The 144,179-nt window shown below is 33.9% G+C and overlaps 1 long non-coding RNA gene across 1 annotated transcript; it reads left to right on the top strand.

Annotated features, from left to right (window-relative positions):
- Positions 1 to 31,596: 31,596 nt before the first annotated feature.
- On the top strand, positions 31,597 to 105,803 carry LOC134478596 (uncharacterized). The gene is made up of 3 exons (XR_010051347.1): positions 31,597 to 31,873; positions 54,605 to 54,640; positions 105,531 to 105,803. It is a non-coding gene; the product is annotated as an uncharacterized LOC134478596 (long non-coding RNA).
- Positions 105,804 to 144,179: the final 38,376 nt, after the last annotated feature.

The raw sequence follows: 144,179 nt of genomic DNA, 5'->3' as shown, positions 1-144,179 counted from the left end.
CATATGAGGCACAAATTTCCTATGATGAGAGTTATCACATAAATCTAAAATGCACCAATCGAATTTTTGGAGAGTACATGAAAAATGGATCCATTTTGCTTGATGATGCAAAGAAAACTAATTTTATATTAATTGGAATTAATGAAAAAGCAGAAGACAGTAGAAGTGATATAAAAATTATTTAAAGAAATAGCAGTGGAAAATTTTCTTTTCTTGTTGTTGTTGTTGCTGGGAATAGAACTCATGACCTTATGCTTGGCTAGCAGTCACTTATACCACTGAGCTAAACCAAAGAGCTATGATCAGAAAAGAGCTCTCCACAACACATCAGAGTCAAAATCTCAGAAGTCCAACACAAGAGCAGAATGTTAAAAGCTGCTAGAGGAAAATGGTGAATCACTTATAAAAGAATATCCATTAGAATTGCAGCTGGCTTGTCCACACAAAGCTTAAAGGAGAGGAAACCTTGGAATGAAGAGTTTCAAGCCCTAAAACAAAACAAAACAAAACAAAACAAAACAAAATAATTCCAATCCAGACTGATATATTCTGCAAAATTGTTCTGCAAAATACATAGAAAAATAAGGTACATGACAAAAGCTAGCACAAGTTTGGAAATTATAAATATCAGGACAAAAATTGAGACTAAAAATACAAAATGACACAGTGAAGAGCTGGTTCTTTGAAAGACTAAAAACATAAACAAGCCCTTGGCCGATTTTAATGGAAAAAATGAGAGGAAAAGACAAAAATCAATGTAATTAGAAATATCAAAAATGTATTAGCTACCACCTAGCAAGACTTCCCGTAAGATGGAGAATTCAGAAGAAATTGTTAGTTACATATGAATCAACAAAACTTAACCAAGAATACATAAAATTTCTGAATGATTCAATAACAGACAATAAACTTGATACTGCAATAAAAAAGTCCTACAAACAAAGGAAAACCAAGCTCCTGATGCATTATTGTTGACAAATTGTACAAGGACTTCTGGATATAGCTCATGCCAATACTCATCAAACTCTTTAATCAAATTTAATGGAAAGAAGTTCTTCTTATGTCATTTCTGGAAGCTAATTCCAAAACCAGACAAGGATCTAACCAAAAATGAGAAGTACAATCCAAACTCCATAATGATCATAAATGCAAAAATTTTATAGTCAGTGAGAAACAGAATGCAAAAAAATCAAAAAAGATTATACACTATAGCCAAGTAGGCTTCATATGAGGAATGCAAAGACAGTTCTAGGCAAGAAAATCAATAAACATGACATCACATAAACCGAAGAGAGAAGAACCACATGATCAGATCAATAGATGCAGAAAAAGCACTTGTCAGAAAATAATATCCATTCACAATAAAAACCCTGATGAAAATAACCATAGAAGGACCTCACCTTAGTTTGATAAAATCTTCTTTATGACAAAACTGCTGCCAACATCATACTAAATGGAAAAACATTGAGTCTTTCTCTCTAGAATCAGGAGCAAGACAAAGATGCTCACCAACATCACGGCTGTTCAACATAGTACCGAAATATTAGGCAGATAAATCATGCAAGAAAAAAATAAAAGGGATACACTCAGGAAGAGAAGTCAAATTAATTTTATTTATTGACAGGATAATTTACATAGAACTGCTAAAATTTTCAGGAAAGACTCTTTGAATTAGTAACCAAATTCAGCAATGCAGCTGAACAGAGACTAAGTAATCAAAACTCAACAGCATTCCAGTATACCTATAAAGAGCTCACTGAAAAATTAGGAAAACAATATCAGACACAGTAGTAGCAAAAAATGTTAAAGCAGAGTTGGATCGCATAAGTTTGTAATCCCAGTACTCAGGAGGCAGAGGCAGGAGGATCTCTGCAAGTACAAAGCAAGCCTGAACTACATAGTTAATTCAAAGATACCCTAGACTGCATGGCTCAAAAAAATTGAAAAGAGTATTTAAAAAAAGAAAATATTCTAAATATTTAGAAACTAATATAAACAAGGAATTGAAAGAACTCTAAAGTAAAAACTATGATACTCTGAAAAGAAGATTGAAAGGAATGTCAGAAATTGGAAAGTTATCCTCTGTTCCTGGATAGGCAAAACCAGTATAATTAAAATGACCATACTTCCTAAATTTGTATAGAGATTTTATGTTCTCCCAACCAAAATATCAACAGCATTCTTCACAGAACGAGGGAAAACAATCCAAAAATTCATACGGAACCAGAAGAGGCCTTGAATAGCCAAAGCAATGTTGGACAGAAATTGGAAAGCAAGGTTTTGAGTTATACTACAAAGCTATGATGAAAAGCATATCATGATACTGATGCAAAAATAGACATATAGATTAGTGGAACAGTATAGAAGATACAGGAACAACTCCAGGCACATTCAGCTATTTGAACTTTGAAAAAGGGACCAAAAATATATACTGGAGGAAAGACACCCTGTGTTGTAAATGGTACTGGGAAAATAGGCTATCCAAATGCAAAAGACTAAATAAAGATCCAGATTTCCCACCATACACTAAATTAAAATAAAAATGAATCAAAGATTTAAATGTAAAGTAGAAAAAAAATCTGCTGGAAGTAAAAATACATGAGAAATTCACATATTAATAAAAGGCAAAATGAAGGTTCAATAGTAGAAAGTAGGATGATAAATCTTTCTGAAATGGGAAAGGGATTAAGAGTATGAGAGAGCAGGAGAGAAAGAGAGTGAACAGCATGAAACAGGAACTGAGATGGGCTATGTGTGTGCAAAAACTTCCATAAGGAATGTCGTCATTATGTAATCATAAACAATTCTGGAAAAAAGATTTGTATTCTTATGTAGTAGAGTTGGAGAAAAGAACAAACATGTTCATTTCTAAAATTCTCTTAGGGAACTGTCACATTCTGTGTGTGTGTGGAACACCAGTTTGAGATTCAAATTCATGGATTATATCTTTACTAGACAGAATCTAGTGTAAAGAGAGTGTGACAGGCAAACATAGTCTGTGTGCCTGTATTTCCCACTTATGGGGCAATGATTCAAATACAGAAGGAACAATTTTATTATCTTATTCATAAGATAATAAAACAGGAAATATAAAGCAACAGTTTTATAAAAATTATTGAAAATCAAGTATCAGGAGGTTGAAATGACAGCTACATGTGAGTGATGTCCGGGATAGCCAATAGCCACAAAAACACCACCCGAGTGACGCGGGAGATAAACTCTTAAGTGCTTAATGGAAGTACATATAGGAAAGCAGAAAAGAAGGCCTTGCATCAGTCAATACATGCTAAAACTAGTAATGGGGAACACAAGTACCTCTCTATTGCCTCGCTGTGATGAGGCAGGGTGAGAGAAGTCACTGTGACTAAGGATGTGACGTATAGTGAATACAGTTTATGGGAATCACCTCCCAATCTGCAGATTTAAAATGGACCATTAACTTGGTTAGTCTGCTTTTCAGCACTGCTGTCTTTGTGACCATATGTAAGATAAAATAAAAAAACGTTATTCATATTTCAAACACTTTGGAGATAATTTCAGTAATGCCCTGTTTGAAAACCTTTAATGAATGTGGTGACAGATAGTATTAAGAAACTGTATAAAGTCATATCTGGAAGAAAAACATATTAGTGATTGATTACTTGAACAAGGATAAGAAATATAAAAGATAAGCTAAGCCTTCTATCTAGTTAGATATTTATTCACACAAAACATTATACATATGAAGACTTGTCAAAGGAATGGGAAATATTGACTACAATTATTACTTGATCAAAAACACTTATTATGAAAGGAAAATAATATTTCTTCTGAGAAAAGAAAAATTTCATTGTTGTCCTAAATCTTTCCAATATATATTTTTTTGTCTATTTTATAGTAGCTTGTTAGACAGTGGTGCCTTCTTAGTAATTCTACTTCAGATATTTCACAATAGATTCTTTAGAATTGCTGATAATTATATAGTCAATAATATGTGTTGTTTGTCAGTCTTGCATTGGGTTATTTGTGAATTCGCTCTCTTCCCACTTGGGAAATCTTATAATTACACTATCCACATTAGTACTTGAGGCCAAGTTGGAGTTGCCCAGGAGTCGCTAATGCTATCACAAGACACACATGTTCTTCAGAATCATTTATCACAAGGAGGATGTGAGCCTGCAGCTCTGACTACACGTCTGAAGTAAGCCTCATCATAGAAAGCAGAAAAATGTAAAGAAGTGAAGTCCTAATACTATCTTTGTGTGTCTGGATCAAGCCTTGCTTAAAATTATGTTTAGCCTACCCTGCAGCTACGTAACTCAATAATTTCCTTTTAATATATTTAGGGATAAATATTTGTCTCATAAACAAAATGATCTAAGAAAATTTATCTTTAAAAATATCTTTTAAGAATTTAATAATGGAGCTGGCCCCTCGGGACTTGGGCCTGCCTGCAACAACTTCCCAGGTTCCTGCTGTGCTTGGCCAGCTCCTGGGATCTTGGGCCTGCCCGCGCCCTCATTTCTGGGTTTCCAGAGGTCTAGGACCTGCCCTCCCCACCCCCAGTGACCCTCTCTCAATCTGGGGAACTGGGCAGCCATCATGCCAGGAGCTGAGCACATAGAAGAGGATTTCCAACAGGCCTGGGGGAAGCCTTGGAATAATACTTGAAACAAGGAAATATAGGAAAATGAAAAAATGAAAGACCAAAATACAATCTCAAACTTTCGGACCATCACAAGAAAATTTAGGAGCTGTGTACAAAGAAGAAAATATATGCCATAAACCTGAAATACCTGAAATAATAGCAATTGAAATAAAGAAGAAACCCCGGGAAGCTTGAAAGTAATTCAAACTACAAATAATCTCCCAGGTAAAAGAATAAATGATAAAAGAAATGAAAGACATTCTGAACACATCATTTTTAACTGTGTTAAAAAATTGGAGGAACTAAACAAAAAGGTAGAATCCCTGGAAGAACAATATAAGAAACAAATAGAATACATAAAGCAGATGCAAAGAGATACACAGGAAATCAAAAATTCCATTGAAAGTTGTCAAAACTGCCTCAATGCAAGTGAAGATAGAATTTCAGGTCTCAAAGACAAGATTGTAGCTAGTGAACAGGAAAGGAAAGATCTTTTTTAAAAAAAAAACAAGGAATCAGGAAATAACAATTCAATAGCTGCAAGATGATGCAAAGAAAAATAACATAAGATTGACAGGGATAAATGAAAAAGAAAGGGACAATATAAAGGATGTCAAGAGGATATGTAGAGTAATAATAGCTGAAAATTTCCCAAACATGAGAATGGAAACTGACATCAGTATCAGTGAAACATATAGAACTCCAAATAGCCATAACCAAAATATAACTGCACCCAGACATATAATAATCACCATGCCAGAACTCCAACATAAGAATAGAATATTAAAAGCTGTAAGAGAAAAAAGAGAAATCACCAAAAAGGAAAACCTATCAGAATCAGAGCAGACTTCTCAGCACAAACAATAAAGTCAAGAAGAGCATGATTGAAGTATTTCAGATCCTAAGGGAAAATGATTTCTAACCTAGACTGATGTACCTTGAAAAATTGTCCTTCAAAATGGATGGAGAAATAAGATACTTCCATGGAAAGAACAGCTGAAGAACTTCATGATCACCAAGTCAGCCCTGCAAAGAATACTGAAAGACAGTTTAGATACACTTAGGAAAAAACCACTAAGGAAAGCAGACAATTAAACAGAACAGAAAGATAAAGATGCAACAGCAGGAAGATAACATGTCAACAATAAACCAACATATAACAGTTATAACCATTAATGTAAACGGTCTCAATGCACCAATTAAAAGAAACAGACTTGCAGAATGTATCAAGAATCAAAACCCAACCATATGCTGTCTACAAGAAACCAATCTAACCCAAAAGGATACTCACAGACTGAAAGTCAAAGAATGGAAAACAATACTTCATGCAACAGGAATCCAGAAGAAAAGCTGGGGTAGCTATTTGTTTGCAGGCAATGTGAATTTCAAATCAATAATGACTGGAAGAGATAAAGAGATAATGTATTTCATTACATACTGGTTAGGGGAAAACTTCAAGAGGAAGAGGTAATAATCTGAAATATATATGCACCAAAAACCAGAGAACCCAGTTATACAAAGCAGGTATTAATAGAAATGAAAATATCAAGTTAACACTAGCACAATTATAACAGGAGACCTTAATACAACATTGACACCAAGATAAACCAGACAGAAAATCAGCCAAGAAATAACAGAACTGAATCACACCTGTGAACAAAAGGACTTGATAGACATATTCAGAGTGTTCCTTCCAACAACATCATAATATACATTCTTCTCAGTAGTACATGGGACATTTTCTAAAATAGATCATATACTAGCCCACAGAACATATTTAAATAAATGCAAAAGTGTTGAAATTATCCCATGCATGCTATCAGACCATAGTGCCATGAAACTAGAAATTAATGATAGAAGATACAGCAAAAATCCCACAAACGCATGGAAATTGAAAAACATACTCTTGAGCAATCAGTAGGTCACAGGGGAAATTAAAGAAGAAATTAAAGAATAACTAAAAGCAAATGAAAATACAAATACAAGTTACTGAAATCTTGGGATGCAATGAAAGAGATCCTCAGAAGAAAATTTATTGCATTGAGTTCCCATATCAAGAAAACAGAATGAATACAAATAAATAACCTGATGGTACACCTTAAACGTCTAGAAAAAGAACAGCAAGTCAAGCCCAAAGCCAAAAGAAGGGAGGAGATTATAAAAATCAGAGCAGAAATTAATGCAACAGCGACTAAGAATACAATCCAAAGAATAAATGAATCAAAGAGTATGGTTCTTTGAAAAAATAAATAAAATTGAAAAGCCCCTAGCCAAACTTATTAAAAAAGGGGAAGAAAAAGCTCTAATTCATGCAATAAGGAGTGAAATCACTATAGACACTGTAGAAATACAGAAGATCATCAATACCTATTTTGAAAACCACTACTGTCATATGTTTGATAACACGGAAGAAATAGACAGATTCCTAGAAACATATGAAGTACCAAAGCTAGGTCAAGAAGATATAAAACTGCTGAATAACCCAATTTCTATTAATGAAATTGAAAATGTAATTAAGTCCTTACCTACAAAGAAGAGCCTAGGTCCTGATGGATTCACTGCAGAATTCTACAAGAAATACAAAGAAGACTTACTGCCTACACTCCTCAAATTCTTCAATGAAATTGAAAGGGAAGCAATTCTTCCTAAGTCGTTCCTGGAATCAAATATTACTCTCGTACCAAAACCTGAGAAAGAACCAACTAAAAAAGAGAACTACAGGCCAATCTCCCTAATGAACATAGATGCAAAAATCCTCAATAAAATATTGGCAAATAAGATGTGGCAAATCATCAAGAAGATTATACACCATGACCAAGTGGGATTCATCCCAGGCATGCAGGTTCAACATATGTAAATCAATAAATGTAATTCACCATATCAATAAAGCCAAAAGTAAGAATCATATGCTCATTTCTATAGATGCAGAAAACGCTATTGATAAGGTCCAACACTCATTCATGAGAAGTAGCTTACAGAAAATTGGAATAGATTGTCTTTAACTCAGTATGATAAATGCCATCTATGACAAACCAACAGCCAGTATCATATTAAATAGTCCAAAACTGAAGTACCTTAAAGTCAGGCATAAGACAAGGATGTCCTTTATTACTGCTTCTATTTAATATAGTACTACAAATAATAGCCAGAGCAATTAGACAAGAGAGAGAAATAAAAAGGGTAAGATATGAAAAGAGGAAGTTCAATTATTATTTGCAGATGACAATGATATTTTACATAGAAGACACTCAAAACTCCAATGAAAGACTCCTAGATATAATAAATAAATTTAACAATGTAGCTGGATACAAAATCAATATTCAAAAATCAATAGCATTCCTATACCCTAACAAAAAAATCACAGAAAGAGAAATAAGTGAAGCCACACTCTTCACACTAGCAACCAAAAAAATGAAATATTTAGGAATTATTGTCATGAAAGTAGTGAAAGATCCACAAAGGGAAATTTTAATACTCTGAAAATAGAAATTAAAGTCAATCTCAGAAAATGGAAAGACATCCTTTGCTCATGGATAGTAAGAATAAATATTGTGAAAATGACCATTCTCAGAAAAGTGTTGTACAGATTCAATGCAATCCAAATAAAAATACCATCAACATACCTCACTGATCTAGAGAAATCACTCCTAAAATTCATCTGGATCCAGAAGAGACCTAGAATGGCAAAGGCAATTCTAAGCAGCAATGGCAAGACAGGAGGCATCACAATCCCTGAATTGAAGTTATCCTGCAAAGCAACTGTAGTAAAATCAACATGGTATTGGAATCCAAACGGAGCTGAAGATCAATGAAATATATTAGAAGACCCAACCACAACGACAAACACAATCAACCCCCTTTGACAAAGGGGCCAACTATATTCACAGGAAGAACAACAGTTTCTTTAATAAATGGTGCTGGAAAAACTGGCTCTCCATATGCCAAAAAGTAAAACTAGACCCATGCCTATCACCATATACTAAATTACAATCTAAATGGATCCAAGATCTGAATATTAAAACACAAACACTAAATCTATTGGAAGAGAAATTGGGTAAAAACCTTGAAGACATAAGGGTAAGTAGAGAATTCATGAACAGGAATCAAACCGCATGGGAAATACTTCCAAGAATCAATAACTTGGATCAGGTTTTATTGAAAAGTTTCTGCACGTCAAAAGAAATCTGCAGCATAGTGAAAAGAAATGCCACAAACTGGGAAAAAATCTTAGTGACCTGTTCCTCAGACAAAGGACTTCAGTTTAAAATATATAAAGTATTAAAAAACTCAGACCCCCCAAATTCAAAGTTCCAATCCAAAAGTGGGCATCTGAGATGAGTATGCAATTCTCAGATGAAGAAATACAAATGACAAATAAATACCCGAAAAAAAGTTCATCATCATTACTCATTAGAGAAATGCAAATTAAAACCGCACTGAGATTCCATCTCACTCCTGAAAGAATGGTCAGGATCAAGAAACTACCAACAACAAATGCTGGTGAGGATGTGGGGAAAAAAGAACTCTCCTGTACTGTTGTAGGGAGTGTAGATTGGTGCAACCATTTTGGAGGTCAGACTGGAGATTTCTCGGAAAGCTGGGATTGGAAGTCCCATTTGTTCCAGCTATTCTACTTCTAGGCATATTCCCAGAAGAACTGAAAGCATCATACCATAGTGATATTTGTACACCCATGTTTATAATAGCACAATTTGTAATAGCCAGATATTGGAAACAACCTAAGTGTCCATCAACTGAGTAATGGATAAAAAAGTTGTGGTATTTTTATACAATGGAGTACTACTTAGCTATAAAGAATGATCATATTGAGATATTTATAAATAAATGGGTGCAGCTTGATACCATACTCATAAGCAAAATAAATCAAACTCACATATATGAATACCGAATAGTTTCCCTAGTGTAAGAAATTGTAAGAATACATAAAAGTATGTGGAACTCATGATTCCCCATTATATTGCTTTGAAGCCTTATAATTTTTTCACTCATTAGATGGAGTGGTTTTATTTTGGGTTGTTTGACTTTGTAGTTTGTGATGGTATGAACAGCTGTGTTGAAGAAAACAAGACATTGTAATAGCTAGTGCTGATTTAATATCATCTTGTTTTGAAGTCCCATCAAGCTTTTGTTCTTCTGTCTGCATCATTTTTATCATGTTTATCTTATTGGATTTTATTAGATGTGATAGTATAAACAAAATTTTTTATGGGCAAGAAGATAATATAGTAACAATTGTTCATTTTCTGTTACTTGGTTCTGAACACCCTGTAATACTTTCATTCTCTTGAATGGTTTTACACTGTCTTGTTATGTTTGATACTATAATGTATAAAGTATACTCAAATATTTTAAGGAAAGAGACACTATGGTAACTACTGTTATGTTGGGTTGTATTGTGGTGAAACACTATGTTGCTTAAATTGTTCTGTTCTGACCTGTTTTGTTATTTCCTCTTTTATTTTAATCTTTTTTAAAAATAAAAAAAGAATTGAATAATAATATTTATCTTTTGTATTTTAGTGGACTAAATTCTTACTTGATTCTAAGCACGTAAATCTATCATTGTGTTAGCATTTGACTCCTGGCAGGCATACACGTATTCCTACAGAGAGGTACCCTGACAGAAATGACATTAAAGCATGACGCTCTATTTGGTGTTTGCATGGGGTGGGTAAGAACTGATATCTTTGCTGTGTACATTTTACATTTTTTTTTTTCTAAATAGGTCCAAGCACATTTTTAAATGGAGAAAAGATCATAGTATGACTATTTCTAGAAGAAACTAGATTTGGTAACATGATAAAGGAAACGGATATTTCAAGGTAATCATTAGCTCTTGAAAAGATATTATAATATCTCCAAATACAAATATTACAAAAAGTTAATAATGCTGACACAAAAAACACCCAATCATCTGAAAAGAACAAAATTAGTCCTTTATCAGTTTCTGGCAGTCTGAAAAGAGATGAAGGTGGTCAGAGTTGTAATTCTAGCGGAGCAGGTTAAGAGAAGGATAAGCAAAGGGCTAAGGTTTTAATTATTTACTACATACAATTCCTAACTCAATATAAAATATATGTATTCCTTTAGTGGTTATCTATCAACTTAAATTATTATTTGTAAACATGTCCTTAAAATTCTGCACCAAAAAAAAGCATTCTAATTTTTAAAGAGATATCATACTGTGTACAGTTCTTTAGAAAAATACTTTGTAAATACACAAAAGCTAAAAACTGGAGACCATGTTTGGAGAAATTGGAAGATTAACAGGTAGTTGCATGAAGGAAAAGGGAGTCAAAGATGAAAGGGTACATCATGTGTCTGAATGATAGCAGCTTTTTAATGTCAGTGATTGTCATTCTTTTGGAAACAAAATATTAAATTCCTAAAGCCTGCCCTCTTTTAAACTAAGCAAGTACTTTAAATAAAAACTACTTTGAGATTTTAACAACACTCAGGTGCAAATGTTTACATTTGCAAATCATTTGCACCATATGTTAAAGGCCAAAGCAATAAGGCAATCTTAAGACAGAAAGAAATTCCAGAGAGAATAGTAATGCAAGTGTCTTTGCAGAAAAAAATTTTCTTCAATAGATTACAGTTTCCTTGACAAGGTAGTTACTATTATTTTATTTAATGAACACAGACATAAATGTCTATTTTTTTCCAGAAATAATGAAAAATATATTGGGTAGTAGATATTCAGGAGTTATACAACAAACATAAATATCAATTTCCTAATCTTAAAAATAATCATTCTAATCCAGATGAGAATTATTTAAAAATAGAACTATCACTTTCCCAGTCCTATGCAATATTTTACATTTAATTCATTCATCTAAATATTGTGATAGGAATAAATTAATTTAAATAAGCACTAAATGGTGATTTTTGTTCCCTGGGTTTGTGTTCATGCAATCTAAGGGTAGTCCCTCGGGACAAACAAAGTAGAAATGCAGACAAACATAATCACTTATTCACCTCATCAAAATAAAATAATTCTTAGATAATATTAATATATTTGTTGCTCTATTACTCTCAATTTCTCCCATTAGAATCTTGTAAGCAAATTTTAGTGATGCCTCGGTAGTCATTTTACTGCTGTTTTATGATTCTCAGTGTATTCATTTATTCATGCATCCACCAATTTATTCCATAAATTACTGAGCCTTCATTGTGGGCAAGGCAGCATGCTAGGCATTCAGGAGCAGAGAAAGCTGAATAATTTACAATTTTAACTTCCAGTGAGCGTACAAACAAAGAGGACAGAAAAGCTTCATGCAAATTCCTACCACATAAGGCAATAATTTTGTGAAAAAAATAGATACTTGTTAACTATGTGACATCAAGTAAGACTTAAAGAAGAGGAATGCATTTTAACTTAAGTTATAATGATACTTGAAAGACAGAGAAGGAATAAATCTAATGAAAATATCACCAACAAGTACATTAAATCCAAAAGTACACAGCATGTTTGAGGGAATAGTGTAACTGTTAGTTGCATGAAGGAAAAAAAGAGAGATACAGCTAAACGATATAGAACAAGTCTTCTAATCACAGACATACAAGTTGCAACCTTTTGCAAGAGTACTGTGTAAAATTCACAGGTGTACGGTGTAAGACTCACTATGTTATGTTATGAATGAATTGGACTTGCAAACATTTTCCTGGAATTCATTCATAAGTCAGAGACTCACTGTCTTATGACCAAATAATAACAGTTTTTAATAGGAAAAATAAAATTAACAATAAAGTGTTTTCAAAACAGGTTAGTAGAAATTACAATAATTAATATATTGCATATTATTACTTCATAGTAGCTACTCAGAGTATAAGATATAGGCATAATTTCTCCAAACAATATTAGCACAAAGCTTGCCTTTCAATGATCTAAGGGAAACTAGTTAAATAACTATCTTAACTATCTAGTGCATAAATATATTTTTTCTTTTTTTTTTTTGTCTTTTTATCGGTACTGGGGATTGAACTCACGACTGCCTGCTTGCTAGGCAGGCATTTATGCCGCTGAGCTAAATCCCCAGCCCCAAATATATTTTTTCACTTTTCTTCCTTTCCTCTTTCCCTATCACAATTTTTCTTTTTTTAAACATTTCTTCCTCATTCAGAATATGTATCTTACATTTTGTATCTTTCTACTTTTTTAGAACCTCACATGATGTTTACACTTATGGGTCTGATTTATTTCACTTATGAATGTGGTCTTGAAATGTATTCATTTACCTATAAAAGTCTCCAGATTATCCTTCATTATGGCTAAGAAGTATTCTATTATATTTTAAAAAATACATCTTTTTATGTATTCCTTGATTGATGGGCATTTTTGTTGTTTCCGAGATTTAGTTATTACAAATTATGCTGCTTTAAACACGGGTGCGTATATATATTACTGTGGTATGATGATTTTAATTCTTCTGGGAAGATACCCAGAAGGGAAATGCCGGGGTCAAATTGGATGTCTAATCCTAGTTTTCTGAGGAATCTCCACAATTTCATAGTGGTTGTACCAGTCTTGCATCAACAGTGAAGACGTGTTTCTTTTCCCTCATAGCCCCTCTAGTTTGTTATCGACTGATTTTTTGATGATGACCTTCTTTCTGGGTTGAGATGGAATCTCAATGTTGTTTTAATTTATATCACTTGAATGAACAATTATGTTAAACCTTTTGTCATGTATTTATTTTCCATTTGTATTTATTCGTCTTAGAAGTGTGCATTCATCCCTGATGCCCATTTTTGGATTGGGTCCTTGAATTTGGGACGTCTGATTTTTCAGTTCTTTATATGTTCTAGACATCAGTTCTTTGTCTGAGAGACAGTTGAATATAATTTTTCCAACTCTGTGGGTTGTCTTTTCACTGTGTTGGTGACTTCTTTGGATGCACAAAATATTTTTAGTAAGCTGAGATCTCATTTTTTGGTTCTTTGCAATATTTCTCTGAAGTCTAGGTTTTGTTCTTGGAGTTTCTGCTTATACTGTGCCTTCAGGATTTCTAACTATTTTCTGTTCCAGTAAACATAGTGCTTCTACTTTAATATTTAGATCTCAGACAATGGTTTAGTTTTGGTCTTTGGCATGTGAAAAGTTAGTTTTTTCCAACATTGTCTATTAAAGAGACGCTTTGCCCCAGTGAACTGTATTTGACTTCTTTGTCAAAGGTAAGGTGGGTGAATGTGTTTGGAGCTGCATCTGCATCTTCTAAGGCTGTTCCACTGATCCTCTGGCTATTTTGTTTTGTCAATATCATGCTTTGAATAGTGATCTATGAACATTTGTGGAAAATTAATTATTCATTTTTGTTTAAGGTCACGATATGTATTTCAAGGTTAGGGTAAGGGATAGATGCAGTGGTATTAATCTTGAAGTCAGAGAGAATTACTTTTTCCAAAATCTCTGCAAGAAAAATAAGAGTTGAACTAGTGTGCTTACACTAGAAATGTAAAAGAAAAGACTGATGGGAAAATACTGTGGAAACAGAATCAATATCTCTTGGAGTCTGCATAAATATTGGAGAAGCAAAGGAAGGGGAGAAAAAATTCAGTGGTAGCTTTGATGCTATTAGGATTTTAAAAATTATAAGGTAATCATTAGAAATATTAGAGGTATATGAGATATAATAAATAAGTAGAGATATACGAGAATGTGGTAAGTAGAAACTAAGGTGTTAATTTTTTTGTGGAGATTTGAGAGAAAGAAACAATCTACAGTAGCAGACTGTAATCCTGGATGATTATCACAGTTATCAAAAGAGGTGAATAGCCAAAATCGTGAAAAGTAAAAAAGAAGAAGGAAGAAGCCTTTGAGAAATCATCTGGCTGTGTCCTCAGGAATTCTGATTTGGAAGGTCCATTGCACATGATTTGCACCATGGGATTTTATATATAATTTTTAAAAAGTATATTTTAACAATTGACCAGTTTTGAAAATTACAGATTTATATAATGCAGTGTATGAAATGATAGAATAAAAATGACCCTTAGGCTATTCCTTTTCTAGGAGAGAATACAGACAATGTGACAAATTCATTTTCAGCTTAGAAACCAATCAAAACTAACAATAACTCCCAAAATGGGATCTGAAAGGTCTCAGCCTCATTGCAACAGAACACACAGCTTCTCAGTTTTTGCAGAGAATGAATGAAAATAAATGGCTCGTGTGAGAAAGACAGAGTCACAGTGTGCTTATACAGGTGTGTTGAAAGTTGTAGAAAGACGATATTTTGTAAATTATTTTTGAGGAAATCACAAACATCTTAAAATCAATTAATATTTAAATTGTTCTTTAATATTACAAAGAAAGACATAAGAGATCACAAATACAGCTTTAGGAAATACAGAGAGAAGAACAAAACTAAGAAATCAAAAAGAATAAAAAGTAATTACCAATAGATAGCAAATTAAAATGAAAGTTATCTAGAAAGGTAAAAATTATAGACAAATAAAAGGATAAAGATAAAACAGGAAATTGAAATTTTAAAATTTAAATATTTAATATTTAATATTAAAGTAATTTTAATTACAAGTTATATATAGAAATTTAGTTTTCTCTAAAATATTAATTTTGACAGAGTAATTAATATCAGGCAACATGGTAAAATACTTGCCAAATCAAAACCCCATCATTTGAGAAAATAAATGGTTAATAAAAAAGTAATGATCATGAAGGCAGAATTCCAATCTAATAAAATATTTTAGTATTTTTAAAGGTGAATTTACTTGAGAAAGAATTTTAAATCTTAAAGTATTTGATCTTGCACTAGGATGAAAAGAACACACCAGTGAGAAGTTATTTTTTTAAAAAATTAGTCAACAATGGATTTGAAATTCAGGCCAAATTTGCTCATTTGATATTTAGAAAAAAAACAGCCTTATAATACTTTTTTCCTTTAAAGTATCAGGAATCCAATAAATTAATGAAGAATCATTTGATACAAGTCATGAAGAGGAATAAATTTGGAGCTAGTTATATGGGATTTCTTTGCAATTGAGGATGTCATCTGATAACAGAGGAACACATGAAACTGAAAGTCTATATAACAAATTGAAATCAATTCACGTCTAAAATGATCAGCAGAATAGAAGGAGGGGGTCCCTGTGGAAATTCTTTAGACTTTTGGAAGTTGTAGAAAGCTTAATCCAATATTTCTTACATCCGAACACCAGCCATAAGCAGTCTTATTTCAAGGAAGATGGCATTGTTGCAGTGCACAATAATTAACTGATTTTCAGATAGAAATCCTGGTACTTGGTATGGAAAAAATAAGCAGGTACCTAAAAAGACAAGTCATCATAAAAGATGTCCAGTTACAACACTAAAATTGAAAAATGGATCACTGGGGGTCTGAGGTTTTAGAGTTTTCTATCAGATTTCAAAATTATTAAGTTTGTCTTATTCAAAAGCATAGAAAATAGGTTAAGAATTTAGCAAAGAAATAGAATTTTTAAAAAATGTCATGAGAGTGTTATATAAACTTGGTTGTATTTAACAACAATTCAGAAACAAGAAGCAGGAGTTAGTGAATACAAAATTGTGTCAAAAAGAGATACTCAGCAGGAAGTAGGAAAAATGAACAATGTAAAGTAACTTAAATGAAAGAATGAGGTCTATCTATCATCTATCTATCTATCTACCTATCTATCTATCTACCTATCTATCTATCTATCTATCATCTGTAAAAGGAAAGAGACAGTAAGGTAGAAATTGTATGTGAGGAGATAATGGTTCAGAATTTCCAAACAATGATGTAAGAAACAGAACAAACAAACAAACAAAAACTATATGCATGCACTTTATAGCAATATTATATAGAAAAAAATCAAAGATGAAGACACATTTTCATTGTTGTTTGGTGGTGTTTTTTTCAAGCAACAATTCAACTAATACTGATAATTAATTATGCAATGTAAAAAATGGAAGCCACGAGATAATTGGATAATTAATTTGTAACATATAGCAATGCAAAAACAGTAAGGAAAAATGTTATTTTTGCTGCATTGTACTAGGTCAGTTCAATAACCATTTGGAAAAAAACTGAAACTTGACCCTGACAGCACATTATATATAAAAGTCAATTCTAAGCATTTTGTAGATCTAAATAAAAAACAAGCAACATGCCTCAAAGATAACCCAAGAGAATAACATCATATAAGTTTTTAAAAGCTTTCTGAAGCAAAATATATAAAGCTCTAAATACAAAGGGAATGCTTAATGAATTGGAGCATACAAATTGAAGGGCTTCTTTTCATCAGAAATCACTATGAAGATAGTAAAAATAAAGTAAATTAAGAAAATAGAAAATGGTGTCTGCATTGGACATAAATCAAAACATCTCATATCCAAATATATATATAGTGACTGCAAGCTAATGAAACAGATTACCCAGAAGAAAAATGGAAAAATGAACTTAACTTATAATTTAAAAAAAAAATGCTCAATAAATTTAAGCATTTTTAGTTCATAAAGTAAGTGAAGATTAAAATCATAAATAAATATTACTATGTATAAACACCAATAACTAACATGAATATGACTACTGATGCTAGGTATTGATGAAGTTTACAAAATAAAACTCATACAATGTTAATAAAACGCATTTTGGTACAACGATTTTGGAATTTGTTTGGTGTTTTTAGCTACATTTAAAATGTGCATATACCAGGATACATAATTTTACTCTCAAGTTTATATGCAACAGAAATTCACGGGTGTGTGTGTCCTACACATGGAAAAGTGATAGTTCATATCGTCATTATTCGGAATAGCCTGAATCTGAAAATAAATAAATACTAAGAATTAAAAAAAATGAAAAAAAAAAAGCCTGGATATTCATGCAATCAAATACTATCAAACAATAAACATTAATGATTTTTTGTTAAATATAATAACATTCTTGAATCTTATGAATAAAAGGTTGAGTTACACTCATACTCTAAATAATGGATAAATATTGGTGGCTACAAATAAAAGTCAAAACTACACAAAACTAAACTTCGTTTTAAGCAGTCATAGTGATAACTGTCTCTGCAAGGAAAACAGGATGGTAATCAGGAGGAAGCATGAGCGGTGTTATGCCTGGTGTCCAGATCTTCCCCTGTCGCCTCTTGAGGCTGTAGACAGGGAGTTTCAAAGGCAGCTGGATTAGGGTGTGTGATGCAGGGACCAAGGCAGCCGCACCCTGGTGTCAGCAGCATCACCCCAAAGCAGGTGGATGGAATACAAAGGAACACAGAGAAGCTGGCCTTGCCTTGCTGCTTTGATGCCTTCTGCCTGCCCTAGTTGGCTGTGATCTGCTTACTTTCTGCCACGACACCTTGCCTCGGAGCCAGCAGAATATGGACTGAAACCCTACAAAATGTGAACCAAATTAAACCTTCCCTCTTTAACTTTGGGTGTTGGGTCTCTTGTGTCAACAGTGGGAAAAGTAACTAAGGCAAGAAGGATTCTCAGTTGTTAACATTATGTCTTTGTTGACCTTGAAATTGATAATACAAGTATTTACTGATCCATGATGATTTTGCAGGCTTATAGGACTACCTCTATTTCAAAAATATTCATATTGTGGATCCTAGTAACTATTTTCTATAGGGCCATTGACTAGGTAACTGGTGTTTAAAACAGCTTATATTTTTCTGAATCTGAACCATTCGTCTTTGTTAAAATTGGTAGATAACATTTTAACCTTATTGGGCTGGGGATTTAGCTCAGTGGCATAAGTGCCTGCCTTGCAAGAGGATGATCGTGAGTTCAATCCCTGTACCAATAAAAAAAATTAACCATATCATTAACATAGTGTAAGTGTGAGATAAAGATATTTTCATACATGTGGCAATGGCTCCATCCAAAATAGATACAAAGCTCCCTAACAATCAATAGAGGGAAAAAGCACAGACAGCTCCATAGAAAAATGGATCATAGTCTTGAACAGGGTTTTCAAATACCCCCAAACAAAATAAACAGTTGTTAATGCAAACAAAAATCAAGACAATAAAATTTGGAATAACAACATGATGACACTAGACAGCCGCTAGAATGGCAGATTTTTAACAGGTAACATTGCCAGTGGTAGTTTGGGGCTATCAGATGTGACATCCTAGGGAGAAAAGTTATTCTAATCATTTTGCAATAACTATTTTGCTTTATCTACTAAAGTAGCTGATTGAGATAGTGATCTCATTTCTACATTTCTCCACAGAAGTACGCATATTGCCCCAAAAGATATGTAAAAGAATATCCACTGTAGCACAGGTCCTTGACATCACTCTTGTGTTATTTTATAGAAATGAAATAAAAATAAATTAATAAAAGCAAACATAGGAATGAATATAAATAAACTAAATGTTGCAAAATCAGAAGTCAGCCCCCAAGGAATCATATTTTATAGCTACCAGTAACAAGATGGTTAATAAGCTAACTGAAATACAATGTTTAGTGGTGCATACTTTGCTAGCAAAAGTATTAACAAGTAAACATAAAAACACCAAAAAAAACAGTTACAATAAAATCAGATGAGGATATTTTCAGTGTAGAGTGACATTGGAACACTAAAATCAGATGAGGATATTTTCAGTGTAGAGTGACATTGGAGTCTACTGAATGTGAAAAGGAATCGGGGAACTCCTTTGTCTAAGACAATGTTACATTTTGTTTTGAGACAGATTTCACTGTTTAGTTCAACTTAGCCTTGCTATGTAGCCCAGGCCTCAAACTCCTGGCAATCCTCCTGCCTCAGTCTCCTGAGTGCTGAAATTACAGGCAGGCACCGCCATGTCTGAGCGACAATGTAACATTTTGACTCTTATTTTGGCTACATGGGTTTCCACTTTAGTAATTCACAGAGTAGTTTTGGTTTTATGTCTCTTTTTATTTTTTGGAGTGTTAGAATAATAAAACCATAAGAAGGCACATTGTAAAAATAAATTTAAAAGAAATCTAGTAAAAATTTATGATAAATATGTATCAAGGGAAGTTATGTGGTGTAAGCATGAAAAACAAAAAGGAAGCACTTTAACCTAAGATCTTAGAAAATCAAATTTAAGTGAATGAATTTAAGAAATTATACATAAGGAAGTGGAGGATAATGAAAATCTTACAAAATGATACTTTTCTCAAACAATCATGGATGCTTTTGGGTAGTGAGACACCACAGTGAAGTAATTTTGCAAAGGACGAACCGTGCATTTGAAGCAAACTCCTCTGTCATACAGTGAAGGCAGATGCAGGACTGAACACCTGTTGGCTTCACCAAAGCAGGATTTTCTACCTACTGCCCATTATAGCATGCACAGGGGTCTAAAAAATTCTACCTTCAGATTCTGGGAGGAGAAACATAACACTGTGCCTTGAGATCTGTAAACTGGATAGATTAAAAATGTACCTTTTTTCCATGTGATTGTGGTAAGGTAAAGTAGGCAGTCAGAACATTTGCATTAATCTTTTCTTCCACAATCGACATTGGTTGTGGGGATTTGACCAAGGAGTGAATAGTTAAACTGCAAGGCAAAAGCACACAGGCTCTAGGAAGAGTGAAAGAATCGTGAGGCAAAAACACACAGATTCTGTGAGAAATGAATGTCTAACCAATAGAAAGTTTAGATTGGCAGGGCATGTTATGTCTGGTCAGGGTCCTTTCCGTTTTTCCAAGAAAAATTGCCCAAGCATGAGACAGCTCCTTGCCCAAACTGTTTTCCTTCTGCTTCTGTTGATATTCTCAATCAGTCTTAGTTCTTAAGTTTGGGGTTTCTCCTGAGAGCCTCCTTAGTGCTGGGTAACTCTCTGTGGCACGGCCCCTCTGGGCCTCTCGGAGACTGAACTAAGTTTCTTCTCTGAGCAGTCATTCAACCACCATGGTTGCACACTGTGACTGCTGGTTGGTTTGGGTTGTGTGTAGGAGAACTGACCCATTTCCTTTTGTCAGTATACAGTTTGTTCCAAGCCTTGTAATTATAGCTTACGATGTAGCCAGGAAGGAACCACGTTTCGTATCGGTCATCATGCTAAGAATATCCAGCCATTATCCTGGTAGAATCATGGGTTAGGTGATTAAAAGTGATTGTTGTAAGCAACTGGACATAACCAGAACCTCAAAATCTTTTCTGAGATGCCAGTCAGACACAAAATCTATTAATAAGTTCATCCTTTCCAGGTGCATATGAATCAAACACACACAATGAAGAAATTGGGTTTAGAGATTGAAAAACATACAGGAAAGGGAAGTATTTTGTTGTAAATATTAGCTGTTTATGTTAAGGCATTCCTTTTTTGACTTTTTCTCCCAAACAGATTTCCTGTATTTTTTCAGAAGCCACTTTCTTCCCTCTTTCAACCTGTGTTGAAATACCCTTTACTGTAAGGATACATTTCTTGGCTAATGAGAATCTTTTCATTAAAAACTACTCACCCTTCTTGATTGCAAACCATAACTAGTGTGTAAGTCTGGAGCTTCCGGGCGTCCTCATTCTAATGACAGGGACATCTGCTTGGGAATCACTGCAACTCATAGGAAGCTGAGTCAAGGAATGGAGAGGTGATGCTTGGTATGATCACCTGGCTCCATGGGCCTGCAGCCAATGCTCTTGAAGGCTTTCTTGATATGGAAGTCAATATATTTCTTTTGATGCCTAATCTACTTCCAGTTGGATTTTTCTTGCTAGCTGACCAAGAGCCTAACTGGTTCACAGAGTCAAGGATTCGATGGTGCTTTAGAGTGTACTAAGCTGGGCGGGGATGCAGCTTAGCATCTCTGCCTGGCAAGTGTAAGGCACCAAACAGACAAACAAACAAACACACAGAGTGTACAAGGTAATAGGTCGGTGATGTTGGGGTATATACAAAGAAAGACAATGATGAAGTAGAAGGGAAAGTCGGAAGGTTGGAACGCACATTACTAATATACATTTTGCTGCAACAGCTCTCTGAAGCACTTTTTGCCTTGGTTGCCCAGTGCGTTTATTGTGCTTCCTTTCTTTATCCATCACTGTTGCATTTGAACCCACTCAACTCTCCATACTTCAGGACTATCATACTCCTTTTGGCATTCCTGGCCCTGTTGTAGTTCTGATTTCTCTACATACTTGTTCTTTCTGGATTCTCCCCATGAGTCTCTCTTCTAAAATATATTATTTTAATACGAATACACTGTGATGTTCAATCATTGGCCTTTCCCCCCCTTTTCACTGTATACTATCTTTTGGAGAAATTTCAGCATGTATAGTGATTTTAGTTATTCTGTGTATGCCGAACTCTAAGAATACTACTTTCTTTTTTTTAAAAATATTGATTTGGCATTTGAAACCCTGCTTGGCATCCTGCTTGAATTTTCCATGTCTAACTCAACACAGAAAAGTCAAACACTGTACTAGCCACAAATATTTTGTGTGTTCATGATTCATGTCTCATCAACCCTATTCTCTTGCTCTAGTGAAATTGTGGAGCCTTCAGAATTTCAGAGATGAATGGAGTAAACATTTTTTCCTGTTGAGTGAATGCTTCCTAGAAAGACCTTAACCCTACACACAGTTTCTATACTACCCCAACTGAAATTCTCCAATGTCTTGTGATGATTCGAGAATAAAACAATAACTATTTACTTTTAATATTCAGTTTCCTGCTTAGCTATCTTGATTGATATCACTCAGTTGACCATTTCTAGATCTATTCATGGTCTCTCATTACATTATTGGTCTATTGTTATTCAGCTGTCACTTTAAAGAAAACTAGAAGGGATTATTGATATTCTGGTCAGGAAAGTTTTCCATCCTATATGCTCCTGACAGTGATGCCAGCTCCAATCTACAGCTCATAGCGTTCCACATACTTATCTGCATATTTGATTTATATCATGGATTTTGGGACCTTGTTGATATATCTTGTGAATCTTGACAAAATGCTTCATGTTCATTCAACACTGAGAAAAACTGTGAGTAAGGAGGAGAGCAGTGGACAGAAAAGAGATGAGAAAGTTGTTAGGCATTTTGATGAGAATGTCTAATTATCCAAAACAGATAAATGAGGATAAAGTGTATATTCCTAAATTTGCTTTCTTTTAGTAGCCCACACAGTTGCTATGAAGAGAAATGACCGAATTCAGAGTGTTTGAGTCTGGAAAGAGAGGGTATTTAGTGTCTAATGCAAGTTACACGACTCTACGGTAACTCACTTTCCTCATATGTAAAATTGTAGCTAATGGTGAATAATTTACAGGATGTTATGAATGTTAAATTTATTCATATTTCTAATTTGCTTAAATAGTGCCCAGCACAAAGAAACCCTATGTGGACTTAATGGTTAAATATAGGAATTGATATGGGGTGTTCACTATATAAATTATTGAAATGTCTCTAAATGTTTTATATATTGTTTCATGTGCCTGTGTATTGAAGAGTCTATAATCAAATACCACTTTTATATTAGATGCATATTTAATACAAACATTAATATTCTCTGGTGGCAGGTGAACATTGAGTATATTTTATATTTTCTACATATAGAAAAATAACTGATTCCAAAAAGCTGATTCCATGTAATGACTTGACTTTGAATAATGACTGCCTTCATATATAAACCTATAAAGAGTATTCTTTCTAACACTGTTTTCTTGTGTTCTTTTGAGATTCTTTGTCTTGTTGATTAGGAATGGCATTTTTAAATTGTCTTTACTACCAACAGATTTAGTTACGCAGTGTGTAAACTACAAAATTTTATATTCAATGGGACATAAGTGCAAGTCCAAGAGTTTGGCAAGTTTTTATAAGCCTGAACTTGCATGTCCGTAACAAATTATCTTACAGTTCATGCTTTTCAGATTTGTTTGATGTCACTTCTAGTCATAATTGTTCTATAACAGCTTAGATATGTCTTTAAATGTAGTCCTTACACTATGTGTATTAGTGAGTCTGGTACTGGCATGATTACAGAGGAAAGGAAAAAGAAGCTTGTCCAATTTTCTTATAGGCCTCAGGAAACGATTGCCCTTGATGTCTGAAGCATTCATTTAAGTCCAAACAGCCACAATGGAATAAACTATTCCAAGCATGTTTTTGAACTGTCTGGTAGTGCAGTACATAAATCAGTGTGGTCCCATGGGCAGAAGATACAAAAGGATTTAACTTCAGATATAAGGGAAAACCATCTAAAAACAGAAGAATTTTAATTAAATTGAAAATGTGAGGCAGGGCATTAGCTGTGTTTTGATGTGGATGTGTACTGCCTTCAAATTCATTGAGTCACAGATAATTGTGAAAATCAAAAAGTCTAATAGAATTTTGTGGTACAAGAAAGTTTTTCTGCTCATATGCAAGACTGATTTTTTTTCTTAGTTTTGTGTGTATGTGTGTATTATTGAAGGCTGAACTCAGAGCATTTACACTGTATTACACCCACAGGACATTGTCTATTTTTTACTTTGAAACTGGGTCTCTAAATCACTAAGTTCCCCCTAGCAAACCTAGGACTTGTGATTCTCCTGCCTCAGTCTCTCAGAGTGCTGAGATTACAGTCATGCACCACTACTTCTGGCTTCTTTGTCTTTTTTGTTGTCAGCTGTAAAATACATCAAAATACCATTCTTTAATCATGACATCTTAGTGGAGTATCTCCAAAGTATTTCTATATTTTTAAATTTTATCTGATACTTTAACTATCAATTTTATACCACACTGATTTCAGTATCATACCAAAGTCAAGAACTGTTCCGAAATTCTCACACTTAATTCATTACTTCCTGGGCTGGGGATTTAGCTCAGCGGCATAAGCGCCTGCCTTGCAAGCAGGCAGTAGTGAGTTCGATCCAAAAAAAAAAAAAAAAAAGATTTCAGTGGCTCTGGTAACCCTAAGAGCTTCATATCCATTGTTTAATTTTGACTGTAATTACAAGCTCTCCCAATCACACTGTCTTGGAGTTGATGGTTTCATGTAAGCATTCTACCAAATATTTACATTATTAATATTAAGTTTTTACATTCTAAAAATAATCTAAATATTTTGTTATTTTTATTATTATAGTTTAGTATAACTGGAAATATGGTTTAGAACTCCAGTCAATTAGATTTGAAAACTAAATATGATCATAAAAATTTCAGTTATCAATACTGTTACTGAGAATGTGCCCATATGTTAACAGGAGAATGTGTGGCTTTGTGCTTTTATATATGAGAGTGGCTAATGTTCTATTTACTCCAGTTTGTACTTACTGTCTTTCTCCTTTGATAGTAAATCAGCATGTTTTAATGGGTATAAAATATGGAATGATTTGAAACTAAAAAATCTGATTTTGAATTCAGATTTTAGTATTTACCAATTTTTACTATGACCAAGTGGCTTAGTCTTTTGATTGTCAGTTTTTTTATCATAAAAAATATTTTTTGTTTTGTTTTAGTTTTGACACATAGTAAGTATATTACGTCTTCACATCTCCAATTAAGATAAAATAAGATATCTGTCCTTTAGAATTTATTGTGTTCCAATCTGTTTTAGTTTCCTTTCTTTAGCTTTCAAGCACTTATTCTAATTCAAGGCCTAATTTCATTTTACTTAGATTTTTCTTCCTTCTTTGGGTAGAATGTTAATCATGTAGCACAAGGTCTAAGTAATAGTTCTAAATATGAGTTAGATAGTGACAGCTTAATGTATTGCATTGCTTCTTCTCAGAATAAAGTATTACAGCTCAACAATCAAAGACCTTGATAGTGAAGTTCAACTACCTTATCTGCTCTGGTCTTTGACACTCTCTTGATCTTTCTGAGCTTCTATTTGATAAAGTGTTAAAAGAGTAACCACCCCTAATGTTGATAGTAAAAGTTAAGTGAGACAGAACCTCTGAAGTGCTTAGAGAAGTGTCTGGAACCTATAATGATTCAGAAAAAGAACAATCAATAAATCTTTGTGAATTGAAAAGAAAAATAAAAATAGTTGTCCAATACTGAGAATGATAATTAACATAATTCATAATGGAAAAGAGACTAAAGCATCATAAATATGTGGGAAACTTAGTATACAATTATATTATTTAGTACTATGCTATTTTCTCATAAAAATAGTATTCTCATAATATAATTTTGGCTACATGGAGCTCATAACCAGCAATAATGTGTGCTAATCTTATAGTCAATAACGTCTAATCCTGTTCATGTTGACAGATTAGAGTCTTAGCCTTCCTGGAGGGAGTGAATGCACGAATTATTTCTCAAACTTTGTTTCTTGATACATGAGTCTTTGTACAAAAAAAAAAACTTTCCATGGCAATCTATTACTCTGCCTATCATGCAAAGGAAATTTGCCACATTTGGAATCATGTTTGATTGCCCATCTGATAAAATGTAACTGGTGTCTAAATTAAAAGAGGCTGTATATGATGCTAAGTGTCCTACAACACATAGGAGAATCCCTTGACATATTAACCCATCCAAAATGTAAATGAGAGAGAGGGAGAGACACACACACACACACACACACACACACACACACACGGGGGGGGGGGAGAGAGAGAGAGAGAGAGAGAAAGTGACTTAGATTACTACATATACAGATAATTTTTTTGCTCACATAAAGATTTGGCAACTGAATGCTTTATAAATATTAAGAGTCCTAATTCCTTACATCAAAGAAAATAACATCCTACTTTGGGGTATATCTTCATTTTAGTGGATTACATTTATTATTTTTTTTAAAGAGTATACCTTTAAAAAAATCTTGTATGTGTTAAAATTTCCATCAAAAAATTTTCCAGGAAAAAAATGCTAAATATAATTAAGGTCCTGGATAATAGTGTATATTTTAATAAGTGTTTAAAGTAACTTATAGCACATTTTAAAATACTAGCTCAAGGTGCATAATGAGAACTGTATTTTTGTAGCAGGAAAAATAATAACTTTCAAAGTTAAAAATACAAAATTCATGCTCAATTTGTAAAAGAAATTGTATTTTACTTTATTTATATATTTACTTATTGTCTTTTTGATACAGGGTCTCACTATGTAGTTCAGGGTGGCCTTGAGCTCACCTTGCAGTCTGGACTGGTCTTGAACTTGCAGTGATCCTCCTGCCTCAGCCTCCCAAATACTGAGATTACAGAAGTGAACACCAGACCTGGCTTGAAAAAGAAATGTTAGAATCAGGTATTTGATCTTCACTTTCACTAAATACAGATACTAGCTATGATTTTCCTTTTTTTTTTTTCACTTGAGTATTGGTAAAAAAAATAAACTACAGTTACAATATCCTTTGAAATCCCTAAGAATATTGTACATTCCTCAGAAAAAAAGTATCTCACATTTGGATGTGGTAGACAAACCAACATCCAATGCCATGGATTTCCACTTTTGTGTAATTTCTCTCTATTGTGTAGAAATAAATGCAGCAAAAAGTTAAATATGGCCGAGGTGAAGGAATATCCATTGGTGTCTACATTGTCTCTTGAATCCACCTAACAAAATCTAATACAGGCTCACCTTGCTAGCGTGGTGAAGTTAGTTTATCATGTGGAAGAAGTTCATATGACAAGAATCCGCAGTTTTCCTCTAAGGAGCTGCTTGTGTTCTCGCTGACATAAGGGGCCCCACAGGTTTATGACTGGCAGAAGTCTTGGGACTCTCAGCCAAGTATCCATATAGAAATGGATTCGGCTAAAGTAAGAGCCTGGCAATGGATTCTTTCCATCGAGATACCACATAAAAAATGACCCAGTAATAGTATCTGAATAGTAATCTCATGAACCCGGGAAGAAAGACTCAGCTAAGACACATTACTGAATCCAGATCCTCTGGATAATAAATGCGTGTTGTTTTAAGCCAGTGAGACTGTGTAACCCATGACACAGCTATAGAAATTAACACAGTGTTTTGGGTTCTGCAGATCTAGCTACCATCCACTCACTGTAGTGTCTTGTGAGTACACTAGAAGGCAGGCACTCTTCTTGGAAAAGACACGGAAAGTAAGTCAGCTCAGATGTTTACTGCATCTTCCAGGTTTCATCACACTAAAAGAAACAGGAAACCTCAGTGTCTACACAGCGATGGGCTAATATAAATCTCACTTGCTAACAACTGAAAATTGATTGCCAAATTCTGGATTGTACCCGACCCTCTGTTTACTTCTTTGACTGCCTTTCTCTAAAGAAAATTTTTAAAAAAGCATCCAGAAATTTTTAAAGACATTTTTTGAGCATTGGTATAAATTTTACAAAAAAAATATTTTTTAGATGACTCAAGGGTGAATGAATCATCAACAGATGGTTTAAATTTTGCTTTTTTCAAAACATATGCTCACTAATAGTAAATCAGCCAGTTCGGTTGTCTGATTTTTTCACACATTTTAAAATCTGTTTTTAGCATAAATCAGATAAATTTAAGATGTTTCAGTAAAATTAAGATGTTTCATATTTCAGATATTATTATCTGTGACAGATAGTAATTAATTACATTTAAGGGATATAAGTTTTTTAAAAAGCAGGAATATTTTAAAAACATGTTTCGGTTAGAGAACATAATATTTTTGGAAAATCATGTCCTAATAAAATTTCTGGTTTAGATCTGAATATTTTTCTAATTGAGGAAAAATACAGATATGAACTTATACATATTTTGATCACTAATCAGTATTTTATTTTTTATATTTTTTGGTCATGCATAATAAAAACAGCTTAAAGTATCTTGTAAAGAATGTTTGTAATTTTCTAGTAAAAGTAATAATAGGAGGTGCCAAACATTTCCCAAATTAATTTCATAATTATGATATATCTATTAAGTATCTCTAGAGAAACAAAGGAACAGGGCATCAGTATTTTTGTATTATATAAGGAATATATGCATTATTTAAGACATATATCATTTTAAGTAACAGACTCACACATCTTTGGACTGACAAGTCCAAAATCTGTAGGGCAGGCTACTAGGCTGAAAACTCAGACATATTCCTATGTTACAACCATTAGACAGAATTTCTCTTCCTCTAAGAAATCTGCCTTTGCTTTTAAGAGCTTCAGTTGGGGATAAGATCCATCTTTAATTCCAGATTAATCTATTTCACTTAATGTCAACTGATTATAGATTTTAACATCTACAAAATACCTTCTCAGAAACCAGATTAAATATTTAGCTAATACAAACTTTCCACGTTGACATATAAAACATTTGCTTCCTTCTTTCAAACACGTTATATTATGCACTTAAAATATATACATAATATATTATAGACACAGTATATATCTATTAGTTCAACTATTAGATAATATATTAACAATTATTGCTAATACATGCTCATGAATATTAGTTATTCCTGTGCTACAGGTCTGAATATTGATTAATTGATCTAGTGTTTATAAAGCATTTATCGTGTCATAACTTGAGACACAAACACCAAATATGGATTTATACCTACATAGTGCTAAAGTTTAAATTTTATTGAAATGAAACATAAGTATTGAATTTGTGGAGATTAGTAGATTATTGCCAGTTTTGTATTTGAAAAGGAAGTTCTGAAGTAGAAACATTCATTAAACATTATGTGGTTATCTAAGTAAATCATTGTATTACGTTATGTGCCTAATATATTTTGATAGGTTAAAAAAATAAATATCTTTTCTCGAAAGAGTTTATAATTCTGTAAGAATCCATTCACTTTTGAACTCTGGCTCTATGTGGTATAGAATGCATTATGGTAATTTGGAGTTTGGTTTCTTATCAGTGTAATAAGAATTACATAATATTTTAATTTTTTAAATGTTTTGAAATATCATTTTTAAGACTGCATTATAAAATCATTCATCAGTGGGTAGAAAGGATGCATTATTCATAATGGTTTGATTCCAGGAAGGAAATTAGTAATTGATGGTCTGCATTTTAGAACTGAGCTCAAGATATGTTTTTTTAATTGGTAGTTAGAGCTAAATTGCCTTTATTAAACAGTGAAAACTAAGCTCAAAGATAGAGAAAATTATAAATACGTAAGAAATGGAGTGGACAAGAACAAAAAGGTACATTTCAAGGTTATATAACCATTAAATAAACACTATGACAATCAATTAATTATGAACTATATGCATGGGCAAAGTGTCATGTGATATTTGAGGATTTAAAATGCTATTAGGTGCTAAACATTGCTACTCATAGATTGTGGTATGTATCCACATTAAAACCTATGTTTCTGGTTTGACCTTTATATAATATGGAAGTCTGCACTGTACAACATGTGCTATGAGGAAGCAAAGATTTTTCCCTTTCCATAAAGTGATTTGATTTCCTTTGTTGTGCTTATTTTTATTAAAAATATGCAATGAAATGCAATTATCATAATACTCTTAGTCATATACATATTTAATATTTTACAATTTTGAGAAAAATACACTATTTTGTGTATCATTTCTTTCTGAATGAAGTTCAAGCCTTCTTCCCATTCTCTGAATTACCTACAATTTTCTGTGTACGTCAAGGGTTCATGCTTTGTATTTGCTTTCTATTTTCATCTGACGGCAATGGAATGGAATCTTCAGTGGTCACCATTATCCCACCCTTTGTGGACTTAGTCTGTGACTCAGGCCTGAGTTTACTATAACTTATTTTTACAGTGATCCTGGGAAGCAGCCAGCCCACTTGGCAACATTTTCTTCTCACTCAGCTCATTTCAAAATAAAGATTTTCTTTCTCTTCAGAGTATTTCTAGTTTCAACCTGAAACTTTTAAAATAAAATGAATGTTACGCAAATGCCTGAAGTCCTTTTTTCTACTTTGACCTGAAGCTTCATGGAGCATTCTGCTTCACAGTCGTAGTCATAGTTGTTTCTCAGACTAGCAATATTTTCTTAGGCAATTTTGTAGTGCGATGTATTTTATGACAAATATTTTCTTATGCTTCATGGTCATTCATATCAACAAATTTGTATCCCAAATTCATACCTTGTATGATATTTACTAAATTTTTTTGCGATAATCAGTGAAACACAGAGTAAGTTTGGGATTGGGTTCTTTCTTTTCTGATTTTTGATGATGTTTTATGGTTTCATTTTGCTGTTGACTGTATTTCTTTACTTATGTATTTTCATCCTCAATAGTGAATGTTTTACACACGGAATGAATTCATATGTCCTGAATTTTCAACTTACCAATTTCTAGTTTTCCCCCCATCACTTCTTTTGGTGACCTACTAGTTATGTATTCATTTTCACACAGCTAATTCTATGGCCATGTCAGCCATAAAAATAAGTGACAATTAAAAATTATGACCATAAGTGGCAATTAAAAATTGCTTGTTTATAATTATGGCTGATAAGCTGCTGTAGTGTTTCTACATTTGAGTGTGTACCAAAATCAGCTAGAGTTTTGCTTAAAATCTGCCAGACTGCTGGGATCCACTGCAAAATTGTTGATTGAGGAATTCAAGAGTGCGATCTGAGAATCTGAATTATGAATAAGTTCCCTGGCAATAGTGCTGTTGCTTGTCAAGGTAGCATGCTTCAGAAACTCTGACTATAAAACATAAAAATATATTAGATTCTAGTCATATTGTTCAAATAAAACAGCCAGGTGTCATTTGCTGAAGAGGGCACACTTGACACTGTATTTAAGATACAGTTATGACCTTCTCTTTTTAAAATAGGCTTTCTTAAGGCTGAGATCTTGTGTTCTGTAAATAAAAGTTGAATTGAAGAATTGGCTATATTTTTCACAAGTCATGTGGCTCACCAAGGTCAGTTTTGTTTGCTGTATCACTTAAAATACAATTCTCCTTACAACTGCTTGGCATGGCTGACTGCACTTTTTTTTTTATGTTCGTAATACATTTTGACACTGGGAAATAAGAAGCTATGAAAATAAGGTTGATAAACCAGCAAAGAACTTTTTCCCTTAAATGGTCACAATCTGCGAAGAGCTGATAAGAAAAGAATCCTTCGGGACAATGACAAAAAACTTAAAGCCATCAACCCCGTGTCAGCAATAGGCTGGAAAACAAATGGAACTTCAGACAACTCAGAACAAATGCTACAAATCAGAATCCAAATCCAAAACTCCTTTCAACCTTACTCTGCTGAAAGACAATTTAGGTGCACAAAGGACTGTGGAAAACTCCAAGTTGATACTTACATTATGTCTTTACTTTTGACTTTCTTTTTTTCCAGCTGAGGTTAATTTGTCTCAGTGAGTGTTTTCTCATTTTCTCTGTGGCCCCTATCTTACATCTCTAACGTGAGATGCTCAAGAAAAAACTGAGGCAGCGCAAGGGTAAGTTGATTACCGAAATTATCTGTTAATTATGATGCATTAGCATAATTGAAGTAGAGCTTAGAAGATTCGCATTGTGCTTTTATATGGTCTGTTCAAAGAGCTTTAAAGCTGTAAACTGTTATTGGAAATAATATCCGATGAAGTCAAATAGTTAATCATAGACTCATAGTTTAATATTGCAATATGGTTAATTTTTCTCTAATTCTCAGAGCGTTATTTAAAGATATGTATAACTTTTTTGACTTTAAAATATTTCATGAAGATTTTGATGCCAGTACTTAAACAGAAAAATAAAAATGGCAGCCAATAATGAATCATTTGGGGTTGTGATAAAATACTAAAATTTAAAATTAATATTATACTGAAATTGTTTCTATACTATACTAACTAAATACTATACTAAGGTCATTAAATTAATATTATAAATCATACAATTAAGAGAGATGAGATTAAAATCTTATCACTAAATCTCTTAAACTTTAGGCATTATTTTATTCAAGGTCCTCTTCTAAATAACTTATACAGATTATGCAAAATTAAAATTTGTGTTTCCCCTCGAAGCAAACAAAGAGAACAAGCAACAACAACAGCAACAAAACATCAGTGAAGTTGGAGTGCTAGTTCTATTCAGCAGATTCAAACACTTTCCTGAACTGCTATATGTTACTTCCTATACCTGAGCTGCACAGTTTCTTCAATGCCATGAAGTTTTCACTAGCTTACTTTTAGAGAAATGAAACACACAAAGCTCTTGAAAGCGCTAACTCATGCAGGAATGGGATAACACTGAAGCTGAACCCGAAGCCATGCTACTCTAAATAACATTTCCTCACTGCAAGTGCTTTATCAAGTGCTTTGGAGGTCATCAATATGGGAAAACTCTGATTGATAAAAAAAAAAAAAAAAAACAGTAGAAATAACTTTGCAAAGTACTATTTGGATGATCAAAGCTGTTGAATCCTTGAACAATGTGATGTAAACACAGATGTTTATAGCATGAGTATTTTGGAGTAATATAGAAAGATATTTGCCCAATTGACATACAAAGTGAGCAAGCAAACACTACAGCGCTTTGGGGAATTACAAGTGATTAGGAGATTCAGGGTGAGAGCACAGTGACTTTTTTGAGTGTGCAAAGGAAGGAACTGACTCTCTCTATCAAAAGACATGATAATATTGGTTTTGATCATATTTTTAACATCATGTGTTTCCTCTTGTTCTCAATTACAAAATAACATGAATTTGTATTTTTAGTAATTCTCATACTGAATCATTACAATACTAAAATAAGTTTCCTTTAAGAACTGGTAAGGAGATTTGAACATACAAGGATAAAAGTAGCTTCTAGGGAAGAGATCAGAGTGATGTTTCCTGAGGAAAAACATCTCTCTCAGGGTTTCCATGGTGCCAAGGCTCAATTCTCAGTGCTTTGAGAAACTTCAGAACCAAACTGTCAGCTGGTAGACAGTGTAGACTAAACTGAACATAAGCATATAAGGACATTTAAAATTGTTTCAGTGGCCTATGAAAGGAAATAAGGGTAAAAATATGTAGATAGAGTGAAATTGTTCAGTAAAGTAGTAGAGACAATAGCATAACTAGAATGCTGGGATATTGTGTTATTTTTAGAAATACCATAAAACTATCAGAAGGCTAAGTAAAATTACAGTAATGGTAATGTGTTTAACAGAGCTGTAATTTCATAATTCTGAAATCATCTGCTTTTGATTATCGTACATTAGGAAAGATCATTTTAGTTATGACACTATCCAAATATTTGGTTTTACTTGTAACTGAATTAAGAAAAAAATATACTATGTTATTTCATAATTATATAATTAGTATATTTTTGTTAAGATGGAAAGCATTGTAATTGTTGCACAATTTTACAAAGTTATTGTATGTAGCAAATTATAATTCACAGGTACAAATTGTTTTCTTTAAATGAACATTACTATTGTTCTTTAATTTTATCCCCAGAAGTGATCAGAGTATCTCTTCCATCTTTAACTGTAGATTTAATAACTGTAATTTTCTTTTGAAAGAAGCAATGTTAGAGTAATAACCACTGACAGCCGTTCTAAAGCAAACTTTTAGTAATATAGTAATTAGGCAGCATCATTGTTGAGACTCACTGCAAGAAACAAAAGAAAGAGCGAACACTTTTGCATTACAAAGTTTCCCAGTCATTATTATGAAGAAGCAGAGGAGTCAATAAAAGTATTCAATAAACATATAGATGATAAATATTGAGTAAAATTCAGATTTTTATTAATTCATTCTATTTATAGAAACTGACTTTTTCTCATGGAATTTAAATTAGGAATTTATATTATAGAATGAATATTTTGAGGAGATTGTTTAAAGTCTGAAATTTTGACTGTGGATAACAAGAAATACAGTTGATTGAAGCAGAAAAGAGTGAAAGAGAACAACTGAGATGAAAGAAAATGCATTTTGTCCTCTCAAAATGAAGTGATTTCATTTAGAGCCAGTGGGTGGCCTGGTGGTTGCAGTAGACAATGGGTATAATTTACTGCATATAATTTGAGGATTAGCAGAGCAGTGGGTCCCCTGGAAGTTTTATGTAAGATCACATGACACAAAGACTCTTGTAGGACTGTAAGAGAAACCTTTTGACTAAACTACATGAAATTTCAACATCAAAAAGTTGGGGAGAAAATTCTTAGCCAGTATAAGAAATCAGAATGGTAGAAGGAGAGTCAAGATAAGAACATTAACACAAATACAATCTTAAAAGAGAAAGAGGAAGATTGTCATTTCCATTATTAATGTAACAGAAATCTTACGAGAAAACAAAGCAAAACACATTGGATTTGTTCACTGTACTCAGAAAGAGCTGCCACTACTGGACTAGCACAAGCAAAAACAAAGGACCAAGAGAGGGACTGTGATCAGGTGGAAGAAGCCAGTGCAGCTCAGGTATTGCATTCTAATTCAGCACAGTTCACGTGCCCATGAGGAACTAGGTGCAATCCTGATGCAACGTTCAGAAAAATCTCTCACTCTGCAAAGGTCCATGACTGAATAGAAACAAGGATCAGGCCAGTAGTGACTTTAACACATAAAGACATATTGGCTCAGCTTTATCAAAAGTGAAGAGGTTCACTTTTTGCTTCATGACATGAGAATTTAAATAGTATAAAATTAGCTATTTTGTAAAATCCAACGGCGTTTAGCTTAGTCACATTGTTCAAGAACAACAGACAAGAAACGTAGTGTATCTGGAAACATAAAATCGAGCCACATAAAATATAGATCAAACAGAAATGAGGAAAATCAGAAGTTTGGGAAAGATTCCACACTTCGCTGACTGGTTTTGTACGACACACCCAAAGCACCAGTCCACCCAACCCTAACCCTAAATCACAGCAATGATGTCTAGAACCTATAAGCATAAAGACTTTTTGATTGAGAAACTATTGGGTGAAGCCAAAGAACTTTCACTTGGAAATAATAGAGTAGGCCTGGTTAGCTGTTTTGGGACAGAAACAAAGGTAGCAGAGAGATATAGAGAAAGGAAGAGGATCGTAAGGATTGAATAGAAAAGTGCCTAGATGAGAAGAATCAAGCTGCTAGTTGTTTCTGATGGGCAAACTGGGTTGAGTATTTACACTGCTTTCTTTTATTAAAAACCATGACAGCTTGACACAGATCATAATCCTTCTGCTATGAACATGAGATCAGAAATGAAATAAAACATTAAAAATCAGATCTAATCAAACACTAAAGCATAAGTGGAAAGATTCCAAGAGAACAAAGACTAATAAAATCCAGCACAGTGCAGCTGCCAGCGTCATGGCCAGTACTGATCTTTACCCTGATTCAGGTCTTGAAAGGCTGAGATTCCTGCTTGTAAACCACACAGGAAGTCAAGAGAGACGGCTACAGGCAGTTGCAGGTGAATAAACTGAATTTGCTAATCCTGCATAAAAACATGCACGAAAATATTTTCATAGAAATTTTCCATTCAAGAAACATGAACTAGGAAAACTACACACAAAGATATGCATCTTTGCACTTTCTGTTTTGTGTAGAGATGAAGGTAGGAAGCAACAATGGAAAATTCTGGTCTGTGGAGCCCAACTATGGTCTAAATATGAGTTTCAAATTAGCAGAACTGCTGAAAAATCCACCCTAGACTATTGGAATCCATGAAAGCTAATCACAATTTAAGAAACTGAAAGAGTAAACTCAGAGATTACAAAAACTTTGTTATTAAATGCAATTAAAAATGAGTCTCTGAGACTACTACCAAATAAATAGGATTAGGACTGATCAGAGGGAATCTTCTAAAGAAGTTTCTGAGAAATCCCATGATACACTCTCTGTAAGCTAGTGACCCAGGGAAGTCCAAGGTGTAATTTAGTCTCTGAAGGCTGGAGAATCAGGCATGCCTATGGTGTAAATTGGCACTCGAGAAAAGACCAAGATATTCTGGCCCAATTAAAGAGAAAAAAGTGTTGAATTTCTCCTTCCTCCAACTGATGTTCTGTGCAAAGTCAGAAGGAACTGGGTGATGGTCAGCCATATCTGGGAGGAGGGTTGTTTGTTTTGTTGAGTTTCTCAATTCCAATGTGAGTCTCACCAAGGAATCCCTCACAGACAATAGGAACCACAGTTTAACCTGGTCATTCAATGATTCGTTCTCTTTGACACAAGCAACCTTCATTTATACTCAATGAATAGACCAAGAAGATTAGAAAAATCTAGACAGAAATTGATGAATTGGGAGATGTATTGAAGGAGACTACACAGTAGGACACGCAGAAACGGCAGCAAGTAATGATATGAGTGGTAAGCAGCAAAAGGGATCTTATGAGAAGTTTATGATATTCAGCCCTTTAACTTGGGAAGTGATTAGATGATCACACTCCACTTTGTAAAATTTCTTAGAGCTCCATAAGTAAGAATGCTCACTTCCAGAAAGCAGTAAAAAGCTATTAAGCAGAAAAACAAAAAGGAAATGTGATTTAAAATTTTAAAGTAAAAAAATGCAATATAAACTTCTCTATTAACTTTAGAGCATTAAAAATGGATCGAGAAAGAGAAACTTTATCAGAAATACAGAACTCTCAGATGGTTGAAATAAATGCAAATAAAAATCTACCTATTGAAGAAAAGAGAATGATAATTGTCTTGGTTAGTTTGTCTCATTGTTTAGACAAAATATCTGAGGCCCAAAATGAAGCAAGGGAAGGTTTATTTCTTATAGTTTTGGGAGTTTCAGTCCATACTTAGCTGGCTCTAAAGCAGGATGGAATGGTGAGGGGAGCTGTTCATGGCCACCACAAACAGCAAGCACAAACAGAGAGAAAGAGAGAGAGAGAGAGAGAGAGAGAGAGAGAGAGAGAGAGAGAGACAGACAGAGACAGACAGAGAGACAGAGAAAGAGTCAGACAGACAGAGAGACAGAGACAGAGACAGACAGAGACAGAGACAGAGACAGAGACAGACAGACAGGACTTCTACCACTCTTACACTGTATGGCTGCCCCCCCCCAACCCCTACGGGGGCAGGTGCAGCACTCACACCACCAATCTTAGGAAAAGACAACAAACCAATCAGGAATGCCAGATTCAGCATATCCTTGATTGCATGAGGCTTGAGGAAGGGCATCCAAGCACAAACCACAGCAATAGTTTTGGTAAAATAACAAATGTTATTTAAAAGAATCTTATACAAAACACAAAGACAAAGTATACAATTTAAGAAATGGACAAAGGTCAAGCCACTACTAGTATAATTTTTTTTTTAATTTTAAGGAGGGTAAAATTAAACACATCAAAACAACAAAACAGATCATAAGAAAACAACTTAAGAAACACAGATTTCAAAGTAAGACCTCTGGAGATCTTCACTGTCTACCGTATTGTGTCTTGTTTTCTTCCAAATAGTTGTCCATATCTTCACACACAATGAATACATTCTGAACAATATAGTACTAAATTAATCAGAACAGGATGATGAAGGCATTTTGGATCTTCAAGACCAGACAATAGGGGAGTCAAAATGGCTTCCATAATGTCTCTCATTGTCTTCAAAATAGCTGTCCATATCTTTACATATGTTGAAATTAAACAAAAGAAAATAGACTAATATCATTCTGAACAAAGAATAATAGGATTGCTAGATTTTATATCATAATTAAGCATTTCATAGAAATTATTTTATGCTAAAAAAGGAAGTAATTAATCAGTAACAAAACAATTCATTAAATATTTAATCTTATACATAATCATGTAATGTAGAAAAATTGAAAAATGAAAATATTTTCACACAAAAACAATTTAATTTTTAAAATACCTAAGAGAAAACAAATTTTAACAGGCAAAAGAATCTCAGAGGGAGATCTGAGATATAAGGAGAAATATATAGAAAAAATAAAATAGATAATTTAGGTAGCACACAAAGTTGTAAGTTAAAGCAGAGCTAAAAGGAGAATGCACTGGAAACTATAAAATACAGAGTATCATGTTTCCTGGGTCTATCTTTTAATCAAAAGTTGTAGAGTTCAGCAAAAGTCATAAAATTTATAATTTCAAGTGATGTTTGAAAATAAAGATTAGGTGAGAATTGACTGCTATGGTGATATATGAAATGACTTGTGTAAGAACCACCTGTCTGATTAGCAAAGCACTGTTCTGGGTGTATCTATGGCTGAATTCATGTAGTTAGCAACCTGAGAGCCAGAAAATTGAACAAACCCTGGATGTGTGGCACCAACAATTAGGCTTTGCCCTGGGCAGAATAAAAAGGGAAAGTGCATTTTGGAAAAGCATATGTCTCCATCATTGCCTTTGGACATCTGTCTAGTTTCCTCTTCTTTGACCTTTGACTGGTTCTGTATATTTGGCTGCTCTTCTTCCTTGGCTTCCATTTTCATGGACTGAGTCCCTAATGGATCCTCTGCGTCTTCAGTGTACAGATGGCCATTGAACACTGACCCTGAAACCCTACTTAATAAATCTCCTCATAGAATTATACATGTGTTTTCTATTGGTTCTATCCCTCTATCAAACTCTAATACATGAAGTGATTGTTTAATTTGAAGAAAAAAAATGATGATCATGATAGTACTTTCATAAAATACAGAATTATGGAAATACTTATGTAGAATTATGGAAACATAATTGTAGGGTACGATTTCTAGAAAATAAAGAAAATTAAAAACATTAAAAATTACAATCTTAAAGTAAATGAAAGAAAAATCTCTTGGAGAGTTTATCAGTAAAAAAGGACAAAGTTCAATTTTAAACTTACGTTGTCGTGACTATAGGTAGAGTAAGAAAAACAAAAGCAATGAAAGATTTATTTATAATACTGATAAATGGAAAAACTTAAACATTTACTAATAGATGAAGTGATAAATTTTTCCATAATGAAATATAATGCATTACTAATTATATGGATAAATTTCAATTGTGAGAGTGCTGAAAAATTCAGTCCTGAGAAGTATACATATGGCATGCTTTTGCTGAATGAAAGTTTTAAACATATATATATACAACAATATGAACTTTAAATTATTAAATTAGCCACTCATCTAGTTTTGCTGTCCCTTGATGTCTAAAAACATTGCCATAAGGAGCCAGCCCAACCATGCAGGGGCAGGGAGGAGAAAAAAAGAAGCCAACTTACCCTTCTCATGAGGAGCCAGTGCACAGGCTGGGTGATAGGAACAATCCATCCGCCCACCCTGGTAGCAACCAACTGATTTGGAGGGACACAGGCTAAGCTGATAGCGACTGAGGTACAAAAACAACCTAATGCTTATATTGTTTAATTGACTTTGCAGATCTAACGTCAGCAGTCTGAACATTTATTTAGAGGATAACAATATGCAATATAACAACTACGGGGGATTTCCAATATTGTTCTTACTGCTTTGTTTTGTTTTGTTTCATTCTTTTGTTTTATTCAGTGTTATATTTTGATTGGTTTTATTATGTTCTATTTTGTTTGATTTTATTATGTCTGATTGTGTGGGCAGCAATTTTGAAGGTAACAAGAGGCATTATGATAGCCATTGTTGATTACCTATTATCCTGTTTTCAAGTCCTGCATTCCATTCACTGTTTTATTTTTATTGGCTTTATTATATTTTATTTTGTTTGGTTTTATTCTCATCAGGATAAAATTTTTTTTTAAATGACATGATCAATTCCCAGCATTAATACAGTATTTTTCCTTCTGGGTTTCTATGATTTTCATAAAAACCACTGCTGTCATGCTCCTTTGATTCCAACTGCATTCCTTGCCTGTGGCAGTCATAGTCTACTGTTGACCTTAGTGTCATTAGAGCTGCCTAGGGGATTTGAAAAACATACTTGGTTTGTTATGGAATGTGACCTCTAGTACTATATTTGGTCCCATCCCATCTTCCCTGTTCTCTGAATTTCTTCCCAGCCACCAAAAAGAAGAACTTTGCTTCCCTCCTGGTGTACACTAAGTAGCTTTTCTCCACTGTGGCTTCTGCTTCTTGCACTGCAGCCCATGACCATGAACTGTATTCCCTGAAACTGTGAGCCAAATTTAACCCCTTCTCTTTTAATTACAGGGTATCATATAGTTAGTTCTAGTAACAGGACAGCTGTATAAAACACCACTATTTTTTTGCATCTCATTTATTTTGAAGTTTTCTAATTGAGTACCACCACTCATTCATAGCATTTTATAATCATCTTACCCTATCTTTGTGGAGTTGCTACAAATTTGATCTAATAATTAAGGTATTCACTGTTTTAACAAAAATTATAAATGGGGCAGAAGAATACAAAAAACATTTTGTTGGCCAAAGTTTTGTGGTCAAAGTCCAAAATCAAGGAAGGTTTCATGTGGTCATGCCCTACAAAGGCTAAGGAATCTTTTTGTTTTTTTAAACCTCTTTTAGGTTTTGGCAACTATAGGCTTCTAAGCTTTCCTTGGATCATGGCACAGTCTTCATACAGGAATCATTCAATTTCACCTTCTTCATAAGTGTACAGGATTGAGATATAACCTTTTCCAATAAAAAATGGCTTCATTTTCAGTTGAATTACCTATCAAGCCTCTTTTGCCCAAATAAGGACATATTCACAAGTATCTGAAGTTAGGGCAAGAATATTGTATGGGAGACATTGTTCAACACAGAACATTTAATACTCACTGATCCTAACATGTTTTCAGTGTATCATATGTAGACTATCTGAATGCTCTATGTTAGTTTGTAATTTCATACTTCTTCATTTTGTTTGCTTTCTCTGTGCCATGAAAGAAAAATTGGGTATCCTGTTTTTATTTATTCTGCATACTTACTTCCCTCTAACATGGCAGGAAAACAAACATACACTGTGCTTCCTCTCAATTAAATTTTTTTCATGAGTTTTGATTATTCATTTTTTTTTGTTGTCTGACATTCATACTATTGCTGTGAAGCATCCCAAAGGGGGTTCAACCTTTCTTTTTATTCTTCAAACTTTATTTGAATTCTCACAACTTTAACTTATGCCCTATTGACTAGGGCAGAGTTGAGAACCACTAGAGACTTTATTACTCTCTACTTCCATTTCCAAAATACAACCATATAAGTTCATGTATTTCTCCCAATCTTCCAATTTCATGAATTAGATCTTATCCTTTACCTTTCAAAGTCTTTTCTCTACCAATTTTTGTCTTTCCCCTGAATGTTTTCCTTTCTACAAGATGTTTTCTATAAATATATACACAAAAATCTTTGTACTGTTATGCTTCAGATCTAGGGTACTTCATCTACTGGTATCTTTTGATATATTGTACCTTAGGATGATACTGATTCTCCTGAAAGCATATTATTCTCAACTACAATGACTGATTTCTTGTCATAGCAGAAATTCAGCAGACTCACAGGAGATGAGTATGTGGACCTCCTTGTTTACTATGTTAATTCTCCTGGTTATTTATACTATGATGTCTTCAAATTGTACATCTATAATATTCTCTTTTCTGCAATCCAGCCTTACATGGATAACTGCCCTAGCAACATGGTCACCTAGAATTCTAACATGATGTATTATAGTTTACCTTGTTCCAAACTTATGTCTTCATCTTTTTCTACAAATATCTCTTAATACACTCTGATTATAGATTCTTCTGTTAATGACAACTCTTTCCAACTGCTTGAGATGAAAACTATTACTTATGCTACCATTAACTTTCATCTAGATTACTGCAAAAGCATTTCACGTAATTTAACTACCATCCGCGAAGCCTCTCACTAAGTACAAAATAATAAACCAAACCAAACCAAACAAAATCTTCACTCCATTTTCTATATACCGTGATTTACCTGTTACAATGTCAGTCACACTATACCTGCCTATACCTGTCTTCTTCAGAAAATTCAACTAAGTGTTTTTTGTCATGGAAGAGATAATAAATCATCAAAGTCATCTAACACTGTCAGTCTGTATCTTTTCAACCATGTATCCACACTATTTTGTTCCCCTTGGTTCTTTTTCCTTTTTTTTAAAACCTTGATTTATTTTCTCCTTGGCGTATTTTCTGATAGCTCTTTTTAAGACAAACAGTATGTTTCTGTTGTATTGCTGTCTTATTTTCTTGTGCTGAGACACAGGGACTGTGAAGAAACTGATAGCTGTAAGGAGGAGAGGTTAATTTGGCTTCACAGTTTGTAGAGGTTTCAGTGCATAGTTGGCTGGCTCCAAAGAAGGATGGTATGACAGAGAGGCATCACAGACCACAAACAGCTCAGAACATGGCAGAGAACTATTAAGGGAGGAAGGGGAGGGCAGATTCTTCCAGGTCACAGTCCAGTGACCTAACGCCTTCAACCAAGCTTCACTACTCAGTGTCACATTTAAACTCATCAATTGATTAATCCAGCGATGGATATCTCACACTATGACCCATTTATTTCCCAAAAGCCCCACCAATGAGAGGAAGAGGCTTTGGCAGCCAGATGGATATGAACCAAGACATGACCTAGAGTTTCATACTAACTTTCCTGTCTGTCTGCAACATAATTGTTTCCACAATGTTATATGACTCACTCTCTCACTTTCTTAATGACTTGTTTTAAAAGTACTTAAAATGAACACATATATCATCTATCTATCTATCTATCTATCTATCTATCTATCTATCATCTATCTATATCTATCTGTATCTTTGTTGTTTGGCTTAAATCCAGTAGTTAAAATAATATACACGTAACATTATAATACACTGATTAACCCATATATATGTGTATGTAGTACAGATCTATGCATATCTAGCAAAATGGAGAATTTTCACATAGGTAGCTTGGTAGAATCATCAGGTTTGCAACATTCATTCTTAGGAAGATGAACACAGGAAAAGGAATGATGGGAGGAGTACAAATGGATACTGAATAGTAAGTCTTTCATTTTATTTCTTCAGCTCACGAAAAGGTACATGAGTATTTGTTATACAGCTATTTTTATTGTTTTGTACATCTGCAAATTGAAAAAAACAAAGAAAATGACTTAATTATATTATCAAGTAATTAGTGAGTTATATTAGATAGATAATTTCTTGGTGATATTGTCACCAAGACAGTTAAAAACAGTTAAGTTATAAAACTTAAAACTATTTTATAAGTTTTTCTCCATAGAGATTCTAGTCTGCTGCTCAAGAACTTGTCTTAAGGCTTAAAACTTTCACAAAGTCATAAGCTGGGACACAAGTCAGGCTCTTCAGTTTTGAATTTCTTGTTTAGGTATTGTTTTTTTGTTGGTTGATGGTCAGTGTTTTACATTTTTTTGTGTATATGTGTTCTTTGAAAACTAGGAAAACACATAGCCTCAAAGAAAATTATAACATTGTTTTAATATATAAAACTTGTGACAAAAGAAATTAAAAAATTATACAAAACGTGAAAGTTCAACTGCAATTAAAGATAAATAAGCTCTGATATATAGGCCTTGCATCCAGAACATATACAACAAGTCCTCTAATATAATAAGAAAGAATTATGTGGGAAACAATTAGGGAAGAATATAATGCAGGATGAATACATACCATTAAAAAAAGAATAAGGAAATACAAAAAAGATACAAGGGACAATGTAAAGATATAAAAGAAAACTAGAGGAGTAAAGTACTATAAAATTCGAATGAAATAAGGTTAATATACTTGATGCTAATAGGTAATAAAACACAAGCATTGGCCACAATGTAGTAAAAGAGAATAGATTTATAACCCATCTCATGGTTAAGTGGTGTTGGTTTTCTGGGGAGATTAGTTCAGGGACACTTCCAAACAGCCTGGCTGTCTGAAACATTTGCTGTGATACATTCTCACATGTCTGAATCTTGGGTCCAGTGTTTTGACTCAATTTCAATTCTGTAATTAAAATTCATCTTACCATGAAGTTTTTACTTTTAGGCAAGAGTATTAATTTTATGTTCTGTTACTTTTAAAAATGGCAATATTTGACTTTCTGTGATCACTCAGAGGTTCTTTTCACTGCTATTGTATAAGCCCCTATGAAGACTTTTCCTGGTTTTACAGCTCATTTTCAGTTATATCAATTTAGGACTCCACTCAGTAAAACAGACCGCATCAAGTGGTAAATTTTTTTGTTTCTGTGGAGAACTGATATATTTGTGTGTCGTAAGTATTTTCATTTCTTTTTCACTATGTCACTCCCAGTATTTAATTACTTTCCTAATGATACTGTAGTGATTGTTTTTCTTGAAGCCAATTCTCATTCTGAGATTCTTCTGAATTGGCAGTTTTCAAAGAGATTATATTCAGTGTTTCTTTTTTGACATGTTGATAATTAAAGTTTAGAAAATTTAGGGTAATTTGAAAAAATCAAACATTGTATGTAAAATATTGACAAAATGAAGTAAAAACTAAAAAATATAATGCACAGATATCAATAATCAGAAATCATTCTAATAAAGTCAATACATTTAAGAAAAGAACTTTTAAAGCTATTGAAGGAAATATGAGAATGCTGAGTGGTTGAAAATGAGAAAAATGTTCTTCTGGATGGGAATGGTGATGCTTTACAAAGATGCCAATTCTATTTCAGCAAATCTTTGTATTCACTATAATTCATGGGATTTGATCAAATCCTCTCTAAAATGTGTATTAAAAGATCAAAAGCCAGAATTAGCCACCATTATTAAAGAAGAAGGAAAATAATGTTTTCAATTCTTATTGTAATGATGATACTTACATGACTGAACAGTATATTAGAAATATACAAAAGAAAATTCATGGTACTCCCTAAGAAACTTATTCTAGCAATTGAAGAAATATCACAGAAACTAGAAAATATTAATTTTATAGTAATAAACATAATAAATCTGATTGTACAGCTATCTGAGACTTCATTCATTTGTAATATGTAGTTCTTTAACAAATATCATATTACATGTGACTACCTCTCTACAAAGGAAATCTGAATGTTTATTCTTTCCTTTTGCTCTTGCTCCTTTTTCTTTCTTTTTCCTAATCTACTTTCTTTGTCTTCTTAAATTTATTTCCCAGTTCTTATTTTTTTCATTCTACTTTACTCTTTAGAAAGAAATTATACTTAATTTTTCAAATATAACAGCATTATTTATTTATTTTTGATTGATCAGTTATGAGTGGTTTGGATTTTGTAAGGAAAACATATTTATCTTACTTATTACTTTTCTCTAACTTTGTGTTTTAATTTTGATTGATAGTGTGCATGTAATCTATGAACAAACTTTATGAGGAGAAAGATGCTGTTACCAGCAAGGTGACAGAGTTCATTAGTTATCCTTACAATATATATTCTTCATGATTATGTAGAATAAGTTTTAAATTAAGCTTTAGGTCTTTAAGTACAGCATAATTACTAGAAAACCAGGCACTATAATCCATAACAAATAATCAATTTCCTATCATATTTTAAATAATGCAAACATACTATACCCTTAAAAGTAGATTAAAAAGAAAATATTGTATAATAATTCTAGCTAAAATTATACAGGAAAAAAAAAGAGTTACTTGGAATTTCTCTGGCAAGTTTTAGAAGTTATATTTTAGGCATAGTAATGACAATTTAAAGAGTGTGATTGATGATAAACATCTAATACAAATCTACAAAAAGCTGAATACATGATTCCTGAAGTGAAATTAAATATACAGATGCTCTTGGGTAAAACAGAACATTCTGAGTGGTAGGTGTTGATGATTTGTAACTAGTTTGGTTTTATGAGATAGAGTGCCAGAAATAATATGCTATGGATTATACTCTAGATTACCTGTAAAATGTTTAAAATGGATGTAAGTAACATATGACAGTAAATCTGATTTCTCTTAAAGCACATTAGATATACCTATTAAGAAAGAAATTTAAAAATATTTCTAGACATTTTCAGTGGCTTCCAAAAGTTTGATTAATGACTATGCAGAATGCTTCCACCATAGCACCATGGAGTGTGTTATAACTTATATCTATCTAAAATGTCCCTCTAAATTGTCCTGTGCTCAGAGGTTTGCTCTGGTTCCTGAGTGTATTCTTGTATTGAGTTATGCCCTTCTCTTTCTGTGTCTCATCTGTGAACAGAGACTAGTATCTACCATGATACTAGAGTCAGCCAAACATGGACTGAATCCTCTGAATCGCGAGCCAAATTAAACCTCTCTTTCTTTAAACTGTGGTTGTTTGGTATCGGGTCTCAAAAATGAGAAAAATCTATTAACACAAAAAATTGGTACCCAGAGTTTGTTTGTTGCTATAACTCTACCTGACCATATGGCTCAGAAATCTTTGAAATTAGTTTGGGTTAAGAATATGGAAAGTTCTGGAGCTAACACTTAGAATAGCCTTAATACATCGTAAGCTGAGTTTGTTGGGTGAATTTGGTCAAAGTTCAGAAAACTATAATGCTGTTAGTAATGGAAAAAATAGGGCCAACCTAATAAAGCTTCAGAAGAGAGCAAGAGCTATATTGCAGTGTTGATTACACATTTGCCTTACACCATTTTGGCAAAGAATTGATCAACATTTTATCCTTGTTGCAAGACTGTGAGGCTAAATTTATCAACAGTGGTTAAACTGGAAGAGGGCAAATTGATCTGAATAATTAAATTTCAAGGTAGCCCAATGTTCAAGATGTAGTATAGGTGTACCTGCTTGAGTTAAGCAAAATCTACAGTAACGAGCTGAAGTAAAATGTAGACCTGAATAATTGTTAAAAATTCACATCTTCAGTTCATAAACGTGCCTGCAACAAAAGGAGACCCTGGTTCCTGAAAAGATTAGTGTTACAAAGAATTCAATAATTTTGAATCAGAATAATACAAGAGATGTCTTGAATGCATCTCAAGGAATTAGCAAGAACCCACTCACCACACATTCAATGACAATGAAATGGGATGATTCATGAAGCTGTGAGAATGAAACTGAAATTTCAGTGGAGACCTCAAGAAATTCAGGAATGTGGAAAGTCTACTGAGGAAAATCATAGGCAGCAAGCACAGTTAGACCAAATCAGAGAGCACGTGAGCAACAGGGGCAGGAGTCTATGCCAACTGGAGTTAATATCTGCTTTCAACTTGACCCAGAAGCTGGGCAATGACTTGTAGAATTTGATGTTTTCCCTGTTATTTTGTGTTCTTGCTGCTTTCTTATTACAGTTTTTCTCTTTTGGGTTGGTATTGCTTGCCCTGTGTCTATAAATGCTGGAAGTATTCTACATTTTTTGGATTTTTACAGGGACTCACAACTAAGAGTTTATTAAAAGGAGAATTTAGACTTGGATTTTTCCATAATGCTTAGGACCATTAAGACTTTGAAGATGCTTGTATTTTCATAAGGAGACAGAAATGAACTTTTTTGTGGACCACGGTTAAAATATTATGGTTTAAATATTAAAACATCCCTTAAAGTTTCATATCTTTAGAGGTGGGGCATGGTCAAAGGGACACTCAACTGGGTCTTATCCCGGAAAAGTATGTTGTTGTCCCAGAAGTCTGCTTCCTGGCTCCCAGGAGTTGAATAACTTGTCCTTTCCATGCTCTTCTACTGTAATATATCTATCTTAGAGCCTGCTGACCATGGCTTTAGTCTCCTGACCTATGAGCCAAATTAAAACTGCACTCCTTTAAATTGTGGCATGGAGTATTGTGTTTTAGCAATAAGAAAAGTGACTAATAGAGAATACTTGGCCAAGTGTAGAAATGGCGCAAAAAAACTTTGAGCCACAAGTAATCTAAATACTGGTAGAAAGTCTTGTGACACACATGAAAGATCAGAGAGAAGAAGAAATGCAGAGAAGTTTTGCAACTCTACCTTTTACTCATCTCATTATTTATCCTGTGGGTTATTTTGAGACAGTTTGTCATCATTGCTGGGTCTAACAAGTTATGAGGCTTGTAGAACTCTGTACTCAGAATATAACCTATTCACTTGATCATAGAGTCCTAGGATTAGCAGAATGCTCTAATAACATTTATTTTAATAAGGTTGAAAAATAACTAAAAGGTAAGCTCTGTAAGGCAAAGGATTTGATCTATCCCTTTTACCCCTATATTTTTATGCATAGAATAGTATTAGTGCGTAAGTGCTAAACTTTTGGGGGTTGAACAAAACAATTATTAGAAAATCAAAGTATAGCATAATACATAACAAGATATCATATGTGACTACCAGTACATGAGAAAAATTCCTATCATTTCAGAAGACACAGATAATTTCAGTATTATATATTGAAAGAGTTCATTACCATTTATATGAATGTCAATGTCATTTTATATTATATGAATTATCATATCATATGGATATGAAAATGAATTCATAGAAAACTGTAAAACATTACTTCTGATTGTCTTTGAGTCTCTTTACCTCTCCCCTTTGAGTCAGTAAATTGGTAAAGAAAAGTGTCTCACCAGTGTAAAGGCTATCATCCAATATTTGGAAACATGCATAAAATAGCCCAAGATTAAAAACTAGAACAAACTCCCAACAGAGTGAACAGACAACCCACAGAATGGGAGAAAATTACCAGCTACTCCTCAAACAAAGGACTAGCATCTATAAAACATAAAGAATTTTGAAAAATCAGAATGACCCAGTTCAAAAGTAGGCTTCTGAAATGAATGGACATTTCTCAGATGAAGAGGTAGAGCCAGCTGATAAATATATGAAAATAAAAAATGCTTAACATCACTGGTCATTTTAGAAATGCAAATTAAAATAACAGTGAAATTCTATCTGACTGTAGAAAGATTAAACATCATCTCATAATCAACCAATGCTGGTTGGGCTATGGGGAAAAGGGAATCTTTCTTCATTGCTGGGGGGAAAGTAAATTGGTACAATCTCTGTGGAAATCAGATACAGATTACTCAAAGAAAAAAAAGAAAACTAATACTGGAGGTTCTGTTTGACCTAGTTGTTACTCTCCTAGATATCTTTCAAAAGAGTTAAGAGCATCATAGCAAAGTGATATATGCACATCCATGTTTAAAGAAGCACACTGTATGATAGCTAAATCTTGGAAACAGTAAAAACAGTAATTGTCAAAAAAACAGTCTTTAAGAAAATTATACAACACTGAAAATAAAGTCATATCACTTCAGTAATTCAAAATGTGGCACTTGAGTTGTTGTGTTTGGTAACAAACAGTTCAGAATATGAGAGGAAAAAGAGCACATATAGCACATCACTCTGTCCATATGAGGCAGTGGACCAAAAAAGGGATTACACATCTTTTGGTGGTCTTTAAATCCAGGCTTACATGGGTTATGCATACGTATTGGCATTAATACACATTATTTCAGTCTTCATATTTTTCATTATTTGGTATATCAGGATTCAGAGCATACTACAAGTATATGAAAATGTAGCATGAAATTATATACAATATCGGCATTTATTATGTAATTCCTTGATAATATTATTCATTCCTTCAAAATGTTAATTATACAAGTTTTTCTGGGTTGTCATTTCTTTCAAACTTTTATTCTCAAACTTGACTTTTCTTTTTAAACTAAGCAAGAGTATTTTTGAAGCTTGAAAATGAAACAAAACAAGAACAAAAATAATGTTTTTCTTGCTTTGGAATTCAGGTCATCTTGACAGTTGTCCACTTAAATTATACTAATTCTACTCACGGTAGAGTAACATTGAATATACTAGAGTAGCAAAGTTCCAACTCAAAGACAAGAAGACACACAATGGATTGATTGGCTGAGTCTAAGAGAGACATCTGCTGGCCACATTTGGGTAGCTACTCTAGGAAATAATTACCAGGATTGGTAATTCTACTCTGTACAGCATTCTCAGAAGTGGGCGAAAAAAATGTGGCAAAAATATTGGGAAACATTTCTAAAATTAACTCATTCAATTAACATTGATCAGTAGATTACTAACTACTAGTTCATAAAGAGACAAATAGTTATATGCATTATAGAAAAATGCTTTAGAAGGCCCATTGATAATCTGTGCCTAAGTAATGAGGATATTAAAATCACACATCATGTTACCATAAAGTAATGAAAATAATAAAAAAGAGTCACTCCTTTAGATGGGTAAAATTGTTAGTACCAGTCAAAATCTGAAAACATAATGACAAGTAACAGATAATACTATAAGATATAATCAGTATTCATTCATATTTAAAATGTTATTACTATCATATGTTTGCATGTATTCAACCTTTATATCTTTCCTTTTGAGCCTTTAAACTTTGTCTTCAAAATAATCATAAAAAATAATATCAGAAAGGTCATAATTATCATTATACAGTTCTTGTTTTCTGCTACAGCCTGTGTTTTATGAACAGCAAGAAGAGACCGTAATTTAACTGATCATGCCTATACAGTATAAACCGTATACTGGTTTATAAATTGGTTGCCTCCTCAAATAAAGTAAAAATGGTTGAATAAAAATTTTGTTGGTATACAAAGTTGAAAGTATTTTAACTCCAGGAGAAGTCTTTCTTTGTAAAAACACTTTTATGAGTCATATAAAAATAACCATTGTCTGTATTTTTAGATGTGGTTTATTACTTTGAACAACTGTGTAAAAGATAAAAGGCTAGAATCAATTTCTTACAGTAAATTTTTTTGGTTGGTACTAGTGGCTTTAACTGGCCACTCTGGTTTCTCTCCTGTTGGCACTACCGCTTCATTGCTTTTTATTCGTTTCCTCTGGAGATGGGTTGCTATATCGGTGACTTTTATTTATTTATTTTTTTAAGTGTACTACTTTTGTGTGTCACAGTAAGAAACACTAACGCTTTTTGCCAAATCTATTGCGTCTTTACTGCATTAATATGAACTCAAGTCCCACGGGGCTGGTGTAGGATCCGTCATCACTCATACACCAAGGTTTCCTCTTGCCTCTTTCTTTTCCTCTTATATTTTCTGTAACATAAAAACTCTTTGTGTTTGTGTAGGCTGTGCATCACAATATCATTCCAAATTTAAACAAACTCTGATCTTGAGACTCCTTCAGAGGAAATATTAATTCTCATGGTCTTATTTAACTTTTTCATTTTCCCTTCATGAAAATTATCCTTAAGTTAAAAATAATTATTTTATAATAATTATTTCTTAAATGCTCATTTGAAAATTATTCTGGTCAGGTATAGAAATCAGTCATTGTAATGTAGACATAAAATTGAGTCAATAAAATTATTTATTCAAAGATGTTCTTTTTAATTAACTTTATTTTTTAGGTTATGCATAAGTGTTTAATGTATTACCCAGGGTGGGCTTCTATATCTTTTGATTTTTAAAAAAATATTACTCTTGTATGATATTTCCATTCATTAAGGAGAGTTTCAGTTTCCACTGAATAAGGATATCAGGTATAAATTGAAATCAATATTAATTCACAGTAACTAATTATCTCAAACTCAATTATTCTTTGATATTCTTGTCTTCATACTGTCTAATTATTGTCCCCTAATATTTATCTTTTTACCCTCTTCAATAGTAATCTCAAGTCTCTTGTGACTGTGTAACAAATACTTAAATATTTCTTGATGTGTATTTCTAAGTGTTTATATTTAACTTATTTACATGTCTGATAAATAATACTAAGGATATAAATACATTATGGAACATATCCTCAATGTTTCAATTTATTATATAAACATAAAAAAATGAAATGATTATTGTCCTATCCCAGTTATTTATATATATATATATATATATATATATATATATATATTATTTGACCAATATGCAATGTGTTTATTTAATAGTATGTAAACCGGGACAAAAGAATTGACAAAATAAGAAGATGCACTGTTAAAAAATTGCATTCAACTTCATTGCTACATTGCAATAATATACCATTACCTAATGACAGCATTCTAGCTTCCTATTCTTTTGCTGCCTTACTTTTAACAGAGTGTCTTATTGTATTCATGAATATTACCACCATTGGTACCTTTTGCTCTACACAGTCAACTATATCCTAATTCTATCTTCTTTATTTGGAACCCATTATTTATCAACACTTCAGGCCTTATTTTTTTTCTCCCCACTCTTGCTCTGTCTCCTTTGCGTTACATATAGATACACATTTCTGTACTTTTAACCCCAAACTGTAACTGGAGATGAAATGACAGAATAATTTCAAATTTTTGACACTGCAGTTATATGGTAATCATATTCAGGTGGCAAGTTCAACAGAACAGCATTCATCTTTTTGTATCTGTAGTATGTGTTTAAGGTAAAGATTCTCTCTCTCTCTCTCTCTCTCTCTCTCTCTCTCTCTCTGAACTCTCTCTCTCTCCCCCCTTCCCACTGTTCACAATTCTTTTATGTGGAAAACCTTGACTATTTTTATATATGTTGCAGGCACCAGAACACAGGGCAAGTACCACTGAGTACACTTAGAAATGAAACCACTCCTATTTGCAGGTGATATGTTGACACATGTAGAAAAACCTAAAGTTTCTACTACAGGAGTATTAGAATCAACAAATGAATTCAGCAAAGTAGCAGAACAAAGAATGAAAGTCCAAAAATGAGTAAATGTCTTATATAATAGTAATTAATTTCCTGAAAAAGAAATAATGAAGCCTATACCATTCAAAATACACACATGCACATGCACACTCACTCACACACACATGCACACACATGAACAGTTAGGAAAAATTAAACTGTGAAAATGCCAGTTCTCTAGAATGAGAATTATAAAATATTAATAAAAGAAATTGAAGAAGACACTAAAGAATGAAAAGAAATAATACTGTCAAAGTGTTCATTACCCCAAGCAATCTTTTGATTCAATATAATCCCTGTGAATAATATCAATGATATTATTTGTATAAGCAGAGAAAAATCCTGAAATTGTTCCAGAATCCCTAAAATTCTCAAAAAAGCTAAAACAATCTTGGGCAAACAGAAGAAAGCTGCAAGCATCACAAATGATTTTCAGAAAATCTGCAGCACTAAAACCAGAAGCATACTGGCATAAAATCAGACATATAGATCAGTGAGACAGAATACATAGAGAGAGCAATATTCATGTAAAGAAGATTGAAAAGTGACCTCTATCTCTTGCCCTGTCCAAAAAAATCAACTCAGAATGGATCAAACACCTTAATGTGCATCCTGAAATTCTAAAACTATTAGAAAAATCATAGGGAAAGCATGCTGATAGGACAGCAGCAGCACAGGTAACAAAAACAAAACGAAAGTGACACAGTTGTCACAAGTTAACACATATCTACAGAGCAAAGGAAACATTCAGAGTAAAGAGACAACCTAGAAAATGCGGGAAAGTTTGGCAGCTATTTATTTTTCAGAAGATTAAAAGCTGGAATACATAAAAAATTAAAAAGTAACAATAAAAACAATTCAATTAAAATTCAACAATAACCTAAACCAACACATCTCCTGAGAAGAAATATAAATGGCTAATATATGAAAAAAATGTTCAATATCTTTAGTCATCATAGAAAACAAAACAAAATTGTGAGCTGGTATTTCACCCTAGTTAGAAGGACTGATGAAAATGTGGAGATAAAATAATTTATACTGTGTCCGTGCAATTACAAATTAATGTAGAGACTCTATAGAAAACATAGTGGCTTCTCGAAAAGTTAAAAATAGAAATATTGTATAGACTGGCTATCCCACTCCTGGGTATATAATCAAAGGAAATTAAATCTGCACACAAGAGATACCTGTGCGTCCTTGTGTATTGTGACACTTTTCACAGTGACTAAGATATAGAATCAGCCTGTGAGCCATCAACAAGAGTAGGGAATAACAAAACATATATACACAGCACAGTATTTATTATTCAGGCATAAAGGAGAATGATTCTCTCTCAAAACATAAAACTGGAGTTTAGAAACAGAACAAGTATGGCAAGTTCTCTTCTGAATATGAAAACTAACAAAATTTTGACTTGAAAATAGAATAGCAAAGCTTGTAGAAGGGGCAGCATTGGTGGAGGAAGAGTGGTTGAAAGTGATCAGTAGGCACTATGCATATGCGAATGTCATACATCATTACAACTTGTAATGAATATATTAACTAAAAATGAAAACTTTAACTACCACTTTGCAAGGAGATAAAGTTCAGTCTTTATCCTTGCATCCTTGCAGTAAACATTATTTTTGTGTTATTTGCTTTGCATATGTAGCAGTGGATAAAATGTTGTTCTGAAATTATAAGAAAAGGTTAATGTAGTAGATTCTTAGTTATTTCTCATTAGGTGTTTTTTTTTTTTCTTTCTTTTTTCAGTACCGGGAATTGAATTCAGGATCTCATGCTTGCCAGGTAGGCACCATGCGGCTGAGTCAGATTCCAGGCCTTATGCATTTTTCTTGTACAAATTAAAATTGAGTTTAACTGGTACATTGGCATTTAATAGTGATTATAGATTCAAGATACTATAATTGTTATTTTAATTTTATTTAATATTCATTTTATGATCTTTTATCTAGTAAATTTGCATTCATTGTATAATTGTTAAGAATATAGGAAAAAGGAAATAATGTCTAATCTGTGTAAACTTTGGCAGGTGCCACAGTGCTGACTGCTAATGATATACGTAGATCTTCTATTAATCATTGCTACATATTGATGAAGATTGAGTAATCAGTTGTTAGGCGAGTCTACATGAATTTTTATAAAAAGTGGGAAAAATGAGGTTTAAAAAGCTCAAATATGTACTAAGGAAACAGACCTACAGTACAAATATAAGCAACCCTGGCCAAGAAGTACATTAATTAACCATGTAAGAACAAAACTTCCAGAGTATCACAAGCATTTCTGAAATATAAATGAGTCATTGGCTACATCAGCTAAAGATTTAATGATAATCAGCTTTCATTAATTGCAGGGCTTACACAGACAGTAAGAACAAAATCTTTGATGTATCCTAAAAGGCTATGCAAGACGTGATCCCTGTCTACATTTCACCAGCCTCCTAGGGGAATTGTACTATTCTCTAGACTACGAAACTCCTGCCATAGGGACTCTTGCTATGCTTGGTCAGTTGGTAAAGTACGCTCTTTTCTATGACAAATCAACTCATTGGATTCACTCTAATCATAGCATCTCACATAGTTGTAGTATTGTGTCACAGCTAGAAGTATTAACACCAATAATATAATATCATTATTTAGCTTTCATTAGTTTCCCTTGCTCTCATTTTTATCTTTATATTTGTTTCTTTATTATTTAATCATGTGTAGAAACTGATAAATTATATTCCAGAATGAATCTATCATTTTAACTGTTACCCTCACTAGTAGTACTTTAATGATGGAGTTTTCCAATAGTCTTTCCAGCATTTCACTATTATTATTATTATTATTATTATTATTATTATTATATTCCAATGTAGTTGGTATGTGTGTGTTAATATTTCACTGTGCTTTTACAATGGTATTTTATATATTGCTTAGAAAAAAGGATGGAAAGGAGGGAAGAAGGAAGGAAGGGGAGGAGGAAAGAATGAAAGAAGTTAAAGAGGAAGAAAGAAAGGAAGCAGATAGGTAGACAGGAGGGCGTGCAGTCTGCTTTACCAGTTGAATATTCTTTCCTCAGTTCAAATTTTAACACTTGACAGAAAGAAACTCACCATAGAATCGATAATAACAGCCATCCTGTTATCATGCATCAGTGAGGAGGTGACTGTATCACAATCCGCCTGACTCCACAGGCTTGATGAGGTTAGATGGTGCCTTAGCTCCCTGTTCGTTTCCACTGCAGCACAAATAAGACAGTGCAGTTCTATTACTGGTTACTTATTTGATAAGCATCATTCTCGGCTCCTAGTCTCTAAGCTCCAAGTAGACAAAGACTTTATCTAATTTGTTTACTATATGATCTCCAACACTTTGAGTTTCTGACAGAAAGACACATAGCAAACACTACTAAATATCATAAAAGCATTCTTGTGAATTAATATATACTATAAACCTAAGAACGTCATCTCTTTACAGTTCTATATATTTATTCTCAAATACAAAATTGAGTCAGATCAATTTTACAACTCTGCACTTCAAATTTTTGAGGGGAGGGCGTAAATGACCCTGGAGAGATGATTAGAGTTTCAAAGTCAGCATGATTAAGTAAAATAAATTCTACTTAAAGTTTTCAAGAAAATACGTGAATATAAGCCAAGGCTAGATTTTTTTTTCTTTTAAAAATTACCCCCATCTTCATATTCAGTGTAGACAAAACTGCTAAATCACCTTTGATTGCAATGTTCTCTTTTCCTAAGATAATTCAGTCTCCAAGTATAGGGAGGCTATGATTCCTGCTCATTTTATACTCATTTAGAACCTTTATATCTGCTTAGAAATTTAGTATATGTGCTACTAAAGGGAGACCTCTGCTTAGAAATTTAGAGTACATAAAATCTACATGTCACTTGCTACAGAAAAAGATAATACCTTACTAAGTAAAAATATTTGATAATCTGGGATAGTGTAACAAGGACAAATTTAACAAAACAGTGATTTTAACACTATTAGTAGTTTATAGTTTTATTTCAAAATCACACAAATATTGACAAATACAAATTAATTTCAGTGGATTTTTTTTTAGAAATTATTTAATGACACAAACTTCTTGCCAAATTTATGACTAAAGGAATAAAAAATTACATTAAGACCCACTAGTCAGGATAGTCTGTGCATTAAAATCTGATGTGATTGACGTGTCCCCAATGAAATACAGTGCAATTCATCACATTCAACATTAAATATTAATAGGTAGCATCTATGTGTTTTTTGATAGGAAAGTAAGCTAAGGTCATTATAATAGGACAATATTTTTTATAAGAATATTTTCAAGTAAGTGTATTTTTCAAATTATTTGTATTATATTTAAATAATTTTCATTCATCATTTGTGATTTGTATATTAAATAAATATACATAGGGTGTACTTTAATCACTACCTAGCAACAACTTTAAGGAAATAGAATACTTTTTTAGTTTATATAAACAATATAGTATAAATGGTTAATTAAGGCTAAATTTTTATGTTTAAAAGGTTTCAATTAGGTGACCTTTTGTGTTTTAATTTTTTTCAAACAAGTGCTTATGGAGTTGGATGTCCTTTGCAATTAAACTTCTTCTCACTTTCACATACCCAGAAAGCCACTTCGCTGTAATGTACAGTCTTAACTTATTTTGGTAGTTCCATTTATTCTCAATGAATGCAAGCAGACGTTATACAACTTTTTTTTTTTTTTTTTTTTTTTTTTTTTAAGAGGAAAAAGAGAAAAACACAAAACAAACCAAAGCGGCGTAAGGGTACACGCAATACAGAACTACAAAAACAAAACAAAACAAAACAAAAAAACATAACAGTAAGAAATCACCTGCTAGTAGATTACACACTATCTTCTTGAAAATAGTTCCTCAAATCACAGTATCAAAGAACACAAGGTGGACATTCAAACAGGGAGACTGCAAACAGCTGTGTTCAATGTTCCAAAAACATTGATAAAGTCAGCTATTTAACACCCTCAAACACACTTGCTGTTATATCCGTTAGAGCTCTTTTTCTTTTTTTTTTCCCTCTCTTTTTTACAACAAAATTTACACATCTTGGATTTTATTACTCCTTAGTGCTTATTACTTTCTTTGGGGTGGGGGAAGAATACAGTCAAATATGGCAAAACAAAGCTGTCAGTCAATACCAAGGATAGACATAGCACATGGTGTAGAACAGAGTACAAGTTTATCAACAATGGTTATCAACGTTGTCCCTTGTTTCCTTAAAAAGAATTGTCTATCTCATTAGATATTATAAAGTTGGACAAAACAGTAGAGAACAAGACCAATAAAACTTAGGCATTGTAAACATTACAGGACTTCCAAAGAAGACAGTAGTCAAACCAGAATGGGTATCTTAGTGAATCTTATTGTCTTCAAAGTAGTTGCCTATGTCTTCAAACTTGATACTATCATATAGAATGGAACAGAGTCTAATCAGTCAAAAAAAGATTGTGGGAGTACTACAGGACTTCAAAACAAGTTAATAGGAAATCAAAAAGAGTTACTATTTATATATCCTAATTTTTTTGAATTTTTTCTTTAATTAAGACAAACATAAGAAATGACTAAATAATTTTTTTTGAAACAATAAGGGGGAGATTGAGATAAAACAGGACATAACAATATAACAATAGAGGTCACAGCATGACTGTTTCAACAACCTAGTACTTCACCACCTTATAACCTGACTTAATAGTAGTTACCATAGGGTCTTTTTCCTTGAAATATTTGGATAAAACTTCATATACTCTAGCTTCAAATATTTTCATATCAAGAAGCCCAGAATAAAGCCTTTCTAATTAATGAGTGAAAACTTTATAAGGCTTCAAGGCCACCTAATGGGGAATCATGATTACCACATATTTTTATATATTTGAATCATTACTTACATTAGGGAAACTATTCGGTATTCACACATGCGAGATTGATTTATTTCACTAATGAGTATGGTCTCAAGCTGCGCCCATTTATTGATAAATATCTCAATGTGATCCTTCTTTATAGCTGAATAATACTCCATTGTATAGAAATACCACAACTTTTTTATCCATTCCTCAGTTGATGGGCACTTGGGTTGTTTCCAAGATTTGGCGATTACAAATTGTGCTGCTATAAACATAGGTGCACATATATCACTGTGGTATGATGCTTTCAGTTCTTCTGGGAATATGGCTAGAAGTGGAATAGCTGGAATAAATGGGATTTCCAGTCCCAACTTTTTGAGAAATCTCCAGACAGATCTCCACAAAGGCTGTACCAGTCTACACTCCCACCAGCAGTGCAGGAGAGTTCCTTTTTCCCCACAGCCTCTCCAGCATTTGTTGTCGGTTTTCTTGATCCTGGCCATTCTTTCAGGAGTGAGATGGTATCTCAGTGTGGTTTTAATTTGCATTTCTCTAATGACCAATGATGATGAGCATTTTTTCATGTATTTATTTGCCATTTGCATTTCTTCATCTGAGAATTGCATATTCATCTCAGATGCCCATTTTTGGATTGGATCTTTGAATTTCGGAGGTCTGAGTTTCTTTAATTCTTTATATGTTTTAGACAAGAGGCCCTTGTCTGAGAGAGAGTTCCCTAAAATCTTTTCCCAGTTTGTGGGTTTTCTATTCACTATGCTGGAGATTTCTTTTGACATGCAGAAACTTTTTAATAAGAAGTGGTCCCAGTTATTGATTCTGGGAAGTATTTCCTGTGCGGTTTGAGTCCTGTTCATGAATTCTTTACCTACTCCTATGTCTCCAAGGTTTCTACCTATTTTGTCTTCCAATAGATTTAGTGTTTCTGTTTTAATATGCAGATCTTTGACCCATTTAGATTTTAATTTAGTACATGGTGATAGACATGGGTCTAGCTTTAGTTTTCGGCAAATGGAGAGCCAGTTTTTCCAGCACCATTTATTAAAGAGACTGTCGTTCTTCCAGTGAACCTGCTTGGCTCCTTTATCAAAAATAAGGTGGTTGAGTGTGTTCGTAGTTGTGGTTGTATCTTCTAATCTATTCCACTGATCTTCAGCTCTGTTTTGATTCCAATACCATGTTGATTTTACTACTGTTGCTTTGTAGTATAACTTCAAGTCAGGGATTGTGATGCCTCCTGCTTTGTCTTTGCTGCTTAGAATTGCCTTTGCGATTCTAGGTCTCTTCTGGTTCCAGATGAAATTTAGGAGTGATTTCTCTAGATCTATAAGGTATGTTGATGGTATTTCTATTGGGATTGCATTGAATCTTTATAACAGTTTTGGGAAAATGGCCATTTTCACAATGTTTGTTCTTCCTATCCATGAGCAAGGGATGTCTTTCCATTTTCTGAGATCATCTTCAATTTCCTTTTTCAGTATATTATAATTTTCATTGTATAAGTCTTTCACTTCTTTCGTAAGAGTAATTCCTAAATATTTCATTTTTTTGCTTGCTAATGTGAATAGTCCAGTTTCTCTTATTTCCCTGTCTGTAATTTTGTTGTTCGTGTATAGGAATGCTATTGATTTCTGAGTATTGATTTTGTATCCAGCCACATTACTGAATTTATTTATTGTATCTAAGAGTATTTCAATGGAGTTTAGGGGGTCTTCTATGTAGAGTATCATGTCATCTGCAAACAATGATAATTTAACTTCTTCTTTTCCTATCTTTACCCCTTTTATTTCTCTTTCTTGCCTAATTGCTCTGGCTAGTACTTCCAGTACTATATTAAATAGGAGTGGTGATAAAGGACATCCTTGTCTTGTACCCGATTTTAAAGTAAAGGCTTTCAATTTTTGGCCATTTAGTATGATGCTGGCTGTTGGTTTGTCATAAATGGCCTTTATTATATTGAGGTAAAGACCATTTATTCCAATTTTCTGTAAAGTTCTTATCATGAATAAGTGTTGGACCTTATCGAAGGCTTTTTCTGCATCTATAGAGATGATCATGTGATTCTTATTTTTGGCTTTATTGATATGGTGGATTACATTTATTGATTTGCGTATATTGAACCATCCTTGCATTCCTGGGATGAATCCCACTTGGTCATGGTGTATAATCTTCTTGATGATTTGCTGGATCCTATTTGCCAATATTTTATTGAGGATTTTTGCATCTGTGTTCATTAGGGAGATCGGTCTATAGTTCTCTTTTATAGTTGGGTCTTTCTCAGGTTTTGGTACTAGAGTAATATTTGCTTCCAGGAATGACTTAAGAAGGATTGCTTCCCTTTCAATTTCATTGAATAGTTTGAAGAGTGTCGGCATTAGGTCTTCTTTATATTTCTTGTAGAATTCTGCAGTGAATCCATCTGGGCCTGGGCTCTTCTTGGTGGGCAAGGACCCAATTACATTTTCAATTTCATTAGCAGAGATTGGGTTATTCAACAGTTTTATATCCTCTTGATCTAGCTTTGGTACTTCATATGCTTCTAAGAATCTGTCTATTTCTTCTGTGTTATCAAACTTTTGAGAGTAGAGGTTTTCGAAATAGGTGTTGATGATCCTCTGTATTTCTATTGGGTCTGTAGTGATTTCTCCTTTTTCATTTCTTATTGCATGAATTTGAGCTTTTTCTTTCCTTTTTTTAATAAGGTTGGCTAGGGGCTTATCGATTTTATTTATTCTTTCAAAGAACCAACTCTTTGATTCGTTGATTCTTTGGATTGTTTTCTTAGTCTCTATTGCATTGATTTCTGCTCTGATTTTTATAATTTCCTCTCTTCTTTTGGCTTTGGGCTTGACTTGCTCTTCTTTTTCTAGCTGTTTGAGGTGTAGCATCAAGTTATTTATTTGTATTCGTTCTGTTTTCCTGATGTGGGAACTCAGTGCAATAAATTTTCCTCTCAGAACGGCTTTCATTGCATCCCACAGATTCCGGTAAGTTGTATCTGCATTTTCATTTTCTTTTAGGTATTGTTTAATTTCTTCTTTAATTTCTTCTGTGACCCACTGATTACTCAAGAGTGTGTTATTTAGTTTCCATGTGTTTGCGGGATTTTTGCAGTATCCTTTGTCATTAATTTCTAATTTCAGAGCGCTATGATCCGATAATATGCAAGGGATGATTTCAACTCTTTTGCATTTGCTTAAATATGTTCTGTGAGCTAATATATGGTCTATTTTAGAAAATGATCCATGTACTGCTGAGAAGAATGTGTATTCTGATGTTGTTGGGTGGAACATTCTGTATATGTCTATCAAACCCATTTGTTCACAGGTGTGATTCAGTTCTGTTATTTCTTTGCTCATTTTCTGTCTGGTTGATCTGTCCCTTGGTGTCAGTGGTGTATTAAGGTCTCCTGTTACAATTGTGTTACTGATAATTTGAGTTTTCATTTCTGTTAATAATTGTTTTATATAACTGGGTGCTCTGGAGTTTGGTGCATATATATTTAAGATAGTTATCTCTTCCTCTTGGAGTTTTCCCCTTACGAGTATGTAGTGACCTTCTTTGTCCTTTATGGTCATTGTTGGTTTAAAGTTCACGTTGTCTGCAAAGAAAATGGCTACTCCTGCCTTTTTTTGGATTCCTGCTGCATGAAGAATTGTTTTCCATCCTTTGACTTTCAGTCTGTGAGTATCCTTCTGGGTTAGATGGGTTTCCTGTAAACAGTATATGGTTGGATTTTGTTTCTTGATCCATTCTGCTAGTCTGTTTCTTTTGATTGGTGCATTGAGACCATTTACATTAATGGTTATTACTGTTAAATGCTGGTTAATTGTAGGAATGTTATCTCTCTGCTGTTGCATCTTTATCTTTCTGTTCTGTTTAATTATTTGCTTTGCTTAGTGGTTTTTTCCTTTGTGTATCTAAACTGTCTTTCAATATTTTTTGCAGGGTTGGTTTGGTGTTCATGAAGTTCTTCAGCTGTTCTTTGTCATGGAAGTATCATATTGCACCATCTATTTTGAATGATAGTTTTGCAGGATATATCAGTCTTGGTTGGAAATCATTTTGCTTTAGGATCTGGAATACTTCACTCCATGCTCTTCTTGACTTTATCGTTTGTGCTGAGAAGTCTGCTGTGATTCTGATAGGTTTTCCTTTATAAGTGATCTGTCTTTTCTCTCTGATAGCTTTTAATAATCTATTCTTGTGTTGGATTTCTGGGATGGTGATTATTATATGTCTGGGTGTAGTTTTATTTTGGTTATGACTGTTTGGAGTTCTATATGCTTCACTGATCCTGATGTCAGTTTCTGATCTCATGCTTGGGAAATTTTCAGCTATTACTTCTCTAAATATCCTCCTGACATCCTTCATGTTGTCTCCCTCTCTTTCATTAATCCCTATCATTCTTATGTTATTCTTCTTTGCATCGTCTTGCAGTTGTTGAATTGTTGTTTCCTGGTTCCTTGTTATTTTCAAAAGATCTTTCCTTTCCTGTTCACTAGCTGCAATCCTGTCTTCAAGGTCTGAAATTCTATCTTCACTTTCATTAAGGCAGTTTTTACAACTTTCAGTGGAGTTTTTTATTTCCTGTATATCTCTGTGCATCTGCATTATGTATTCTGTTTGTTTCTTATATTGCTCATCTAGGGATTCTATCTTTTTGTTTAGTTCCTCCAATTTTTTATCTGTGTTTTCTTTAGATATATTTAGAATCTCTTTCATTTCTTTTATCATTTCTTCTTTTATCTGGGAGATTATTTCGAGTTTGAATTTCTTTAAAGCTTCCTGGAGTTGCTTGTCAATTTCAGTGGCTATTGTGTCCGATATATGAGGTGGATGGGATATATTTTCTTCTATATACATCACTCCTAGGGTTTCTTGAGATGGGCTGGAGGTTTGAGGTTGTAATTTGGTCTTTCGTTTTGTCATTTTCCTATATTTCTGTGTTTCAAGTGTTATTTGAAAGCTTCCTCAGGATCTGTTGAAAATCCCCTTCTATGTTTGGAGCTACTGAGACTCTGGCGCCGCGCTACCCCAAGCCATTAGGCCTACAGAACCAGTGGCCCTCCTCTGCCTGCTCAGAACTCTGCAGTTCCAGACAAGCTGGGCCTCAGGGACACTGTGCGCCCACCTGCCCCTTGGAAGCTCCACAGTTCTTCAATCGCAGCCGGGTTAGGGTACTCACCACAGGCCGCAGTGCTTCAGGAACCTGTGGACCCTCCCTGGTTGCAGAGATATCCACAGTCCTCCAGACACATGGAGAGGCGATGCAGGCACCCCAAATCTGCCCAGCTCCTCCTCTGCAGACCTGGGCTAGGCTGGTAGTGTGGGCCAGCCCACCTATCGGGAGCTCAGCAGGTCTCCAAGTGAAGCCGGAATGGGGAGGCTGATGTGGAAGCCTCAAACCCACCTCTCCCCTTCACTGCACCTGGAAGCCTGAGGGAACTCCAGCAGTCTGGGTGCAGATATCCAGAGTCCTCCAGACACGCAGAGAGGCCGGTGAGGGCACCCCAGATCTGCCCAGCTCCTCCTCTGCAGACCAATGGCCAGGCTTGGCCTTATACACCTTTTTAAAATCACAAGCTTCAAGAAGATTGCTTTTCAGATTTTTTTATTCCCACTGACTTGGAGACATAATAAATTGTATTTTAAAGTAAAATTAAAAGGTTAATTGAGATAATTCATGTGAAACAATGGTATAGAATATTAATTATATTGCTATCCTCATATGTATATTTTTATTTTTCTTATACAATAGTGGTAAATAAAATGTTAAGCTGATGATTTTAAGAAAAATGAATAGGGAATGAAGTCAGAATTTTCTGTGCCTTCTGCAACATGTTTTTTAAATTTTATTCTGCTTCACCAGATAGTCAATGCAAAATAAGAAAATGTAGCTAATTACATCATTTGCTGTATCCATGAGAAAGCTATATGCGTTAGTGAGAAGCACGAATTTTAAATATGGATACATTAATTTTGTTCATGAAATTTTAGTAAATAGTGAGATCTGTTTTTACACGTATGAGCATATTTGAAGTAATTATTACTTCAGAACCTACAAGGTGAAATCAATTTTGTAGGCTAAGGACAATGAACAGGCAGTAAGACAGGAAGTGTAAGGACAGAAGGTTATCTCTACATCAATGTCAGCTTCATCTGTGTTGCCCCAGTGACTTACTTCTAACAGATGCACAGTCAAAGACTTTCTGGGAAGTTGATTGTTTAAATGAACGCATTTTCATAGAAAATTTTATAAATGAGCTGAGAATTAATGTGGTAAAATTGCATTAATTTTAATTACATTATTTTTTTACCACTTTAGTAGCCAAATTTTGTAGCAGAGTTTCAGGAACTTAATCCTCTTCAGATTAGCAACGTGAATTACTTATGCCTGGAAGAAACTTCTACAAGAATCTTATATCCTCACAGACAACTGGGAACTTGGAAATCTCAAAATCCCTTTTAGGAAGATGTTGCACGGCTCATGATGTTTATGATCATCTAGGTAGTTGACTATTTAATAAAATGCGTATCATTTTTCAAAATGTGTATCAGGCCTGGGATTTTTCTCAGTGGCATAAGCGCCTGCCTGGCAAGCGTGAGGTCATGGGTTCGATCCCCAGTACCACCAAAAAAAAAAAAAAAAAAAAATATATATATATATATATATATATATATATATAAAATCTGGGATTATATATATATATATATATATATATATATATATATATATGATATATATATATAAGATTTGCATTCCTGGGCCTAGATGCAGACTAGTCAAACACTCTACCATTGAGCTACATTTCCAACCCTTTTTATTTATTTTTTTATTTTGAGATAAAATATTGGTAATTTGTTCATTCTTGCTTCAAATTTGCTATCCTCTTGCTTTTAGCCTTCAGAAGGTGTATTTGCAGCTGTATACCACCATGCTCAGCTCTAGAGCATGTATTTACATTTGGTGTTTACACCTTGCCATGAATCATCACATCTGTCTTAAAGAGTAGGGCCAATATATGGATTTGTAAAAATACTCAGAGCCTAAATGTGAAACTGACAATAAAAATTAGACTAGAAAACTAGCACTGCCTCCAGACTGTTCAAGCAATAACCCTATACATATTTACCAGGACACAAAATTGTTTCTGTAGAATATTACATGTATTTCACAAGTTTGAGATAGTTTGGCTTACTAGATTAAATATATATTGTACTACAAAATGGTGGAATGTACATTTCTCTTTCAGATTCCAGATTTCATTGCCTTCAAAAAAAGAACAGATGCCATACTGGTTATATTTCTCTCATTGCTGAGACAAAATACTTGATGATACATTGCTGATACAAAATTAAGGAAACAAAGGTTTATGTAGCTCACAGTTTGTGGAGGTTTCATACACAACTAGCTGGCTGTGAGACAGGATGGTACATAGCAAGAGTGCAACATTTCATAGCAGTGAAAAACAGCAAACACAACAAGAGCAAAAATGGAGGTATCCTAGAGGAGACTTTTTCTGTCTCGTATATTGTGTTTAGGCCACTTACTCTAGGCAATACTCATACCTGTAATTCAAGCATTGGGTCATGAATCAGTCACGAACTCTGGAAGGATGTCCCCATGACTGCATAAGGCTTTGAGGGGCATTTAGACACAAACCATAGCAGATGTCTAAGAGTTTACTAGAAAGACTAAAATCAGCAAGTGCTAGACAAGAAATCTCATAGGTAAAGAGTACAAGAATTAAACTTCAGGTCCTTATGTTTTTGCATATACATATTAATAGTGTTATTTAAGTGTTAGAAATATAACAGTTAGAGGAGGACCCCCCCCCACCAATAATATTCTCTTGGAAATGGAAATTTGTAGTACCTAAAATTTTACTTGGGCTAAGAAGTTTTCTGACTTTGGTTAACTCAAATTGCCTCTTAGAAGGCAAAGTAAAGAGAAGGCAGAGTAAACAGTAAGAAAATCATTAATTCCATCTGAGAATACTCTTAGCTGTGTCTTGCCATGCATGAGTAGCTAATATTTTTTAAATAAGGTATGAACACGCATTTGATGACGTGTTAGTAATTTATATAAACACACATGAACTCACAAATACAATTATGTATTATGTCCTGTAAAGACTTCTTCCAGAGGTTAGGCTATTAAATCATTTTCGTATTTGAACCATGTTCTTTGTGACTGTAGTCAGTGATACTTCAGTAACACGTAGAAGTTTTGTTGGTAAAATGTATACAATACGAATTATTCTCCTTAACTTCTTTTTGAATAGGATGAGAAAATGTGTTAAAAAATGGAGAGTTAGGGGAAATTCAGAATGAATGTGTGACTAACATATCATGGCATTTGCTAAGAGTTACTCATGATTATAACGTATATATTTAACCATATGAAAATCAAAGTGCTAAATTTCTTTCTTTGAGCATGGTAGTGTTTAGAGAAACATATTTTGCTGCACTGGAGCTAAAAGGGATAAATAGAAGATTCTGGAAATATGCCCAGCTTTTACAATTTTAAAACCTTAGGAAAACAGTTTTCCTTTTCTCTCACTCCCTTGAGGTGTCTTCTAATCATAGCTCTTACTAAGCAGTCTTACAATGGACAGACGTCAGCACAGTTAGCTGTTACTCCACAACATTTATTTCATTCTTTCATAACATTTGTGTAGGGGAATTATGTTAGGGGAAAATATTCAATAGAAGAAAAATTGAGAAACATTTTTTTGTGATATGAAAATATCAAACTCACAGATGTTCCTACATCAACATTGGTATCTATAAGCAGAAGGAGAACCTGTAGAAACAAAATGAGTGATAAGGTCAAGAGAGGAATCTCGGGAATATTGCCACCAATTATTAAAATATAATGGATCAAAACTAAAGGCTTATTGTAATTTTAATGTATTTATTAATGTATGAAAGATATAAAAAAGTTTGAACAAGAAGTCCATACATAGGCCCAAACCGACACAGGAAATTAATTTATTATATGCTTGTTCTCCTTTAGAGTTAAGTTGTACTATTGGAACTTATGAGACGACTGGATGATCTTTTTGACAAATATGAAATTTGAATGTCTTCTTACATTAGATGATAGAAGAATATAGATCAAAACTTCAATTTAAACATAAAACATGAATTTTCTTTTTTGTTTTTTTAAAATTGTATTTTAAAGAGGGTAAAACTAAATATAACAATATATAACAAAGCAGATTAGAAGAAAGCAATGTAAGAGACACACATTTCAAAGCAAAACAACAGGAAATCATTACTGTCTATCATAGTGTCTCTTGTTTTCTTCTAAATATTTGTGCATATCTTCACATGGATTCGTACAAAAGAAAATAGTATTAAACTTATCAGAAAAAGATGAAAGTATTTTAGGCCTTCAAAACCAGACAATAGGGAAATCAACAATGGCCATCGCAAGTTTCTCATTTTCCTCAAAATAGTGGTCCATACCTTCATGTATGTTGAAATTGAACAATACAAACAGACTAAAAATCACTCTGAACAAAGAATAATAGTATTGCTAGATTTCATGGCATGATGCTATGGAATAAGCACTGGGTACCCTAGTGTCTCTTTCTTCAAAGTAGTTGCTCATTTCATCATGCATTATATAATAATTCTCATATACTGTTTACAAGTTCTATGCATGTATGAGTGTATGTATATATCTCCTCTGTGTATTAGAAGGAAAGGCAAAACAAATTCCTTGAAAACACAAACAAAAAAGACAAATAAATAGCAGTAGCAAAGAGCTCAAAACACTGACAATATAGGCCTTCAAAACAAGGTGGTAGGAACATAACTGGGGTTGTTATATTACATAATGATATTCTAGAGTTCCTCAGATCACCATACAATAATATGCCTAATTGTTCCAATATAATGAATCTTAACTATCTTGTTCCAAGAACTCATAGAATTTCTAACACAATCATCTGAGCTATCCTGTGTATTTATATAATTTTAGATAATTATTTTCCCTTCCTTTTTCTTTTTCCTCCTCTTCCCTGAGATATTATTTTTTTCCTTTTAAGCAGATTCTTATCCTTTCACTGTATTTATTGAGTTTTTCTATCTTATGTATTCTTACCATTTCTTACACTAAGGTGACTATGATATTTACACATGTGAAGCTAATTTATTTCACTTATGACTATGGTCTCGAGTTGCATCCATTTACTTATAAATTTCTCAATGTAATCATTCTTTATAGCTGAGTAGTACTCCATTGTATAAAAATACTACATCTTATGTATCCATTTATTAGTTGAGGGACACTTAGGTTGTTTCCAAGATCTGGCTATTACAAATTGTGCTGCTATAAATATGGTTGCACATATATCACTGTTGTATGATGTTGTCAGTTTTTCTGAGAATGCCCAGAAGTGGAAGAGTTGGGTCAAATGGGACTTCCAATCCCAACTTATTTAGGAACCTCTAGACTGACCTCCACAGTGGTTGCACCAGTCTACACTTCCACCAACAGTACAGAAGAGTTCCTTTATATACTCTAGACAAAATTCCTCTGTCTGAGGGACAGTTTACTAAGATCTTTTCCCAATTTGTGGGTTTTCTTTTCACTATGCTGGAGATTTCTTTTGACATGCAAAACTCTTTAATAGAATGTGATCTCAGTTATTAATTATGTGAAATATTTCACGTGCAGTTTGATTCTTGTTCATGAATTCTCTATCTACCCCTATGTCTTCAAGTTTTCTACCTACTTTGTCTTCCAACACACTTAGTGTTTCTACTTTAACATTTATATATTAGACTTTAGTTTAGTACACGGTGATAGGGATAGTTCTAGTTTTTAGTTTTTGGCATATGGAGAGCCAATTTTTCAAGCAGCATTTATTAAAGACACTATCTTCCAAGGACATGTTTGGCCCCTTTATCATAGATAAGGTAGCTGAGTATGTTTGTATTTGTAGTTGTACCTTCTAGTCTATTCAATTTATCTTCCGTTCTGTTTTTATTCCAGTACCATGCTGATTTTATTACAGTAGCTTTGTAATAGAACTTCAAGTCAGGGATTGTGATGCCTCCTGCCTTGCCATTGTTGCTTCAAACTGCCTTTGCTATACTAGGTTTCTTCAGGTTTCACATGAATTTTAGGAGTAAGTTCTCTAGATTTGTGAGGTTTGCTTCAGGTATTATTATTTGAATTGCATTAAATCTGTATAAAAATTTTGGGAGAATGGCCATTTTCACAATGTTGGTTCTTCCTATCCATGAACCATGGATGTTTTTCCATTTTCTGAGGTCCTCTTCAATTTCTTTTTTTAGGGCATTATCATTTTCCCCGAATAGATCTTTATTTCATTTTTTAGGTTGATTCCTAAGTATTTCATTTTTTTTTTTTTTTTGGATGCTATTGTGAATGGTGTGGCTTCTCTTATTTATCTCTCAGTGATTTTGTTGTTAGTGTGTAGGAATGCTATTGATTTTTCATTGTTGACTTTATATTCAGATACATTACTGAATTTATTTATTATAAGTAGGAGTCTTTCAATGGAGTTTTGGGGGTCTTATATGGAGATCATCATGTCATCTGCAAGTAACTATAACTTAACTTCTTTTCCTATCTTTACTTTTTATTTTTCTCTCTTGTGTAATTGCTCTGGCTAGTATTTCTAGGACTATACTGAACAGGAGTGGTGATAATGGACATCCTTGTCTTGTTCCTTATTTTAGGGTAAATGGTTTTATATTTTGTCCATTTAACATGATGCTGGCTACTGTTTTGTCATAGATGGCTTTTAGCATATTGAGGTAAAGACCATCTATTCCAATTTTCTGTAATTTTTTTATCATGAATAACTGTTGGACCTTATCAAAAGCTTTTTCTCTGTCTATAGAAATGATCATGTGGTTACTCTTGCCTCTATTGCTATGGTGGATTACAATTATATTTTGTATATATGGTACTATCCCTGCATTCCTGCGATGAATCCCACTTGGTCATGGTGAATAAGCTTCTTGATGATTTAATTCATGTTGTTTGACTTTTTTTTGAGAGTTTTTGCATCTATGTTCATTAGGGAGATTGGCCTGTAGTTCTCTTTTTTGGTTGGGTCTTTCTTCATTGTTAGTATCACAGTACATTTGCTTCCAGGAATGAGTTAGTTGCTTCCCTTTCAATTTCATTGAAGAGTTTGAGAAGTGTTGGCCTTAAATCTTCTTCAAATTTCTTGTAGAATTCACGGTGAGTCCATCTGGACCTGGGTTTTTCTTTGTTTGTAAGGATTTAGTTATATTTCAATTTCATTAACTGGATTTGCATTATTCAGCAGTTTTACATCTTCTTAAAATAGCTTTGGTAATTCATATGTTTCTAGGAATCTGACATTTCTTTTTTGTTATCAAGCCTGTGAGAGTACTGGTTTTCAAATTAAGTATTGATAATGTTCTGTATTTCCACAGGGTCTACAGTGATTTCACCCTTTTTATTCCTTCCTGCACAAATTTGAGTTTTTTCTTTCCTTTTAAAAATAAGATTGGCTAGGGGCTTATCAATTTTATTTATTCTTTCAAAGCACCAACTCTTTGATTCACTGATTCTTTGTATTATTTTCTTAGTCTGTATTGCATTGATTTATTTCCTGACTTTTATAATTTGATCCTCAATTTTAGCTTATGGGCTTCACTTTCTCTTCATTTTTTAGATGTTTGATGTGTAGCATCAGGTTTTTGTTCTGTTTTCATGATGTTGGAATTCACTGCATAAAATTTCCTCTGAGGATGGCATCCTACAGGTTCCCGTAATATATATTTGTATTTTTGTTTGCTTGTAGATATTGTTTAAATTCCCCTGTGACCCACTGGTTGCTCAGGAGTGTGTTATTCCATTTCCATGTGTTTGTGGGACTTTTGCAATTTATTTTAACATTAATTCTAGTTTCATGGTTCTATGATCTGATCACATGCATTGGATAATTTCTATTCTTTTGCATTTACTTAAGCATGTCCTGTGGGCTAATATACAGTCTATTTTAGAGAACGTCCCATGTGCTGCTGAGAAGAATGTATATTCTGATGTTGTTGGGAGGAACATTCTGTATATATCTATCAAGTCCATTTGTTCATAGATGTGTTTCAGTTTTGTTATTTCTTTGCTGATTTTCTGTCTGGTTGATCCGTCCCTTTGTGTCAATGGTGTGTTAAAGTCTACTGTTATTATTATTATTTTTTTTTATTTCTGTTAATATTGTTTTGTATAGTTGGGTGCTCCCAAATTTGGTGCAAATATATTTAAGATTGCTATCCTTTGTTCTTGAAGTTTTCCCCTAACTAGTATGTAGTGACCTTCTTTATCTCTTTGGATCGTTCTTGGTTTGAAGTTCACATTGTCTGCAAACAGAATAGCTACCTCTGCTTTTCTTTGGGATTCTGTTGTATGGAGAATTGTTTTTCATCCTTTGACTTTCAGTCTATGAGTTTCCTTTTGGGTTAGATGGGTTTCTTATAGTCAGCTTATGGTTGCATGTTGTTTCTTGATTCATTCTTCCCGTCTATTTCTTTAATTGGTTAATTGAGGCCATTTGAATTAATAGTTATAACTGATATATATTGGTTTACTTTTCATCTGTTATCTTCCTGCTACTGATTCTTTACCTTTCCACTTTAATTGTTTGCATTGCTTAGTAGTTTTTTGCTATAACTATCTAGAAAGTCTTTTGATATTCTTTGCAGGGTTGGTTTGGTGGTCCTGAAGTTCTTCAACTTTTCTTTGCCATTGAAATATCCTATTTTTCTATCCATTTTGATGGACAGTTTTGATGTTGCATCAGTCTGGGGTCGAAGTGGTTTTCCTTTTAGGGTCTCAGATACTTCACTCCATGCTTTCCTTGACTTCATTGTTTGTGTTAAGAAGTCTGCTGTGATTCAGATAGCTTTTCCATTATGGTGATCTGTCTCTTTTACAGCTTTTAATATTCTATTCTTATGTTGAATTTATGGGATGTTGATTATTATATGTCTGGGTGTAGTTTTACTTTGGTTATTGTTATTTGGTGTTCTGTGTGCCTCACTGACCTGTATGTCAGTTTCCATTCTCATGTCTGGGAAATTTTCAACTATTACTTCTGTAAAGAGTCTCTTGATATCATTTATGTTGTCACCCTCTTTCTTATTGTACTTCTCAGTCTTGTGTTGTTTGTCTTTGCATCATCTTACAGATATCAAATTCTTATTTCCTGATACCTTGTTATTTTTGAAAGATCTTTCTTTTCCTGTTCACTAACTGCAATCTTGTCTTAAAGGACTGAAATTCTATCTTGACTTTCATTGAGGTAGTTTTGCCAACTTTCAATGGAGTTTTTGATTTCCTGTATATTTCTTTGAATCTGATTAATGCATTGTTTTTTTTCTTATATTCTTCATTTAGAGTTTCCATATTTTTGCTTTGCTCCTCTAATTTTTAAACTATGTCTTCTTTAGATGTGTTCAGTATTTCTTTCATTACATTTATCATTTCTTCTTTTACCTGGAAGATTATTTCTGATCTGAGTTCTTTTACAGCTTTCCAGACTTTTTACATTACTTCAGTTGTTATCATTTCATGAATTTCAGGTGTACGGCTCAAATTTTCTTCTGTGTACATGTCTCTTGGGCTTGCTTGGGTTGGGATGGAAGTTTGAGATTGCATTTTGCTCTTCTGTTTTGTCATTTTACTATATATCTGGGTTTTGAGCAATGTTCCAAAGCTTCGCCTGTGCACTGGGAATCGACTGTCCCACTTTTGACTCCCAGGGCAGAGTACAGGCAACAACTAGCGACTTGGAGGTTGGGCATGACCCAGTGAGGCACAGGGGGACCTCCTGTGCAACCTCTGGTGCTTTGCAATCATGGGCATGGTCTTATCAACTGAGAGTAATTCTCCAAAGCTTCCTCACGTTCTGGGATGCAACTTGAGTATGTTTGGCTCCTGGCACTGAGGTCAGGCCCCTGCTAGCTGCTTAGAGGTTGCTAAAAACATGGATTTGCTAGAAAATATTAAGAATTTAATGTAAAAATGAATAATAAATATGCCAGAAAATGTGTACATTCATTGATAAAGTTGGAATTTTTTATTATACTTTAATATCTAGAATCCATAAAGAAAAATGCTGATAAACATGACTATACCAAAGGCAAACACTTCTGAATGAATTTAAAAGAAAAAAGATACCATATGCCAAATCAAGAAGGGATGATCTAGGAAAAATATGTGTTAATCCATACACCAGAGGTATTCTTTCCAATTCTGCCATGTTATGGCCTGAATGTGTCCCATGATACATGTATTGAAATCTTAATCTCCAAATTGCGATGTAGATTCTGATTCTTTTTTGAAGTGTTTTTGTCATTAAACCTCTACCACCATGAACAGTTAATGCTGCTTTTTAAAAAAGGTTTTCTGGAAGCAGTTTGTCTTTTCTTTCTCCTCTGAGTTTTTACCATATGAGTTGTAATGTTTTTCTCCTCTACAATGAATAATGTTCAAGGCACTGATTTCGTTACAGAAAGCAGTTGTCACAAAACAGCAAACCTACTGATGGTTTCACCTCTAATGTTTCCCAATCTCTAGAATGATTAGAAAACAGATTTCTGTTCTTTATAACTGACCTAGTCTTAGATATTTTGTCATAGCAGCACAAACAAACTATGGTAAAAATTGGTACCAGAAGATATCAAAATATTATTTTTGTGGGGTAGCCCCTGAATTTGTAGATTAGATTAAGATGGAAGTCTTCAGGCTAAAACTTCTATTAATAGGGTATAGAATTACTGGAATTTAGGATAAATCTAGACTATCTTGTTATTTTTCTCTATTAGTCTTGTATTCAAAGTGATATCAATTTTGGTTTTGTGGTTGGAAATTGTACTAAAACCTAACACCCAGAGCCCAAAGTATAGCAGTATTTCCTAAACTTTAAATTTAGGGAAATTTGTTTTATAATTTCTTTGCATCATGCAGTGTTGGAAAATATCACACTGTTGCTGAGGGAGGGATCCTTTGCTTTCAACAGTATGCAAAGGCGACACACATGTTATCTAGTATTGGACAGATGAATTCAAACAGAATTTTGTTAGTTGAGAATATTTATGGCTCATATTTCAGCTGTTGAGAACCCATGAGCCTCAAAATGTCAAAGCAATATTAAATTTTAATACTTTATAATAACTTAGAGCTATTGTCTAAAATATAATAAGGGTTTCCTGGTTTTTTGCTTGTTTGTTTTAGTTCTAACTCAAACTAATTCTCCTTTTTCTCTTTTGTAAGTCACAGAGATGGGTCATTCTATGTGATTAAATTTTCATTATCTCACATTGAATTATCTCATGTAGTACTACCTACTTTTAGCACTTGAAGTATCTAAAGATGAAATAAAAGAGTAGCACCAATGACAGCACAATAAAATAATTATACTGATGTATAAACATTTTAAGAGATATGCTCTGTAAGGTGATAGGGTGGAGAAAGAACAAAGAAGTAGTGTAGAAAACTTTAGTTCTAATTCTTATTTTGAAAGTAATTTAATTGCTCTAATGTTCAACTTCTCCAGTGAAAAATAATGTAATGAAATAAGATGATTTTTGTTTCTTTCCTGTTGATATCATTGGTCTAAGTTTATATCTTAAAAATATTGGACCAATTTTTATTCATATTTGAGTTTTGATCCATTAAAAATGGCCCAAGGATAGTGAAATAGACTTCTACTAGAAGATTATTATCTGCCTGTTTGTCAGCAGGTAGAAAAAGTGAGCAAAGCCAAAGGCAAAGGCCAGCACTGAAGTATTTTACTGCTATCACTTTGACAATCACATGGTATTTCTTCATACACATTATAAAAATCATTTCAAGCATCATAATAATTAATACATATTTATTGGCACTGAATTTTAAAATTGCTTGTGTTTATAATAATCTTTTAAATAAAAGTTGTGCAGATAAAGTGTAGCAGCTCCTTTTTAAGAATTTTTGGCCAGTGTATGAATATGTTTTGAAGACAGAACTGTGCTAGTTGAGAGTACATTTATTCTTTTAAGTCTATTAAATACCAAAAGGAGAGAAAATTGGGTAATCACAATAAAAATGAGGTGCCTTATTTTCTGTTCCCTTAGTATTTCTGGAAAAGAAAAGCGCATATATAAAGATCTATCTTTGATAGAAAGGATAAATGAAATGAAACTGAAAACTACTGTGGTTAGTAAAAGTGAGTTTGTGAAGGTTCCTTTTCCTATGTAGGTTTGGATGTAGAATTTGAGATGCGTGACATAGTAGAATTGCTAGTGTTGTGCTCTAGGAATATTTTTTTCTCTTTCTTAGGGATAATACTTGTTTGGGAGATAAGGTTTTTTTTTCACTATTAGAGTTAATAGAGTTGAGTTTATATGAAATAGAGAAAGCTTAAAAATAAAATAAAGTTGAGATGTGAGTAATGATAAATGATTTTTTATTTTAGTAAGTCACTTAACCATTTTTATTATAAGAGGAATGAGAAAAAAAAGCTAAACTTTTCTGGGAGGGATAAAATTCAGGAATATGCCTGAAGCTTTCTTTCAATAATTTTTATAAATGTCAGTCATTATGAACAGGCAAAGATTTGGTACAGAATAGGACATGGTGTCCTACCCTCATTGGTAAATTAAGCCACTAAGTAAATGCTCTTAGTAAAATCAGGTGCAATTCAGCATCCATGTAGACAGCAATCAAAGTCTTACCTAGATACTGGGCCATTTTACTCCTTGGACCATGTAATCAAATGTTCCATAGAAGTAAATTCTATTTGTGGACTATTGAATGTCATTGAATATTTGACTTTGTTATTTTGCAACTTTCTAGGGATGTATTCTGAATGTTCTTCCTTTTACTATTCATTATTAAAATGAGAATAAATATATTTAACTTGCAGGAAGAAATTTGAAGTTAATGATTATTTAATTTTGTTTCCCAATGTTAAAAAGAGTAATGAAACATAAAAGATAAGAAAATTTAACTTTTATTCTTAAGCCTTCTTTTGATGAATTATAGTATCCATGTATTTATTATTCATTTGCCAATATTTCTAAACCTTCAAATCTCATTTATTATATGGCCTTCTATCAAGCATTTTCTAAATCATGAAGGTATTTATCAAGATATTTCCTTTGAGGCTAACAATATTTTATGTGTTACATCATGCTTATTTTACACTTCCAACAGTTAATTTATGTATATATACTTTTAATTAGCAATACATATAATAATTCATTCCTTAAATATAATATAGAATATCTACTGGAAGTCTTGCTTCAGCATTTTCTTTCTTTCTTTCTTTCTTTCTTTTTTTTTTTTTTTTTTTTTTTTTTTTTGATACTGGGAATCAAACTCATGTCCTCATGCTGGCCATTCAGGTGCTTATGCCATGGGCTACATCCCCTGCCCTTTCTTCAGATTCTTTAAATGCATCCTCAAGCAGAACGCACAAATTTTGGATCTTTTATTTGTGCATTACTTATATAGATAACTATAAAAATGAATGAACTAGAATTTCACAAGATAGTTTTACTGAATTAACCAACAGTAAAAACAATATGTAGGAAGTGGCACTAAAGGTTGAAGAGGAAAATAAGATAATCAGGGTAGAACATGATGAGAAAGTAACATTTTTATAAAGATCTAGTGGTGATTAAGGAACGAGTCTTTGGATTTCTGAGATTAAAGAAGTTAGGAAGAGAATTCCTGGCAAAGAACTTGTACAAAATTTTCAAGCAGGATTAAGGCTGGAAAGTTTGAGTACCAATATACTGGAGGAGGTTGCACTTCAGATCTCACAGTGTAGTAGAAGATAACATTGGGATGATAATGAAGGACTAGAACATAACAGGACTCACAATTCCTTTAATGGGTTTTGTCTTTTACTCTGAGTAAATTATGAAGAGATAGCAGAACTTTTAGCAGGGAAATCACACACAATTTGCCTTGGTTTAATAGGCTTTCAATAACACTCTTATTGAGCATAGTTGTTAGGCGTGCCAGGGATAGAAGCTGGGAGTTACAGGAGAATATTATCTCACATCAGAAAGTAGCAGTGGAAATAATGAGAATTCACTCTGTTCCAGGGAAATCTGCAGTAGATAGGTTTGGAGGAGAACATAAAAAGCTCAATTTAGAAAGTATTGATGTGATTTCTATGAGATATCCTATGCATATACTGAATAGGAATGCGTACTTTAAGTAGTTGTTTTGCACATAATAATTCTTTATGGAAGAGCTAGCTACATAATACAAAAATGTCACTCAATTTTTAAAAACAGATATCAGTAGAGTAGAAGGGAGTTAAGTTGTATGCTAAGGCAGTTGATCGAATACTTTCAGTCTAACAGTTAATATTAGTTTTCTGACTCTTTGATAAGGGTTTTACCAAAATCTGCAATATAATAAAAAATAAGAACACACAATATTAAAACTGCACAACTCACATTCCATATAATTGGTAAAACATGCAATTTTTGCACTATGACAATTTTAAGTTATCCTTATCCTGTTAACTTTCTGTTATAATGTTAAGTATCTTGAAAATCAGCATAACAAATGAATCACACAAAGAGAGATAATGCCGTTGCCAGCCTGGAAAATATATGCAGTGCTCATCTGCCTAAGTACTCCTTTATTCCCTTCATGATTTATCATGGAAATGTAGGTTGACGGTTTTATGTATGGAATGCAAATCTGGCTCACTTTATCAATTTCATGCATATTAATATGTATATATGGTAATTTCTGTTGCTTGTGGAATGGCCTTTAGTCACTACTTGAATTCCTCGCAATTTAATAGGTGAAATCTTGGAAGGTACACATTTCATGGGCTTGTTTTTATTAAGCTAGTAAAATGTGGACATTTGCTAAAGCTTGTCATTCTTTTGTGATATCCTGATACGATATTAGAAACTAACAGCTAAGATGCATTATCATATATGTGCATGCATAATATATTAATAAATGTAAGTGTTATTTCTATTTATGGAAACTCAATAACTTTGTTGTTATAAGAGAGTCACTGGGGAAGAGTAACTGTTACAAAACCAAGGCACACATTTTCATAGAGTTGCAGAAATTACCCAAATTATGATAATTATGATCCACCAAGTGGTTCTTAGCTTTCTAATATAATTATGGGAGAAATTAAAACTTCATAATGCCTAATTATTCTTCCTGTATGTCAAATATCATTATCAGCTAGAATTGGTTATGGAGAAGAAAAAAGCTTCCTTTGATTTTATTACCACAGTTTTTCCTCAGCAGTATACTTCGAAATTTGTGCTTTGCAGTACAAAAACAAACAAACAACAACAGCAAAACCTAAGTATCACTCCAAAAGCTAATCACTAAATAGTTGGCTAAACTGGAAAAAATCTTGAACACTTAATAATACTCAGTTTCTCTAACTCTAATAACATTAATAATATTTATTATTTGAAATATAGTAATTCTATTAATAATTGACAAAAAGAAGTAAGATATATGTTTGTTTTTTAAACATACAGTTAATTTTTAATTTGATTTGTGTTATTACCATATAAATAATATTGACTCCATTTTGCCTCTTTCTAAACAACAGTTTTCCCTGTAAAATTCATGTTCTGTATGCAAACAATTTGCATTTGAAAGTATTATTTATCTATCCTGTGTTTTCTGTCATTATATATATATATATATATATATATATATATACATATACATTTGTATGTATATAAACATTTATATATATATATATTAGTATAAACATATAAACATAAGGAATACTTTAAATTTTCATGAAAAACTACAGTAAATGACTCTGGGATTCCTTGTCCTCTGCTCTACTTAAGCTGCCATTTTCAGCTGCTCCATGCTGGATTCCTAGAAATGAAAGAATTTCTATGCTCAATTCTCTTTATTCCTTGTATTCTTCCTCTCTTCTTAATGCTTTCTAGTCTGTATTTGGCCCTATCTCTCTCCTAAAATCAATCAGAGCAAGTGACTAGACCATAATCTTAGGGTCTGAACAGCAAAGGACATTTTTTTTTTTTTTTCCCTGATTGATGTTAGTGGAATTTGGCAGAGTGGACTACTCTCCATCTTTGAAGTCTCTTCCAGTGACATTGGTGTCATAGTTCTCAATGCTGTCCTTAGACTGTTTATTTTATCCTTCAGAGCTTTACATTACATGGAATGTTACAGAGTCATGGAGTGATAGAGGCTCCTAGAAGTGGTTTCTAGGTTCATTCTGGCCTGAGTACAGAGTCAATCAGAACAAACACAAATAGTACATTTATTAAAAGTAAGATAAAGCAGGATCTGCAAAGCAAGTGTTGGCCGAGTGAAAAAGGAAAAAAAATAAGTGTATCCTACAGTGGGAAAGTGGCTATTGCAAAAGGACAGGTAGGTGGAGTTCAAGGGGAACTGTGCTTTTAAAACTATTGCTCACCCTAGTGTCATGTCTAGGTCATTCTATGGTCATCCTATGTAGCTCAGCAAGATCCATGTGTAGTGATTTCGGAACTGCTCTACACATGTATCTTGGGATTTTGTAATTAACGTGTAATATCTGCTTGCCCAGAGAGTCTGTCATGCTCTCCTGGATTTTGTAATTAACAAGCATGGTTACTTCCCAGCCATTTTTAGCAAGGCCCAAGCCTCTGCCTTGTGTTGGTTTTTAAGGAACTTTTGATATCATCAACAAAGTTCATATTTTTTAGTCCTCTTAGTTTCTCAATGAATTCTAGAGCAAACAACATGAAACTTAATAAACAAGAACAACAACTGTTTGTTTGTTCTGGCTCCTAAAGTAGGACATCAATTTGGTTTCTTTCCTTACCTCTTAGATACAGTACAGTGCATCAATCAATTTTTTTTCCTATTTGCACTTTAACACTGAATCTGACATCTTTTTCATTTCCACTATCATCATCTTTCCTAAGATTCTGCAAAGTAGCTGGTTTTTAAAATGTGGTTACAAAATAATCAGAAAAATTAAGTACAAAATATATTATCACCATTTATTATGCCATGATAAATGTGGAGTTAAATGAAGCAAACAAAGACAATAAAAAAGTTCTAGAAGTGAATGTGGTTTCAATTTTCTACAATTAACTACATGTAGGACTCACTGAAGAAATGTTGGATAAAGGACTGTTTAAACTATGTGCTACTTCAAAGAAATTTACCTAAATAATTCAAGCTGCTTGAAATTTTATAAACTGAGTTAAACAAGCCCATGCCAAAATAGAATTCAATGTAAATCATGATTTATAAAAATAGGTACATGCATGTGTGTTAAATGTGCTTGAATTTTTTTTTTTTCTAATTTTCAACAGAAATCAATGAGTCAGTAAACTGGTAAGAAATCCTCAAGATAGTTTTTCCATCACCTCTGACAATACTGTAGTGAGAAAAAAATCATCAGTGTTAGTCTATAAAATACCCCTAGCTAGATATGAACTGGGAAATATGCAGCATAATGTTGGGAGACACTGAAATGGAGGGCTTCTTAAGAGAAGAGAAGTTGTTGAGGTATTGTGGGTTTCTTCAACTCTCCTATGGGAAGGTATCGCTTCCTTCCAATTTCGAGTCTTCCGTGGCCTTAATGACTCAAATTTCCTGGGGGTGAGGACCATGAAGAATAACAAGAAGATGAAGAAATGAAACCAAGATACAGAAAGCTGTGATCAAGTGGAGCCCTTTGCCAGATGGGAGGACAGGAACTACTCAAGGACTGCAGCATGCTTATTTATACATTTGGCAGATTGATGCCACCTGTCAGCCTTTTGCTTAGAAATTCATTGCTTGGGTTTCCTTGAGGCTTGGCGTTCTCTGGAATGGAGCAACTTGTTCATGTGGCTTCCCTTGAGCACCCTTTGCTCTTGTGACCAGTTTTGATCCAACTCCATGCATGTGATTACTTTCAACCTTCAGCCACTCTCTTAATCTCCTTTTTCTGTTTTACGGTTGAGAGATGGGTGGTTAAAGTTGGAGAAACTGTGGCGAACTCTACAGAAGACCTTCTCATTCTCACATTCCTTTCTAACTGAACTCACTCACTTAACTTAAAGGCCAAGGATTTTAAGTCCATACATTCACAAATTTAACCCTATATAGTCCATTAATTCATAACAGTAGTCAGTTACCACCATAGCTGGAAATTGTCAGAAGGTATTAGTAATTTGTGTTTTCTTTCATAGTTAGCACATTACTATGACATTATTTTATCTTTTGTAGTTACACTTTCCTGCAAGATGTTAAAGACCAAGATAAGTAAGACCTGTATTAATTACAATTAATCTCTTATTATCTATTATGATTCCTTAAGTTTCCTCAGGAATTACCTTTCTACCATGCACAAGACCTCTTAGTTCTCATGTCAGTGTCAGTCACCTGGATGAGTCGAGGCCACTGTTTGACCAAATTGCTTTCTGTGAAAGCTTGGGACATTTTTTCTCCCCCACAACCCTCCTTAAACACACTACACATCACGGATCACTTTCCTCTGTTGTCCCACAGTCTTCTTGGACACAAGACTATAAGATGTAACAGCAGAGGTTCCCTTATGTCCTGGGTCCTCATTGATATTGGAGGACTGGGGCCGAAATACTGACTGTATTTCTAGCCTATCCATCTTGCTAGATTTTTGTTTCCAAATCTCAATTGTTGAACATTCAGAGGAGAAGGTTAATAAAATTACATTGCATTGAGAGCAGTGAGTTTAGTGTCATACAAAATAGAAATATTATTTCATACTAACCATGAATATTTTACGTTTGAATCCCTGTAAAATGTTAACAGACAACAGTTACGAGTTTTCTACAGAAAATTAGAAGTCAAAACCATAGATAATATTGTAATGTAACAATCATGATGACACTTTTGTAACACTCCTACATTTCTTTTTAGTTGATCATCCCTATGGAGTACATCATAAGATTTTACCTAATTTGATGTTTAATGAAATGCGCGTTTTACAAGCTATTGTTTAAGGCAGATGTCTGAATCGGAAAGAAGAGTCTATCACTGTAAACAGCCCTGTGTTATATTTTGGAAGACCTGTATATCTGGAGATAAGAGTAGGTTTAATATAAAACAAGAACAATAACAATAACAATCTGTTGTCATAGCCATATGAAAACTTTTGTACTAGAACTTCTTTAAATCAAAAACCTTATTGTGTAGAAAACTCAATCTTTGTTGATTACTACTGTAATCATGTCACAATAATATATTTTCAATAACATTTATTGGCATGTCTTCTATAAGGCTATGGAGATTACTGGGACTTCCTATTAATGAACAAAGCCTGGGATAACTATTGCAGGTATCTGCTCCTTTATTCATCAAAGAGTCTTTAGCAATAATTTTCTAAGCCAGAAGAGTATCCATTTAGTTACCTAAATAAATTTTTGTTGACCTATGAGAAAAAATTTTGATATCATTTTGACCAGTTGGTAACCCAGGTGAAAGCATTCCTTTTAAACCTATAAGCTAAATTAAATTTTGAACAAATGGTCCAAAAATACTAAATAAAAAGGAAAAAAAATGTTGAACTCAAATAAAGAACAGTTATTCAAAGATATGGCAAGTGGACAAAAGAATAAATACACAGATTAACAGACTGGAAAAACAGGCAATACCTTAAAAGATCAGAATGCTCTCAAATATATTTTTGACCAAGTTGAATAGTAATAACTTTTTACAATTTTTGAAGTTTGAAAATATAAATAGAATAGTCAGAATTATTTGTAGGTCAATTAGCAGAGATCTACAAAGAATTGGGAAGGAACAAAATGTTTTATCTACAATTAATGAATACATTTTGTGTTTTACTTTGTTTTAAGAATGATGTTAACTTTTGTGTACCCTTTTTCATGTAACTTTTAGTTCAGTTATCTCCAAGCACTCTGTCATCTACTCAGATCTTTGATTCTTGCTTTTGGTTACCATCTTGACTTAGTTACTTTTTGCTGGTCGCTGAGACAAAGTGCCTGATGCATCAAGTTGGGAAAGAAAAGGTTTATTTGTTACAGCTTTTGGAGGCTTCAGTCCATACTCAGTTGGCTCCATGGCAGGGTGTCATGGCAGGGCCACAGTTCATAGTGGCTGCAAACAGCAAGGCAGAAACTAGCAAGAGAGACAGACACACTTTTTTTCTGCCATTATATTACATCCTGGCTCCACCCCTATGTGGCTGTAGCACTGACACCATTAATCCAAGCACTAGACAATGAACCAATCACAAATGCACAATGCAAATTCATTAGCCCTGGCGGCCACAGACATGAACCCTAACACATGTCCTGGGCATCCTAGGCAAATTTCTTTTAATTGGCCCCAGGTTGGATCTAGCCTCATTTGTCGATTGATAGTGATGTGGCCTTTGAGGCATCACTGTAATAGGATGGAGTATCAGCTTCTTGAGAGGTGGAATCAATTCCTTCTCCAGGTCTGGGACCACGACAAAGGAAGATAGCATGCTCTGGCACCCAGAGAGACCATTCAAAATTCTCTTAAAAGACATGAGCATAGCATTGACCCCAGTGAGTAATGAGCTGGATCCCTTCCATTGTCTAGTATGAAGGTCTTACCAAAAGATTCTTCCTAGCTTTTTGTCTTTTACCTGATCAATTTTTTTTGTTGCTATTGTTCTGTCTGAGTAAGATTTAAAAAGTTAATAGTATATACTACCAAGTGAAGTGTATTATGAAGTATAAATTTTTGTAAGGAATTATTCACTTTTTGGTTTTTAATTGAATTTTGAGCATATGGTGGACATGTTTATTTTTTTGTTTTTTGGGTACCAGAGATTGAATTCATGACCTTGCACTGCATGTTTAACAATATTAAACTTGAGGATTATAAGGAATTTTTGTATTAAAGGAAATATGAAAAGCTTTACTAAACTTTTGGAAGACAACATTGTACAGGCTGGGCTTTATCAGTCTTATGTGCAGAACAAAAGCCTATTCAGACACCTGAGACTCCCACTCACCACTTTTACCTCTGGTTGAAACTCTCTCCTTGCCACCCGGGATTGGCTTCATCTCCAGTGCCTTCCCCAGGAATGTGGCAGTGGGCCCAGAGGCTCTGCAGCCACAGCTACAGGTATTATTATTATTATTATTTTGCATTTCACAAAGCTGTTGCAGCTTCCACAGCCAGAGCCAAATGTGGTGCAAGTGCCATGGCATGCATGGGTGGGCTGGCATTTTGAAATCTCGGTTAAGACCTGGCAGAGTTTGTGTTACAGCATGAATAGCACGGCCAGCTGGTTTTTCATGCCTCTGCCTGCCCATTGCTATCTGAAAATGTATAGTCATCAATTCTGCATCACAGACTCCATGAACTAGCCACAGTAACAAGTCCAATTTGCTGCACAACGATGATCTGTGCAGTCCCAAGGAAGCTCTTTGCATGATAGTGTGCTTATTGTTTGGCAGGGCTGGGAAATATGCAGGGCTGACACATGGCATCGATCTGCCAAATGTATAAATAAGCATGCTGCAGTCGTTGAGTAGTTCCGTTCCTTTCCTCCCATCTGGCGAGAGGGCTCCACTTGATCACAGCTTTCTGTTTCTTGGCTTCATTTCTTCATCTTCTTGTTATTCTTCATGGCCCTCACCCCCAGGAAATTTGAGTCATTAAGGCCACGGAAGACTCAAAATTGGAAGGAAGCAATACCTTCCCATAGGAGAGTTGAAGAAACCCACAGTACCTCAACAACTTCTCTTCTCTTAAGAAGCCCTCCATTTCAGTGTCTCCCAACATTATGCTGCATATTTCCCAGTTCACATCTAGCTAGGGGTATTTTATGGACTAACACTGATGATTTTTTTCACATAGTATTATAGTATGGCAGGGCTGGGGAAAGCCTCACTGGAGGTTTCCTGGAGTAGGTTAGCCCTCCATTGTCAACAGTGAAATCGCACAGAGTGGCCTGATGAGATCCTTGTTTAAATTTGGAAAGAGAGGAGAAGGTTTTGTTGAAGGTACAAAAAGTAGCTGTGCTGTCTCTACAGGTGCAGCAGAGCAATTTTAGGCAAAATACCTCTCACTCCTGCAGCTAAAGCAAGTAACCTTCTTTTTTCCTGTTCCCCTAACCTGGATGAATAACCTGAGTGACAGCTGCTGCCAAGGCAGTCCCCTGTCCATAGCATGGGCCAATGTCTGCACGAATCTGAATCATCTCAGACAGTGTAGTCCATTTTTTGTGGGCTCCTAATGCCTCTTTACACAATTTATTTGCATTTTCAGAGTTCAGTTGTCAAACAATTAACTTGCTAGCCTCTGTGTCACTTATAATCCTCCCACTCGCTTGCAATAAGCATAATGCAAAATCTTGAAAAGTTTCATCAGGACCCTGATGAATGGAAGTCAAATCAAGGGATGTCTCACTCTGAATTTCCCTCCAAGCCCTATGCCAGCTATTTTAATTTATTCATGTGCTCGCAAGTCAAAAGTTAGTTTATTAGTGGCTAGGGATTTGGCTCAGCCGCATAAGTGCCTGCCCTGTAAGCACGAGGTCATGAGTTTGATCCCTGGTATCAAAAAAAAAAAAAAAAAAAAAAAAGTTAGTTGATTATTTGAGTTGGCAAAGGCACCTTCTCTAATTAACATGTCTTCTGTAATGGCTATGTGGAGAGCAGAATTCTAAGTGGCCTGACCCATGCAAAATTAAAAAAAAAAACAAAAACAAAAACAAAAACTTCCTTTCCACAAAAAATAATTTCCTGGATTTAAATATGCTTTGCCTTTCCTTTATAATAATTTGAAACCATAAACTGTTGTTTTCGGAGCTCTACAAAACCTAAGATAAAAGGCGTCCTGGGACCATAGATAGAGGCAGCTTGTTTTAATTCCTTTTGGATCTTAAAAGACATAACTTCATGAAGACACACAAATTCACCTGGGTTATTGGGGACTCAAAGTTCAGTAACAGGGCAGATATGTTGAAAATCCTCCATGCAATTCCCACCTACCTGGCTTTTTTACTGTCAATTGCAAGAGAGAAAGAGAAAATGGCTCTACTTCCTGAGAGGAAGAAGTTCCAATCTGTGACATAGCAAAATTTCTGTGAGCTTAAAAGGCAGAAATTGCTGCTTATGGCTCAGGTAAGGTTGTCAGGATGGTTATTGCTCTGCCATGTTTTTGTTGCTCTGGACTTGATTTTAAAATAGTGCTCCAAGACATATCCTTGGTGATAATTTCAATAAGCTTATAATCATTAAGACATTCTCTAATCCAAATCGGCAAAGAAAGCAAATACAGGAATCAAGAATACAACAAGCATTTCTGTATACATCTGTGGATCTTGAGAACCTGTTTGTCTCATGTTTCAAATCTGATAGGGGCTCTCTAGGCTCAATATTGATTTTATCAATGGGCTTAATACTGAGGATATTGATACATCTGTTTCTCTTTTGTGTGCACACTAGCTTTGTCCTTCTCAACTGCTAAATGACAAGTTTGCTCATTCCCGAATCCCTGTTCAGGCTCCATTCTGCCATTTCCCACATGACTCTCAATCTTCCTGGGATGAGGACCGTGAAGGGCAGTGAGAAGGTGAAGAAATGAAGACAGAATACCTCAAGCTTGAATCAGGTGGAGACTTCTCTCCAGATGGGAAGAAAGAAATGGCTCAACTCCCACAGCTTGTTAATTCACATATTTAGCAGGTTGATGACATATGATATGTCCTAGTAACCCCTTGCTTGTGTTGTCTGGGGTGGGGGGGATGTATTGACTTTCATGAGCTAGACCTTATACTATCAAAGAGACCAAGAGTGAGTCATCTCTCCAAGACCCTCTCCAAATGCACAGTGAAGACGGAGTGAGGTGACCTCCACTAGACAAACTGGAAAGCTGGTTTGGCCAATAGGCTGCTAGCAGGAGAGCGGTGTGGACATATAAAACTAGAAAGAAAAGGGATGCCATAAACTACTTTGAGAGGCCCAGGAACTGCATGACACTGAAGAAGATTTAATTAAATGAGCTTTTAGTATTTGTCAGACAGAAATGACACTAATGCTACCTTACTGCCTTCGTTGGCAAGGGAGACACGTCGGACTCTTATCTTTCCCCCTGCTTCTCCTCCACCAAAGCTGGAAGGTCCTCTAAGAAATCATAGCATGTGACAAGATTTCTTGATTGTCTATCAGTAGAAGAAACCGAAAGATTAGATTTGAAATAGATTAAAAATGTAAATTAATTAGGAACTTGTATTATTGGAAAGGAACCAGAAATTCCAATTAGAATTAGGGAAGAAAGAAATTACAGAATGCAGAAAAAGGTAAATTGTGAGAAAGTATAAAATTTCTCACACGTTGCATTCTGCCACATCCAGTGTTTCAACAAAGTGAACATATGCAGCTTTTAAAAATTTCATTAAATTACTTATTGGATTATAATTGTTTCTGTTGAGAGCATCATTGATTAAGTTCATTTGCTATTTATCTAAAATTAGTGATGAGTCAATTTAATAGAAACAATTTGGAAAATTATCTTCAATATTACCATGAGGGAAAAATGTGAATGACTTTGAAATGGACAAAAAAAATCACTGTGCGTTCTGTTCATCTCATCCTTCACTGTCTTTGAGATTTATTTCCACTCTAAATTGTAGATAACTAATAATAATGGAAATGATGGCTCTTATAAATAGTGCAAATAAATTGTCCTCAATAGAAATAGTATTGATTTCTTTCTCTTCTCTCCCAAAGAAGCTTTTTCCATTTATTTAATCAAGATCATGTCAAAAATTCTTGTTTCCTCTGTGTTTCAATTCTCCTTTGAAATGTTTTTTTGAATATGACTAGTTATTTCATTAAATGGTGCATAAAATAAAAGTTTTGATGTGAATATACACTCTTATTTATTTTTTAATTCTTTAAAATTAAAGGTTTCACACAGCTGCTCAGGTGAGTTGTATGGAAGAACAGGTGCCAGGGAAACACAATTCATACTTTATCTGCTGGTGCTCTCTTGTCTCCCTGAGTGGCAAAACTATGAGTGTGCTGAGTTTGTTTTTCTTTATTTTTTTGTTCCACTGATTACATGTTTTTCTCATTGTACGCCAGCTGCTCTCCACTCATGACAGCACTGTTTGGAGAATCTGATTTCACGATCTATTCAGCGATACACTGGTGATCACTGTAAGTGAATTTAGAATCTTTTCTCTACTGGAGGAAAGACTGTAGGGATCTTTTAAATGATTTTTATTGCATTTTGAAAAAAATTGAGTTCAATTAAGTTAGGGACTATGTACTCATAAGAAAGAAAGTAGCTTTTTGGTACCCATCTCTGTGTTTACTCTTGATCCTCGGTTGAAGTTACGAATCTAAAACTATGCACACTCTTTGTGTCTTCCTCTCTATTTCTCTGTAATGTTCAACATACAAACAAAAAGAGGTTTTATCTCTGGTTATGTAAATTGGAGTTCTGTTATGATGGACTCAGACAAAGAATTTGTGTAAATGGAGCATTCATGAAATTCTCAAACATCAAGAATATTAAATTGTTAAATGTTTAGATATTCTAAAAGTAAATATTTCATGCATAAAATAACACAGTATGTTTGACAATAAAAAAAATTCCCTTAATCAGGAGACTTTGACAAATAAGACCACTTAAAAATACTTTCTGTAGTGTACTATTTATGCATTTTTTTCGCTCATTGCTGTTATGTGTAAGGAAATGAACCTTTTGATAACTGGGTTTGTTTTTCCAAACTTATACAGGTTTACTGATCAAATAAGATGATAATTCCTTGTGTACAATGTTCAATATAAATGAACCTAATTTTAAAGGTGTTGATTTATAGTGAATCATTATTTTGTCAGAGTTTTAATTCTCTAGTAGATAAGTTTTATTATATCAATTTTAAGACAATTTCTAATCTTTAAAAATTTAAAATCTCAGTTTGATATTACATTAATTACTGATGGATATTCTTGTACATCTAATCAATTTCCAAATAAGTTAGAATTACCTAACAGCGGTTATTAGGCACTGGTTTTATGTATACTTTAATTTAAATTTGATATTTAAGGCAATTATGGCCTTGGGGCATGATTTTATCAATAAAACATGCACAACCTTAGAAAATTTTATTACATGCATTCATGTTGGTATTATTTTTGTAATATTCTCATTTATCCAGACCCCTGCTTTTTATGAGAAATTAAAGTTGATTACATTGGATAAAAGCTATTATAATACAAATGTGTGATCTATACTAGTAACAGTGATGACAAAAACAAACAATTGTATATGTAGCTTTGTCTTACACAGAAAATGTGTTTTACCTGAGTTCTCAGCAATTTTCAGATTTAACCTCTGAGCTTTTTTTGCTTCTTTTTATATTTTAGATATACACAATGATAACATTTATTATATATATTCCTTCTTTTATTCCCATTCTCTTCTCCTCCCTTCCACCTTTCTTCCCCTTCTTATTTACAAAGGCTTTACTTCCATTTTTTCCTTCTCTTATTTCTTGTCCCTTCTTTCCTTTTCCCCTCCCCTTTTCCTTGCCTCTCTTCTCATTTGAACATTTTTTCCCATTTGTCAATACTTTTATCAATATTTTGGTCCTTATTTATACTTTTAGTTTCTCATACTAGAGAATAATGTGCTATTTAAACACGAGTGTATGGTTTATTTCACTTAAACAGTACAGTCAAGGTACATTCTTTTAACTAAAAATATTTGAGACTTTTCCTTCTTTATGTCAGATAGTGCTCTATAATAAAATCACATCTCCTTTACACACTTTTTGGCTGATAGGCCTTTGGGCTGTTTCCATGATTTACTATTATAACCGTGCAGCTATAGACATGGATATGCATGTGGTTGCTGTGGTGTGATGGTTTTACTTCTTTTTGGAAGATACAAAAAAGGCAAGTGCTTAGGTTGAATGGACCTCTGTTTAAATTTTTGAGCAATCTCTACACTGATTTCTAAAGTGGTTGCACCAGTCTACACTGCCACCAACAGCAGAGATTTCTTCTCCCCACAACCTCTCCAGCATTTATTGGTTATGGTCTTGATAATAGCCATTCTTTCTGAAGTGAGATGGAATTTCAACACTGTTTTAATTTATATCTCTTTATAGCCTGTGGTGTTGAACATTTTTTTTTTCATGTATTTATTTATCATTTGTACTTAATCTGAGAGGTATCTACTCATTTCAGATGACTGTTATTGAACTGGGTCTTTAAGTTTGGGATGTCTGATATTTTAACTTCTTTATGTATTGTAGACATAATACATGGAATTATGTATTATGTTAGCAAACTTAGCTAACAGTTAGCAAAACTTTCTTCCACTGTGTGGTTTGTCTCTTTATTCTGTCTCTTTGATGGCTTTTTTTTGCTGTGCAAACTTTTTTTTTTTTTTTTAAGTCGGTACTCATGACTGCCTGCTTGCAAGGCAGGTGCTTATGCCACTGAGCTAAATCCCCAGCCCCCCCTTTTTTTTTAGCAAAAGCTTTTTAATAACATGTGATCCCTGTTGCTAATTCTCTGTGATATTTCTTATGCAACTAAGTTTTTTGTTCATGAAGTCTTTCCTTACACCCATGTCTTCAAGAATTCTACCTATTCTTTCAGTAAATTTAGTGTTTTGGTTTTAGCACTGAGATCATTGATCCATTTTGATTTTAACGTAATGCATAGTGAAAGTTTGGGTCCAGTTTTAGTCTTTAGCATTTATAGAGCTAGTTTTTCCAAAACCATTTATTAAAGAGCTTATCTTTCCTACAGTGAAGGAGAAAGAGAAACTTTCTCTTGCCAAAGAGAAAGTGAGTGAGCGTGCATAGACTTGTTTCTGCATCTTCTATTCTGTTCTGTTGATCCTCAGGTCTGTTTTTCTGCCAGCACCATGCTGATTTTTATCACAGTTGTATAATTTCAGGTGAGGAATTGTGATGTCTCTTGTCTTGCCCTTGCTGCCCAGAATTGCTTCTGATTCCAAATGCTTTTTAGTATTGCTTTAGCATACCCCTCAGAATGGTGTTTTGATGGGATTGCATGAAATCTGTGTAACAATTTTGAGAGTGTGGTCATTTTCACTATAGCGACTCTTCTTACCCAAGAACAGGTGATCTCTTTCCATTTTCTCATATCCTCTTTAATCTCCTTTTTTCAGAATACTGCAACTTTCATCGTAAATCCTTTACTTCCTTCGTTTGTTTCCTATTTCATGTATTTCAGTTCTATTGTGAAAAAGGTGGTTTCCTGAATGTCTCTCAGGGAGTTGTGTACAGGAATGCTTTACATTTTCAGTATGTATTTTGTATCCAGATGCACAACTGATTTGCTTATTAAATCTAGAAGTCTTTTGGCAGAGTTATAGAGGTATTCTATGTAGAGTATCAGATCATCCACAAATAATGTTAATCTAAATTCTCTCTATCTATCTTTATTCTTTTGTTTCTCTTGTCTAATTGCTCTGGATAACGTACTCAGGGTTATTTTGAATAATAATAGTGATAGTGGTTATCCTTGTTATGTTCCCAGTTTTACAATGAAAGTTTTAGTTTTTGTTCATTTACTATGAGGTTGTCTTATAGCTTGTCATATATGACTTTTATCTAGTGAGATAAAGTCCATCTATTCCAATTCCCTGCAGAGCTTTTTTAAAAATGATGAATGGCTGTTGATCTTTGTTAAATGCTTCATCTGCCTCCATTGAGATATCATATGTTTTTTTTTTTCCCATGGCTCCTTTTATACGATATATTACATTTATTGATTTTCTTATGTTGTACCATCCCTGCATCATTGGAATGATTCTTACTTGGTCCTAATGTATAACCGCCTTTATGATTTGTTGCATTCAGTTGGTCAATACCTTATTAAGAATTTTTGAATATATATTCATTAGGGAGCATAATCGAGGACTCTTTAAGACTCCTGAGAGATTTTACTTACATGGATGAAATATTTTTTTGTTATATTAGAAATAAAAACTGGCATTTTAACACATGGATTCATTTGCAAGTAGAGATAATTAAAATTCTTATATTTCAATATGAAATCTTAGTAGTGTTAAGAGCATTGCTTAACCTCCTAGACCTCTGAAAGAACTTTTCTCCTAATGTAAAATGTCAAGTGTACTCTAGAAATTAACAAGCAAGATGAAGGATAACATTTAGAAACTGAGCTTTAATTGCCATAGTTTATAACACCTATCTTCTGAAAAATGCATATGACATATGGTAAAACTTAAACAATAGTGAAGAAATTGATACAAATATTCTACCTTGCTTTCCAGTTAGTATCTTAAGCAATAACAGAAAAAGTTGTTCTTTGATTCAATGCAATCTGCCTGGGTAACAAAGATTGTTTTCGTTACATCAGGTTAATATTTTATAATTTGAATTCTCAAAAAATTGAATTTATGTACTCTTTAATACTTAGAAAATGAAACAAACACCAGTTCCTAATTGTAATAAGAGATAGTTTCTTATAATTATGCTCTTTTCTAATACCTATGTTACTGTCATTCTGATTAACATATAACCAATTATTTTTACTCATCCACCTGTAAATTTCCCTAATTGAGTTTCCAAATCTCTGACAATTCTTTAGTGCTTTTGATATTTGCTTTTACAAACAAAAACAAAGCTACAAAAAGTTCTCACAAAATTTTCTAGAGACGCTGCAAATGGATTCTAAAAATTTATGACATCTTTTCTGTGATAAAAGTACACATTCAATTGTATTCTTCTGTCACCATTGCTGCTAGTATACCTCACACATGTATATTGGTAATAGTTTTTTGTTTTTTTTTTTTTTTTTACTTTTTTGAGGGATACCGGAAGTCAAACTCGCAACCTCCTGCTTGCCAGGCAGGCTCTTATGCCACTGAGTTATTTCATCAGACTCTAGTAATAGCTTTTAACTCAAATTTTAAACTTTTATTTCAGAGAAAAATCAAGGAGCTGGATAAATAAAAATTGTTTTATACAAGTATTGTTATGAGTATGTATAATAAAACTTTCTAAATCTAAGTGTCTGTGTTTATGTATATATATGTATATATATATATATATATATATATATATATATAGAGAGAGAGAGAGAGAGAGAGAGATTCTAGAAATAATTAGCTTTGCTAATGTGTTGTTATTGTAAGTATTGTATAGAAAAAGGAACACAAGATGTGACTGGCTTTCCCTAAGTTATGTGTATATAGGTAAGTAAGTATCTCTAAAAGTTTATATTGTAGGAAAGCACTCCAGAGGTTTGTCAGTGTGCTTACCTGCCACATTAGGAATTCACCCTCAGGGGTAGCACTGACCAAAACCCTAAAGAATGAGTATGTGCTAAATTGTGATGGATATTTTTACTCTATTGCTTTGTATTCATAGTATTAAAGTAACTAGAGCCAAAATCGATCTTTTATTATTTACTTTTAATATATTTTTACATTTGCTTGAAAACTCTCCTATAAGACTTTCTGTTTTCAATAAAATGGTGTCTCAGAATCTTCAGGAAGGTATTGTAACGGACACTTCAGAATACTGACCCTTATTGAATAGAAATGTGGGTGTAGAATTCCAAGAAGAAAGCCTCTAAGCAGCTTATAGGTCATACTGAGGAGTAAAGATTCCCGGAATTCATTTCAGTCTGGAAACAGTCAGCTGTATAGTAGTAGATAGGTAAACCTGGGTCCAGCAAAACAAAAGGTAGTATCATAGTACTGAGTGAAATGCTAGAGGGATTACACTGTGGTTATTTATTTGGAATCTTGTTTCTTTAATGTTCCATTTTGGAAATACAGAAGTCTTTTTTCCCACATTATTTTATCTGCAAAAAGTAATAAATTCTATATTTATAAACCAAAGTGAGACATTTTAAAGTAACAGCTGACTCGATTTGACCTTTTAGAATTTATAAAGTATTACCAGACTTTCTTATTTATTGTTGCAAAAGACGTAGGTTGCCCTAAGAATATGTCCTGTTTTATGTCTGTGCATAATGGACATATTGTACTGGATGGGTATATTTAAGAGTGTTATATTCACAAATCATGCTTATTGGATAAAGTTGTGAAAAAGCTATAGCATTTGCAGAATTTTATTACAGGAACGTGGTTATATTTAATTTATAGGACTTGGATTTTTAGATAACAGAGAACATATATTCCTATGAAATTTGATAACCTCTATAGAAAAAAATTCACTGGGCTTTAGAGGAATTGCAGTTGATATCTGGTGGACACAATTTCTTGAAAACTATGAAATTACTGACACCAAAAAAATGCAGGTATGTGATCTATCTTCACTGTATATTTAGGTCAGCATCACGATTTAACATAGAGTCTCTGTTTGAGTCATATTTTCTTGTTGCTAATATAAAATACTCAATACCCAAAAGTTCAGAAGGAAGATTTATTTAGCTCATAGTTCATAGAAGTTTCAGTCTGTAGTTCACTGGGTCCAAGGCAGGGCAGAATGGTAAAGGGGATCACAGTAAGAAAAAAAAAAAAAAAAAAAAAAAAAAAAAAGTTCATGAAAGACAGGAGGCAGCAATATAGTGTAATAGTAAGTGATGAGTTTCCTGGCCCTTATATTTCACCCAAACTACACCCCTTAAAGCAGATAGCACTCACATCCAGCATAGGCCTTCCCATTACCCACCGCCATATGCTGCCATACTTAACTGATTGCATCAATTTGAGAAGTTTAGAAGTTTAACTAAGTTATCTTAGCAATTTTACACTGGAGAATATGGGACCCATCCTGGGGCTGCTCATCACCTGGATGATATAAAAGGGAAATGAGGAAGAATATACTTGCTTCTGTTCTCCAGAGGAGCTCCAGTCTTTGCCTTCAGCTAGGTCACCTGCTTGTTTTCAATTCACTTGTTCAGCTTCCATTCTAGACACTTCAGCCTTCTCACATACACCATTCAGGCTTCTGTTGTGCATCTCGATGGTGTAGACCCACGGGCTTCCTGATACTGACTTGCACAGACACTGCAATGGTGATTGCAGATCTCATACTAAAACCTTCAGTCTCCAGTGAACAGCACCCTCTGCACATATTGTAATCCAACTCTGTTGATGGCTAACATAAGCCAATCTTGTAATCTTTTAATCATTTGTGTATCACGCATTATACATGTTACTCTAGTTAGCACTGACTGATAAATATACCAAACCAATCAGTGGACTAATTTAATAATCATGCATCCTTAATCCCACTCTCTCACACTAAGTTCCAGCATCACAGACTACATCCTGCTGCCTCTGAATAGTGGAAACTGACAGCAGGATGCTTTGGGGTGACATCTAGACACAAACCATAGCATTCTCCATCTGTTTATCATTTTACTGCTTTTCAAGCTTTTTGTTGTCATTTCTTCTATTTCTACTTTGTAATATATGCTATTCAAGTAGATTTACAAAGTCCTATCAATTCTAACAACAATTTCTACTATGGTTAGTGCTATGGTCATTTAAATCTAAGCAAATAAACTTTTATGATGATAAGTGGGAAATCATGGTTTAAACTTGAATTTGTTTCCAATGCCCATATCATTAGTATGAAGTGTTATGTTCTCAAAAATTTTAGTAAAGCTCAAAAGTGAAAATGACTGTTACTACTATTTAACATCTTGTTCAATAGAGTATTGCATAATTATTTTGATTCATAAATCAAGATCTGAGTTATAAGAATTCATTTCAGAAAAAGTTCTCTGTAAGGTAGTGGAAGTTGCCATCAAAAAGTAAACATTCTGTGAACAATAATATTATATATAAATAACTCTGGGGGATTGTCTGGTGTGTCATTCCCAGTATACTTTTATAAAATTGACTGGCTTTGTAACTTCCAACATTCCAGCAAGCCTATTAACCTCAGCTGGCATTGTTTTGAACAATTTTCAGAATCATCTATTCTACTTTATCACCAAAAGCCAGGAATCACTTGTTCATTTTTATGTTGTTTTCATTTATTGTAAAAATAGGAGTCCTTGATAGCCCTGGCTTTCTTACATACTTCAGCAATATGACTTCCCATGCTTAGACAGAAGATAGCATTTTGAATGTCTTACTATAAAAGTTTATTTTCTCCATCGAAATTGCACGCCTTTGTATTTTGCTTTCTTTTCAGAGATTTTCTATGTTATAAATATAGGTTTTCAAGAAATATTTTTGTGAGAACAATGTAGTATTATCCTGTTTTTTCCCCCAGAATTCTATTACTGAATTTCGACTTCCCTTCAGACATTCATCACTTTGCGTGCACTAATATAAACGTTTCAGAACATAATCTTTATTAGGATTCATGATCATTATACACTTCAATTGTTATTATATTATCCTTCATGATCGGGTTTTGGAAACACAAGAAGAGCCTGTTTTCTCCTCTCCTTTTCTGTATGTCCAAGAATACAAATGAGTCTTGTTGAGTACTTAATTGTGAGGCCTTTATTCTTTTACTAATGCTCTGTTTATACAGTTAGGTACGAATATGGACTGAGCCACACGAGTACATAGTAAATTTCACTTCTCCCTTCTGGCTTCAGGATTAATGTTGGCTAGTCTGTCCAAACACATATCACCAATCATACTGTATGCATAAACCCACACTCACTCAATTCCTGTCCATGTTAATTCTTCTGCATATTTGATCAAATTGCCTAGATCTTCTACTTGACTGTTCCTTTTGCAAAATTGTGTTCCTGTTTTTATATTTCTTGGTTATTTTTCTTGTTCTGACTGTTCTGTTTTGCTGTTTGCTTACTTACTTATTAACCCCATATTTAATTCTTGAGTCTATGTTTGTCTGCTCTTTATTTTCTCCTTTATTACTTTCATATAAAAAACTACTTAAAACTAATTTCAAATAGTCTCATCCTTTTTGTCTTGGGGTTTTCAATTTCCCCAGGATTTCTCCAACTTTCTGTGATGATCTTCCTAAAATAAGGAATTTAAGGTTGATTTTATTAACTTCTCTAAAAAAATTATTCAATAAATTCTTAATTCAAAATCATTCTAACTTATTTTTAATCTCTATTTGAAAGTAACATAATCAGAAAGCAGTCTTGCACCTGCTTCATCTCACCTCATTAACTGCTCATATTTATGTTCATATTATCAAGGTAGACTTGGTTTATCAAAGAATATATACACATATGTACATTGAGTAAAACTGCTATTTACATTTCCTATTTTTATCTTAGTATAATCCAAATATATGAATGTTTTAAACTTTATTTTTCACATATTATTCCCCATATCTGTCATATTACTTATAAATGATTAACTGTGTAAATCAAAACCCCCAACTGTTCAATTTCTATTTTCAGATGAAAATATTAAAATCTCTCCATTTTTCTCCTCAGTGTTTTCCTTTGTTAGATTTATCAGTTGTATTTTATATGCCACACAGTCTGTTAGATTGTTTAGACAAATTCAGCATTTCTTCTGTTTGTCATGTAGATTAGAGTTCTAAAATTTAAATTTAAATAATGCAATTAAATGGATTTTTTCTGTGAAGCAATGGTTTAATATTAAAGCAATTTATGTAATGAATTTCTTTAGAATTTTGTACACGTATGTGAGTTGGAACCAGTTGAAATCTCTGTATCCATACTCATTAATACTGACACTGAATGCAACAGTATTGCAAAGAAGTGGTTGGTAATAAATTTTATTTCTTTGTCTTTCTTTCTTTCCAACACTTACTCAGTCATTATGCTTTAAATATTAACTCTCTATCAAACCCTTTTGATTTTGCTAGAGTATATAAGCATGTGGGCATAGATACACATGGGTGTGTGTATGCATATGTAAAAAGATATTACTGTATTTTAAAAGTCTAAAAAATTTAAAAGCTTACAGAAATGTTCCAAAATAAATAAAAAGTTAGCATGTAATGTGATCTTTTTCTACATATATATAAAAATATATTACATATATATTTTTATATGTATGTAATATGTAATGTATATACATATATGATTAAGTTATGGAGACGGTGCTATGAAAGAATGACCTTCTTAGGTCCTGGGATGTAAGAGAAAGAGAAGACTGGATTGTGTTTTTAAGGTGAAGAGAGACCAAAGCTACCAAGGCAGATAGCATTTGTAAATTCATTGACAAATGTGGGAAAGCAGTGAGAAATGGAGTGTGAGGGGTGGTCGGTGTGACTTTGTATGACATAATTGTCCTCCCCTTCTTTTCATATTTACTCCCAGTATTTCACCTAAACTCCCCTTGTCATTCTTACAGTTTTCAGGGACCTTTTAAAAGAGTTTAAAACCAGTGCTAATGCAACGTTTTGCTTTCATAAAATGATAGTTACTATTAAAACTCAATTGGCAAACACCATGGTAACTGTGCAGTTGAATGCATTTTCTTGCTATCTATAGACAGCATTTGAGTGAGTCTGTCACAGTAGCTTCTATTTGATATGTGGAGTAGTCTTGGAATTAATTAATGAATGTCTCAATATGCTAGTTTCTGCACCTTTATCCAGACTTTCACCTGGACAGCGCTAATTGGTTTGACTCACATGCGTATCAGTTCATAAACTCACAAAGACATGTATCAGAGACTAGACTGAGAGGTTCCTTTATACAGTCAGTGCATTGCAGGATAGAAGCTGAAGAGTGAAATTCTAATTATTTTTGACATAGGGCATTCTAAAGGTGTCTCATGCCAAAATAATGAAAGTTATTTTTCTTCAGGAAATTGAAAGACGATACATGAGGTGTCTTCAGGTTTCCACGGAAATAGAGTTAAATTAGAGACATGTGGCACTTTCTTATGGATACAGGTCATCCACAAATTATTTCACATCTGCTGGCTAAAAATACAAATATCTCTAAATCTTTGCAAAAACAGAAGGGAGAAAAGTTTAGCAAATATATCAAGTAATACTTTTTTGATACCATTAGCATAGCTTTATAAAGGGAGCTATTTATAATGGCAGAATATTTTATCATGTACCATTGTTTAAATTTAAAATTTTAAATTACAGACTGGTTATAATATTTAAAAATGATATTTTAAATATTAAACCTTGCAATGTAAAATTCTTAGTTTTAATGCCTAGGAATATTTGAAAAATTTGCAGCTTGGTGTAATCATGAATTAATTTATTTTTATCTTGTGTTACTTTAATCATCCTCAACAGAAATGTAGTTTACTTCATTTTCACACATACGTACACGTGAAGAGTTATTTGCTGACAGTGGTTATAGTGGATATAATTGTACAGTGGAATAAGCCTTTTCCAACTATTTCCTTATCCCATAAGGAATATTTGTGAAGTTCACATTTACAAGTTAAGACATCTCCTTCCTTCTAAAGATGTCTTTCAATCAAAACCTTCTCCATTATGTTCCATTTTAAGCAATTCAACCATTGTTCATTAAAATAGAATTGTATAAGCATTTTTATTTTTAAGGATATCTATGATTTCAAAATGCATAATGCATAATAATTTATCATAAAACCAGTCTCAGTATGACTTATACAGTTAATATGATTTATCACTATGTAAATACTTTTATGTAACAAATATAAAATAATAAATTCTCATGTGTTTTTATTTAACAAAAAGAATAGCATAATTATAAGAGGTCCTCTTTGGAAAATATTTTCCCCATAAGCTTCCTAATCATAACCTTTTATCTACTAGAAAATAACTATTGATTTTTTTAGAAGAATTTAACATCAGAAAAAAGAGTAAAGGTGACCCTTGATTTCATTCAAACTATGCTATAGTTGATCATGAAGGTATTTTCGAGGCAAACATGGTATGGAGGTGTTTCATGCAGCAACCTAGTGTTACAAGATTATAAATATCAAAGTTCTTTGTCTTCTCCTTCACTTCTTCAAATACTTTATACCATTAGCTGTAAAAAGTGAAGGTTCTCAATCAAATAGAGAGTCTGTAAAAATTGCCCCACTGAGATTAGTATATGGCACAAAAAATGACTTCTTCTGGAATGTTACAGAATATTCTTAATAAGTTTTATTCTGTTATGTGACATGTCCATTAAAGTCCAGTTCTAGATGTCATCCTTTTACCTGTACTACAGATTAACATGCATTAAATAGCAGTATTTGTGATAAGATTCTTATCTGATGTGAATTTTCAGCCAAAAAAAGAAAAAGAAAATCACTTTAGGAAACTGCTATAGAAGGTATTGAAATTTAATGACATAATTTAAGTATTGTAACATTTTGAAAGGACATTAGGGGTCAGAGTTAAACTCCTTCATTTTCACATGCAGAGACAGCCGAACAATGAGTTTTAATAACTTGCTCAAGGTCATTTCAGTTTTTATTGCATATAAATTGCTATTATATTTAGTTTCAAAGCTCTAAAATGAATAGTTGTGCTTCTCAGAAGTTTTTCACACTATATAAGTTTATTCAAAAATTGCTTGAGAAGTGTGTAGGCAGCTGATCTTACCTTACAACCCTGTTCCCCAAGGAGTGATAGGTGGCAATCAGGGGATGCAGCAGATCCACGGATCTACCCAGAAATCTACCTTTTTAAAGCTCACAATTCAGATTAATACAACTTTCCATGAGCGCAATTGGTGTAGATCAATGTTTTCACTGTGGCGTTATATTACTTTTAAGAAATTATTGAACTTGGACCATGAAGGTGCTGGCAGAGTATTGAGGACAGAGAAGGAGGGGGAGACTAAGCAGAAGAGAGCAGCAAATAGCAAGAGGGGGCGTGGCTTCGTGTGCTGAGTGGGCGTGGCTTCTTATGCTGAGTGACTGTGGTTTCATATGCAAAGTGAAGGGTACCAGAACACTGACTTCTTCCTTCTCTCACTCCTCTTTGTACAGAATCAGACACTGCTCATTTGGTATGAGAAAAGTGGAATCCTATGTTTTGGGAATCGCTCTAATTACTTTGATGGGATAAGAAAGAGATTTGAAAAGAAGCCTGAGAAATTCAGATGGGGCCAAAATGCATCATAGAGAGAAGCCTTTCTTGCCAGTTTCTCCTGTTTAAATCTGGTAATCTGCCTCATAGATAAGGGAATAGAGATCATTGTCTTACATAAATGAGATTAAAATTCTGTCCGGTTACTCAATTTCCACAAAAGAGAAGCTGGTTACCTTAGAGCAGGAACTTAAGGATCAAACCAAAAAGTTATAGGTATTTAAGACTCTATTCTCTATCCTTAATAAAATATTTACGGATGACAGCATTGAGTTTTCTAGCTGCTTTAAGAAATTTCTCTTTCTGGTTGTAAGTTGAGAAAAGGTGCGATCGAACGGAAGGAGTAATTACTGAGGACTTACTCTGTGCTATGTAATATTTTTTAAGTCTTCTTTTGTTATTTAATATTCACAGTATTTTTATTGTCATTTATTTTTTGGGCACACGGTTTCACTGTTTAGTTCTGCTTAGCTTTGAAATCACTATGTTCCTCAGGGTGACCTCAAAATCGAGGTGATACTTGTGCGTTAGCTAGAAAAATAATACGCCACCAAGGCTGCATCACAGTAACTTATGAGGCATGTGTTCTATATTTTTAGAGAAAATAAAATTTCAGAACTTAAGGAAATTGAATATATCTCATTCCATGGTTAGGAATATTTTTGAGATTTTTAAGGCGTTTCATTTTTACCATTCAATAAACACAAGACCAATGTGCTAATATGAAGTGATGACAGACAAATATATAGAAAACCCTTTCCTGTTTTCCTCGTGGTCCAGGAAGGTTTATATTTGTAATCCCATGGAGAAGTTATTGGAATGCTAATGAGATAATTCCAATCTATCATTTCCAGTGCATGGCAAAATAAAGACACTAAGACATACATACAATTGTGGGGAGCTAAGGGGTCCTAAATCCAGCCAAAATGGTGTTCATCTGAACAAAGGCCACACCCTAGAGTCCAACCTGGATTTTATTAATCCTCCATGAAGGGAGTGGCTTGGGGATGAGGGGTAGTGAGAGTAGCAGGAAATACATTACCACCAGTGACTACCATGACCTGGCCTAGGTAAGAAGTCTGAGGTCACCTCTGTGATAGCAGAGGGCAAGAAATTCAGAGAGAGCAATCTGCATATCACAGCTCAGGTAGCATCTAATAATCTGGGATCAGTGTTTCAGATCTAATACACTATCCTTTTTGCCCTGAGAAGTCATAGACTCTTTCTCAAGACTCAACCACACATTGAGGAGACACTGGGTGGGATAGCACTGATCTATCTCTTTGCTTCAGCAAGTACACATCAGCTTCTCAGCTAAACCAGTTTATATTTCTTAAAGCCAATTAAGGGTACAAAGAAATAGCCAAGTTAGCTCTGTACATAACAACACAGGGAGACAGGGCAAAGTTTATCCAAAATGGAGATAACTGCTCTTCTTTTCAAAGAGAGCAAGGAGAGTCATCTGAGTGGTTTCCCACAAAGAATTTCCAATTAGTTTTCATACTGATACCCTGTATTTATTTGGCCCCTGGCTTCAGAGGATTTAATCCTGGTAATCTGGCTGTAACACAGGAATATTGTGGTAGAGATGGGTGGTGAAACAAAGCTGATCATGCTCCTAAAGAACCAAAGCACTGGGGCAGAACACCGCGTAGAGATAGACCCTTGAGAGGTCTGACCCCAGTGACTGAGCTCCTCCTAGCATCTTGTTGTACTCTGATGAGTCCAGAGCACCTATGAGCCAGCTACCTCTACGGTTTCTTGTTCCTGTCATTTTTATAAATAAGTTTAATTGGCACAGACAACTTCACCAGCTCTTCAGGAATCTAAGAAGAACTTTAGGAAATACATTTCTTCCTTTTTCTTCTTTACAGGTAGTGGTTGAGTCCAAAGATCAAGAGACAGAGAAAGTCTTAGACTATTGCTTTGAAACCATTTTTATAATACTCCTTCTGACTAAAATGCCTCAATTCTCAAATATATAGGAGAAAAATAAACCATAAAGTACATCACACTCTTTTAAGAAAAGCAGGTGTTAGAGTGGAGACAATTGCTAAGGGCAAGCAACAGTTAAAGCAAAGCTGCTCTTCAAAGTCTGATGGAATCCTGGGATAATGATTCCAATTCTTCTCTTTTCCATCTACTTTAAGCACCTGCTTACTACTTAAAAACAGAGTTCAGAAAACCTTTAGAAATAAGAATATTGTGTTGTCATCTATGTTCTGCCATCCTAACACATTGTATTAGAGAATATATTTAAACAATCCATTCAAATGAGCAATCCTGTCTGCTATGTACTTTGTATTTTTAAATTTTTTTATTTTAAAGAGATTAGGACAAAAGAGGATATAACAAAGCATATCAGAACAGAACAATGTAAGCTACACAGTATTTCACTACAAGACAACCTGTAATTAAGCAAGGCAGACAATTAAACAGAATGTAAAGATAAAGATGAAACAGCAGAAAGATAACATGTGTATAACAGTTAGAACCATTAGTGTAAATAGTCTCAAGTTCTCAATTAAAGAAACAAAATGGCAGAATGGATCAAGAAACAACATCCAACCATATGCTGTCTACAAGAAATCCATCTAACCCAAAAGGAAACTCAGACTGAAAGTCAAAGGATGGAAAACAATACTTCATGAAACAAGAACAATAAGAAAAAGTGAGGGTAGCTATTCTGTTTGCAGACAATGTGAACTGCAAACCAAGAATTATCCTAAGAGATAAAGTAGGTCACTACATACTGGCTAGGGGAAAACTTCAAGAGGCAGAGATAACAATCTTAAATATACATGCACCAAATTCCAAAGCACCCAGTCATACAAACAAGTATTAATAAAAATTAAATATCAAATTAGCAATAACACAATTGTAACAGGAGATCTTAACACACCATTGACACCAAGGGACAGATCAACTAGACAAAAAATCAGCAAAGAAATAACAGAACTGAATCATACCTGTGAACAAATGGACTTGATAGACATATATAGACTGTTCCATCCAACAACAACAGAATATACATTCTTCTCAACAGTACATGGGACACTCCCTAAAACAGACCATATACTAGCCCACAGAACATATTTAAATAAATGTAAAAGAGCTGAAATTATCCCATGCATGCTATCAGATCACAGCGCCATGAAACTAGAAATTAATGACAAAAGAAACTGCAGAAACACCACGAACACATGGAAGTTCAATAATACACTCTTGAGCAATCAGTGGGTCACAGGAGAAATTAAAGAAGAAATTACACAAAGTCTACAAGCAAACGAAAATACAAATACAACTTACCAGAATCTGTGGGATACAAGAAAACAGTGCTATGTACTTTGGCAATGACTTTAAAAGTCAAATTTCAAAAGTTGTATGGTTCCCTAAATCTTCAAATTACATACTATTTATCACTTAAATCTATGGTTTTTTAAGAGTAAAAGGCTAAGCATAAAAAAAGATGTAGACAAGTAAATTGATTCCAGGTATACTAGAAAACTTTAAAAAATGTCACATAATTTTAGTAAACTAGTTCAAATTTAATGAATTGCAGTGGTACTTTGGTTCATGAACTTAGTACCAGGATTCTAGGAAATATGGCCTCACTAGTGTTTGTTCAGAAAACATGGCATGGTTGTGACCATCATTCTTTGTGAAATTTGCAAAGCAAATTTTGCTGAATGCTTCCATTGGGAACCTGTCCTCAAACAACCATTCATGAACCAAGGTACATATGACTGTACTGTGTAATGATTCTACAATGGTACTTCTTCACAAACTTAATTTGCTTTATGATTTTGGGGAAGCTGACCTCTTCCATTTTTGTACAGGAAAGATGGCTTCAATTGTGTTCATCACCCAACGTGAAGTATGTGAACAAAAGCAAAATTTTGTCAAAAGTTTTGGTTTGAGAGTCAAATGTTTGCCAACAAAAGCCTTCATGACCTGAGGTATTAATGCATTTCTTTTTGTGTTTTAAAATGTAATTCATAGTTTCTCATGAAAGAAAAACATCAATACTAATTTTTAAACCTGAAGGTAATAGATGATAATATTTACATGAGTTTTATGCTCTTGTTACACAGAGAAGAAAACTAGAAATAAAAAAATATATTTTCAATGTATGTAGTTAACATTTTTGTTTTATTTTTAATTCTTTTTTTCAAGGCCTGCATGCATTTTTCCAAGAGTGCACTTTAAAGAGCTAGAATTCTTCTCTGTGATTGGTATAACTTTGTTCCAGTACAGGAAGGATGATATAGTTTGGATAGAAAAATATTCAGTTCTTCCATATGTTCAAAATCATAGAGTTACACTTTTAATTTGTGGTTTCTGTCACTTTCAGTTAAATTATAACAATTGAAATATGCTTTGTTGTGTTAAATAACAATACAGGCAGGCTAGATACCTGACATCAAACATTGGAAATATTTTTGGCATATTTTATATATTTTTCAATTTTAAAAATCAGGATTTTATATTTTGAGCCAATGCTTAAGAATAAATTACTCCCCAAAATGAATGTTACTCGTGTATGAAGGTAGAAAGTTAGACCACTGACTTCCTCTGTGAGCACCAAAAAGAGAAGATTTCTAGGGTCGGCAGTTGAGTGATTGGCTGTTGCTCCACTGTTTAATAATTAAGTGACATGCTACGTTGGTTAAGTTTATCCTCCATTTCTTCAGATATGTAATGGGAATAAGCTTTAGCTCCTAAGAATGTTGAAAGGATTAAACTGGTAATTTATACTTTATATATAGAAAATAGCTGTTTTCATTATTGAGAACTTTAGAGTAAAAAATTTATCTTTCTTTTGTGATGAGGTGTTTGAATAAAATATCATAAGCTGTGAAAGCCACTGAAAAGTAAAAGATGAATAATATCATTTCATCTGACATTAAAGACCTTTCTTCCTGCATCATTATGAGAAGATCCACGTATGTCACAGTGAGCTAATGTGAGAATATTGACTATTATGCTGCCATGCTCAACCAGTGAGGATTATGTCTTACTGCTGTTTAATCTCTGTGTTTTGTTAAATATTCTATATAAACTATATTTGATAACTTTTGCAAAGCATAAAATAAAGAAAATGGATAATGGAAATATGGTAAGATAACAGGGATAATTTTATTTTTATTTAAAACTATTATTGAGACTATTAATATCCAGTAGTGATGAACTTGTAAATTTGTGTAAACACTCCCAAACACCCAGAAAAGCTGAGCAAAGAATAAAATTTTCAGGAAACTTAAAAATTAAATTTTGGAGAAGACATAATGTAACAGACATAAGTGTTTAGATCTGGGTTAACACTTAGGGTTTTAGCCAAATCAAAGAGAAGTAATTGAGAAACCAAGTCCCTAAGAACTATTTTCAATAGTCTCATGAAAGTATAGAAACAAAAACTGAATCTCAGAAATTTCCATGGGGGAAAAACATCCCAAGATTCTTACCCTGGGATTGGATTCTTGAAGTGCCACAATAACAGGGCAATTTTTTGCCCATACTGCGATTGATTTTGTGAAGCTCATCATCAATTAAATTTAACAGTAGCCTCTTAATTTGGATATTATGAGACTGGATTGCCCATTCGCCCTGAGGAGAAATTGTCAAGATCATGGTTACTTTTGGAGGGAAGTCAAGAATAGCTCTAGAAGGTGACACGAGAGGAGCTTGTGTTCTGGCAAAGATGCTGCTTTTAGCTTATGTAGTAGTCAAAATCCCTATTGTCTTACCATGATTCCATTATCCATTTTCTTATTATTCATCTAGTATAGAATCATTACTCTAAGTAAAAGTGAGTCATTGTTGTAAGCTACCTGCTGCAAGTTATTCATAACTTTCTCATTAAAAATATAGATTGTATAAAAATGCTATGTGGAACATTCTTATAGAAATCTTATGATGCATTGATAAACACACAGATGCTTGGTTTCATGATAGTACACTCTATTACAGTAGACCAACAACAAAGAGTAAGTATAAAAAGCAGCAAAATCCACAGTCTTTTAGGAAAAAGTAGACTGTATTTTTCAAAAAAGATGTTATTAAATTTTCATCTGTTTATTTAAACAGTTTGTAAGTTATCTTATAGATCAGAATTATTTTTCAGATTTACTTTCAAAATAAATATGAAAGTGTTTGTTATATATTATATAAAAATTAGATTTATTCTGTTTTTCTTTTTAGGTCTGTAATTTCAATGTTAACATTTTAGTAAGTGCACTTAATTGTTTATATCAAAAGCTTTGAGGGCTAAGCAAACTTTTAAAAAGATGGAAAAATATCAAGTAATCTTCAAATTTCCAATTGGTTGATAACAAAAAAATGCTTTTGTTGGTTGCTTGTAAAGGATAACACTGACTTTTCTCCCTAATGTTAAAAGTGTTGATACAGTACTAAAACTTCATTACTAAAGGAAAAACAGATAATTTGAACAACCAAATAAAAAGTTATTGAAAATGTCAATAAATAATAAAATATTTGATTATGTCAGACACAAAATTAAATTAATAATTTAATTTATTGTATCAATAAATATCTATATTTATTATTGCATAAGCACATATGAACATTGGATTTTATTGTAATACACTAAAATATAATGTGTCAATATTATATCAAAATCATCCTGAGAATATTAAAATATATAAAAATTATACTATGAGAATGTCTTGTAAAAAATGAGGGACACAGAATTCTTTTCCATGATAAAATTCTTATTCTCTATTATGTAATATACACTTGTGCACAGAAAGATATATGAGTGTTTACACTCAGATGAAGATTTTATCAGTATTATTTCACTAAGTCTCATGAGAACTCTGTGATGTCAGTACCAATATAATCGGCATTTAACATATCAGTAAATTTTAGAGCAATTATATTCATAAGCCTAGTTTTGTGGAATCCAGGACAAGAATTGAAGCATTTAGGTTCTAGAACCTCCTTTTTTAATTACTGTAGCATCTCGTGATCATTGAAATTACTCTTTAGGATAAAAATATAATTAATATAAATTAAAGTATTTATCTTGCTTCTAATATTAAGGCCAATGCAATCAATAGTAGTATACAAGCTACCTTAGAGTGATATCATCATTATTTGATTCATAGAGGCAACAGTCATCCTAGCAAAAGTTGTGAATATGAGAAACCTTTGTTCTATGGAGTCTTAGACTGTCCTGAAAATAGAAAATTTTTGCTTGACACATTTTCTTTCAAGCCAGAGTTTCCTGCTCTTATTTTTCTTGACTGTCTTCTTTCTTTCCTTCTTTTATATATAGTTCCTCCATTTTTTCTTTTCTTATCTGCTGTTCATCTCTTGGGGAGAACGCTTTCACTATAACTTCTCTAAGCCTTGTTGTGGAGAAGAACTTTGCAAACGCCAAATGAAAGCAGTTTCAAAAGAATATGATTCAGGTAATGGTCATGTATTTGTTGCATTAAATGGACATGAAAATCTGAATAGAATATATCAATAAGAGAATAAATATACATTGGCCAGATAAAGACAAATTATTAATACCCATTTGGAAAAGTTTTAATATTACTAGAAATTAAAGAATCACAAATATAAATAGTCACAACACTATATTCACCCAAAGAAAAGTCTTTAAAATATATGAAGCAGCACTCTATGCTGTTAAAAGTATTTTGGCAGGTGTGCATTCTTTACATGACTACTTCTACAGCATAACATGGTTCACACACTGGTAGTGAACACTGTGGTGTTTTAATGATCATTCATCACATCTTGCTTTAGTATGAGAAGTTGAATCCTCTGTGAATCTGTGTTGCAAACTGTCCAGAACCATTTTACAAAACAAAAATGCATAGGAGCCAATACTTAACCACAGTAAGTGGTTAAACCTTTCATTTCCAGTTCACTGACACAAGCAGAAACAAATGAAGCCATAATGTTAGCATTTAGTTCTGGTGGTGGATGCAAGACCATTTTGTTTTGTTTGGTTTTTATTTTTTCCACTCCCTGAGGTTAGTTGTGTCTCTATAATCATAGCCCTACTTTGTAGTTTGTTTAACTGATTCTAGTCCAGTTTCAACCACATTTTTTTTTAATGCAGAAGCTTCCATGTAGGCACAAAACAAGTTCCTTTTATGCCTAAAGCTCTCTTCAACTGTGAACAACAGACATAAATTTATACATTAAAAAAAGTAGAAACTCATCTTCTTACCATCTTCTAGGACTTGAGGCTGAAGGCAAATATTAGAGGTTGAAAGTAGCCAATTCCAACATGAATAAAGTGATCAGTCATTTGCTTACCTGACACATCTCATTATATTAGGGCTGTGATTTCCAAGCTTACTTTTCCAGAGTTAAATATATATAACATTAAGGGTAGAGAAAACAGCTCCATCGTGATCTCATGATAACTACTTTCAATTGTAAAAAAAGGCACTGGAGGACCACTCTTATGTCTTCTTTTGAGCCATGTGTGTTTAGCTATTCCTTAGAAACTTTAGAGAAAAGTCAGTGTCACAATACTTGCTCATTAAAATTCTTGGAAGATTAAGATTTATTTTTAAGTCAATAAAGAAGGAAGAGAGACAAGCAAGTTTACACAGATGTCACGTAGTATAATTTCCTGAGTCCTGTGAGTTTTAGTGTCTTTGTGTATTTGAAAAAGAAATTAAGAAATTACTAGTTACTCGTGGCTGAGTTTTCATCAATGAATATTTACCTATTAGTACATGAAATGCAAGGAGCAGTCTGTAAGTAGCTCATGGTTTATTTTTAAAATTCCAGGTGTTCAGTTCATCTGCATATAAATATGACACCCACACAGGCATGTGAGTTTATTCACCAAAGTAAATAAAGCTCCTCGAATGATATATCTTGTATTTTCTTTAGAGATCAATCCCACACAAACCGCATTATTTATTCAGGGTGATATTAAGATGTTCACTCTTTACAAGAATAAACACACCGAAGATGTTAATGTCAGCACTTCATTTTCCGTGGAGCACTTGGACTTAAATACAGCCGAGGAGCACATGACATTTTCTTTGCATTTTTCCTCTCAGTATTTGATTATAGCTTTCTATTTGTGGTAACTTACTTCTAAAAGACATCACAGATTTAACTTAAAGATTTAATTGTTATACTTCTAGTTTTCGAAATACATAACCTCAGCATAAGTTGATCATTTTTACTCTTTGATGGAAGAAACTAGTAAACATTTAAAGATAAATAAGACCACCAAATTCTAAACATTTAAAGATAAATAAGATCACCAAATTCTATTTCTCTAAAGAGAGCTGGAAGGGGAAAAATAAAATAGAAAGCAGGAAACAGCATGAGGAAACTCATCAAGGTCATACAAAATTCAGGGTAAAGCAAAGAAGCTGAGGGTTATTTTCCAATGATCTGAGTGCTTTAGGACCCAGTAGAGCCCATAAAGTGTGAATAACAGGGTAAGATGAATCTCTCAACCAAGAGTCTGTCTGCATAATTGACAAACAATGACTCAAGGATGTATCCATAGAGGTTTTTTTTATTCCAGCTACCCGAACAACTGATTTAGCAAGTGATGTGTGGCTGTGGAAGTTCTATTCTTTTTCAGTTTCTACAAAGAAATCATTATAGTTGGGTGTGGTGGTTGCACTCCTATATGCCTAACAATCTGGGAATCTGAGGCAGGGGTATTGTAAACACCAGGCCAGCATGAATGAGTTAGGGATTTAGTCAAAAAAGGGTCAGGGGTTGGTGGTGGGTTCAAACACTATTACAGAAAAAGAAGAAAACAAAAATTATTACTTGATTTCTGGATACAGAAATTTGCTGTTACTTCTTTGGGGTTAATGTCTTTTATCCTGTTACTGTTGGGATGGGAGTCCTTCCTGAAACTAATGGTGACCATTTACTTGTATAAATTTCACTCCGTAGAAGAACAGAAGCCTTTTCCAGATTACAGACTGAAAATTTCTTGCAAAACACAATGATTGCTTGAAAATTATCATATAATTACCAAGTAGAAAAATCATAAGTGAAATTTTAAACTAGCAAAGAAGATAAAGAATTCCTGAAAAATCTTAGGAAAGGTCAATAAAAGCCAAAACAACATATACTATATCTCAGTTGATTTAGTAGAAAAATGATACCACATTCATCAATGCTGCATCACAAAGTTAAATGACTTCAAAATATAGACATAAAAACAAAAGATATAAAACTAAATGTTTCATTGTGTTAGATATTGTAATAAGCAATGTAATTATATTTTGATTAAATGAACAAGTACAATAAAGTCATGCATAAAAACATTTGACAAACAATTATGAAACAAAAATTATACAAAACACACTGCTAGTTTATCTCAAATTTAAGAAAAAAATGTAAAGAAGAAAAAAAGATTATATTTTCATTCATTAAGAAGAATAATTGCTCCTTCAGAATTCATGTAATAGGCAGGAGACAAAGGTATAGCCTGTCAATTGGGCAAGTGAGCATGACCTGTCTATCAAAGAGGTTCAAGACATATTCCACCACACCCTGTACCTGGTACTACTCTGAAAATGCTGTCTTCAATTGTTCTGGCCTGAGATCAATTCAGTTTTCTTGTAGGACATCCGAGAGCTGATATCAGCATGATGGATAAGAGATACAGAAGACTATGGCCATTAACCTCAGGATTACTGTTCTCTTTCTTTCACAGTGCCCCACTCTCACTCTGCAGAGAGTGCTTCTTTTCCTATCTTTCATAAATGAAAAACCTTGCCATCTTTTTTGCTTATCTTAATCAGTTCTTTGTCAGGATACCAAGCAGCTGAACAAACTGTAGAAGGAGCCCACAGCATCCCAGCACCCTGGTAACAGTCATGTTGAGCCAACCAGGAGGAAATAGCAGTGTTACTTTGTGGGTCAGAAAAATTAGTGGCTCTTTCTCCCAAATTGCTTTGTAGTGAAATCAACATGGTACTGGAATAAAAACAGATCTGAAGGTCAATGGAATAGATTAGAAGACACAACCACAACTACAAACACAATCAACCATCTTATCTTTGATAAAGGGGCCAAATATGTTCACTGGAAGAACGACAGCCTCTTTAATAAATGGTGCTGGAAAACCTGGCTCTCCATATGCTGAAAACTAAAACTAGACCCATGCTTATCACCATGTACTAAAATATAAATGGATCAAAGATCTGAATATTAAAACACAAACACTAAATCTATTTGAAGAGACATTGGGTAAATACCTTGAAGACATAGGGGTAAGTAGAGAATTCATGAACAAGAATCAAACCACATGCGAACTACTTCCCAGAATCAATAACTGGGATCACATCTTATTAAAATGTTTCTGCATGTCAAAAGAAATATCCAGCATAGTGAAAGAAACCCCACAAACTGGGAAAAAATACTTAGTGAACTTTCCCTCAGACAAAGGACTTCTTCTAAACATATAAAGAATTAAAAATATCAGACCCCCGAAATTCGAAGACCCAATCCAAAATGGGCATCTGAGATGAATACACAGTTCTCAGGTGAAGAAATACAAAGGCAAATTAATATATGAGAAAATGTTCAGCATCATTAGTCATTAGAGAAATGCAAATTAAAACAACACTGCGATTCCATCTCACTCCAGAAAGAATGGCCAGGACCAAGAAAACTACAAACAATAAATGCTGGAGAGGCTGTGGGGAAAAAGGAACTCTCCTGAACTGTTGGTGGGAGTGTAGATAGGTGCATCCACCATGGAGGTCAGTCTGGAGATTTCTCATAAAGCTGTAATTGGAAGTGCCATTTGTTCCAGCTATTCCACTGCTAGGCATATTTCCAGAAGAACTGAAAGCATCATACCACAGTGATATATGTGCCCCCATGTTTATAGAGCACAAATCTTGGAAACAACCTAAATGTCCATCAACTGAGGAATGGATAAAAAGATGTGGTATTTTTATACAATGGAGTTCTACTCAGCTATAAAGAATGATCACATTGAGGTATTTATAGATAAATGGATGCAACTTGAGACCACATTCATAAGCAAAATAAAGCAAACTCACATGTATGAATATGGTATAGTCTCTCTAGTATAAGAAGTTTAAGAGTAAATAAGATTTTATGGCAATCATGATTTCCCATTACATTTCTTTGAAGCGTTATAATGTTTTTATTCATTAGTTGGAATGTTTTTATTGTTTTGTTTGATTTTATTATGTGTGATTGTACGAACAGTTGTTTTGAAGAAAACATCATTGCAGTCATTGCTGATTTAATATTATCTTGCTTTGAAGTCCTACCATGCTTTTGTTCTTCTGTTTCTATTGGTTCTATCATGTTATATCTCATTGGATTTTAATATGTATGATAGTATAAATAATTTTTTATGGAAAATGAGATAATATAGTAGCCATTGTTCTTTTTCTGTTATTTGGTTCTGAATGCTCTGTAACTCTTTCATTCTCTTGAATGGTTTTATACTATTTCATCATGTTTGATACTATTGTATGTGAAGGTATGCTCAATTATTTCAAAGAAAAGAGATGTTATGGTAGCTACTGTTAATATCCAGTTGTCTAATTGTGAAGTGCTGTGTTGCTTACATTGTTCTGCTCTGATCTGCTTTGTTCTGTCCTCTTTTGTCTTAATCTCTTTAAAATAAAATTTAAAATATTAAAAAAGTGACTGGATCAGTGTCTGGTTACTTGTGCTCCTGCGTCATGCTGTGCTGATTCAGCTGTTCCTTTCTCCCTGTACTTGCCCCTTACTGCCCCACAGGGACAGGTTTGTGCCACATTGCATAAGGGTGGGATCCTGCTAATCAATACATAGTCATCAATAAAGCACAAGCAGAAAATTCTGCATCTTCTGTAGGCACTGTTTTACTGAGCATGTTGCTTCATTCAATGAAAGGGACACAGAAGGCACATGTCTAAAGATCTTTTGGAAATCAAAAGGCCAATAGGTAGAAATGGTCACCTTACAGCCCCTCAAAAACACTTCCCTTATTCCTAGTTCCTGATGAACCACTTAAACCAGTCTATCCCCTAATCCCCAGGAACACAAAGGGCCTTAATAGCACAGATGTAGTTAAAGGGGTTTGGGTATTATTGAGAAAGTAAACTAGCCCTTTTCGAGGGACACAGTGCACAAACATACAGATTCTTCATGATGCTTACATATATTTTTAATAACAGGTGAAATAGTGAAATAAAAATAATTAATTTTTCAATATTTGGTAGGTAAAATATTTGGACCAAATTAGTATTGAAGTAATATACATTCAAGCCACTCAGGTGTGACTCAAGATGCAACGTATGTGTAAAAGGAAAAACAGATGATTAAGTAAAATGCTGCACAAACTTTTGCACCAATGGTGTTAAATAAAGTAAGCTTGGGCTTAAAGCTGCTCATACACTATCTGACAAGTGAAAACGCATTGTTGTCCAATACAAGGAGTCTAAATGACAATGGTCCCCCTCTGTTAAATGTGAATCTTCTCAAAACTACTTTATCTCAAATTTTCTCAGGTTAAGAAAACTGGAAATCACATAACTGCAAACTCTCCCACTCTGCCTACAATAACCCCAGCAAGCCCAGACCACCTCCTTTGTTAGAACCTGTACAGAACAGAGGACTTGCAATTTAATTTTATCCATGTACAACCATGTGGGGAATTTAAACATATACTGGTCCTAATTCACACTTTACCCTGTTTCCCCATTCATAAAAGGCTGTATAGGTAGTCAAGGTGCTCTTCAAACAAATTCTCCCCAGGTTTGGGCTCCCCTGGTCCCTTCAGAATAATTAATGGCCTTCTTTTCACCCTCAAATAAATCAAGGTATGGCAAAGGCTTTCCAGAAAAATAGAAAGAGCCTAAAGTGAACTCTGGGAAAACTTTACCAAAAGACTTCTGAGTCTTGGATGCACTGATTGCTAATAGCCCTCACAAGACTCAAAACATACCAACGTCTGGGCTAAATATGAGTCCACTGGACATGGTACATGCTAAGCCTTGAGATGGAAGTAGACACAGATACCAGGAGACTCCAGTACTGCTCTGTGTTGAGCTAAGTAGGGTCACTGATGACCCCCGTTATCCACCACAGCGTATATGAGTAACTGTATCAGGACTGTAGTTTTTAATTAAATTGATAATGTGAGTAATCTTTATAAAGCTAAGCTTCTCCAACTCTTGGTAGTTTATCAAATATCACTCTCCCCGCTGCATTCTCCTCCATAGCAAACATAGGAATAAGCTTAAAATTTCCACTGGATCTATCATAACCCGCCATTGTAGACAGACCAGCAAATATTCTGACTTGTTTCATGTTATATTTGGACTCTACTTTTCCAATCTAACAGTAAAGTTTAGTCATTTACAACTTTAGATAGTGATCCACACCTCAGCCTATGACTCCTGGCTAATTTACTTACTTATATTTTTCTCATTGTTGAGACAAAATATCCAGGAGGAAAGATTTATTTCAGCTCACAGCTCATACAGGTTTCAGCCTAGGGTCAGCTGGCTCCAAGGCAGGGTGGCATGATAGAGGGGCACCGACAGGAGAAACAGTCTATGGGATCAGACAGAAGGCGGCCTCCACGAAGTAGCAAATAGAAAGTGACAAGCAATGACAACAGCAGTCCTCCTTCTATGGAGGCCACCTGCCCTTAGGGGGAGTACAATCACCCCCACCCTGACGCACTCTTAATCAAAGCATCCCACCATTTACCAATCCCTGCATCACAGCCTTGATTCCAGCATCATGTATTCTAAACCAAGCCACCTCCAAAAAACTCCACCTATGACCATAAGAGGCTTTGGGAGAGACACTAACATACAAGCTGAGATACTCACAAAGCTTTCTTCCAGCAAAAAGGCAGCTCAACAGTTCATCACATACAGACCCTAGTTCTGTCTTACTGTCTTCTGACAGATTTTCATCCCAGCCAGTCAGCCATTGTATTCCTTTAATAATGGAGTTCTGTAACATGTGTTACGGTGTGAGGGCATTTTACCCACTCTGGGCTTCTATCAGAATTTGATTCCATCCTCCTGAACCCTACCATTTTTGTATTAAGTAGATTTGTAAAATGAAACCATCATGGTGAGTTTAACAATATTCATGGTGTCTTCACCAGGGATGGATTCTATGAGAATCCATTTTCTTTGCTTATCCATAAAAAGCAACTTTTTATTCATTAATGTCTCACTGTAAAATACAGCAATTCAGTCACATCTTCAGTCTCCATTTTGCATTCTAATTGTCCTGATTTTTCTACATCTATGTGACATTGTCTACTTAACTCTTGAAACTTTCAAATTTACTTTGAGAGCTGGGATTAAATTATATCAAAGTCTTGGTAATGTTGATTGTTTAGTCTCCCATGGGTCACAAATATTCTAAATGCCATATAGAATGATGAACTCTTTCTAGAAGGTTTTCAATTTTCTTTGTCTAGATCCACTGAAAGAATCACTATCAAGGACAGTTAGAGCTTTATGAAATGTAATTCTGTAATAATAAGACTTAAAGTTGAAATTACCTCTTGATCTAGGGGCTGCAGAATAAATATTGTGTTAGCAAGCATAAAAACATTTATTCATTTAAAAATTTATGACTTTATTAGTACATATTTGCAGTACAAAATGATTGCATCCTGCAGGAGGGAGTTGGTACATACGCATAACACATTTTAATTCATCTTTCATCTCACTCCTTCATCTCTCCTCTTGCCTTCCTCTATCTCTTGGTCCTCTTCCCTTATGCAAAAAAAAATATAGCTCCCTAATTCTTTCTTTTAGTTTATTTATTGTTTATGCTTTGAGTTTCTCATCTGAGAGAAACCGTATGATATTCAAGTTTGTGTTTCTGATTTATTCACTTAACATCATGGTCACATTACATTTACATCACAACTCTTGGGTCTTTGGGTAAATTGTCAATAGGCAGTAATGTCTGGAAAAGTTTACTTTTTTTCTGAACAGTAGGTCTGAGTAGTGGGCTTAAAATATTCATTAATCTATGCCATAAACAAATGTGTTATCATTTAGACTTTGTTACAGTCAGATAGCACAGGCAGAGTAAATTTACTATAATTTCTAAGAATGCTAGGTTTTTCAGAATGATAAATAAGCATTAACTTTAGCTTCAAGTAATCTGCTGTGGTTGCGAGTAGCAAAAAAATAAACCATTCTTTCAAGGCTCTGGAGCCAGTCACTGACTGAAATCTCTAAGTATCTTTGTCTTTCTTATGCTTTATAGAATTAAAGAACTGAAGACAGTTAGGCCCCTGCTCCAGATTAAGTTTTGCTAAAATGCAATATTGCAGGTATTCGGTTTCCTTCCAGACAATCAGGTTTCTACCATGTAAGGAATGAAGTTGTTTTCTTTCTTTTTTTTTTTATCATAAATGTTTTCAATAGAGTAACACTTTTAATTTTCTTCAAGAACTTTTCCTTTGTAACTTGACTAAATGTTTATTGCTAGAGACTTCTCAGTCTGTCACAGCTTTATTTATGCTTTTCTCACTAAACTTAATCATTTCTAGGTTGTGATTTACAGTGAGATATCTGAAGGTCTTCTTTTGCTTGATCACTCAGAGGACACTTCAGGATGTTTGCTGACCAAATTTTAATATTCTTGTGTTCCAAGGAAACCAGAAGGCTGGAAAAGAGGCAGAGAGATGGGGAACTGGCTAATTCATGGGGCAATCAGAAGGCTCACAGAATTCAGTTATGAAGTTCTCCAACATAGATGGGCACAGTGTGGCACCCCAAAACAGTTTCAATTATAATGTTAAAGGGCATGAGCACACATCAGCATTACATGGATAAAAATAATTAAAATCATTGAATAGTATGAGAATTACCCAAATGTGACATGGATATAATAAAGTGAGCACCTGCTCTTGGGACAATTAGTTCCAAATTATTTATTCATTGCAGAGTTGCCTCCCACTTTGTCTTATAAAAGACAATATTTATAAACTGCAAAAAAATGAATTGCAATAAAATCATACCTGCCTATAGGATAAATATATGTCTAGAAAATTAATGTTTCTTGAAATATTTGCAGCAACATTGTACAGGAGCTCTCTGTTCTCCACATTTTTCCAACAGTTTTCTTTTGTCTTTGTGTAATAGCTAAGAGTGAGTTAATGTCTCATTGTAGTTTAATTTTAATTTCTAGATGATAGTGAGAATAGCCATGGTTTACTTTATCTGCATGTCTCTTTTGAGATGTGTTTATCTAGACACTTTGCACATGTTTGTTTGAGTTACTTGCTCTTTACTGTTGAATTACTTGAGTTCTTGACATATTTGGGAAATTAATCCCCTATCAGATGAAAGTTTTGCAAATATTTTCACTGAACGTATAGGTTGTCTCTTTAGATGTTTTCTTTGTGATACAGACAGTTCATTATTTTTATACAATTTTCTTGTTGAGTTTTGCTGTGTTGCCTGTGTAAGATATTTAAATCTTTTTAAAGGCAAATGAAAAATATTTACCATCTTTTCAAATATTTTTATAGTTTTGGGTACTGTATTTACATATCTAATTCATTTTGAGATGAGTTTTGTATCTGTTATGAGACAAGTTTCCTGTTTCATTATTCTCTTTATGCATATGCCAGTTCTAATATCATTTTTGAAGACACTGGTGTATTACAGGCATCTTTCTGGAAAAATTTTTATCCATAATGCCTAGAATTTTTCCTAAGGTTTCTATACTATTTCTTTAGTCAATACATTTGTTTTTATGGCAGTATTATCTTGTTATGATTATCTCAGCTTTGCCATAGTGTTTGAAATCCATATTGTGCTGGTTCAAGCTTTATTCTTTCTGTTCATAGTTTCTTTGGCAATTTCGGGTATTTTGTGGTTCCACCTGAAATTCACCATTTTTTTCCATTTCTGTGAAAAATGGGATTGGAATATTGGTAGAATGTTCTGAATATCTAGATAGTTTTTAGGAATATAGACACATAAAACATGTTAATTTATCCAGATAATGAACACTAGATAACTTTCCATTTACTTTTGTCCTCTAATTTCTTTCATTATATTCTATAGTTTTCGTTGCAGATATGCTTATTTCCTTGCTTAGATTTATTCCTTGGTATTTTTGTGGCTTTCATTAGTGTAATCAGTTTATCAAAAAGAACAGTACATGCTTTCATTGTTCATTTGTTTGATCATATTTTATGCTATGTCATAGTTTGAACAACTACTTTGAAGATAACAATATATAATATATTAACCACTATTAATGTCCTATTAGTTTTGAAATTCTGTATGATCATTTTTATTCTTTTTTATGTGTTGATATTTTAACCTATAACTTTACTATATTTGTTTATTGGATCTAATTTGGGGGGAGAGATTTACAGAATTTTCATTTTTTCCCCTCGTACTAGAATATTTTTCTTTTGCTTGTCTAATTGGTTTGACAAAAGATCCAATAATACATTAAAGAGAAATAGTGAAATTGAGCATCTTTATCTTATTCCTAATCTTGTGGAGAAAACTTTTCAGCTTCTCAACAATGCATGTGATACTAGCCTTGTGCTTTAATCATATGGTACTTTTAACATATGTGTTGAGATACATTAAATTTATGCTTGCTGAGAATTTTGTCACAAAATGATATAAATTTTGTAAAAAATTATTCTTCATCTCTTAAAATGGATTTTTTTGTCCTTTGTCCTGTTAATATTTTGACATTTATTGGTTTTGATGTTGAATCATCTCTGCACTCTAAGGAGAAATTCCACTTGACAGTGATCTTTAACCTTCTGATGTGCTACTGAAATTTGTTGAAAAATATTTTGTTGATGATTTTTACATATATGCTTATCAGGGACATTGCCCTACAATTTTCTTATAATGTCTTTTCCAGGATATAGTATCAAAACAGTACTGACATTATAAAATGAAAATATTCTTTCTTTATTCAATTTTTTGAAATTTTTGAATATATTTAGCATTTTTAGGTGTTTAGTAGAAGTGAGCAGTGGTGCCATCAGATCCAGGGATATTCTTTTATGGGTGATATTATTGATTAAATATTCTTGTTCATTTTTATCACATTTTGATGTTTACTCTTGCTTTATTAAGTCATGTTGAGTTGTGTGCTTTCAAGATTGTTTTCATTTTTTTCAGATTGTTCATTCTTTGGTGTGTAGATTTTCATAGCTGTCTTTCATGATTCTTCATATTTCTTTTACATCAGCTGTCATATTTCTTCTTTTGATTCTGATTAGAATCTTGAAACAAAATATAGAAGATTTCTGTGGCATGTTGTAAATTCATATAATATTTTATAAATGTAAAATATTAAATACATTTATAAACTGATAGAAAATTAAAATACATAAACAAAATAAAGATACAAAAAATAAAAGATATAAAATGTGAGCTATTACAAGTTTTTGTATTGTCTTCTAATAATCGTTTATGTATGTTTAGTACATTATCTTAAATATAGTTATATTTGCAAAAAACAAAATCACATATTCACGAACAAAATTCGTTCTTAAGTGTCCTCTAAACAACCATATTTTTCCTATTCTTTAACTACTGAAAGCAACAAGATAAGTTTGCCATTCATCAAAACCTTTTCAAATCCTTACTACCAATACTCTAATTCATATCTTGATTGCCTATTTCCTGAACTATAGCAGGACATTTTGTCACTTATCTCTCCTTTTAAGTCATTCTCTATAGTTTAAAATATTTATTCTACCCCCAAGTTTGTTCTGTAATATCCTCTTTGAAAATCTTATCTCTGTGTATTGCTACAGAATATAACCAAGCAACCAAGCAGCAAAATGTTGGAGTGCATCCAGTTTTGTCTGCCGTTCTGACTTCCTCAACTCCATATCTGCTTATTCCCATGTCACTATGATGTAAAATACTTCGGTAAAACTTACATTTTACTTATAAATAGAGAAAACATGACTACAAAATATAAGAATATTAATTTTCTTCTGACAATACAAAATAAATACACAATTCATATTCAAAGGGCTATTAAGATTGTTACTCTAATAATGTACAAAATAGAAAGAATAAATCAAATTATGATGACAAAAGAAACAACAAAGGTGACCAATGTTTGCGTTTGATACTGGAAAGACAGTGTGGCTCGTATCAGAATTCAGGGAACAGGCAAGGAAAAGGGTTTTGGCAAAGACAGTATGCTGAGTTCAGGAACACATTAGGATACTTATAAGAAGCCCTTGGTGGAGAAACACATCATAGTAAGAATTGTACAGGCTTTAATATGTGAATTCGAAGTACTTTCAACTAAATATTACAAAACCATTTGAGTCACTGATTATTACACATTTGTAATAAGTAAATATATTTACAATTTTATTTTAAACTATGTATGTTTTCTTCAAGGCAAATACCTTTTATTGTGATGTACTTATATAAATCAGAAAAACTATGGAATTTCTCCCAAGGATTCATCAATTATGCATCAATATACTTATTCCTTAAAACAAATTCCTATACTAGGATTATAAGTGCTATTATTTAAAAATAAAATAAATGACCAGATTATTCTTCTTTAAATCTAGAAAAAGAATAACACATAATATAGTAGATATTTTCTGATATTCAAATAAGAGTTGAATAGTACTATGCAGCATTGTGCCTCTTGTTGTCATGGAAACTGCATCTCAAATTTATAGCATCAAATCTTCATTTTCTATCACTTTCTGAAGGACAAGAATGTATAAAATAGCCAGTTATATAGTGTTATTTTTTACCTTGGGTAAAGAAACTTTCAATACATTTCATGTGACCAAATATAGGGCAGTTAAGAGATAACTAACATTAAGGGTAGAATTTAGAACTGGACAAACATGCTACTTATTATCCACTAAATTTAGCAAGGAATTTAAGCAAAATTCTATATTTGCTACTAGAAAGTCACTCCTAGTTACTATTTAATAACACCTTTCTGATTAATAATTGGTAGAGATTTTCTGAGGATGTAATAGACATGATGATCTCTACATATGTTTTAGCTAAAAAAGTTCATAAAATATGATAATTTAATGTCCTATATTTCTTTGACACTTAGATGCCCAGTATACTAAATAATTATCCTTTGTATATTATCTTCCCTACAGTTAATAACAATATTTGTCTTGGAACAATAAAATTGGCTATTTTGGAACATATACTTTTTATTACATAAATGTAGTAGTTTTTCAATCCCTATACATGGGTTTAGTTGTTGGGATTATTTTAAATTTATAGCACCAATTTTACTGTATAAAACTCTTTATAGTAATATAAGGCCAAAAGATTTTGTAAGAGGAATAATGAAGATTTAGTTTCAGCCAGAGTTTCTCTTTGTTGTGGGTATAAGCACATCTTCATATTTGAAGGGTACAAAGTTGGTGAATGTACAACTGAAATAATTTTCAGGAGGTTCATTGTTGAATGCCTCTGTGCAAGCCTTTGCTTCTAATGTTTTCTTTGATTTGAAAGCACCCACAATTCCATAAAATTATGTGTTATCTTACAGATCTATGAAAACAAAACCGTGTAAATGGACTTCATATACTTTAAGAAACAATAATGTTCTAAGTAATATTTTTATTCATAAGGATTATTTTAGCCACAGTTTAGTAATTCATCTATAAACCATTACAGATGTAAAAACTTATATGTCAGAATTGTCCTTCTCTAGAATACATTTCTATGAATATTTCAAGCAGTGCTGGGCAGAAAGTGGCAGCATTGATTTCTTCCTCAGTAAGGAAATGGGTAATGCACACGGTGAGTGACTACGGGCAGCCTTGTGCTGGCAGAGATAGCCCTCTTCTATTTGTGCCTGTGTGCAGCGGGGAATGAACCATTTGCGCTGAAATGATTGGTTTTGTTGCCCTTCTGATTTTGCTGAACACACTATTTTTTTTTTTTAAATTTGAATCAATAGGCTATTCAGCCAATTGTGCAGATATGACTTTTTATTCTTAAGTCGATTTGACACGTGGTGGATTTTTAGTGTGAATCTAATCAGAGGAGAGGCCCATTTCCAAGCAGTGAGCTTCAGGCTAAGATTTCTTTTCTGAGTAAATCTAGCAATCCTTGTATTAAAATATGACTCTGCCTTAACAAGGGGAAAAAAATGTCATGCTGTTGAAAGGAATCCTCAAATGTCAAAAGCTTTTGCAATAAACTTCACTTACATCATCCAACTATTGGGCATCCTGTTTTTATCTGGACCTATATGTTTTTGAACTTCCAATTTTTAAAAAATTGTATTTGGTACAAAGCCACTTTCACTTTAATAATGATTTAAATTATGCAGACTTTTCTCATATATATTGGAAAGAGCAAGACGTTGGATCAGCCCAAATGTGCTTCTTCTGCTAAGTAGTTATATAACCTTAGACAATAAATAATTATATTAAATTAATTTCATGCTAAAATTGCAATAATTTTAACTCAGTGATCTGTTATGAGACAAAAATAAAATACAACAGTGAAACATCTGCCATAGTGACTAGAGAAAAACAACATCTGATAATTATTAATTTATTCATTTTATTCATTTCTTTCCAACCCTTGACGCTGGACTCAAAAGGGTCTATACCATGAAACTTATCTGTCATTAACTTACTGACTATGCTGGATAACAGGAAAGAAGAAAGTGAAAAAATGCGTTGAATAAAGAACTAAAATTTCTTAGGGAAAGCATTTCAAGTAGGTTATAAATATGGCAACAGAGATGTGTAATGATAGTTTTTGGAACATCTGCACAAACAAAATAACTAAGTAAACAGAAGAGTAGGGAATGGGATTGTTTTTCTGCAGATATTTGGCTCAAGAAGCTACCTTTTGATTTATGTAATTTTATCATTATGCTGCAACTGCTTTCATTCTGAATTATTCATTCAACATAAGCTAGCAATAAAGGTGATGTCTGAACAGCTAAAAATTCTCTGACATGAGAAGGTGGTTTAAATTAAGTAAAAGGGGCTTTTTTCCTTCTTTTTCTTCTTCTTCTTCTTCTTCTTCTTCTTCTTCTTCTTCTTCTTCTTCTTCTTCTTCTTCTTCTTCTTCTTCTTCATTTTATGGTATGAATAAGTGTCGCTTTTGGACAAATCACATTTTGGGACAATGTATCACAGCTTAAAGAAAAGCTACACATACACTAATAGGTTAGAATTGTTTTCAAGCCATGTCCTTGAATGGCCACTAATTTCTTTTCTTGGCTCCCTGCTTGCCTGGATAGAGTTTCACTGAAAGGCCTGTAATGAAAATAACAGTGCAATTATTGGCTTCTACTGCTGAAAGTTACTCCAGATGGCTACATTTTTCATGGAAGATGCAAGTGCACTTATGATTAGTTTTTTCCTTTTATCTTTTCACATGTGAAATCAAGGAATAATGGATCATTAGTGTGATATTTTGGGTCTTTATCAATAGAACACATATTAGTATATGCAGAAATCTAACCAAATGTTTCTTTTTATTTGTTAAATGCTTTAAATCTAAATATTTACAGACAATGGCTATATTCCTTTAAATTATGTAAATTTCATTCTGTAATAGTTCATTCAAAGCCACTAGAAACTTCAAGTTCCTCTTAAAGTAAAAGTAAAAGTAAAAGTTCCTTTTAAAGAGATAGATACAGGCTTGGGATTTAGCTCTGCAGTGTAAGCACCCACCAGGCACGCGTGAGGTTGTTAGTTTGATCACCAGTATTAAAAAAAAGAAAAAAAGAGATAGACATGGCAATTTGATACTATCTACTAACATTTTTAAATTTGTTTTTTCAGTAAATTTTAAGGATTGTCCCCTCAATTTTAATTTTTACCAACCACAAGTGGTACAGGGTTTAAAGTCTTGCTTCTGTTTTAAATGACTTATCTGTGAATGTTTAAATTTAAACAGAATTTATTATTGCAAAACACATGTTACCATTAATGACAGAGTAAGCATACTCAAATGAAGAGGGGTATTTCAGTTATTTTGAAAAAAAGAACATCCGGATTTGATAGCTCAATTAGAAAAACTAAGACAGCTAAATTCAAAATGAAAAGTGAAACTAATGCCCAAATTCCCTCCAAAGCCTCTCCCATTCAGTGGCCCCCACTGAGGGACGTGATTTCAAAATTTAACTCTTGGCTTGACCCAGTATCAGACTTAAATGCTTTCCCTGCAACTGAGACAACAGGCACGGAACACCAGGTTATCCGCCACTGTACCTCTTTTAATTTCAGACAGCTGAGAGACTTAAAAATGGCAGTGGCGCAATATGGCTCTCCTGCCTCATACACTTTGGCTATTTTGGATTTTCTGGCTGATGGCTGGCTCACACCTACAAATTGGCAAGGATTGGCCCGAAGCGACTTTATTGGGTGGGGGTTATCTTTTGTGGAAATCAGAATATATAGAAAATTGCAAAGAGACCTCCAGGCACAATATGCAAGCCGGAAATGGGTGGGACCTTAATATGTTAATAGGGGAGGTGCCCATGCAAGCAGAGAGGCTCAAAGGGAGTTTAATCCAGCACTTTTTGCTCAAATTCAAATAGCAGGTACTCAAGCATGGAGAAAGCTGCCTGCAAAAGATAATATGAGCTCCTCTTTCACCAGCATTAAGCAAGGCCCAGATGAATCCTTTTCAGAATTTGTCGATTGTTTGATTACTGCTGCTAACAGAATCTTTGGCCATGCTGATGCAGGCACTGATTTTATTAAACAGCTCGCTTTTGAAAACGCCAACACCGCCAGGCCGCTATCAGCCCTCATAAAAATAAAACAGACTTAACAGGATATATACACCTTTGCTGTGACATTGGAACTGCTTATCACCAACGCCTTGCTGTGGTTGCTGCCTTGCAAGAGTTTACAGTTAAACAGTTCTTATCTCAAAAGCATAAACAAAAGTGTTTTACCTGTGAAGAGACTGGTCAATTTGCAAAGAACTGCAAAAAAGACTCCGAGATAGAGATTCCAATGTCAATGCAAAAAGCGAAAGCACCAGGATTGTGCCCTAGATGTACAAGGGGATACCATTGAGCTAATGAATGCAAATCTAAAAGGCATATTAATGGAAAAGAATTCCCTCCACTGCAGGGAAACTGGAATTGGGGCCAGCCCTTGGCCCCCAAACCCAAACAAATCTTTGGGGCAGTAAGCTTTGTTCCAACAAAGAACAATCCATTTCAGACCTCTTTAGAGCCACAACAGGGAGTGAAGGACTGGACCTCAGTTCCACCACCCACACAGTATTAAACCCTAAAATGGGAGTTCAGGCTCTCTCTACAGGAGTTTTTGGGCCCCTACCAAAAAATACATTCGGCCTTATAATAGGACATGGCAGCACAACACTTAATGGACTACAGGTTTTTCCAGGCATAGTTGATAATGATTATTCTGGAGAAATAAAGTTCATGGCATCCTCACCTAAATACATTACTACTATCCCTTATGGACAAAGTTTCACTCAGTTACTAGTCTTGCCTCTAATTCAAACCCCTGATAAAATAATCTCCCAACAACAAGGTGAAAAAGGATCTGGATCTTCAGATGTCTATTGGGAAAAAGTAATTTCCACTCAGAAACCCCTTATGTTATTATGGCTGGATGGTAAAAAATTCTCTGGCCTTATAAATACAGGCGCGGATGTCACTATTGTAAGGAAGGAAGACTGGACTCTGGCCTGGCCCTTTGATATTACTTTGACTCATTTAAAAGGCATAGGTCAAAAAGCCAAAACCCAGAAAGAAGTCCAGAACTTTGACCTGGAAGGACAGAAAGGGCAATCAAGGAAGAATACAGCCATATGTCATAGCTGGATTACCATAAATCTTTGGGGTAGAGATCTAGTGGCACAAATTGGGTTAATTATGGATAGCCCAAATACCATTGTCACTGCTCAAATGTTAAATAGTGGATATTCACCTGGTAAAACTGCATCTTTCCAAACAAACAGTACATCAGCCCAGACCACAGAGTTGCATGCTGTCACTGCAGCCCTTTCAGCACTTCCCAATCAGCCCGTGAATTTATATACTGACAACACTTATATTGTACACTCTGTGCCCCTGCTAGAAACAACTGGCCAAATCAAAAGTGCCTCCAACACTGGAGAACGGTGTTTATTATAAAAAGAACTTGCCCTTTTTTTATCGGACATTTACGTGCTCACTCTGGGTTACCAGGACCTCTGGCCAATGGTAATCATATAGCAGATTTGGCCACTCAACTGCAAGCTCTCCTTTGTACTTTAGCTAATGTTAGCTCCAGTGATCACAATGACAATGTTACTTCAGCACAAAAGAGTCATCAGTTATACCATCTCAATGCCCAAACCCTCTGTCTTATGCACAAGATCATTAGAGAGCAAGCCAGACAGATAGTAAAAACTTGCCCCTCTTGTGCCATGCACCTCCCAGTTCCACACTTTGGGGTTAATCCTAGAGGACTTATCCCCAATGCATTATGGCAAATGGATGTCACCCACATTCCTGAGTTTGGCGATCTTAAATATGTTCATGTAATTATAGATACCTTTAGTGGCTTCATTTATGCCTCTCCCCAGACTGGTGAAGCTACCAACATGTTATTAGCCATATGTTAACTACCTTATCAGTTTTGGGATGCCCACAACAATTAAAGACTGATAATGGTCCAGGCTATGCTAGTTCTGTCTTTGCCCATTTCTGTCAACATCTTAATATTCATCATATAAAAGGCATACCTCATAACCCTCAAGGTCAAGGCATAGTTGAAATGGCACATCTCTCCCTAAAGCTCACTGATAATAAGATACAAAAGGGCAAATGGTACCCCACGAGGGGAACACCTAAAAATATTCTATCTCATGCCTTATTTATCCTTAATTTTTTAAATTTGGATGCTGCTGGACAGTCAGCAGCCACACGTTTTTGGCATACTAAAACACAAAAGCAATTTGCTTCTGTATTATGGAGAGACCCCCTGGCTAACTCATGGCATGGTCCAGACCCAGTCCTTATCTGGGGAAGAGATTCAGTATGCATTTACTTTAAAGAGATGAAATCTATGAGATGTCTGCCAGAACAATTGGTTAAACAAATAGATCAAATACAACAAATAGAGGATAATGTTGAAGATGACTCTAGGGATGAAAAATGACCCCTGAGAGAATTTTTTCACAACTTTTGTTTTTCAGATGATGGAACCAACAGCCTGGATCCTGTCTCTCAGAATTATGATGACTAAGTTGATGGCTTTTGTCAAACAACAGGTGGATGCCATAAAAATGCAACCTATATAGGTCCGTTATCACAGGCTTAGAATGGCTGATACAGAAAATTATGTGGAGCCTGCAAAACTGTATTATGATAATGCTTTGTGAAAGCATGCTGCCCGCTCCATTTCTCTTGCCTTGGTGCAAAAGACTGGATAGCCAGAGACGGGCAACTGGGTCTCACATGGGATGCAAACCTCCACCTAAGACAGGAACTGGGCCTCCCACTGCCCTGCCTTCCAATGATGGGTAAGGCTAGGTTGTCCCCCCTGTGGAAGTGCCCTGACCCAAGACAGGCACAGTCTCCTCAAGGATGCAGCCTCTTATATTCTTCTTATATTTTAAAGTAAAGGGATACCTGTGGAAAACCCTGTAATTGGCTGCCACCTTATTTCAGCAGGTCACACCACCTTATATCTGCAGGCCGCACCACCTTAACAACTGCAGGCTGCACCACCTTAACTCCCTCTAGGAGTTAAGTTTGGTAGTTAAGCAGCACCTTGGCTACCTAGCTTGCTTGATCCATTTAGGGATTATGTTAATCCACCTGTTTTATGAGCCCTCATGCAGTAAATTTGAATTGACCTATAACCATCTGTCTTGCCACTGTTGCTAAGTTACCTGCTGACGTCTCAGAACCCAAATCCCTCCTCCTCAATACCCTATATCTTTGTTACTCCTTCCTTGAATAAAGGAGACTTGATTAGATTTCTTCATCTTGTCTCCATCCTTTGTGTCTCTTGTCCGCTCTTCATCCCCACTCCCCCTCTAGGGTCTCCTTGGATTTACCTACAGGCTGGGTCAGGGATTATATCTATTTCTTAAAGTAAGAAAACTACTTTAGAAAACTGAAGTAATGTGACCAAGAATCACAGAATTTTATCTCAAACTTTAGTGTGTAACATCAAGCCCATGGCTTCTCAGTCAGTCAATTCCCTTTTAGTCAGTTCTCAAATTAACATTTCATTATAAGGAGTTTCCTCATAAGACATAAGCACATTTAATTCATCAATGGAATGTCAGCATTTATAAGTATAAATAATCTATATGTTACGTTTATAGACTCACTGCATCAAAAATTCAGCTAGGAAACATTTCAAGGGATAAGATATCAAGCTATCCATGGCTCCATCAAAGACAAGAAACCTGAGGCCTGGAACTAGTGGGTTCACCATTCACTTATGGTTCTGGTTGTCAATGCCAGTTCTGGACTGAGACAGAATAAAGCTACTCCCCTACCTTGAGCTTCCACACAATAAATAGTTGAGTTTCAGGCAAAGCACATAAAAATAGAGAGGGATCACCAGAAGCTGTGCCCTTCTAATGACATGGCCTCCAAGTCACAGAATGTCACTTCCTTCTCTGGATTGGAGCAGTCATCAGACACAGGTTTAAGGGAGAGGAATAAATTGTATCTCTCAAAATTAAATCGCAAGTGTCTGAAATAGTATTTAGAGCCAGAAAAAGAAAAAAAACTTCCAGTAAAATTTGAAAACTTCATCCATATGCTTTTATTTTAATTAAAGAAATAAAATGTTCATATAAACATTAATGTAAAACTGTGACTACTTTGCTGCTAAAAATATATATAGGATTCCAAAATAAATGTTCTAAAGTAAAGACCTGTATAATATACCAGAATGATGTATTTAATTTTATCTATGTCACTTTGTGTGTGTGGATTTGTATATTTTTGAATAATGATTGCAAGACCTTAATTCTCATCTATATTCCTACAACTTTTCGTTTTTTATTTTGAGACAAGGTCTCACTAATTTTCCCAGGTGGGATTTGAAATTACAATCCTCCTGCCTCAGCCTCTTGTGTAGCTGAGATTACAGGTGTTTCTAGGTGTTTCTCTTGAAATGCCACAACAATATACAATGTTTACCACTTCTTATTTCTCCTGTGATAAATGATTGCATTGATATGATGGGAAAATATCTATGCAATTAAGTATCATAGAATTCCATATAAAAGAGTAAGTATATCCAAAAAAGTAAATTCTATAATTTAATTTTTATCATCTTTTCCTAATATGGCAAGCATTCATAATGTAAATTAATTTTTACTGTGATTTTGAAATAAACAGTTTAAAGTAAAAATTCAAGGAATCATTATTAAAGAATAACTTCTATGGTAACAGGACATTAGTAATTGAAATCTTTTTTTTTTTTTTTTTCTTTTTTTTTTGTCTTTTTCCTTTTTATCGGTACCGGGGATCGAACTCACGACTGCCTGCTTTCAAGGCAGGTGCTTATGCCGCTGAGCTAAACCTCCAGCCCCAGTAATTGAAATCTTTGTAACATAATTGTATTAGCATTTGAATGTTAATACTTAGTAATATATTTTATAAAACCAAAGCAGTATGAGATTGTGTATATATCCACACAAATACAGCCAATTATTTTTGGAATATGGAGAGCAGCAAGTAATTGAGTAATAATAAACTCAGAATATTTTATAGTATCCTAAACATCCGAGACACTGATGTGAATGCCAATGTGAATAACATGGCGACTTTTGAAAAATATCCACATCTACATTCTTTCTCCACAGATTCTATTTAAGTGTTTTGAGAAGATCATTAGTGTTTTGTGAAACAGCACAAGAACTTTGGATATAAAGCCTACACAGAAAATTGTAGATACAGAGATTACTCTTAGCAGAAATATGCATTACGTTCATACATACATACATGTATACCTATTATAACATCAAATCATAATGAATATATGATATTACAGAAAGCAGATCTGGAACTAAATCTGTTGGGACCAGAAATAATTCTATGGAAAATTTTGGAAATTCCTTTTGCCATACTTTTATAGATAGAATTCATTTTGACCAATAAATTACATTCATATAATTTAAATTGTATGTATTATCTGATTCTATAAGAAAATGTACAATAAAACATATGTACAATAAAACATATGTGCAATAAAACATATGTACAATAAAACAAACTATTATCCCATCTGTGAGATATGTATTGGCAATTCAATGAGATGGAGATCTAAATATATTTTAAAGCTTATCTGTACTGAATAGGTACAGACTTCATTGTCATTATTCCCTGAACAACAAAACAGTACAACTGGTTACAAAGATTACATTCATTATTACCAATCAAAAGATTATTTAAAGTATACTGGAGGATGGTACAGGTCATGTGACTGGGTTATTTAATAATAAACTTGAGCATCCTTAGATTTGGGTGTTATCAAAGAGTTCTTAACTCATCATGAGTAACAAAGAATAATTGTAAATTTAATCAAAGCACAGATCAAACGGAAACCCTAATTAGCAATGCAAGCTTAAGTACTACTCCTGAGCTTCTTCAGAATGGTATTTGTAAGACATTAAATATGGTAATATTTAAATTTTGGCTTATTAAATAAGTTACTAAAACTATAACAGTTTATTCATTGAAAGCTAATATGATACATATCTGGTTACTGTCCTGCTTTATTTTTTCTGACTGACAGATGAGAACATGAAAAAATTCAACAAATATTATCTTTAAGTAGTAGGAAAATTCGCATAGGACAATTTGGCTATAAATATATTTCAAGACTAAGCCAACAATTGTCCTTCCTCTAGAGCATGCCTCCATCCATCCACAATTCACTGACACAGTGACACACACATTGTCCCATCTGTGGATTTAGAGGCTGGTCATATAAGGTAACTGATGTGCTTAACGTGTCGATGTAAGTGATACTACACATTGACCTGTTAGGATAACAGAGAAGCCTACTGAAAAAAGTCAGCAAGAAAGGATATATTACATCATCAACAAAAATTCTGGAGACAGAGGGGTCCTCGAGCAGGGGTTCCTAGAATGCACTCCAGGTTACACAGTTTTTACCTCAGGTATTGTCTTCTGCTCACAACTCCATTCTAAGAAACTGTTTCCAGGAAGAAAACATTCAGAGCAACAGAGGAGCCAAGCCTTTATTTTGTGTACACATTTAGAATAACAACATCTTTTTCCATAACTTCCAAAATGTTTCTTGTGGTGGTACTTTGTTTAGGGTTGTATTACATTCCTCTGCATAAATAGTCAAAGGCAAGGGAAATTAAATTGCCATGCTTGGTTTATTCTAATCAACCTTTGTGCCCTGCGGCCGAGCAGCAATCATAATTAACGTTACCACCCAAAATGTGAACAGAGGATGGATTTGGTTGGCAGAAAGAAAACAGAAAGAAAATTGTTGTGTAGCTTCAGTGGTCATACAAACATCTAGGGATCTTATTAAAAATGCAGATTTTGACTTTAATATGCTCTGAGGTGATGTGAATACTTCTAATATGTGGGCAACATTTTAAAAAGAAAAAAAATAAACTGTCAACTCAATTGCATTGTAAGATGTTAATCTTAGGACGATAATTAGCTTTTTATTTGTAGCCTTCAAATGATTCAGATACCAATGTTGATGAGGGAAAATAAAAGAATAAAATTTGTGAAATGCTTGTTAAAACTGTCACATAAATAAAAAACATGCAGACAATTTTATACATGTCAAACATCATCATATAACTGAATGTAACATATTTTTATTATGCACATAGGTACATAAACTTACCCGTAATGCAATACATTTGTATAACCAACTGCATAGTAAAATGCAAGACTTATAAACTTTGATTTATAGTTGTTCAACTTAATGTAATATGTGCCAAAATCCAGCACATTTTTATATTTATTATGAATTTTATAATTGCAACTTGCAGCCTTCTAGGTACTAATCGTTTATTGTGCTCTCTATGTCAGTGGCTCTATATGTCACTCACCCAGACTAGTTTTTTGGTAAAGAATTACAGAGTTTAAAATTGCCTTATAATTATTATGATTAAAATAATTGTCATGCATGGCTCAACCAGCCAAGTTTATTCTACAAATGTAAATACATATCTTAGTTATTTTCCCAAAGCTGACAGAAAATATACAACACCCCCAAGTTAAAAGAGAAGGGGTTTATTTGGTTCACAGTTTGTAAAAGTTCCAATCCCTAAGCAGAGGCTCCAAAGCAGTGAGACGTGGCAGAGGAGAGACAGTTCATGGTGTGGCAGACAGGAAGCACAGAGGATCAAGGCAAGATGGGGAAACACACCTTCCAGGCCACATCCCAGGGACTCACCTCCTCCAAACAAGCTTCACATTCAGTATCGCAGTAAGGTGTAAACTCATCAGTGGATGAATTCACTAATAAATATCAGGGTAGTGTACTTCAATCCCTTCCCAAAAGCCCAAATTATGACTGTATGAAACTCTAGTGCAACATCCAGACAAAAAACCAAAACAAGTATCTTTAAATTCTCCACCAAAAAGCTTGCACCAACTCTATGAACTTCTAGATATGTCATCCACAATACATCAAAGGATATAATTCTTTTAAAAAGTAAAGTTTTACATTCTGCAAGTGGTAAGCCCCTGAAACCAATAGCCTAATGATGTCCTACAGTCCTATGAAAGTCTACTGTAAATACATATTAAAGTTTCTAAGATTTAAACATCTATTTTTCATGTTCAATGACACTGCCTGAGAGCCCATGCACAAACTAGCTTCACTCTGCTTTTCTGGTTGCCTTTGTACTGATAACAGCTCCTTCTTTATTCCAAGGAATCCTCTGCTGCAAGTACTTGTCTGCCTGTATTTTTGTTCCACACCAATCAAAATTCTGATGCTTAAATAGACAATCTCGACAAATTCACTCCTAAAGATCACACTCTTCTTGTGTAGCATATGCAAAATTTTTGTTGCTTAATCTGCATGTTTGTATAGCTAAGTGGCCAAGTAAGGAACTCATGAATATTGACCCTTGAATCCCTTGACTACAGAACTACATCAAGCAAATAGTAGGTGTTCAGTTGGAAATTGAATGAATAAACATTTCTGTGTATGTAATGCCGTATTCCTCCTTCATTGATTCAATCAGAATTTGAAATAAAAGATTTTGTCCCTCTGGTTAAGAACCTGATAGACACAGTGATGCGATACTAACAATTGAAATATCTGCATGAAAATATTTTATTATGCTACTCATTTTGTCTTCTTATTGTTTTCTTTGAGTAGCTTAGTAATACTTTATACAGAGCAGAGTGTTATTTACCTACTGATTCAGTGCTAGAGTAGAGATGCGAAGGTCTTCAAATATATACTTAGAATGTTCGTGCTGATTAATGGGAACACAGGAACACATTTTATAAACACAGCTTTCAAAAATTTTAGCATTCTCCATTTAGATCATATTCTTCAGATTAAAGAGTGGCTCTTGTGGTATAGACAGTTCCCATAGTCCCTCTATTTATTTTGCAGAAAGCATAAAGTAGAATAATGCTTTTTTATTATAATGATATAGCCATCCAGGGTACTAACCTCTAATGAAATCCAGCACCAAAATCAGAAGTTTTCTTATTAAAGGCGCATTTTATGATGATTTTTAGTAGCAAACAGTTATGTGAATCAGGAAAATAAAACTTTATAAGATATAAGTAAGTGTAAATATATTGGCAATATTATTACTTGGTTACTATAATCATCTAACATGTCCTCTTTTCATATGGTTCACAGTTTATTTGAAAATCTCCCCCATATGTACAAAGCAGTTGTAGATCATGAAAACACCATGGGAAAATAATATATATCTCTGATGGACCAGTAACTTCTGGGTTTAAATTTGTTCCTCTGTAAAAATGAGTATTTGACTAAGGTGATTGGAACAGCCAAAATCAGTTCACCATTCAGAATGTGCAATATTAACAGAAAGATAGCTACGTAGCCCAGGCTGTTTCTCTCCCCTCCCCTACATTCTACACTGTAGCCATGTAGAATACAAATAGAAATAATAAGCATCAGTTTCCAGACTAGAGCATTTAGTTCTCAGGTGTGGTTTCACTACAACTTTTATTTCTATGGATGGACTCTGAGAATTCTTTGAGAATTGGTTGTCAAAAGACATTAAGGAAGAGATTCAGTGTAACTGAATACAGGAGGAGCCACAGAGCTATTAAAAGACAGTCAACTAAAAACATATGTCATTGAAAGAAAGGGAGGGTCATACCTGCTGATGCCAAAACTAATCTGAAATGTGGCTCCTAGATCAAGCAAATCATAGGCGGAGAACTTTATAAAATAATTATCTAGCCTACAAGGCTGCCTGCAGAGATACCGCCTGTGGGTAGAGCACAATTCAGAGCAAAACACTCCATTCCTGGAACGTTCACAAAAAATGGAGAGACTCAATGTGTAGCAACTCAGTACACACAGAATATAAAGTCCTTCACCTCTTTTGATTGTCGGGAAACCGAGGACACTCTGGAAGACTGGCAACAAATTTCACCAGTGCACACAGGAGCAAGTGACTACCCCATCCCCACCAGGCTCCAGGTTTTGTTTGTTTGTTTTGTTTTCTTTATGCTACAGCATAGTGGTTAACTGGAATCTCTAGCAACAAGAAGGTTAGAGGAGCTAAGATGGAAGCAAAGCCCTTACCTGTGAGCCATTCAGTGCACAGGTTCAGGTGAGAAGAAGGCTGCATCCCTTGCTGGCTCTTGCTCCTCTCTGTAAAAACCTGCTGATTCAGAGGTACTGCATTATTTGATTTTGCAAGGCTAATGTCGAGCAACTATTTAGAGGACAGCAGTATGCAATAGTGGCTGTGGTAGATTTCCTACGTTCTTGTCACTGTTTCAATTCATTTTGTTGCTCTGTTTTGTTATGTTTAAAATTAAATAAAGAAAACTGAAGGCATTATTGGGGTCCAAAATGTACAATAGATATTGTGAAAGTGAAAGGGGAAGAATTGTTTATAAGGAAAAGATGGTAGCCATTATTAAATCCGTGTTACCTTGTTTTAAAGTCCTGTGTCGTATTCATTGTTTTGATTTGATTGGTTTTATTCTGTTCTGTTTTGCTTGATTTTGTTATATATTATGTTATGGATAGCTAATTTAAAGATAACATTAGACACTATTATAGCCAGTATTGATATTCTATTAAATTGTTGTGAAGTCCTGTATTGCTCTCATTGTTTTGTGTCCCAAATAGAGGTACACTCAACTAAACAAAACAAATATCAATTAACATGAAAAATCAAATAACTACTAACACAGTTGTTATGGGGCACTTAATACTCCACTGTCACAAATAGATAGAACAACTTGGCAAAACATCAACAAAGGACTTAGTGCATAATTACAGAGTGTGTGAACCCACAACATCAGAATATACTTTCTTCACAGCTGTGCATAGGATGTTCTCCAAACAGACCACATACTACACCAAAGAACATTCTTAAGTAAACGCAAAGTAATTAAAATTACCCCATGCATATTATCTGATCAAAATGTTATGAAGTTGGACATCAGTGGCAAAAGAAACCACAAAACTCCATAAGCACATGGAAATTAAATAATATCCAACTGAACAACCAATAAGTCACCAATGAAATTAAATAAAAAATTAAAAGTATCTGTAATTAAATGACAATGTCGATTCAACTTATCGGATGAATTGAAAACAATCTTGGGAGGGAAATTTATTCAGGTGAATTAACATATCAGGAAAATAGAACAAGCTAAAAAAACTGATGTAAAATCTGTAACTTTTAGAAAAATAAGAATAAATCAAGCTTTTACAAGGGAGAAAACTATAAAGATCAGAGCAGAAATTAAGGCAACTGAGAATAGCAATACAATACTAAAAAATACAAAAAGGCAATGAATTAAAGAATTAGTTCTTTAAAAACTAATTAAAATTGATAAACCCTTATCCGACCTCATAAAAATAAGGAAATTCATACTATTAGTATGAAGAGTGAAATCACAGCGAATCCTGAAGAAATTCAGAAGATCATCAATACTCACTTTGAGAACATTTACTCTAATAAGAGGAAAACAGAAGAAATGGACCGATTCTTAGATACATGTGTGTTGGTTACTTTCCTCTCATTGCTGAGACAAAATATCTAACATTTGAGGAAAGAAAGGTTTATTTAGCTCACAGTTTGTGGGGGTTTCAGTCTCCGTTGGTTATGTTATTCACATTGCTAAGACAAAATACCTGATGCCCAAAATGAAGAAAGGAAAGGTTTATTTATCTTACAGTTTGTGAAGATTTCAGTGCACACTCAACTGCCTCTAAGGCAGGGTGTCCAAGCTGAGGGATGACCATTTATGGTGGCCACAAGTCACAAGAATGTGAAGGGCAAACATGCATGCCTCCTTCCCTCCCTCATAATGAATGCCAGCTATCCAACCTTGGATGACTATAGCATTCCAGCAGCTAATCCCAGCACTAGACAATGAACCAATCACAAACAATAGACTCAGCCGTCTTCAAAAGGCCCGTCAACCATGATCACATGAGACTTTGAGGGGATACTGAAACAGAAGCCATAACATTTCACCACCTTCCAAATAATCCAGCACATCTTTTATGCAAAAGACATTTAGTCCATCTTTAAGAGTTGCCAAAGTCCTAACAGTTTTAGGATTGCTGAAAAGTCCTAGTCCCAAGTCTCCTCTGAGGTATAAGCAAACTGTTATTTATAACATCCTGTACAAAGGAAAGCAAAATTAAACACTTCCAATATTCAATGACATGAGACAAACACTACCATCTCGAAGGGTACAAACAGGATGATGCAAAGGAATGGGACAAAAGAAAGCTCAAAATCCATCAGGGCAAACAAAATCAGTTAGTTCCATGCCCAACATTTGAAGAAATCTGGTTGTGAGCTCTAAAGGCTTATGCTCCATCACTATGGCACTTCTCATGGTTTCTCTCTTGGGCTGGCTTTGCTTCTTCCTTTTTGTTTTCAAATGATCCACATCCCTGGCTTTTCCAAACTTCTGGGTTCTCCACTGCATCTTTGGCTTCACACTCGCAATTTCACACATCATACATCATACATCACGCATCACACATCACACATCACAATCACACATCACACATCACTCTTATGGGCACATCACCTGGCTTCCCAGGCCTTCTGAAATTGGGTTAGAGGCTTTTTTGTCCTCAGAACTCTTGCATTCTGTATGCACCTAAAACAAGTCCCTTGTGGATGATGCCAAGGTCTGCTGCCAGTTGGAGCAATACCTTGGTTTTCTCCTGTCACTCTAAATCTGCATGTGAGGAGCAAATTTTCAATGCCACTGCCATCCTGGAACTTGGGGATGCCATCACCATTTTGGAACCTGGGGTGGCCTCTGCCACCGTTCTGGAACATGATGCTCTGTATGGCTTTCTCTTCAGAGCAAAGTCTTCCATTTTTGTAGTTTTGAGGCTGCAAAGGGCAGAGACCTGCCACCACATCCCATGAGGCCCCCAAACTATCTTTTCTATTCTCCAGTTTGTTTTCAGCAATCCAGATTCCAGCTTTACCTTTAAAGTTCAAAAATTTACTGGAGTTTGCTTTTTGAACAAATTTACAATGCTATAAATCATCATGCTGGGATCCTTGCTTTTGATTTGCAACATAAGTCTGGATAAAAGCTCCCAACAACAGACATGCCCACGGCCTCAACATTTCACTGCCTTGAAATATCTTCTGCCAGATCAGTTAGTCTGCTCCTTTTAATCTCAGTCTCAGGAAAAGTCTCTGTAGATGAGTAAAATGCAGACAAGCTTTCTGCTAAGTCATAACACACATTTTGTGGAGTCCAACAACCAATGAAGTACTTCTTCCTAGCAGAAACCTCATGAACCTGGTCTTTGCTGGTTTTCTGGTCTTCAGAGCAATGACTAGAATCTCCAATGCAGAATAGCCTAAGCCGTTCCAGCTGTATGCTTTCATCTGATAACAGTTAACCTTTCCAAATTCTTCCCATAAGCCATTCCCAAAGGCTCTTAAACCACATGGAAAGGTATAATCACAGCAACAACCCCACTCCTCTGTCTTGGTTGCTTTTATCTCATTGCTGAGACAAAATACACAATATCCAAAATGAAGAAAGGAAAGGTTTTTTTAACTTACAGCTTGTGGAAGTTTCAGTTTATACTCAGCTGGCTCCAAGGGAGGGTGACATGGTGGATGGGCAGTTGTTTATGGTGACTGTAAGCCTAAAAAATTAAATGAACAAAAAGGGACAAAGCATACCTCTTTCCCTCTCTTATTTTTATGTCAGCTATCCTTGGGTAGGTGCATCACTCGTATAGCTAATCCCAGCCCTTGACAATGAACCAATCATAGACACTAGACCCAGTCACTTTTAAAGTGCCCACTTCCCTGACCACATGAGGCTTTGGGGGATGTTTAAGCACAAACCATAACACAATCCATAATCAACTGACTCCAAGGCAGGGTGGCATGGCAGAGGAGCGTGAGAGTAGAAGACAGCAAAAGCAGCAAGAGTAAAAAGGGAGGAGTGTGGGGAAAAGAGTTTTCCTGTTCCTTATATTGTATGCAGGCTACCCACCATAGGGTACACTGTAAATACCAGCATTGGGCCATGAGTCAATCAAAAATTCTAGAAGCCTGTCCCCCTGACTATATGAGTTTTTTTTTGGGAGGCAGCCATGCACAAACCATAACAGATATGAAATACCAAAGTTGAATAAAGAAGAAATAAAAATCCTAAATAAACATATCAACCAATAAAAATGTAATTAAAAACTTACCAGGAAAGAAAAAAATGAGGTCCAGATAGGTTCACTGTTGAGTGCTGCAAAAAAATTAGAGACTATCATATGCCATTATTCCTCAGGCTCTTTATTGAAATTGACAGGGATGGAACACTTCCAAAGTCATTCCTGTAAGCAACTATTACCATGATACCAAAACTAAAGAAAGAGCTAGCCAAAAAAGATAACTATATACCAATCTCCCTAATGAGCATACAGACAAAAACCTTCAACAAGATACTGGCAAACAGGATGCAGCAAATCATCAAGAAATTATGCACCATGACAAAGTAGGATTCATCCCAAGGATACAGGGATAGTCCAAACCATGCAAATAAATGTGATATACAATATCATTAGAATCAAAGACATATCACATGACCATCTCAAAAGATGTAGAAAAAACATTTGACAAAGTCAAAACTCATTCATGAGAAAATCCTGCAGAAAATTAGAATAGTTTGCTCTTTATCTCAATCTGTTAGAAGCCATCTATGACAAGCCAACAGCTAACACCATAATAAATGATCAATAACTGAAAGTATTAACTTTAAAATCAGGAAGAAAGGATGTTCATTATCACCACTTCTTTTCAATACAGTTCTGGAAATATCTACCAGATCAAGCAGACATGAAAACAAAATAATAAAAAAAGAGAGAAAGGAATAAAGGTATGAAAAGAAGCTAAATCATTATTTGAGGATGACAAGATGCTTTACATAGAAGATACTGAAAGTTCCACCAAAATATTTCTAGATTTAATAACTAAGTTCAGTTTCATAGTTGTATACAAAGTCAATGCTCAAAAATAAATAGCATATCTCTACACCAATAATGATCTTACTGAGACAAAAATTAGAGGAATGAGACCTTTTACAACAGCATCCAAAAACAAAATACCTAGGAATCAATCTGAGAAAGAATGTAAACAATTTCTCTATTGAAAAGTGAAGTACTCAAAAAAATGAGATTGAAGAGGATATTAGAAAATGAAAAATGTCCCTTGCCCTTGGGTAGGAAGAACCAACGTAGTGAAAATGGCCATACTCACACACATATTTAATGAAGTATCAATCAAAGTACCATTAACATATCTCATAGAAGCAAAGAAAACATTCCTAAAATTAATTTGGAACCAGAAGAAACCTAGATCAGCAAAAATAATTCTTTGCCACAAAGGCGGGGGACATCACAATCCCTAATCTGAGATTATACTACAGAGTTACTATGATAAAAACAGCATGATACTGGCAAAAAAACCCACCTGAGGATTAATGGAAAATATTGCAAGATGAAGAAACAACTACAAACACATTCAGCCACCTTATTTCTTGCAAAGAAGCCAAACAAATTCACTGGAAGAATAAATCGTGCCTCTTTAATAAATAGTGCTGGGAAAGTTGGTTTCTCACATATTGAAGACTAAAACAAGTCCATGTCAATCATCATGCAGCAAATTAAAAAGAAAATAGATCAAAGATCTAATTACTAAAACAGTAAAACTACATCTCCTATGAGAGAGCACAGGTGGATTTCTTGAAGTTGTAGGCGTAGGAAAAGATTTCATGAACAAAACCCTGACTGCATGGAAAATATGATGAAGTGTCAACAACTGGGATCTCATCTTATTCAAAAGCTTTTGGCCAGAAAAAGAAACCACCAAATGAATCAAAAGACATCTAACAGAGTAGGAAACATTTTAGCCAGTTTTTCCACACACAAAGTACTAATATCTCGAACATATAAACAATTGAAAATATCAGACACCCTGAATTTCAAAGGGACATCTGGACTGAATATACACTTCTCAAATGAAATACAAATGGCAAATAAATAACTGAAAAAATGAAGTATTACTCATCAGTTGAGAAATGTATACTAAAATATTCCATTTCATCGCTGAAAGAATGGCTATTATGAAGAAACCAATAAATATCAAATGCTGGCTGTCAGGATAAGGGAACAAGTCTCTTTCCTTGGTGGGAGTGTACACAGAAGCAAATACTGTGAAATTCTGTGATGAGATTCCTCAAAAAACTAAAGCTAGACGTCCTATTTGACCCAGCTATTATTCTTGGTAGTTTCTCAAAAGCACCATACCACAGCAATACATGCATACTCATTTTTATATTGGCATAGTTTGTAATAGCTAAATCTTGGAAACAACCCAACTGCCCACCATCCAATGAATTGATAAAAAAATGATTTTTTTTTGTTTTTGTTTGTGTATGTGGAGTACTACTCACCCTTAAGAATGATAACTTCGAGCTATTTTTAGTTATTTCATTTCTCCTTGAGGTCTTACTCCTAAGTGAAATAAATGAGACACATTTGTAAATATTGCATTATCTTTTTGGTGTTTGAAAGTGTATGTGTAGATAAGAATCAAATTGTAAAATACATATTATGAAATAGGCAGAAAGTGTTCAAATGGAAAAGGAAGGGGAGGTGGGAAAGGAAGGAAGGGAAAAGAAAAAAATGAGAAAAGAAAGATAAAATGGAAACAAAGCTTTTGCAAATAAGGAGAGGAATAGTGGCCAAATCAGAGGAGGAGAATGAGAAAGAAATAATCAAGATAAGTCAGAAACAGATACAAGTTCCCTACGATGAATGTGATCAATATGTATATCTAAATTGTGCCAATAAATTTAACATTTAAAATATTAAAAATCATAAAAGATGTTGAGAACATGCATTCTTAAAGCCACCCACTAACCAGGAACACACGAACTACATTGTTTCTTAAGTGAAAAATAAACTATAGTTCTACACAATGTGATATTCCCATCAATGGCAGAGCACAGGTCTTACCATGGTCCCATAAGATCATGATGGAGCAGAAAAGTGCTGACTGCCAGGAGACACTGTGGCTTCTCTTCCAGCATAGCATAGTGCTTCACTGGTGTTTTTGGTGATGGTAATGTAAACTGGTGTTATAACACTTCCAGTCTTATAAAGTATAGAGCAATTATGTACAACACTCTTCAAATATAAGATTATATATAATACATAATAGGGCAATAAACATCTATGTTACTGGTTCGTGTGTTTTTACATGTTATCTATATTTTAGTATGTCCTCTTTATACGAACCAAAAATGAGTATGTGGTGATGCACTGGCAGAGTCTCATGCATCTCTTGTTCACTGCATCTTTTAATTTGATTGACTGATTCAGTTATATCTACCAGTGCAAATCCTAATGTTTGCAAAACCTTGAATTCACTGAGTACGCATCTCATTATATTTGTCTTACTGTTAAGTGACACATAGCCTCATTGTGTGATGGTACTGAGGATATGTTTTAGCCATTAACATTGCCTAATATGATCACTGAGCTATGAGTCTATGTCCTCGAGCTAGAATATGAAATAAATATGTAAAACAACAAGAATGAAACACAAGTGTAACACATCGTAAAGGAGAAAATTACAGTATTGATGATTGTAAATTTTTAAATGATACTGAGTTATTAAATAAGTATTCAGTGCCACAAAGTGCATAGTACAGTAAGAACTAAACAATCATTTACACATTGGAAGGATCCTGTGAATTAGTTACTAGAATTCTTTAGTTTTCAAATATTTAATAGAAGT

This window comes from Cavia porcellus, unplaced genomic scaffold, assembly GCF_034190915.1.
Source record: "Cavia porcellus strain 051 isolate PalLab524CR breed Dunkin Hartley unplaced genomic scaffold, mCavPor4.1 scaffold_14, whole genome shotgun sequence".
NCBI classification, from domain to species: domain Eukaryota; kingdom Metazoa; phylum Chordata; class Mammalia; order Rodentia; family Caviidae; genus Cavia; species Cavia porcellus.
Note: the sequence above shows the minus strand (reverse complement) of the source record. Positions and strands in the feature narration are given on the sequence as shown.